This window comes from Salmo salar, chromosome ssa06, assembly GCF_905237065.1.
Source record: "Salmo salar chromosome ssa06, Ssal_v3.1, whole genome shotgun sequence".
Taxonomy (NCBI): Eukaryota; Metazoa; Chordata; class Actinopteri; order Salmoniformes; family Salmonidae; genus Salmo; species Salmo salar.
The window spans coordinates 59,608,784-59,730,679 of NC_059447.1; the positions used below are offsets into that span (position 1 = coordinate 59,608,784).

General features: G+C 43.1%; 3 protein-coding genes across 3 annotated transcripts; 2 read left to right on the forward strand and 1 right to left on the reverse strand.

Annotated features, from left to right (window-relative positions):
- Positions 1-61,326: 61,326 nt before the first annotated feature.
- On the forward strand, positions 61,327-91,577 carry LOC106607733 (laminin subunit alpha-4-like). The gene is made up of 40 exons (XM_014205004.2): positions 61,327-61,696; positions 65,169-65,270; positions 66,221-66,348; positions 66,746-66,826; positions 67,106-67,320; positions 68,027-68,127; positions 68,323-68,503; positions 69,637-69,720; positions 69,857-70,008; positions 70,353-70,463; positions 71,091-71,202; positions 71,477-71,641; positions 71,733-71,926; positions 73,295-73,411; positions 76,100-76,248; positions 76,588-76,729; positions 76,839-76,932; positions 77,029-77,145; positions 77,285-77,470; positions 77,592-77,728; positions 78,102-78,266; positions 79,022-79,167; positions 79,506-79,668; positions 79,888-80,021; positions 80,170-80,341; positions 80,524-80,655; positions 80,779-80,921; positions 81,100-81,229; positions 81,343-81,480; positions 83,053-83,186; positions 83,364-83,519; positions 83,926-84,070; positions 84,436-84,629; positions 86,439-86,628; positions 88,322-88,477; positions 88,984-89,143; positions 89,805-89,935; positions 90,023-90,116; positions 90,251-90,370; positions 90,574-91,577. Exons 1-40 carry the CDS (start codon positions 61,580-61,582, stop codon positions 90,717-90,719), a joined length of 5,634 nt encoding a protein of 1,877 aa, XP_014060479.2. The 5' UTR covers positions 61,327-61,579; the 3' UTR covers positions 90,720-91,577.
- A 4,629-nt stretch (positions 91,578-96,206) lies between these two features.
- Positions 96,207-107,063, forward strand: tube1 (tubulin, epsilon 1). The gene is made up of 12 exons (XM_014205009.2): positions 96,207-96,508; positions 96,788-96,861; positions 97,081-97,133; positions 97,279-97,339; positions 97,437-97,552; positions 97,851-97,972; positions 98,113-98,300; positions 98,422-98,594; positions 98,942-99,082; positions 100,509-100,649; positions 106,272-106,446; positions 106,707-107,063. The coding sequence occupies exons 1-12, from the start codon at positions 96,484-96,486 to the stop codon at positions 106,863-106,865; spliced, it is 1,428 nt and encodes a 475-aa protein (XP_014060484.1). The 5' UTR covers positions 96,207-96,483; the 3' UTR covers positions 106,866-107,063.
- A 51-nt stretch (positions 107,064-107,114) lies between these two features.
- ccn6 (cellular communication network factor 6) lies at positions 107,115-121,402 on the reverse strand. The gene is made up of 5 exons (XM_014205010.2): positions 121,178-121,402; positions 112,600-112,882; positions 111,913-112,167; positions 111,082-111,275; positions 107,115-108,024 (listed from the first exon to the last, which is right to left on the reverse strand). Exons 1-5 carry the CDS (start codon positions 121,223-121,225, stop codon positions 107,743-107,745), a joined length of 1,062 nt encoding a protein of 353 aa, XP_014060485.1. The 5' UTR covers positions 121,226-121,402; the 3' UTR covers positions 107,115-107,742.
- Between the last annotated feature and the right edge of the window lie 494 nt (positions 121,403-121,896).

Genomic DNA, 121,896 nt, shown 5'->3' on the forward strand with positions numbered 1-121,896 from the left:
CATTTCTACCAGAAAACTCTAGACCACCTTTACTCCACACACAGAGATGCATACAAATCTCTCCCTCACCCTCCATTTGGCAAAACTGACCATAATTTGAGCCTCCTGATTCCTGCTTACAAGCAAAAACTAAAGCAGGAAGTACAAGTGACTCCCTCAATATGGAAGTGGTCAAATGACGATGACGCTACTCTACAGGAGTGTTTTGCTAGCACAGACTGGAATATGTTTCCCGGGATTCATCCAATGGCATTGAGGAGTATACCACCTCAGTCACCAGCTTCATGAATAATCTCAATCTCACTCCACACTGCCCTTTCCTACCTGGAAAAAAGGAACACCTATGTGAGAATGCTGTTTATTGATTACAGCTTAGCGTTCAACACTATAGTGCCCACAAAGCTCATCACTAAGCTAAGGACTCTGGAACTAAACATCTCCCTCTGCAACTGGATCCTGGACTTCCTGACGGGCCACCCCCAGGTGGTAAGGGTAAGCAACAACACATCTGCCACGCTGATCCTCAACACTGGGACCCAGAGGGGTGCGTGCTCAGTCCCTCCTGTACTCCCTGTTCACCCACGACTGCGTGGGAAAGTATAACTCCAACACCATCGTTAAGTTTGCTGACGACACAACAGTGGTAGGCCTGTTCACCAACAACGACAAGACAGTCGTCTTGTCATCCTGGTAATCCATCTGGCCCTGCGGCCTTGTGAATGTTGACCGGTTGAAAGGTCTTTCTCACATCGGCTGCGGAGAGCGTGATCACACAGTCGTCCGGAACAGCTGATGCTCTCATGTATGTTTCAGTGTTACTTGTCTTTAGCTTGTCTGGTGGCCTCGTGTCACTGGGCAGCTCTAGTCTGTGCTTATCACCGCCTAGTAACGCAACTGCTCGGCATCTGACCATAAGGCGCTACAGTGGGTAGTGCGTACGTACGGCCCAGTACATCACTGGGGCCAAGCTTCCTGACATCCAGGACCTATATACTAGACGGTAGCAGAGGAAAGCCCAAAAAATTGTCAAAGACTCCAGTCACCAAAGTCATAGACTGTTCTCTCTGCTGCCACACGGCAAGCAGTACCGGAGCGCAAAGCCATAAGACTGCTGAACAATGGCTACCCGGAATATTTACATTGACCCCCTCCCTTTGTTTTTATACTGCTGCTACTCACTGTTTATTATCTAAGCGTAGTCACTTTACAAATTACCTTGACTAACCTGTACCCCCGCACATTGACTCGGTACGGTACCTCCTGTATATAGCCTCGTTATTGTTATGTAATTTTCCTTTCACTTTAGTTTATTTAGTAAATATTTTCTTAACTCTATTTCTTGAACTGCATTGTTGGTTAAAGGCTTGTAAGTAAGCATTTCACGGTAAGGTCTACACCTGTGACAATTTTTGTCGCCGCATGTGACAAATAAAATTTTATTTGATTAAATATATGAAGTAACCTCATGATGGGTGTAGGGAAAATTTGACTATCATGTAGTTACCTAAACCTATCGATGTTGCATTAAGCTGAGTGAATAGAATATGAATTAGTCATCCAATATGCTGTAATAGAAATAAGGCCATGCTCTTAAAAACAATTATTGTTTTCCCTCATCTTAAACAGCACCAACCACCTCTGTATCTCTCTCTGAGTTGTCCAGACCACCCCACTTCCTGTGATAACTTCCTGTGTTCTGCCCATCAAAACAAGCAAACCTCCCCACCTTCCAGGAACATCAACTGCCCAATCAGCCAGCAGAATGCATACAGTCAACCATAAACACTGTTACAAAAAATGTAATTGTGGAGACAGGAAAAGTTTTTCCGTGAAATGACAGCCAGCGCAAATCAGGGGAAACATTTGGTGGCGGGGAAAATGCAGAGCTGTAATTTGACTCGAGAGGATATTTTTGAGACTTCAGTCTTACAAGAAAATACTGTGGAATGCAAGATGCTGGCACTAACATTTAACCAGAAGAACAACAACTCAGCAACTATGATGTTGAAATGTCAACACAGCAAGCGCTCTGTCTATGGGATATTTCCTGTTTGACCAAAGTCTCACAACTACACTAATGTGCCTGTCTGGCCGTACCTGTGAGAAGCCTCCCAATTTTGTACATGACCAGGGCTGACATACACAACTGTTAAAACAAACAGACATGTTTGCCACCCCAGCCCACCGCAGTCCAGGTCAGCCCAAAGCCTAGGAGCCAGTAATAATTTAATCTGTTTCCCTTGAATGAATACCGTCTGCCTAATTGCACTGACCCTATGTCTGCATGCCTTGACTTAGCACAGGCTCGTACCCAGAGGTTACATTTAGGGTGGTGGGTGGTTGAGCCCTAACCACCTACAGTGTTTGCTTTAGAGATCTGTGGGTTGTGTATGGGTGACATACAATAACCGAGGACATTAACATTCACATGGATGCAGAAAACACTGGTGGCTAGGCACTAATCCATGGACTCTTTCTGACTGGTCCATATGCCTTGTCTCCAGTGACCACTTTTCAATGGCTTGCAAATAGCAAGCATCATCATGCTGCTTCATGATTGGAATTTTGTCAAATTAAACTGGCTAGATCATGCTGGACCCTCAAACCAACTTGACCAAGTCCGACATGAAATCTGTCTTTGCTCACAGCATATGAGAGACAAAACACTGTAGATCATTATAGTTATGTATGTACATGCAGTATCAGTGCTGGGCTAAAGCTTGAGCTACTGCTTACAAGGAACGGGACACAAACATGGACACCTACATGAAATCCCACTACGACCTCCAATGAGCCATCAAATATTAAAAAAATACATTAAAGGAGGAAGATGGAATCCTATTACACTGGCTCCGACGCTCATCAGATGTGGCATGGCTTGCAGACAATAACAGATTACAAAGGAAAACCGAGTCGTGAGTTGCCCAAGTCCCAAAACAAGCGAAATGCCTTTTATGCTCGCTTTGAGGGAAACAACACTGAGTCATGCATGAGATCCCATGTTGTTCCGGGCGACTGTGTGATCTCGCTCTCCTTGACAGACATGAGTAAGACTTTTAAACAGGTTAACATTCACAAGACGCCGGGCCAGACTGACTCAGAACATGTGCAGACCAGCTGGCAAGTGTCTTCACGGACATTTTCAATCTCTCCAATTCCCAGCCTGTAAGTGCTTTGAAAGGCTGGTCATGACACACATCAACCCAGACACCCTCGACCCACTCCAATTCACATACCGCACCAACAGATCCACAGATGACGCTATCTCAATAGCACTTCATACTGCTCTCTCCCACCACGACAAGAGGGGAAATAACTATGTGAGAATGCTGTTCATAGACTACAGCTCACCGTTCAACACTATAGTGCCCTCCGAGCTCGTCACCAAGCTCAGGACCCTGGGACTAAACCTTCTGCAACAAAATCTTGGACTTCCTGATGGGCCGGCCCAAATGGTGAAGGTAGGAAACAGTGGAGCAGGTCGAGAGATTCAAGTTCCTTGGTGTCCATATCACTATGGACACCACACACCCGCATGGTCCACACACCCGCATAGTGATGAAGAGGGCTCGACAGCTCCTTTTCCCCCTCAGGAGGCTGAAAAGATTTGGCATGGATCCTCAAGAAGTTGTATAGCTGCACCATTGAGTGCATCTTGACTGGCTGCATCTCTGCTTGGTATAGCAACTGCACCGCCCTCGACTGCAAAGCTCTACAGAGGGTGGTGCGGACAGCCCAGTATCCACCCAGGTCCTCTATATCAGGCAGTGTCAGAGAAAGGCCTGAAAAATTGCCAAAGACTTCAACCACCCAAGTCATAGATTGTTCACTCTGCTAATGTCCGGCAAATGATACCGCATCTCTTGGACCAACAGGCTCTGAGACAGCTTCTACCCCCAAGCCATAAGACTGCTAAATAATGAATCAAATGGTTACCCGAGCTACAGTATCTGCTTTTACCCTATCTTGCACTGGCTCTATGCACACTCACAAAACTCTACCCAATACGCTGACACTCTCACACCCCCCCCCCACCCACACACACACACACATACACTGCATATGCACACACACATAACTCACACACGCATACCGACGCCAAACACACATATACACACACACACACTCTCACACTCATCATATGCTGCAGATAGTCACTTTACCCCTGCCTAAATGTACATATATCTCCATGTGACCAATTTAAATTTGATTTGGTTTATAAGTAATAATAAAATCTGCTCTGAGAAATAAGCCATAAATACAACTGAAATACATTTGTATTTACTGGATAAACTCTTTCTCTGTTGTCTCCCAAGCAATACCCTAACCATCCACTGAGCTGTGGCTAGATTTACTGCTCTTCTCTAACCAGCCAGTTACTAGTGGATCTCGAGACAAAGCTTCAGAGGCTTATAAGGTGAAAGGCCTGTTTTGTTTTGCATCTCAAAGGGGCCTAGTGACCGTCTGTCCCTCCCTATCTCCCTTCTGTCTATGGAGGGACGGGGGATGGAGGGAGGGAGGTCCACAGGGAGTGACTTCTGACACAGGGCATCTGCTGTTTACTCCCTGAGCAAGACGCCCCTCTCTCTGGAGTCAGTGTGCAAGCTAATACTGTATCAATCACCCCCCTACCCCTCCTCACAATTCACCTTTGACCCCTCCAGCATGGTCACCCCCTCTCAAGTTATCGCTGCAAAAACACTGAAATTAGAGCTCTAAATTGAATGCTTTGTTTTACTCGTAAACTTGGCCAAGCTTTATCAAACACTATGTGAAATGACAGTGCATCGAGGGTAGTAATGTTCTGTGTATGTCCCATTTACAGCTTGGTTGGATTGGAGATAATTAAAAATGCACCCTCGAACATTTGTATAATTTCAGCCAGTAGTTTTGAAAGTGGTGCTCACAAGCCAAAAGTGGTCCTCGTTTTTTCTGTACTACATCATCCAATTGTGTACTTTCACATGTGGAATTGCAGATTCACATGCGGGGTTGAAATAATGTTATTCTCCTCCTGGAATTAGGATGACCTCATCTAAAAAAAGCCAACATGTGGTTCAGGTTAATGTGGTTAATGTGTCACTTTCAATTGGCAACATAGTTCTGCTGTATGAAGGTTACTGCCTGTTAAAGGGGCAATCCTTAGTTGCTACGTACATTTTTGAACATATAAATTAATGACAGAACCCCTTGATTCTTGAAGAATATAATGTATAAATGACTCATGAGCTTAGTTCAATTGTCGTACCCCATCAGAACCCAAAATATAAGATTGTTTTACTCCAATGTTTGTAAAGAAAGTAAATGTAAACAACTACTGTATAGCCCCAAAACATGGTTAAAACTATAATTTTGATATCATGGATGGTCAGTAATGCAGTCTATGGATTTGAGAGTGGTTGCACGTCTTCAGCCCTATCCCTCAGCTTTTTACTGAAACTGTGCTGGGGAGGGTACTTTGTTAATGTTTCAATTAAGGATTGTCGCTTTAAGCACCTTTCATAGCGTCATAGTGTAATTATATGGTGCAATCCTCAAGTGAGTTACTTTTGTGCCATTAATATCAAGCAAAACGTCTGAAGTCGAGAACACAATTCTTAGTATTGCAAACTAAAATAATAATAAAATAAGAATTTGTTCTTAACTGACTTGCCTAGTTAAATAAAGGTAAAATAAATATTGAAAGCAAAACATGAACTCCAAACTAGCAAAGATAGAAAAATAATATATTGCAAGGAACTCATTGCTGGTCTGCCTTTGAAGCTAAGCAGGGTCATCCTGGATGGGAGACCAGATGCAGCTAGATGTGGTAAAAAAATTATAATAATGACCAAAATATACATGAAACTTCACACGTGACCCATGTGAAATCAATTTTTCCACGTGATTTGTTCACACGTGTTTTTTTTGTTGATGTTTTTTTTGTAAGGGTATGTCATCCATTTCGTGTGATATGTTACGAAGTTTTGCTATTTGTATCTCATACGAATTTTGCAATTCATATCCAAGTCGTGTAGAATGTTACGAATTTGTTGTGCTTAAAATCCCGGAGTACATCTTTAAATATTCTCTGTTGTCCACCGGGAGCTGAAAACAATGTACTCATGTAGTCAGTAGTCCAGGAGCGTAGACATGGAAAGAAACACAACCTGCTCCCTATTCAGAACTTGCGAATGCAGTGTTCTCAAATTAGAGCCTCTCCCTCACGGCAGGTAGCCTAGCAGTTAAGAACATTGGGCCAGTAACCAAAATGTTGCTGTTTCAAATCCCTGACCTGGCAAGGTGGAGAAATCTGCTGTTCTGCCCTTAACCCACAACAACAACTGCTCCCTGGGTGCCGATAATGTAGACATTGATTAAGGCAGTCCCCCGCACCTCTCTGATTCAGGGTTTGGGTTAAATGAGTAAGACACATTTCGGTTGAATGCATTCAGTTGTGCAACTGACAATAGGTATCCCCCTTTCCCTACCTGCCAGTCACTCTGCATATTACCGTATTAAGAAAGAGCTGTGTTCTTTCTACGGTGAGTCTCATTCAGAGACGTCACAGCAGTGATTAATGGCTCAATGTCAACCCGGCAGTGTGTGACATCTGTTGTCCTCTCAGTTGGATAGAATGCAAGGCCCAAAAAGAACACGAAGGAGAAGCAACTCCAGGGTGACGTTCATTTGGCATCATTTTGGTTCATTTGCCTGCCCATATAAACACAACACAGGCATTCAAATGGCAGTCAGTGGAGACTGGGGTAGCTAGATAGATAAACAACCCCATCCAGCCTGGTGGAGTAATAACTCACTCCCAGGAGCCGTTGGAGCCAGGGGCTTCTCTTCTCCAGGAGCTGCTGACTGCCAGGAAGCCTGTCAAGTGCACCATTAAGTCAGGCACAACGACCAATAAACCTGCCTGGTGAGACAAGTTACAGACGTCTAATTCCACACACAGAAAAAAAGAGACAGGGGGGGGGGGGGGTGAGAATAAACAACACATGCAAAGATTTGAATGGTACGTGTCAGACATGAATTTTACTAAACACAGGGTGAGCAGTGTTTTCCATCTTTTATGTGAGAATGACATTATTGGATCTGGCGTGAAGACCACAAACCCCAGTGAGGGTTTTTTACTTTGTAGGAGGAATGTGTGTGTGTGAATTCCACTTGGTTCTTCGTTCGTAGTGACAAAACATGGTCTGCTTAATTGTATTTATCACATTCACGACCTCTGTATTCGATCTGTAATCGAGAAATTACCACCACCACGCGACAGTCAGGCCCTAGGAGTGTGTTTCTATATTTACAGTCAGGAAGTCAGTCAGTAGCAGTCCTCAGTGTGTATTGATGCTTGTTTTTCTAATCCAAATCACACAATAAGACCAATTGATTTCCATTCAATTGGGAGTATCATAAGGCAATAGCAGCACCCCATTCTATAGTGGAGTGATTGGCTCCGAAGTACCCGTGTTCACTGTGAAATCTGATGACCTCGTTTGACCCTATCCCTGGGAAATGAACGAGTGTATAATGTTTGTGTTTTCATGTCGTGGTGAAATACGGCTGAATGTAGTTCTGTGACAGGAGACGCTGGTTTTTATCACACATTCATTTTCTCTTCCCCTGATAAGTCAAGTGAATAGGGGACAGGATAAATCTTTTCTACCGTCTCCGGCAAAAAGTCGTGGCGGGTCTCACAAAGGTCAATACATCTTTGGGGGAAAATAAAAGGCAATCCGTCAAAAAGGGTGAAATATGAGGGGTTAAACATACATTTTTGTACACCTTGTAACTAACATCCATAAGACCTGTAAATGTACATGAACTAGGACCAAACCGTCTGTAAAAATGTTGCCCATTTTGAGGCTTGAAAATCGTTTTTTTTGTAGTGCCTTTTCACATTGTGAAAGGGGTGGTGTGTCATATTAGTCTGAGGTCATGGCTATCAGCCACTTTTATTATTAGAGGGGTTTTCAGATTCTCTCTGATCAGTTAATCAGGTTAGATTCCTCTTTCCTATCCAGACAATGATGTCATATTTGGGTTGACCAACAGACAGGAAAAAGACACAAACCCCAATCTCCTCATCATTATAATCCAATTAGACATCGGAGTGGTTGTGTAAAAGAAATAGCAAAGATAGCGCCAGGTTTCTGACTGAAATCCAATCAATCTCGTTCAGTGAGTGTAGTAGGTTGCCTGGGCCTGTGAAGTTAATGTGTTTACAGGGCAGGCAGGCCAACCTGGCCCTGGCTGTGTGTCCAGGCTCCTGTCCTGAGCCATCTGCCATCTGCTCCTCTCTTTGGGAAGTTGGACGTCCATCTTTGTTTCTTTACCCTGATTCAGATCTCACTGGGCACAGACGTCAGTTCAACATCTATTTTTGAATTACATTTGGTTGAGTTGTCAACGAATGTAAATTCAACGTGAAATCAACAAAAAATATCACCATGACATTGGATTTCGGTTAAAAGTTGGGTGAAAAAACCACGAAATTCAATACCGTCTATGACTTTTTGCAAATCAAATCAGTTTTCCACGTTGATTCAACATCGTCACATTAAAAAGAAAATGTTGAAATTACATGGAAACAATGTTGATTCAACAAGTTTTTGTAATGGAAATTAGCAAGATAAACACAACAACACAATGAAAGACAAGAAGGAACATATTAACACCTCTGTATTTGCATTTATGAAAAAGTGTAATATCTGTTTTGTTCACACAAGCACACGCCTACCCACACTGTTATTGTCAGGAACAACTAAAAGATAGATCCCAGTATTACATAATGTTTGTCTGAAGCTGGCTCATATTGATGAAAACATGAGCTGACCCCATTCATGCACTTCTACGGATGACGGGTAGATACTTTGAACAAACACAACACCAGAGGGACTGGAGGTACATGAGAGCTTGAGAGAGAGAGAGAGAGAGAGGGCGAGAGAGAGGGCGAGAGAGAGAGAGAGAGAGTAGGAGAAGGTTGGGTCACCGGCTTACTGGAGGGGGAAAATTAAGTGAAATATTCAGCACTTTCTAATAATAAACCCTATCCCAGAAGCTCTTTAAAATTACATGTCTATGTCTTGTATATTACATAATGAATATTTCATAATTAAAGCTTTCTTTTAACTTTCCTTTGCACTCTTTCTCCCTGCATCTCTGTTGCTTTGCATTGGAGGGACCAATTAACCATACAGCTTTAATGAGTGCATTGGTCTCCAGCCTTGGTCCTGGTAAAGCTACACATGTTGAGGAGGCTTTGTTCCAGCCCAGCACTAAAACATCTAATTCAATGAATGATGATGTTGATTCTTGATGATGAAGTGATTTGTGGAATGAGGTGTTTTAGTTTTGGTTCGGAACAAAAGTATGTAGTGCACACACGTACAGTAGCTGTCCAGTAACAGGCTAAGTGACCAATGGCGTACAGAGTTGACCACCCGAATGACTTGATCTTGTGCTTGTAAAAGCCATCCACTCCTATACTGTATTCTGCAGCAATGGTCAATCTGAAATAGAGTGGAAAATAATTTACCCAATGCGTGTCAGGACCTTGGCGGACGTTACGATCACTCCTCCCGTATTAAAACAGTAGAAAAGACTTAGCTTATAAAATATTGACGGAGAGAGAAAGAATATGAAAAATGTATTCGGTATGGAAAGCCACCCTCCAGGTTTCCTCAGTTTGCCTGGGCGTGAGCTCCGATGAGAAAGTCTTTACTGCCAGCCACCTGTAAGGAGACGGAGATGGGGAAGGGGATTTCTTTTTTAGATATTCTCCATTCGTGTATAGGCTCCCTCCCTCTGGGGGAATCATGAACACCATCAATAGGCCTGCCCGCCGTCAATTGGTTTGATTAAGGGCTTTTGGTTGAGACCATCCAATTCAACTCAGGAACAGAAACACTGTACTGGTGGATACCATGTGAAGACATCCTTACATTTTGAATTATATTTATCATTGAGGTTTTACAGTTACAGTCAAGCTACTTTGATTCAATTAACCCTCCGCCTTTTTTTTTTATTTGAACCTTTCTCACTCAATGCTCCTCCTCCATCTTACTCTAAATAAGTGGAGTGAATAAATGAATAAATATGATCCTTCCATCATTTCATTCCCATAACAGTGCAACGTATGACTTTACATTTCCATGACCTGCGTCACTTATGTGAACAGCAACATGTGTAAGGATCTCACTACCCCCATAACTAAACATCATAATCATGTCAGAGTGCTAATTAAAAACAAATTCAGACAAATATCACAGTGGTCTGAACAGGACAGGGTCGAGGCCAATATCATTCCAGTTTACATTAAACCTCTGTTCCTGCACCATGGCTCCCACTAAAAGCAAAGTATGCACCATCCCAATAAAAAGGCCATAGTAACAACAAGACTGGAGACTGGGTTTAAGAGAACAAAAGAGTATCTAATGAGGTAACAGGGTGTACAGGGTTCAGGCATTTCAGGAGGGCCATATTAAGGCAGGTAGGGTCAGGGCTGAAACCATTCAACACAGATCCCATTTTAATTGAAGAGGAATTAAAAACAAAACAGCTATACTGAACATGTCTTTGTTACTGATAATTGTTGCGAACTTCAACACTGATACTGTATGTTCACATGATACTGAAGCATTCTTAATTGTGTGTTGATTCGCCCGCACGTTATGCAACCTTCTGTGACTTTGTTTTCTGTAGGAACCAGGGTTAATGCATACAGTTTAGTGTAGCTTTGTTGGTGGCTAAGTGGGTGGTAACTTGGAGCATGACCAAGGACAAGTTTCAATTAGTATTTATTGGAATAGCACTTAGCACTAAATAGCACTAAAAGCAACATTAAAGTGCAGGCCCAGTGCTATCAAAAATGTGATTTAAAAAATATATAAATCCACAATATGAAACTTGTGAAAAGGATGATAATGCCCTTTAAGTGCAAGAGCTGTTTGAAAAGACTGCCTGTTTTGGTGGGATGGACTTTGGGCCTGCCTGGTGACATCACCGGGCGGTAAATTAGTTAATAGACCAATAAGAAAGAGAGTTCTAAACCTCTCTGCTAAAAACAGCTAGTTTTCAGTTTTCCCCTCCCCACAGACCACTCCCAGACAGTCCTAGCAAAATTCTTGCTTGAGGAATTGCTCTTTGCTAAGAAGCTATTTTTGTTTCTTTTTGACCATTTGTGACCGACCGCCTCGATTCGATCTTATGTTTTTTTCATTGGATAAAAGTAGAGACTCTTATCTAATGGTATGGGTCACTATTGTCTCGACATGAACACAAGTTCATGAAATACAATCGATGGCCATAATCACCCCCAGACACACCTGCTAATTTGATGGGTCATGTAATAATATGTCCGAAGTGGAGTCTTTTGTTTAGACATGTTGCTAGCTAGGTAGCTAGCTAGCTAAACAATGAACCGACATAACCCCAACTCATACTACTACCAATACAAACATTGTCATAGCTGTAGTATGAATCTGCGCATAGCTAAAGCAAACAAACTAGGTTCAATGTTAACTAGTTAACATTAGGCTATAACTAGCAATGCAAATGGATTTCTGATTTGAATAATATTACTACACAGATCATACACGTAACGATAGCTAGCGAGCCAGCAAGCTAATGTTTGCTAGCTAACTAACAGTATGCTTTAACTTGCAATAAAAAATACTTTCTGACAAAATTAGAAACTTATATCTGGAAAATGTAACTAGACTCTTACCCGTATACATGGATGAACGCTTTACGGCAGACTGGAACCATTTAACCGTTTTGTTTTTGTTTGGCCAGCTTTGTGTCAAGTCACTCCAGTTCACACTGACCATGGCGTGTGCAGAAAGTAGCCCATCACTTTTTCCTACTGATCTGTCTATAGCGCTTGCTAAATTCAGGGCATCAATGTAGTTGAGAAAAATAGCAAAACTTTTGTAGTTCTCGATGGCTAAAGCTAGGACTGTCAACACATATTTCTCACATTATAGACAGAAGCGTGCTACAGTACATGGCAGAGCAATCCAAAACTCATCTCCCGGCATGTCCAGCCCATACATTATGTCAGCCAATCATGGCTCATGGGTTCCTGTCTTTTTCCATGGCTAAACCAACTAGACTCATAATTGAACTATTTTACTCGTATTTATGGATGGAATACAAGTTTGTTATTAAGGCACATGAAAATTCACATGTCCCAGAATACATTTTTTACATTCAAATGCTGCTCCTCTGAAATAGCTCAAAGTCTATATTACTAGAGTTGGCATGTTGAGAGTTTTTCTTTAGTCCATTGCTTCCCCTCATTAAATCTCAATGTCCAAGTGGAGAGGGAAGCAATGTTATGGGTGTATTTAGTACAAATACACCAATGCATTTGTTCATTGAATAAACTGTACTGAATTTTAATGCAGAACATTTTGACTGTATACAGGACATCTCCTCTCTGATTTAAAAAGCTCTGTCATGTTCTGTTTCCATACAGTCCCACTGACCTCCTCCCACTGTCTGGCCCCAGACCCCGCGGCCCAGTTGACTTGACTGTCCCAGGTAAGCCCATGCAGCTCCCATGCAGTTATTAACTGGTTCTGGGGTCTCATGGTTGGAAGCCAGGGTCTTGTGGTTGCGCGCCTCATTGCTCAGTAATCCCCCAGCATCCCCCAGAAATGTTTTGAGCCATGACCCTTGGTGGTTTCCAGTGCCATGTGATGAGCGCAGCAAGGACTTCTGGGTACAGGGTAGTAAATCACGGCTCCCAGCTGCACTCTTGGATCAAATAGAGGACAATCAGACTTTTGTAATGCCCCTAACTGATTTTCCAGTGGGCTCTGCACAGTGCACTTCTTTCCTCCTTCTCCTTTTATTTATCCATGTTCGGCTCCAGCTGCAGAGAGTTTGTCCAGGGAAATGTCAGCCAGGCCCAGTAGTACATACCACCTCATACAGAGCCAACCTCCCAGGGCCTACTGGGAAACACTTAGCCTCAGGCTGATTCAACTCATTCACATTGTTGTATTCCTTTCACTAACTCAGTGATATGGAGGGTTAAAACTCTTGAGTGGCTGATGATTTAGATAAAGGTGTCGTCTGGACTCCCTATTGCTCATCATCCGGTTTCTCCATCTCTCTTTCTCTCTCTCTCCCCCCCCTCCTGTGTTTTGTGAACCTATTAGGTGTTATTCAAACCATCTGCCTTTTTTGAAAGACAAAACAAAACCCCCATGGTTATTTCTGACTCAGCCGTACACTGTAAAACAAAGCTTTAATTCTAAATGAACAAAGTTGGGGTAATTGAACCAGAATTTTGACTTCTTGATCAGTGTTCAAAGCATGAACTGTTTGTTTCATGAATCTCTGTGAAGTTGATCTCAGAAGGCTGGGGGTGTTTTGGGCCGGGAATCGAAGGGCTCTATGTCTGTTCAGTGAGAGTTCTGACGGGAGGTGTTTCCAAACCCAGAATAAATTAGTCAGTGCTCCCCAGCAGCTCTGGCTGGCTCCTGAAATGCAGCTTCGTTTCCATAATTAAAACAGGATGCAGAGTGGTGCTCTGTGTTGTTGCAGGAAAATCACTAGGAAGTCAAAGTTGCTCTCCTCTTTTAAGTCAGGCCCACCAAGCAAGTGTTTGACTTAGAAACTTAAATGCACTTTTAAATAGAAGAGATCATTTTATATGCCCATTAGTTAGCTGGAAACGGTGATTCCGGAACACTTTCGGAAGTTCAAGTGAGTGCACACGTAATTCCGAATTAGAATAATTAGGCTTATCAATGGTTTTTGGAATGTTTAAGATGAGTTCATCCTTTCCTCTCTTGAAGACTAATGGAAGTTTAAATCAAGCTTCCCTGCTTCAGATCAGACCCGCCTTTAATATCAATATCCATTACAGTGACAAAAGCCATCACCGTATGAACAGATCAATAACTACTGAAGAGATCCAAATACTTCCACCAAGTGGGAGTCTATTTGATGTTCACATTATTGCCTGTTTCATCAGGATGTGTTCATCTATAGGAGCAAATAACCCTGTTTGCAACGAGGAGGCGGCACTCACTGATGAGAAATGCCGAGTTAGAATAACTGCTTTTATCTGACCACCATCGCCATGACAAACCTTAATGACCTCTGATGTTGTCTGTTGTGAGATTATTATGACTCTGAAATGAGGGAATGAAACTGGCGGTCATTGATTATTTCATCTGATTTGTTTTGCCTCTGACGAGGGTCCAATCAGAAATCTGGTCTAGATCTATACTGGCCATGTATCCTCAGAAGCGAATATGTTTGATTGACAATATGTTCATCATAATAAACTGAGTTAAAGGGGCATGAAACAGGCATTTAACGCCATCAATATGCGTGGCTATCAGTACTAGTACGACTAGTTAGTGAAGTATAGCGACCTTCAGCAAGACAACCCCCTGAACTCTCTACTTTAGGGCCTAAATATTCGTGTTCCTCAAGATGTTTCAACTGCTGAGATAAAAACAAGATATTTCATGGAGCAGACATAAAGTTCGGACATATTTTTTTATCTGGAAAGATGAAGTGTGTCCTTGTAACTAGTTGTTAATTGCGGAGGGGATATGAAGGAGATTTATAGCTTCTTGTCAACAGGCCGTGCATTCTCCGACACGAACTTCAATCGCCTGTAGATTCCTATCACACACCGTGGTGCTATGTATGACACGTCGTCTGAGCAAGACAGGCAGGAATACTCACAGATACTACGGTATTGACACTCACAGCACGCCTATACATCTGAGGCATGATGGGCCTAAGGTATCACGTACAGTACATTCATGTAATTCAAATGCAGTATCAGGTTTATTAGATCATACTTGAATGCATTTTAGGCATATATCCATGATGGTAAGTGGTTGTTAAATCACCCGTAATAGCTTTGGTAACACTTGACATAAGTTGCCCCTATTACTACGTAACTACACAGTAATAACTGTAGTAACATCAATAGCTTAACCTGACAGGGTTTATGCATACCTCAAAACAGCTGTACTTTAGACATGTATAAGGTGACATCAGCTGGCACATTTCTCAATACTGATTGTCACATCATTTTTTTGTGTCACATTCCCCCTTTAAACAGGTTGACTCCACACCCTGTTTATGCCTCATTAGTGACTCAAAGGGACTGAATGAATTTCTTGTATCTTTAATGAAAAACCAAGTGTGTTTTCTGTCATCTCAGCTCCCCATAGCACCGCCAGGTCGCCCCTTCACTCCAAGCCAGCCAGCCAGCCAGCCACTCACTCAGTCAGCCAAGCTGCCCACAGTCAGGTTTGGGTGTGCAGAACCATTTGCCCAACCAATGACATGACACAACCAGGGCTCTCCTTAGAGCCACCCAGGAGGGAGCATATGGCGGATGACACACCAGTCCCCTGGATCGTTTATCCGGACCTGTGTACGAACACGGATGACCCTGGCCTGGTAGTTATCCTAAGCCTCAATAAAAGCCACTTTAATATCACCAGTAATGAAGATCACATACCCACTGAAGGAGAGGCGGGCAGGCGAGCTGGCAGGGAAGAAGCAGAAGAAAGGAGAATGGTTGCCACGGCAACCCGTTACTCAGCGACAAGCGCAGCATAGAAATATTAGATTACATCAATCTCATTACACTATCTCTACCCCCACCCCCCTTCCCCCATCTCTCCTCCTCAACCATCTCACTCCCCACACCCCTCAAATTTCAGAGTGCAAATTTGTTAGAGGACAAAAATAATTAGTGATTAAAGAAGGCGGTTCTGAATATTTGCCTTCGGAAAGTATTCAGACCCATTGACCTTTTCCACATTTTGTTACGTCACAGCCTTATTCGAAAATGTATTAAATCGTTTTTTCCCCTCATCAATCTCCACACAATACCCCATAATGACAAAGCAAAACAGGTTTTTATAAATTTTTGCACAATTTTAAATTTAAAAATTCCCTGTCTTAGGTCAGTTAGGATCACCACTTTATTTTAAGAATGTGAAATGTCAGAATAATAGTAGAGAGAATTATTTATTTCAGCTTTTATTTCTTTCATCACATTCCCAGTGGGTCAGAAGTTTACATACACTCAATTAGTATTTGGTAGCATTGCCTTTAAATTGTTTAACTTGGGTCAAACGTTTCGGGTAGCTTTCCACAAGCTTCCCACAATAAGTTGGGTGAATTTTGGCTCATTCCTCCTGACAGAGGGGTCATTGTCCATTTGGAAGACCCATTTGCGACCAAGCTTTAACTTCCTGAATGATGTCTTGAGATGTTGCTTCAATATATCCACATAGTTTTCCTCCCTCATGATGCTATCTATTTTGTGAAGTGCACCAGTCCCTCCTGCAGCAAAGCACCCGCACAACATGATGCTGCCACCCCCGTGCTTCACAGTTGGGATGGTTCTTTGGCTTGCAAGCCTCCCCCTTTTTCCTCCAAACATAACAATGGTCATTATGGCCAAACAGTTCTATTTTTGTCTCATCAGACCACAGGACATTTCTCCAAAAAGTACGATCTTTGTCCCCATGTGCAGTTGCAAACCGTAGTATGGCTTTATTATGGCGGTTTTGGAGCAGTGGCTTCTTCCTTGCCCGAGTGGCCTTATGTCGATATAGGACTCATTTTACTGTGGATACAGATACTTTGTACCCCTTTCCTCCAGCATCTCCACAAGGGCCTTTGCTGTTGTTCTGGAATTGATTTGCACCAAAGTTTACGTTCATCTCTAGGAGACAGAACACGTCTCCTTCCTGAGCGGTATGACGCCTGCGTGGTCCCATGGTGTTTATACTTGCGTACTATTGTTTGTACAGATGAATGAGGTACCTTCAGGCGTTTGGAAATTGCTCCCAAGGATGAACCGAACTTGTGGAGGTCTACAATTTCTTTTCTGAGTTCTTGGCTGGTTTCTTTTGATTTTCCCATGATGTCAAGAAAAGAGGCAGTGAGTTTGAAGGTTGTCCTTGAAATACATCCACAGGTACACCTCCAATTGACTCAAATGATGTCAATTAGCCTATCAGAAGCTTCTAAAGCCATGACATCATTTTCTGGAATTTTCCAATCTGTTTAAAGGCACAGTCAATTTAGTGTATGTAAACTTCTAACCCACAGGAATTGTGATACAGTGAATTATAAGTGAAATAATCTGTCTGTGAACAATTGTTGGAAAAATTACTTGTGTCATGCACAAAGTAGATGTCCTAACCGACTTGCCAAAACTATAGTTTGTTAACAAGAAATTTGTGGAGTGGTTGAAAAACGAGTTTTAATGATTCCAACCTAAGTGTATGTAAACTTCCGACTTCAACTGTATATATGGTATTTCTGTTTTTTATTTTTAATACATTTTCTACATTTTCTAAAAACCTGTTCTCACTTTGTCATTATGGGGTATTGTGTGTAGATTGCTGAGGATTATTTTTACTTAATCCCTTTTAGGTTAGGTTTATTTATTACATCCACATGCTAATCAAACGCATCTACTCCTGAAAGATGCATCCTTACAGAATAATATGACATGTTTGCTTCTGAGCAAGTTACATTTCAGGAATCTGGTATATTCATATTTCGCTATTTCAACAAACATTACGAATCTAGCTAATCCAAATAATGGAGGGCCCCTCACTCACACACTCAGTTGTGGAAGGAACTGCATTTGTAGCATTCTTTGCATGAAAGCACAGCCACCTGCAAAGGCTGCCTGCCTGCCTCTCACTGAAGAGGACTGAATAGTATCCAGGTTACTATGGTAACACAGGGAGCAGCGAAACTGGGAAATAAAGGGACTGTGCTCACCAGCTCAGTACTTCTACTGGGTGACAGAGAGAGAGAGTGATACTCTTTGTAGAGGGAATGTTAAAGGAAGCCTCATCTGCATTCTGGTGGATGTATCAACCCAAAGATATCCTATGCATGATTGTAGTCTCCCAAGGCTACCTTACAGGGAGACAAATGATCTCTTTCCACAAACCCCTCCGCCCCTCAGCTCCATTTAAACTTCAACACTCAAAATCAAACTCTTCCTGGACAATTAGGGGATAAACCTGAGAACTGGTCTCAGGTGAAAAAAAACCCACCTCAAGATCCTCACACACCATTAAGTCTCATAATGAACTGTCTAACCATCTTCCCAGAGTCATTCATGTTGATGGCTAAATGTGGTTACATGGATTTGCTGAAAAGTGACTGTGCAGCTAATTGTGGTATTATCCTGAGAAATGAGTTTGTCATATGGACACAGACTGGCTGCTGATTTTACACAGGCAGACCAATTCTGATAATTGTCCCCACTAATTAGTGTTTTGACCAATCACATCAGATCTTTTCACATCAGATCTTTTTCAAAGCTGATCTGATTGATCAAAATACCAATTAGTGAAAATAAAATATAAGAATTGGGATGCTTGTGTAAACGAAGCATTTGTAATCCACATTTGAGTCGCATTACACACTCACCAGCCAGATACTAAAACCCCAACATACTACAGTATGGGAGGAATCTGATTGGATGATGAGCTGCATAGTTTAGACGCCTCTGTTGGCACACGCAAACAAAAAAAGGGAAGTGTCAAAACAACTCATACTGACGCTAATTAAGATCAGTTGACTGTTTTATTGACTCTGACAATATCACAGGCTTGCTGATTGTGACAAATGACACATTATGGATATTATCTTAAATTGATATGATATATAGTACAGTGTATTGTAAAATTGGCTTCACTCCAAGAGAGCATATTTACCAAAGAAACTTTAAAACAACAAATATTTTGTTTCTCCCCCATGGGTCGAATAACTTTTGTTATTGTTGATAAGTATTGTAAAACCATTCGTTCAGACTATTTCCTAGGAGCTGTTTATGCTTTCTTATGTATTCATGTTGGGCTTGAGAAATGGGGTAAAGTTAAAACGGCATAAACAGCATCATTACATGAACATGTCTGCAATCAACTGTGCGTGGCCAAGAATCTGTCAGGTTGGACTTCACAACCATTAGCAAATCAAGGAACACGTCTGGTGTGATCTGGGATCCTGCTCTAGAGTCTGAGCTGGGTGGGGGCTGGGACTGGGAGTAACTGTGTATGTATTAGCTATCTTGGCTCTACATGTTATTATTGAGCTTGCTACACTCGCCCACTAAACATCAACAGGCTTAGATTAAGATATGTTCTTGTTGATCATAAACACCACCAGCCCCTCGGCAGATATTATGAAAACACTCTTATTCACGCTCTGCTCCTGTCAGTCAGCGTCTCGCTACGACAGCCAACACATGAAAGAAACCTCATCGGCGATGAATGCTTGTGTGTGTGCAAACTAAAAAAATGGCGAAATCAATGTACCAAGCCAAAACAAACAAGCTATGAGTGTGGCCCTTTAAAGCCGTGCTTTGTCTGTGAGAGGGTCAAACGATTCTCACATGGCCTCTGATGAGTCCCTGTAAACACGGCCTGAGGGAGACGAGCCGGCCGGCGGAGGCGGAGAGGAACCCACCACGAGGAGACGTTAAACAGGAACTCATATACATCCCAGTGATAATAGAAGACAAATGCCTCGAATTCCAAATATTTTCAGTCTGCCGGATTAAATGGCTCCATTGACGTCGGGGGAGCCAGTCATCTCCTTCAGTGGAGAGAGAGTTGTTCTATGGAGCGGCTGTCTTCAAAACTTAAAGACCCTAGCCCCCCTCGCTCTCTTTTCCTCTCTCTCTTTCTTTCACTTTCCCTCTATCTCAGCCTGTAGTTGACCCACGGGGTGAATGGATGACCCCTCCACTTTTTTTGGGACACAATGGCCTTTGATACCAGATGGTGGGAAAGGGAGTGAGGGGCTCATTGCACATTCAGTTGAGTTTGAGCAGCCCGGCCAGACCTCTAACAAATCTAAATGGCTGCTGCCATTGATGGTTAAATCAATTTGGAATGGTGACAGCGTAGCTAGGCCACAGACTGTAACAATTGCAGATTACAACTGCGCTAGTTACACCCCTCCCCCCACCTGCCTGCGCCCGATCACGGCCACCCCCACCTCTCCTCGTTTTGTTTTTTGGAGGGGGGGGACTTTAGATTGTAGAGGGTGGGGAGGGTTTGGTGACAACAATGGAAATAAATCTCCCATGAAAGAGAAGAGGGCTACCAGAGAATAGATACATTCGGCGCAGTTGACTGCACAATGCTGTTTCGCCTTTTTCTGAAAGCCTACGGGAAACATGACAGAGAGCTGCCCTCGCCCTCTCTCCCTCTCCTCACTCTCTCATTCTCTCACTCTCTCTCCTCCCCTCTGCTCATGCACACAAGTCAAAGCATGCATACGTGCACACACACACACAGTACAGTTTCCTGTGTTTCTGAGGGAGATTCGAAGGGTTTAAATCACGGCCAGAGAATTTTGGTGCTGGATGGGTGGTCTTGGGTTCAGAGAAGTGGTTGTGACACAGCAGGTTTGCATGGTTTTGGTGAGGACGTGAGGAATTATCCACACGGCTGCAACAGAAAGGATCAAGTCTGCCCTCTTCAGGTGGTGCGCATGGCACCTGAAAACCAACTGCAAATTGTGCAAAGACAGAGTAGAGCCCTCGGCTACAGTAACATCTTCAACCGTATCTAGTGAAGATGCAGAAATAAAATGGAGGTTTGTGATCTATTAAACAGACCAATTTTCCACAGCACTGGCTTTCATTGAAAACCATGTCGAGTGCAGTTCTTGGTTTGTGGTAAATCTAAGGTCTTCATAATCAAATGAAGGTTTAACTACTACAGTATACCACAAAGCGTACGGTGTATGGAGCACCTTGCCTGCTGTTCTCTGTGGTAAGGTGGAGCGGCATGGTGGCGGTGAGCACGGGCGGGGTGGGCAGAGGGAGGAGTGGGGGAAGGCTGACAGATGCACTGGGAGCCAGAGGTGGTCCGCGGTTGCCATGGCGACTGTGTGGGCTAAAGGAGCTGCGAGCATATTGAGTATGCAGAAAACTGGTCCCCTGAGATCTCTGAATGGATTTAAGATGGCTGACAGAGAGAGTGGAGAAGAAAGAGAGAGAGAGAGAGAGAGCGAGCGAGAGAGAGAGAGAGAGAGAGAGAAAACTGACAGAGCTTTCATTCGCCATGACTGTTCAAAAAGACTGTATGAAGAGTCTAACCCAGAGAAGCATTGCCGGCTGAGGACATTTTGTTTTGTGCTTTCATTTTGTCTACTGAAGCTTGGATTGCACGGCACATTTTCATTCAAGCACTGAAGATAAAGCTGAACTTTGTCCAAGGAAGCATAACATAATTTACTTATATTTTGGGCATTTGTTTCATTTTTAGGTATTCAGCACTCCTCAAAACTACAGTTGAAGTCGGAAGTTTACATACACCTTAGCCAAATACATTTAAACTCAGTTTTTCACAATTCCTGACATTTAATCCTAGTAACAATTCCCTGTCTTAGGTCAGTTAGGATCACCACTTTATTTTAATAATGTGAAATGTCAGAATAACAGTGGTGAAAATGATTTATTTCAGCTTTTATTTATTTTATCACATTCCCAGTGGGTCAGAAGTTTACATACATAAAATGTAGCATTTGGTAGCATTGCCGTTAAATTGTTTAACTTGGGTCAAACGTTTTGGGTAGCCTTCCACAAGCTTCCCATAATAAGTTGGGTGAATTTTGGCCCATTCCTCCTGACAGAGCTGGTGTAACTGAATCAGGTTTGTAGGCCTTCTTGCTCGCATCCGCTTTTTCAGTTTTTCAGGGCTTTGTGATGGCCACTCCAATACCTTGACTTTGTTGTCCTTAAGCCATTTTGCCACAACTTTGGAAGTATCATTGTCCATATTTTTAGTCATTTTAGCAGACGCTCTTATCCAGAGCGACTTACAGTAGTGAATGCATACATTTCATACATTTTTTTTTGCTGGCCCCCCGTGGGAATCGAACCCACAACCCTGGCGTTGCAAACACCATGCTCTACCAACTGAGCTACAGGGAAGGCTCTTATGGAAGACCCATTTGCGACCAAGCTTTAACTTCCTGACTGATATGTTGAGATGTTGCTTCAATATATCCAGATTATGCAGCAAAGCACCCCCACAACATGATGCTTCCACCCCCGTACTTCACTGTTGGGATGGTGTTCTTCAGTTTGCAAACCTCCCCCTTTTTCCTCCAAACATAACGATGGTCATTATGGCCAAACAGTTCTATTTTTGTTTCATCAGACCAGAGGACATTTCTCCAAAAAGTACGATCTTTGTCCCAATGTGCAGTTGCAAACCGTAGTCTGGCTTTTTTATGGCAGTATTGGAGCAGTGGCGTCTTCCTTGCTGAGCGGCCTTTCAGGTTATGTCGATATAGGACTCGTTTTACTGTGAATATAGATACCTGATACCTGTTTGTACCTGTTTCCTCCAGCATCTTCATAAGGTCCTTTGCTGTTGTTCTGGGATGGATTTGCACCAAAGCACCAAAGTTTATACTTGCGTACTATTGTTTGTACAGATGAACGTGGTACCTTCAGGCATTTGGAAATTGCTCCCAAGGATGAACCAGACTTTTGTAGGTCAACAACAACAAAAAATCTGAGGTCTTGGCTGATTTCTTTTGATTTTCACATGATGTCAAGCAAAGAGGCACTGAGTTTGAAGGTAGGCCTTGAAATACATCCACAGGTACACCTCCAATTCACTCAAATGATGTCAATTAGCCTATCAGAAGCTTCTAATGCCATGACATTTTCTGTAATTTTCCAAGCTGTTTAAAGGCACAGTCAACTTAGTGTATGTAAACTTCTGACCCACTGGAATTGTGATACAGTGAATTATAAGTGAAATAATCTGTCTGTGAACAATTGTTGGAAAAATGACTTGTGTCATGCACAAAGTAGATGTCCTAACCGACTTGCCAAAACTATAGTTTGTTAACAAGAAATTTGTGGAGTGGTTGAGAAACAAGTTTTAATGATTCCAACCTAAGTGTATGTAAACTTCCAACTTCAACTGTAGCTGTCTGCCTTGTCTAGTGCGTTGTTTCCATGACCACTGTAACTAAGTGACAAAAGCAAAGGGAGTGGATGATATCTTTTCCAGATGTCATCTTTTTCTTACAGACAGGAAATTAAAAGCAAACATTTCAAACATGGAGATTTTGAATATAAAAACAGGCACTGTAAGGATGAGCCAAAACTATTGGCCTTTAATTTCATTTTCATCTCTTACCAAAACAATAAGTCCTATTTTGACCATTAGCTATCTCAGATTTGGCAAACATAAGACGCTGTTCACATACAATTTGCTTAGATGCTTATATTCATATAAGCATGTTTTACTTGGGAAGCAGACCCAGTCCAGACTTGTTTAATATAAAGGCCAATCAAAATATTTGAACAGTATTTAGAGATATCAACAGTACTGAAAGTGAAATCTCACTCTCTGTTAGCACAGACTACTACTCTAAGGTATGGCCACTCTCCCTGGGCGAGGAGGAGCACAATCTGTCAGAACCTCATTACCTATGTTACAATGATGGCCAGAGACAACTTGACGGAAGCCGAGAAGATGGGTGTGCAGGCGTTACTTACGACAGCTTCAACTAGCCGCTGTCAGGAGCTCTGCTGTCACGGAAACCCAGAGCAGGGTAGCAAATCCTGCCTCTTAAACACAACCTCTGCTCTGCCTTGGCACAGGTCAGAGAGAGAGAGAGAGAGAGAGAGAGAGAGAGAGACTCATCAAACAACCTGCTACCATTAACTCCGTTGGGGTAGAGTACCACTACTGTTATGAATTGATTGACCTATTCGTTCATTGTAATGTGTTCCTACAACTTCAAATGTACTCTAGGAATATTGCCACCAGATCAGATGTGTCTGCTTTGAGAGGGGACCAGGAACAGATGTGCTTGTGGTTTGGATATTGTATGAGCGGTACAGTTGAACACAGGAATATATGCTGGAAACGAAAAGAAAGAAAAAAAAGAAAAAAATCCCTTTGAAAATCTGGAGTGAGTGCTCTTTGTGGAAATGAGGCCCGCTAAGCATCAGAATGTCATAAATGAAGTCCCTCGTGGCAAGAGATAAGTCTGAAAGCACAGCACTTTGAACATGAGACAGCACTGGTATCTAGCTGAGCAGGGCTATGACACTTCTGTGGAATGCATTCTACTACTGTAACTACTGTGACATAGTTATATACTGTATTTTAGGTTTTTATGTGAAGCCATACAGTATAAACAAACATGTTGTTTATATATTTTGAAACAGTAAGCTGCAACTTCTCCACAGAGAATACAGTACTTGTGTTTTATTTTCACTCTGGGTTTTACAGTCTGCTAAACATTTGGCATGTGAGCAGTTTCATTTCCTATTTATATTCCAACTAAATAAATAAAAAATGTAAAGCACCTGTGTGCGTAATAGCAGAGTGACCACTCTCCATAATGTTGAAAGGGAAAGAGCCGGGGACCAACACAAATGTAAATACAACACCGGTCCACACCAAGTTTGTTTTTCCATTGTGTGCCAGCCGTGACCATCTGGAACCGTTTCCCCCTCCCGAGTTCCAGTCTGCTGCATACAAGTGGCCATTTTTAACACATATAACACCATGAAAGAACCCTTTCATCAGGAGGGGCAAGCCTTGAACATGAAAAAGTTGCATTCTCACTTCTGTTGCATTGTTAAAACAGCTGTTGGCTTAAGCTTCACGCGGAACTTCTTTTCATCATCTCAAAGGCTTCTCAGACAAAAAAAAACCTCATTGGTCTATTAGAAGAGGAAATGTGGTAGAATCGAGGTTGCCAAGGTGAATGCACTCCCGTAAACCCCTCCGTTTGAAGTATTTCTGTCCCCCAGATCCTTTGAGAAGTGTAAACTGTCAGCTTTGAAAAATGAAGATTTAAGAAAAGCTTCAAGGGAAATGCCTGAACTCACCACACTGACATACTGTATCTAAACACATGATCAACTCGTTAAAGACTTTTAGAATGAGGTGATGAACGGGAGATAATACTGCCAAGTTCTCAGACCTATTACCTGTCGATCACATGACTGTCATTCGGAGGGACAGCACAATAAGAGGGATTACTCTGGCTGTTGTGGTTTTACCAATATGATACTGAGCCCCTTGCTGTTTTCACTGTACCGGTCTTCTCTTCGTCGCTGGGATCCATTACGTTTACCATCGGTATTACCCTGAGGGCAGAGCTAACATTGCCTAAGCTCTTTGAGGTGTATAGGTTTTCCAAAGCATTGTTCAAGGATCATGTGTCATGTTATGGGCTAGAGTCTGTTTTGCTTTTCTGTGGAGGGTATTGTGTTACATGTCATGCCACAGTCAATATTGTTTGGAAGGAAGATAGCCATCCTAAGAGAAGATCTACCAACTGGGAACACACTGGTCGAGTCAACGTTGTGTAACGTAATTTGTCAACATATTTTGCCATGGAATCAACGTAGAAAATACAATGGATTTGAAGTCATTAACCACTACTGTTTTCATCTTATTCCAACCAGCGTTGTAAACACTGAAATTAGATTAAAACTACAACTTAAATACATTGACTGAACATGGATAACAGGTTGTTACATCAATCTAATTTCAACATGTATACATTGAAATAGAAAAGTTTTAAAACTTTCCACATAGAAAAGTTTTAAATAAATGTCACCCTATATTCAATATACTGTACACTATACTGTATATACAAAAGTATGTGGACACCTCTACAAATGATTGGTTTCGGCAATTTCTGCCACACCTGTTGCTGACATCAAATCGAGTACTCTTCCATGCAATCTCCATAGACAAACATTGGCAATAGAATGGCCTCACTGAAGAGCTCAGTGACTTTCAACATGGCACCGTCATAGGATGAAACCTTTCCAACAAGTCAGTTCGTCAAATATCTGCCCTGCTAGAGCTGCTCCCGTCAACTGTAAGTGCTGTTATTGTGAAGTGGAAACGTCTAGGAGCAACAACAGCTCAGCCGTAAAGTGATAGGTAACGCAAGCTCACAGAACGGGACCGCCGAATGCTGAAGTGCGTAACACATAAAAAAATTGTCTGTTCTCAGTTGCAAGACCCAAGTTCCTAACTGCCTCTGGAAGCAACGTCAGCATAATAACTGTTCGCCGGGACGATTATGTGCTTCCAACTTTGTGGCAACAGTTTTGTGAAGGCCCTTTCCTGTTTCAGCATGACAATGCCGCCGTGCACAAAACGAGGTCCATACAGAAATGGTTTGTCGAGATCAGTGTGGAAGAAATTGACTGGCCTGCGTAGAACCCTGACCTCAACCCCATCGAACACCTTTAGGATGAATTGGAATGCCAACTGTGAGCCTGGCCTAATTGCCCAACATCAGTGCTGATCCTCACTAATGCACTTGTGGCTGAATGGAAGCAAGTCCTCGAATTAGATGTTCGACGAGCAGGTATCCACATACTTTTGGTCATGTAGTGTATATTGAGTGGTTGAAATTATGAATTTCATATTTGATTAGACATATAGTATGTTATTTTACATTTTTTCCAATGTTAATAATAAAATGTTATGTTTGAATCAACTTAATTGTATCAACATCATGCCTTCAAACTGTTCTTGCCCCGGGACCTCCACTCATTTAAATCGGTGACCCAGGGACTCCATCATATGAAAGCAAAAATATATATACACTATATAATAGATTTTTCACGAGGAAGTGTAAACTGTTACATAGTCTATTAACTAGAAAGGTAAGGGTAACATGTTGCCGTTGTAAAACACATTTTCTGCAATTCTACAAATGTTTCAATTGAGCTGAGAGACAATTTTGCAGTTATAAAGCACATTTCCTGCAATTCTATGCATTTTTTCAAAGCTATGTTCCTCTGCTCAAAAATTATATAAAAATCAATAGGCATGTGCCCTGAATCCCTGTTTTTTAAAATTATTATTACAAATATTCAATATTTTTTCTGCACACTTTCTATTTGTTTTTGGGTGTTTAAGTTGACACAGAAACTGTTTTTCTATTTCTCGAAAATTACCACTTAGACCAAGGGTGTCAAACTCATTCCATGGATGTCCTAGTGTCTGCAGGTTTAAGATTTTTTCCATTCAATTAAGTCCTAGACAACCAGATGAGGGGAGTTCTTTAGTAATTAGTGACCTTAATTCATCAATCAAGTACAAGGGAGGAGCAAAAACCCGCAGACACTCGGCCCTCCGTGGAGTTTGACACTTGACTTAAACGATCCACTTAAGAATTTTCTATAAAGAAAAAACCCTGTAATTTGCTCCAATGACTGTAATTTCCTCCATATTTAAAAGGATAGTTCGAGATTTTGGCAATGAAGCAATGTATCTACTTCCCCAGAGTCTGATATTAACTAGCATAGCATACTAACTGTTCCTGTAGACTTCCAGTAATTGCGCTAACGCCAGTTAGCGTTGGCTTGTGAAACTACCTCTAACTTTCTTCATATCGGACACAGAGACATAAAAATGGTATCCACGATGGTATTCTGTTTCAGCTAGCGATATTCATAAAATAATTATTTCTCACATTCAAAACATCCCGACAAATATTTGTAATAAAATAAAAATAAATAAATAATTTGCGGACACCAGTTAGAAAACTCCTGACCTAAATAAAGAGGTATATTTAAATAAAAATTGTGGCCACAGTCCAATGATTCCTGCCTGAACAGTAACTATTACTAGTATAGCCCTATAAATAGGATGCTAAATTGATGATAATAATACACTTTTTATTTTGGATATTGTCATTCATATATGTTATTCATAATATACTATCCAAGCAGAAGATACATCTCCATCAAATGTTGATATTTTGTTGCGTTCAAAATTCAATATCCAGTTTGCCTAAAAATGTATGTTGATATGTTAGATTCACTTCTCCATCTCAACCAAAAATGTAAAGTTAATGAATAGCACTAAATCAAGTCAAACTTTAAATTCACTTCAAATAAAATGTGATTTAATCCTTTTTGTCACTTTACATTTTTGGTTGAGATGGAGACATGAATCCAACATATTAATAACTTGCAGATTAAATTTGAAATCAACCAACCATCCTTCATATAAAAGACAATATCCAAAGGCAAAAGTGTATATAATATCATGAATTTTGCATCCTATTTATAGGTCTAATGTTGACTTCTAAACTTTCAAAGATCCAATCAAGCATGGATGAATGATAGTACACCTAGCTTCACGTTGAAATGATGTCCTTTAGTCAAATCAGATGTCAATGTAGCCTACATAAACCCAACCTCACTCTGAATTTACCGTCACATACAGCTTGTGTAAGACAAGTTAGAGGAGTTACTTTCAACTATACAATGTTATTCAGGTAGTCTACAGAAATAAGTATGGAAGCTGACTAATGTCTAAATGTGTTGACATGATAGCTCAGTTGAATCAAACACAGCTTGTTTCCAAAGCTAAGCAGTGTACATAGAGGTAGGCCTCTGACTGGTAGACTTGTTTTCACTGAAGTGCATTACCCCTCATATACCATTAGGAGTCACTGTTCAGGCAGAAACCATTAGACTGTGGCTTCACATTATATTTTAATATGCCTCTTTATTTAGGTTGATGGCATGACGTTGAAACAATGACTTTGATTCAAACATACCATTTTACTATCAACATTACAACAAGGTCAAAAAAAATATGTATAATCAAATATCAAATTCAATAGTATTTCAGCCATAGGATTTTTCAACTCACTTTCAACATATTCTGTACATAGTTCTGATGATTATGCTGAAATTAGATTGATGTAACAACCCGTTAGTCAGGTTAAGTCAAGTAAATATATTTCAGTTGAAGGTTTACCCTAATTTACAACGCTAGTTGAAATGAGATGAAAACAGTACTGTTTATGACTTTTATCAAAGTATTTTCCAGGTTGATTCCATGTCACAATTTGTTTTCAATTATTTTGAAACAACGTTGATTCAACCAGTGGATAGTTCTGTTTTGGCAATGAGTCTAGTTTGGGAATTTTGAGTTTTCCTTTGTTTGGAGAGAGGGGCACTTAAAAGTCATGCTTTGGGTGTGCAACTGACTTTGTTGGAGGTGTGGGGAGGGAAAGGTTAAATATTGACGAATGTCCACACTTAACTTTCAGTGTGAAAATATAAAAACGCTTCTTACCAACCTCAACAAATCATGTAATCCTTTAGACGTTCATTGAGCTCTTTCATGGAATCAAATCAAACAAGAATGTGTGGAGAAAAGAAATCCCACCAACAGTTTCACAGCGGCTCACATTCTGAGCATTACCGCTGCAAAATTACCCAGAATTGAATAAACCAAATGAACAACACCCCTCTGCAGTTTGGAACCAGTTGATAGCCCATGGCCTCAACTCATTAGAGACAGAAATCTCCATGACATTGGAGGGAAAAAAGTGCTTTCTTAGCCCCCTGGGGCCATTTTCTTTCCCACTCTGTTCTGCTCAGCTCTCACACAATCAGCCAGTCAGTCAGGTCCTCTGTCCTCTGGCCGCCCATTCAGCTGACCTCCAGTCACATCTCCTCAGACGAAGCCGTGAAAAAATATGACAGACATCTGCATGTCATCTCACACTTTAGTTCTGAAACACTGAGAGGCCTGAAGCCATTTGACAGGCCATTTGAAACGTTTACGTTTCTTAAAAAAGTAACTCTTATCCAGAGTGACTTACAGTAGTGAGTGAGTGAATACATTTTCATACTGGTCCCCTATAGGAATCAAACCCACAACCCTAGCGTTGCAAACTATGCTCTACCAACTGAGCCACACGGGACCAGGTGACAGGTGATAGGTGACAGGAGGAGTTAGAGAGAGAGAGCAATAGAGGAGGGCAAGATGGATGGACAGACAGATTGCCAGAAAGATAGACAGAAAGAGGATCCCCAAAGAGGATCTCTACATCACCTACAGTGGTGATGGCCAACAGGCTGTGGTCGGCTCTGCTGGCTCATGAGTCAAGGGTCCTCCCTGCTTCCTGGCCCTGGGTGCCAGAGAACCAGGCAGCCTGGGCGGAAAGAAAGCGTTCACCCACTGTGAAATATCTGTAAGGTATTAGTATGGCCCGGGCACAATGGTAGAGGGCCGCACACAATGCTAGGAAGTTCTGCACAGTAGTGCGGGATGACACATCCGGGCCTAGGCCGAAAGAACACATCATCCCATTGTTCACTGTCATTGTGTGGCCGGGGGTGCTCTAAGGGGAAAGGGAGGCAATGTGTCCCCTTTGTCTTTGTCTCTAACTGTCTTAATCCTTGCTCTTTTCACAGGGAGGCTGTGGTTGAGCCCAAGCCCGTGCATGGAGCACTGAAAAGGACCTGACAGTGAGCGGAGCGGGTGAGACACGGCCGGGCCCCTGACCCCATTCACCATCTGTACTACTGTGCCTCCTACTTTCACGACCATGGCTGTTTGAAAGAAAACCGAACCTGGCAGCAATGCTCCAACGCCGGTTATTGGGCTTTGACTATAAGCCAACTTGATCTACTATTTCATGTTCCCTTTCTCTCGCTCTCCTGAAATATTGTATAGTGTAAGGATTTGGTCCCATATCCGGAGAGAAGCAGCATATTATGTGATTGCTATTTTCCTGGCGTGCTGGGAGACATTTTGGCCCCAGGTTGACTGGAGATCCTGTTTATAACAAGCTCTGACCTGCCAGTCAAAAAGGAAATTGCCTTCTATTCTCCAAATATCACTAAACAGCAATTACTAAATAGTTCGACTATTGATTAGAAAATTACAGCCAAGAAGCCGGTCTTTTCACAGATGCCATTTTCTGTTAGTTGACTATTGTTGGAGGGATGGTGTTGAAAGTACAACAGAGCAGGGGCCCCTGAAATTATGTCAGATGACAACAGTCATTAGATTCATGGGAACGAACCTGCCCTACACAATTTCACAATCCTGCTGAGCTAGTCAGCCTGTATATCAAATGTCAAATCACTTTGTCTGAGTACAAGAGAGTGAAAGTTAAAATTGCTTGTCATATAGTGCTGAGCGATAAGTGCTCTTTGAGGTTGGTTTCGGTTTGATCGTTAAAAAAGAATCTGGGTTTTCAATTTCGGTTTCAAAAATGTTTTTTTTTTTTACATTAAATTCACTATGTAACAACACAGAATAAAATAGTTAATAAAATCCCATGATGGTAGTGACTGCCCATTACTGCTTATCACTTAGTAATCATAATTTATTCACATTACTTTACCTTTGTAAAATATTTCAGTTGTTGTGTATATTACATTGATTTTATTTTATTACATTCTTATTTCATTCCAAGTCATCATCTCATCTCTATAGAACTGCTGCCTATGCTCTCTGACAACATCACTATTCACTAGTAGTTCTTCAAAGTAAACAAGGCATACTTTTATGACTGCTGAATACCGACTGTCAATCACTTAGGTCATGTATTTTGTGAAGCAACTGCTCTCAATCCCTCATCACGCATTCTTCTGTCTCTTTTACGTTGCAAGTGTAAAACACTGACCGGACAAGGTGTGCAATGAATTATGGTCATTGTAGTTAATTACCACATTTTCTGTGCTAAACTATTTAGAATATTGGCTTGTTGGAAACTGCAACTCCCTTCTACATCATACATTTCGGGCTTGAACTGATTTATTTCTAGAGAAAATGTGCACATTAAGGTCACAGGGAAAAAATGAACAAAATGGAATTAAATAACTGAACTGACATACAGTGCCTTCAGAAAATATTCACACTTTTTCCCCAAAAAATGTTGTGTTACAAAGTGGGATTAACATGGATTTAATTGTCATTTTTTGGTCAACGATCTACACAAAATACTCTGAATATGAAGGTGGAAGAACAATTAATTTTTGTATTTTATTTTTTTATTATGGAAAATAAAACACTAATATATCTTGATTAGATAAGTATTCAACCCCCTGAGTTATGTTAGAATCAGCTTTGGTAGCGATTACAGCTGTGAGTCTTCCTGGGTAAGACTCTTGGAGCTTTGCACACCTGGATTGTACCATATTTTCCCATTATTCCTTAACAAATTCTTCAAGCTCTCTCAAGTTGGTTGTTGATCATTGATAGACAGCCATTTTCAAGTCTTGCCATAGACTTTCAAGCCGATTTAAGTCAAAACTGTAACTAGGCCACTTAGGAACATTCAATGTTAACTTAGTAAGCAACTTCAGTGTATATTTGTGTCACGCCTTGATCTGTTTCACCTGTTCCTGTGATTGTCTCCACCCCCTCCAGATGTTGCTTATTTTCCCCAGAGTATTTATCCCTGTGTTTTCTGTCTCTATGTGCCAGTTCGTCTTGTATGTTTAGTCAAGTCAACCAGCAAGTTTCCCATACTCTTATTGCTATTCTCCTTTTTCTAGTCCTCCCGGACCATTCTGCTTGCCTTGACCACGAGCCTGTCGGCCACTCTGTACCACCTGGACTCTGATCTGGTTTTGACCTTTTGCCTGTCCACGACCATTCTCTTGCCTACCTCTTTGGATTATTAAACATTGTAAGACTCCAACCATCTGCCTCCTGTGTCTGCATCTGGGTCTCGCCTTGTGCCTTGATAATTTGGCTATATGTTTTAGGTAACTGTCCTGCTGAAAGGTGAATTTGTCTCTCAGTGTCTGATCTCAAGCACCCGGAACCAAGTTTTCCTCTAGGATTTTGACTGTGCTTTGCTTTATTCCGTTTATTTTTATCCTAACAAACTCCCTAGTCCTTGAAGATGACAAGCATACCCATAACATGATGCATCCACCACCATGCTTTGGATTTTCCACAAACATAACGCTTTCTATTCAGGACATAAAGTTTATTTCTTTGCCACATTTTTCTTCTGTGTTACTTTAGTGCCGATTTGCAAACAGGATGTATGTTTTGTAATATTTTTATTCTGTAGAGGCTTCCTTCTTTTCACTCTGTCATTTATACTGTGGAGTAACTACAATGTTGTTGATCCATCCTCAGTTATCTCCTATCACAGCCATTAAACTCTGTAACTGTTTTAAAATCACCATGGGCCTCATGATGAAATCCCTGAGCGGTTTCCTTCCTTTCCGGCACCTGAGTTAGGAAGGGTGCCTGTATCTTTGTGGTGACTGAGGGTATTGATACACTATAAAAAGTATAATTAATAACTTCACCATGCTCAAAGGATATTCAATGTCTGCTTTTTATTTTTACCCATCTACCAATAGTTGCCCTTCTTTGCGAACCATTAGAAAACCTGCCTGGTATTTGTGGTTGAATTTCACTGCTCGTGTAATGGGTGCGTGCTGGTGGCAGGGAAGTCAGGCGCAGGAGAACGAACTTGGTATAAACGGAGTCGTTTAATAAGTGCTCACAAAACTCCGAAAACCAAAATATACAAAATAACAAAAGTAGGTACAAAACCCGTCGCGCAAGGACATGAGGGGAAACAGAGGGTTAAATACACAACATGTAATTGATGAGATTGGAACCAGGTGTGATGTAAGACGAGACAAAACCAACGGAAAATGAAAAATGGATCAGCGATGGCTAGAAGGTTGGTGACGTCGACCGCCGAACACGGAGAGGGACCGACTTCGGCGGCAGTTGTGACAGCTCGACTGAGGGGCCTTACAGATAATTGTATGCGTGGGGTGCAGAGATGGGGTAGTCATTTAAAAATCACATTTTTACTCCTGAACTTATTTAGAGTTACCATAACAAAAGGGCTGAATAACTTTTGACTCAAGACCTTTCAGATTTTCATTTTTTATTAATTTGTAAACATTTCTAAAAACATAATTCCACTTTGGCATTATGGGACATTGTGTGTAGGCCAGTGACACACATTTTCAATTTACTCCATTTAAAATTCAGGCTGTAACACAACAAAATATGGAAAAATCAAGGGGTGTGAATTCTTTCTGAAGTAAATGTTACAATACTGTGTGCAGTGTGCATGTGAAGGTGCATCATGTGCTTACGTGTGTGTGTGCTTGTCTGCATGGTGTGCGTGCACATTCGCGCATGTGCACTTATTCGTTTTTTCGAAACAAATATTCAATTGGGCTTCAAACTCGATTCGCAATAGCATATGTGAGTGTGCAACGTCCTCATTGGGAATGGGACATACACAGGAAGCAAATGATCAACTTTTCTTTCTAACATGGTACCAGCCGTCTAGAAAAATGCAACTTCCCTAATAAACATTGAAGTTGTTTAACCATCTAGAGAGATGGAGCAGAGTGCTGAGTGTCAGCAGGGGTGTGGAAGACCTTTAGGCAACACCCTGACCATGGGGGAAACACAGAGACACAGAGACACAGAGAAGTAATGGCCTAACATCCCTGTTTAACAATCCTGCCCCTGCATATCTTAGTGCCGATAGATTACAGAGGTTGTTTCTGACTACAGAGATTAATGTGCCCTAGTGATTTGGAAGAAATCAGTGGGGTGAGCAGGAGATATTGACTCTCCGCTTGGAATCAAGCACTGTTGGAGTTGTGTTGGAGTTGTGAATGTAATGCATTACATTCAATAAGTACAATACTGTATGATCAAGCAATAGCCAATCCAAAAACCTGCTTAATGCATTGAATAAAACACAGAGTAGAGTTGATACTGCAACTGCTAGCCAGTCCTCACTGCTCTAGCATAGTGACTGTATCCCGACTAAGGGCAGTCTGCTCAGACACCAGGGCTGCTGTAGGAGACTGTCTGGTCAGTGTGGACAGCAGCACACAATGGGGGGTATGACACCAGTACAGACAGTGGGGGGTATGACACAAGTACAGACAGTGGGGGGTATGACACTACCGGTCAGCAGCCATGACTAACATGGTAACAGCTAGAGGCTAGAGGAAGCTCATATTTTCCCTGTTAAGAATCAGTGGCAAAATGGCGCAACTTGTCCTCTTTCACTTAGGAGTACATTTATCAAGGGTAAGGGTAAAAGACTAAGATGACAAATATGTATGTTGTCGGCATTCATGTAGGTGTACTAACTAGCACACATCCTCAAGACATTCCATAGATCACAGCATTTAGTAATATGCACTATGTATTGGGCAGACAACACTATTCAATCATGATGGTTATCAACAGCAGCATCATCATCAACATCATCATCATCATCCTCACATCATCCCTCAAATCTCCGTTACTACACATCGACGTCGAGTGATAGCGTACAGCACTTTGAGATATCAGCAGATGTAAGAAGGGCTACATAAATACATTTGATTTGATTTGATTTATAGTGCATTATCTGTCAATCCGGTTTTGTTACTGTCTTTCTCAGACAGGATTCGCCTCTATGGTCTTTTGAGTGACATGCTGCCTGCTGCCTCTGGCCAGGCTCCACGAGCGTCTCTAAGCCACAGAAGCAATAATAATAGAATGGATATAGATCTCTCCCAGCCCATGTTTTCCTTTCATTATGAGGATGTTCAAACTCAACAACACAGAAGAGAGAGGAGAGGGTTCAGTGCGGGGGGTAAATGTACAGTACAATCTAAATGTCATAACACTCCAACGGACTATGTCTTGCATTACAGCCTTTCCAAGTACAACCCGTCCCTTAGACAAATGCACGTTGACAACATTCTGGGGAAAACTGAAACTTGTTTACCGGTTGTTTTGACTTCAATTGCTAGATAAAACACTGAATGGTTAAGGAGTGGTTAGATAATTGACCAGGCACATTTTTTCTGAGAGGAGAAAATTGTTGTCTCAGCAGGGTGTTCGATTCACTTTGGATCAAAACAGCCCAGGCACAGCCCAGAAAATAGAGCTTAATTGGTCCCTGGTGTTTATGAGGTTTCTGTTCAGAGGAGCTCAGAGCACTGGGGCCTCCCCATAGAGCAGCATTTCCCAAACTCAGTCCCGGGGACACCAAGGGGTGCACGTTTTGCTTTTCGACCAAGCACTATACAGCGGATTCAAATAATAAAAAGCTTAAATGAAAAGTCCATTATTTGAAACAGCTGTGTAGTGCTAGGGTAAAAACCAAAATGTGCTACCCTTGGGGTCCCCGGGACCGAGTTTGGGAAATGCTTCCCCAGAGAGAGGCTCCCATATAAAGCAGCCCGTACTTGGCGCGCTGGCTGGCGCTTGTATTCTGGGTGATAAGACCACACCTGCATCCCAAATGGCACCCTAGGGTATCATTTAGGAACCACACACAGTCTCCCATATAAACCCTGTACTGGGCTGGCACTGTTATTCTGCCTGATGAAGACCACTTAGCTTCTCCCATCTGACATGGTCCAAAACAAAACATAAAGTCATCCAGCTACTGCATTCAATTCCATCCATCTGCTTTGTTACATATTAGAGATGGACTAACATAACTCTATGGACCTTGGTGTAGAAACGGGAGTGTGCATAGTAGAGTCCACGGGCATGCTGGGAAAACTTGTCACACTTTCAAGGTTTTACAAATTTTCCTGTCTACAGCGAAAAGAGATACAATTGGACAAAGTGAAGTGAATGTGTTGTGCGTTGCATTATTCTGGCTCCAGACTAACATGTAATGTGTGTGTGCAACTCCTGCTGAGTGATAAGGAAGCATTGCATCTAACCTAGGCAAAATCAACCTGTGTCTTTGGAATGTGGCATTTATTTTTATGCATTTTGTAATTAAATATAAGGACTGCAGCTGTCCCAATTCCACAAATACCAAAGTAAAACAGAAGGCATGTTGTATATGGTCAGATGAAACCACATATCCTAGGCCCTGTCTTAATTGGACATCACTTTTTAAAACCAACCCAAATAAAAGTTTAGAATTGTGTAACTGCCAAAATAATGGAAACACTTGAGTAAATGAGGGATATAAAGTATATTAAAAGCAGGTGCTTACACACAGGTGTGGTCCCGAGTTAATTAAGTAATTAACATCCCATCATGCTTAGGGTCATGTATAAAAATGCTGAGCAGGACATTATTTTGGCTACCATGGCTATGCCCCCATAGGATGACAATGCCCCCATCCACAGGGCACGAGTGGTCACTGAACGGTTTAAGGACCATGAACACAATGTGAACCATATGCAAAGGCTGTTTCAGTCACCAGATCTCAAACACTTATAGGAGATTCTAGAGTGGCACCTGAGACAGCGTTTTCCCCCATCATCAACAAAACACCAAATTATGGAATTTTTCGTGGAAGCATATTGGTGTCACAGCCCTCCAATAGAGTTCCAGACAAATGTAGAATCTATGCCAAGGTGCATTAAAGCTGTTCTGGCTCGTGGTGGCCCAATGCCCTATTATGGCACTACCGATATTTTGGCAGTTACCTGTATGTATCCCTCAGCTGGTGGGGCAGTGGTGAATATATCCTTACATAGCGCTGGCCTGCCTGCCTCCCACGGGCTTGGTAAGTTCAGCACAGTCCCAGCCATGCACAGCTGCTGTGGCCAACAGACCTCAGAAACACTACTCCACCATTAGTCAGTTGCTGGGTAATTTTCTAGCGTACACATTTACACAGCAATACCATGAGACAGTAAATTGTTTATCATATTGGTTGCACGGTCAAACTATAAAGGAAATGGTGACATTAAACAAATAAGGGACATCATCTTATATAATCATAACTACATGTTTACTGAGTTGTTGTCTGTGATTATGCATTATACCATCCTAAACTATAAACTATTCAAATGAGACAAAGTTACATTGTGTATATGTCGCGGGGTGGGAAGTGACACGTTCTAGGTATGGGTTGAGCAGGCTTTAGTGAACCAGAGGCAGACAACAAAAGTCAACATGTATTTCCTTCAGGCATGGTTCTCCACAAGTTGAAATCAAAGTTCATGCTCGTTCTCGGTTAAGTTTCATAAATCATTTCCGTGCCTCCGAGGTGGCACAGTGTTCAGGCTATGTTCGAGTCCAGGCTATGTCACAGCCGGCCGCGACCAGGAGACCGATGGGGCGGCGCACAATTGGCCCAGTGTCGTCCGGGTTAGGGGAATCGCGCTCTAGCGACTCCTGTGGGCCGGGCGCAGTGCACGCTGACACGGTAGCCAGGTGTACAGTGTTTCCTCCGACACATTGGTGCGGCTGGCTTCCTGGTTAAGTGGGCATTGTTTTAAGAAGCAGTGCGGCTTGGTTGGGTTGTGTTTCGGAGGACGCACGGCTCTCGGCCTTCGCCTCTCCCGATTCCGTACGGAAATGCAGCGATGAGACAATTGGATACCACAAAATTGAGGAGAAAAAGGCGGTGAAAAAAAGAAAAATATTTCCACACTTTGTATCATTTTCTTATACTTTTAGCTTTACAAACCACGTTATTTAAAATACAACAGAACAAACTAACACAAACAAACAAAATGCGGCACAGTCCAGCAGGCAGGCAACCATTTCCTCATATGTTCCATTTGATCATACTAACTCCATTTTAGCCATATGCTCTGACCCATTGCTGCCATTACATGCTCTTCTCAACCACACCTCCAGACTGCATCACTTCCTGTGGGCGGCCACCAAGAAACACAAAACAGGGGGGTTTAAATACATACAGCTCAAGTCACATGACCAGGTAATTAACCAATAGAAATGATTGTTAGGTAAAAAAATTGCAAATGAGTCACACCTGTGACATATAAGCTATGTGTCGTATTCCTAATGGTAGACAAACACACTAATCGTTGTTAGCGTCAGGGCCCTGAACAGAATGCACCCATGCACAGTCCTCTCACCAGGCTGGTGGATGGATGATGGATGAATGGATAAAGATCAGCTGGAATACACGTCAGAGCATTGACACAGTGAAACCTGCGAAAGATTGAGGAAACTCTGAATGGACATACTGTTCAGTGTTCTGGCCCAAACTTGTGAAGACTCCGTGAGAACAGTAAGTTGATCGTAATATCATCTTGTGTGTGTTTTCTTTTTTTCTCGCTACCTCCAGTATGATATATCATAAAACATTTATTTTCCCTTCCTTCCCTCCCAGCTCTGGAAATATTTTCAGGAATGTGGGGACAGAGCCGGCTGACTTCCTGAGAGTGGAGCCACAGCAGTGTGGTGTGGTACTGGTCCACCTCCACCTCCAGCGCCACCTCCAGCTCCACCTCCAGCTCCACCTTAATCTGCTGGTCAGTGTGTCGACTGAACCACCCAAGCTACAGTCACTACCCCCCTTCTATACCATCCACCCAACCACCACCCACTCTCCTTACATCATTAACCTATCACTCCATCCACTTCCTTCATCCACCCCTACCCAAACACTGTCTATGTTCCTCTCCGGGATGTGATCCCACCGCCCTCCACCATCCAAACCTGAGCCATGGGGAAATATTTGTCTCTAGCGGTGCCCCTGCTTCCTCTCATCCACCCACATTTCAGATCCCACCAGGCAATTCGCCTGTGCACCATGGGTTAAACATATCACACAAGGGAATGACCGGATGCACTTCTCATCCCACCCACCCCACCTGTGTGAGCTATGTTTCTGCTCTGTGGTTTATCTATGTGTTTGGTAAGCATTCCGCCTCAGCTAAGGCCTCTCATCTCATCCTATCTCCCAGAGCGCCGCTCACTGCTTTTGACAGTTTGCTACCTTCTCTCAGTGTTTACTTGACTTATCAGTTGACGTCCTGTTGACTTGCTCTATGCACACCACGGCTGCCTGATACGCAGGGGAAATGAAGTGGGGACCGTCTCTCTGTCAGTCAGTCTGCTCTGCACCGTTCACGTCTTGACAGGGGAGCGGTGAAGCTCCTGGCAGTTTTATTACACCAGGTCGATAGCTGTCTTTTGACTGTCATCCGGTGTCATGTGTCTCATTACCAGAAGTGTCCCTTTCTGTTTCTGTTTGGAAACCTGTTTGAGGTACAGGCCTCTGGTTTTCAGAGGAAGGAGAATGAGATCCAAACAGGTGTGAGCTAGTGGTGTGTTACAACAATAACTTGTTGTGTTGTACGAATAGTTCTGACATGCATGCTGTTGAATAAAACGATGTCATGCAATAACTGTCATACAAGTCCACATTTCAGATATTCCCTCTGAATGCAGGTTGCGTGTTAACCAGGGGTCAGTCCTGCACTCAGACATCATCCTGACTTCATCCCAGGTTTAGTCTGTCACATCCGTCGAGAGAGGTCACCTCCAAGGTCACATAGGCCAGGAAGCAGATGGGCAGAGGCCTGAGATATCGCCACATGCCATTCTCTGCTATGATTGGCTGTGTGCCTGTACTGGCCTATGACTGGCCGGTGGCAGAGCAGAGGGTGTTATCTGTGTGGAACGTCGACTGTAAGAGGCCCCGCTGTTTGCCTTTGACTGTGCAGAGGCCAACCAGGAGCAGCTGGGCCATCGTACAGGGTTCCCATTATTCACATGGGGTCTGGCATCACCCATCACCACTCCTACTACACTGCTCCAGGGGGGGTCGGCACCAACTGCCACTTACTGTATATTGTGTACTACAATACACACTGCTACAAAACACACACTGCTGAAGGACGTGGGAAGGAGGGAGGGGGGCGAAGCCAGAGAATATGATCTCTTTAATTCTATGGGAGAAGCGCTCTACTGCCAAGAGCCCTGAAAGAGGATCATTAAAGGGGATCATCAGGCTGATACTGTATCATGCAAAAGTGATTGTGCTGTAGCATTATAGGAGCAGAAGGGTATCATTGTATAGCCTACTATCCATCCCCTTGTGTCATACTGTGGTCTAGACACTAGATTCATAGCATTAGCATTATCTTACAGGCTTAGAAAAAAAAGGATTCCAAAAGGGTTCCTTCAGCTGTCCACCATAGGATAACCATTTGAATGGCAGTGGAGCTGTACTGTGGAAGTAGTGCCTTTGTAGGACATCATTACTATAATAAGCTTCAGACAGATTTAACTAACGTACTACTTGAACAGAAGCATTTACAACTAACTTTACGTTCGTTTTTGTATTTCGTTGTTTTGACGGTGTTCATTTAATAAAGAGAAAATGTTCGCCTGCCACGCTGCACCTTGGTCTCATCCTTCAGACGAACGTAACAGCTATCTAGAACCTAAAAAGGTTCTTCGGCTGTCCCCATAGGATAAAACTTTCAATAACCTGTTTAGGTTCGAGGTAGAACCCTATTGAGTTCCATGTAGAACCCTTTTCCCAAAAGGTTCTTCATGGTACCCAAAACAATTCTACCTGAAACCAAAAAGGGTTCTACCTCGATCCTAAACGAGTTATTGAAAGGGTTCTCCTATGGGGACAGCCGAAGAACCTTTTTAGATTCTAGATAGCTGTTACGTTCGTCTGAAGGATGAGACCAAGGTGCAGCGTGGCAGGCGAACATTTTCTCTTTATTAAATGAACACCGTCAAAACAACGAAATACAAAAACGAACGTAAAGTTCTGCAGGCTTCAAAGCAGCTATACAAAAACAAGATCCCACAAAAACCCAGTGGGAAAAGGCTGCCTAAATATGATCCCCAATCAGAGACAACAAAAGATAGCTGCCTCTGATTGGGAACCATATCAGACCAACATATAAATAAAAAAAATAGATATACATAATCTAGAATACCCACCCAAATCACACCCTGACCTAACCAAATAGAGAAATAAAGGCTCCCTCCGGTGCGGGACGTAGACCCCGCTCTGCTTGCGGATCCGCCATCCTCGGTGGCGACTCTTTCGGGGGTTGTCGCCGAATGCTCTAGACTGTGGATCGTCGCCGGAAGCTCCGGACCGTGGATCGTTGCCGGAGGAATCGGACCGTGGATCGTTGCCGGAGGGACCGGACCATAGATCGTCGCCGGAGGCTCTGAACTGGGAACCCCCGCTGGAGGCTCTGGACTGCCGACCGCCGCTGGAGGCTCTGGATTGCAGACCGTCGCTGGAGGCTCTTGGCTGCAGACCGTCGCTGGAGGCTCTTGACTGCAGACCGTCGCTGGAGGCTCTGGACTGCAGACCGTCGCTGAAGACTCTGAACTGGGGACCGTCGCTGAAGACTCTGAACTGGGGACCGTCGCTGCAGGCTCCGGACTGGGAACTATCGCTGCAGGCTCCGGACTGGGAACTGTCACTGCCGGCTCCAGACTGGGAATTGTCACTGCAGGCTCCGGACTGGGAACTGTCGCTGCAGGCTCCGGACCGGGGACCCTCGCTGCAGGCTCCGTGCCATGGATCATCACTACAGGCTCCGGGCCATGGATCATCACTGGAGGCTTCGTGCCATGGATTATCACTGGAGGCTCTGGGCCATGGATTATCACTGGAGGCTCCGGGCCATGGATCATCACTGCAGGCTCCGGGCCATGGATCATCACTGGAGGCTTCGTACGTGGAGCCGGAACAGGACGCACTGGAGGCCGGGCGCGTGGAGTAGGCACAGGGCGTACCAGGCTGGAGAGACGCACTGGAGACCGGGAGCGCGGAGCTGGCACAGGATATACTGGGCCGTGGAGGCACACTGGAGGTCTGGACCATAGGGCTGGCACAACCCGTCCTGGCTGGATGCTTACTTTAGTCCGGCAAGTGCGGGGCGCTGGCACAGGATGAACTGGGCTGTGAAGGCGCACTGGCGACACAGTGCGTAGAGCTGGTGCAAGATATACTGGGCCGTGGAGGCGCACTGGAGGTCTGGAGCGTAGTGCTGGCACAACCCGTCCTGGCTGGATGCTCACTTTAGCCCGGAAAGTGCGGGGCGCTGGCACAGGACGAACTGGGCTGTGAAGGCGCACTGGCGACACAGTGCATAGAGCTGGCGCAGGATATCCTGAACCAAGGAGGCGTACTGGAGACCAGGAGCACTGAGCCGGCACAATCCATACTGGCTGAATGCCCACTCTAGCACGGCAAATGCAGGACGCAGGCACAGAGCGCACCGGGCTATGAATGCACACTGGAGATACAGTGCGCATCACCGCATAACACGGTGCCTGACTGGTCACACGCTCCCCACGGTAAGCACGGGGAGTTGGCTCAGGTCTAAACCCTGAATCCGCAAATCTCCCCGTGTGCCCCCCCCAAAAAATATTTTGGAGCTGCCTCTCAGGCTTCCGTCGTTGCCGTGACTCCCGATCTCGTCGCCGTTCCTCCCTCGCTGCTTCCACCTGTTCCCATGGGAGGCAATCCCATCCGGCCTGGATCTCCTCCCACGTCCAGGATTCTTTGCCATCCAGGATGTCCTCCCATGTCCATTCCTCCTGGCCACGCTGCTTGGTCCGTTTTTGGTGGGATCTTCTGTTACGTTCGTCTGAAGGATGAGACCAAGGTGCAGCGTGGCAGGCGAACATTTTCTCTTTATTAAATGAACACCGTCAAAACAATGAAATACAAAAACGAACGTAAAGTTCTGCAGGCTTCAAAGCAGCTATACAAAACAAGATCCCACAAAAACCCAGTGGGAAAAGGCTGCCTAAATATGATCCCCAATCAGAGACAACGAAAGACAGCTGCCTCTGATTGGGAACCATATCAGGCCAACATAGAAATAAAAAAATAGATATACATAATCTAGAATACCCACCCAAATCACACCCTGACCTAACCAAATAGAGAAATAAAAAGGCTCTCTACGGTCAGGGCGTGACAATAGCACCTTTATCAGTTAGTTGTAAATGCTTCTGTTCAAGTAGTATGTTAGTTGAATCTGTCTGAAGCTTATATAGTAATGATGTCCTACAAAGGCACTACTTCCACAGTACAGCTCCACTGCCATTCTTCAGTCCATTTCATAGGGGACTGATTACTGTAGTTACTTCTCTTTCCTCTCGGTAGGGCACCACTGCTTTTTGGACTCATCATCCGCTCCTTCCCTCCCTCCCTCCCTCTCTCCTCTTTTCTCTCTCTTCGCACTTTCTCTCCTTGTGGACTGATTAGAGCTGAGATGTGGACACCAGGGCCCCTAATCTAGCCTAATCACTTCCCATCTTTAATTCTCTCCTCCTCTCCCTTCCTCCATCCCTCGCTCTCTCTCTCTTCTCCTCCACTCGGTAGCTCCTCCAGTGATAATAACCTAGGCCCTCCTGCCAGGAGTGATATGGGAATCCAGTTTATCTGGCTGTGGTAGTAGTTTAATCCCATTAAAAGGCCAGTGAGCCAAGGAATTACTGGAACAGGAGTCCTTCACACCGGCTAATCACAAGTGCAACTTGTTGGAAACTCCGTATCTGACTGCTTCTCTAATGTCATTTTGTAGTTGGGCATGGCTTTATTACATTTAGATTCAGGTAGCACCGCCATCATTTTTGTGGGGTTAATCGTCAGTGACAGCAAAAGAGACTGGGTGCACAATGTCAGGTTGACGTGACTGAAGAGAGAAGAGACAGGGGTGGAATGCCTAGAATGTGAATAAACATAAATCATTTTTGTTTTATACATTGCAGAAATAACTTGGGGTGAATATTTGCTTCATTAATAGAATGCCCATCAAATGCATTTTAACGATAATGTTTGTCTAGAGACAGCGGTGTTATAATAACCAACAGCTGTGTTTGTTTAAGTCCAGCTGGCTGGACCTCCCTGACACAGCTAGCACCATGAGCCTCTGGTATGGTCCATTCTGCACAACATGGCTGTGTCCCAAATGGCACCCTATTCCCTATAGGTAAAAAGAAAAAGCACACTACAGTACATAAAGAATGAGAAGCCATTTGGGATTCAAGCCGAAACCCAGGCCGCTCACTCCAAACACACTTAATTTACTGTCAGTAACATTGGACAGGAGCAGTCGTTTTTTTAAAAGAATGCCTTGCATGGTGAAACTAGATAGTACAGAGACATTTGAACGTGGCATGTGATGTATTGCATGGAGATGTCTTATGACTAACATCTGGGCATTTAAACGTCAGTTCCCATATAACGTATTACATGTGATCATGTCTGGATTCTACTATAACAGATGAGGAAAAGGTGTATGGATTTTCCGTTTGGGAGAAGAAACAGATGGTGAAAATGTGTCCTCTCTCTCTCTACACAATGCAAGGAGGGTAACGGAGGCATAATTCATCAATATCGCTGTGCACTAGAGTTATATAAATCTGTGAAGTGAAAAGCAAACAAAGACTGGCTGGCCAACCCAAAGCGTAGGGTTTAGGGGAGTCTGGCCTCTTTTCAAAACACACGTAATTGAATGATGGTTTCATAAATCTCTAAGCCACATGTTTTGTGGGTATTTTGTAATAATTTCAACATTCTGTTTACTGTATTTTATGACATGTCTCCTTTTGAGATCAGGCTCAGCGCTCCGGGGCAAAAACAAAATGGTGTACTGACACAAAGCAGTAGAATGTGCTGGGGAATAATAAATCAATGGTTAAAGGTCCACCGCAGCTCCCTCCGCTGCACCCAGAGAGCAACGGGTACATTCCTTCTCAGGCAACGCGCTCTCAGTCAGAGGAGCTTCAGAAGGAGCGGTGGTCACTTGACAGAAATCGAAAAAAGTTGACAAACATTTTTGCTGAATCAAAGTGTGTATTTTAAAGTGTGAAATACATAGGTAATGACTCTCATGTGAGATCTGTTTTTGGCACTATGTTCACTCCCCTTTTGAAGTAAGGCAAAGCACACCTTCCACCAAATAACATCTCAGCCATAGACTGTATCAGCAGACAAGTCATCTCGTGGTCGTTTGGGGAGCTGCTGTTCATTGCCTTCAGGCCATGCTCTAAAACCTGCATGATAGGGCAGGAGGGGAACATCTCTTCATCAAGGGGACATGTTTTTCTTTGCTTTGCAGTACATGAGCTGTATCATGGACATTAGCAGTGACGACCGTTAAGCTATGCGGTGGCTACTACAGTACACTTCTCCATGGCTGTGTGTTCTTTTGGAGACCCTGGACACGTCTCATAGAAAACTAAACTTCTACGAAAAGGAATTCTGTCTCACACCTCGAAAAAAGAAGCGTGGAAATGTACAGCCTATTTGAAATAAAAACTGAAAGTGCTCGCAGACTACGGCTTCTTATTTGAGGAACTCTGATTGACCGTTATTACAGGGGGGTTTGGAGGATCATACAGCCCCTGGCAATTATTAGAGCAAATATTGACAAGTTGGCAGGCAGCAGATGTCTGCCTGTCCATTCACTCGCCGTTCTACTGCTCTGCCTCGGACTCCTAGCTCTGAGGCTGACTGCTAAACAGGGCTGAGGGGTTCTCACAGCGTAAGCATACTCCTCAATGGTGTGCTTGTTTTTATACAGAGAAGGACATGCTTACTCTTACTGTCCTCAAGCGAGCAGGTGAGCTGGCGCACATCCAGTTCAGTGCCTTATTTTTCGAGGTGCTTCTATGTACTCTCATTACATGCACATGCTATTATGCTTGTGTGCATACTCAGACATATATGTGAGCATATTGTCATAGGGCATCTACAATCATCATATCGGTGCATATAACCAGTATGGTCACTTTGTAGCCATATTCCCAGAAATCACAGGGGAGGGAGGGGTCACTCCAGGGGAGGGACTCCTCTGATTTAATCTGCTCTTGAATATTTGATGCAGGAAATAGAAGTGTATACAACACTAGATTGTTATGGGTGTGAGTGCCCGGCCATTTCATTTGCAATTTCCCACATTCTGCTAATGTTTTGTTCTTTTTGTTGTTGTTGCACCCTCTAAAGATTGAATATAAAAACAAACAAGACCTATCTGACCGAACATGATTGATGATTCAGAATTAGAAATTCAAATCATTATTTCATCGACATCTCCGTGCCTGGTTGCTTTCACCTCGACCTTGACCTGTCTCCGAGTCTCTCCTGAGACGTTAGAAAAAGGATTAGACATGAGTGACTTTGAAATATGTATTTTTCATTATGTGTCAGAAATGGGAGGCCGGGAGTGGGGTGTGAATCCCACGGTATAGATCTGGGAGCTGGAGGACGTGTTTGATTTACAGCTAAGGGCATGAGGAGACTGACAGCTTTGATGTGCTGTGTGGGTGTGTGCTGTTGGGGTAGAGTGGACATTTCAACCCAATCACACGAGGATAGCACGGCTCTCCCACACCCACACCGCCCGCTTGCATCTGTCTGACATTGATAACTCCCCCCATAATGCCTTGGGGACCGGAGAGAAGTCTGTATTTACATCTCCTTTGTTAACCTTTGACACCTGCCTGTCGTCTTTGACAATAGCATTTAAAGAGACAATCTCGTGCATATTTTATGGTCTTTCCTTCACCTTGGCTTATTTTTCTTTTAAAATATACATTTTCACATCACAATATAAATGCGCTTGGCAGATTTATCAAAAGCAGTGCTTTACGGCCTTCTATATCGTATCTCTCTTTTTGAGTTACATCTATCATGGTTTGATGCAACCAGACAAATTGACGGCCATTGTGAAATGTTGCTGGCTATATTATTTAGGCCTACTGAAGGAAAAAACACTTCCACTTCCACTCTCCAAGACCAGGAATGAAATGGCACATGCCAGGTCTGAATGTTTGTGGCCTGTATTTTGCTCCATAGGGTTTTCACTCATTCTTCTCTGTGTGTGTAATATTTGAGAGGAGGCTGGCAGGGGTCCCATCCTGCAGTAACTAGGAAGAGGAAGACCGCCTGTTTTTTTTCTCCCCCTGTAATAGGAGGCCTAAGGGAGATGTTGCGGTTGGTCCGGGCCTGAACCTGTGAGCGGCGTTGCCCTCTAGAGTGTCTGCCAGGGTACTGCAGCCTGCGGAGAAATGTGGGCCAGACATCCAGTCATCCAGCCGGCCTGACTCTGACTGAGAGATGGGGCTAACAGTGCTACACTGTAGGCTTTGTTTGCTGTTCATGACGAATCAGATTGTTTATCCCAGGGACTGAGTCAGATTTAGTGTGTTGTTTGACCATGCAGATGTTGATATATGCTGGTGTCTGTGTGTGTGTGGTGAAATCTTGCTCATGGGGAAATAGGTCTGGTTGATACACACCATGTGAACATGAGTGGGTGGGTTCAAAGATGGCTGATATGTTTGTAAAATGTCCCATATATTTTTTTTATGTTATTGCTAGCTACTGATGATGACAAATTTGAAATAATTGGGACTCTGGGTTCAAGGGTTTGACATTTACACTCTTAGTTCCTCTACTTCAAAGACCATTACATCACTCACTGCTTTCACAACCATTACAGACTGTCTCACTTACACACTTATAAACAGACACACTTATAAACAATGAGTGTGAATAGCTTGCTTTAGCATGGACACCAGCCATCTCTTCTCATACAATTATAAGGAAATGTTTCACATTTTCATACTTTCTTTTATAATTTCTCAATTCAGATTGAAACAGCTTCACAGGTGATTAGCATATGAATAGGTATCATTCTGCAGAGTCCATTTGGAATCAATATGCGGGCTTGTTGCTATGGTACTCAGGTTTATTTTCCAACACGGTTGTGTTACTGGAACATTATACGTTCTGTTCATCCAAAGCACAAGATGACAGGTGACTGCTCAGTACCATAAGCATATATAAACCTACTGGGCGGAAAATAGCCAGGCAACCATTATAGATAAACTCATGTCTCACTTGTACAAACAGTTTGCAAAGATAAACTAACCTAGAATTTAAATCACATTTTGGGAGTAACTACTGTACAAACAATGTGCATATACAGCTGAAGTCGGAAGTTTACATACACTTAGATTGGAGTCATTAAAACTCATTTTTACATTTACATTTTACATTTTAGTCATTTAGCAGACGCTCTTATCCAGAGCGACTTACAGTAGTGAATGCATAGATTTCATTCATTTGTATTTTTTTCCCCCCGTACTGGCCCCCCGTGGGAATCGAACCCACAACCCTGGCGTTGCAAACACCATGCTCTACCAACTGAGCTACAGGGAAGGCTACTTTGCGCATGACACAAGTAATTTTTCCAACAATTGTTCACAGACAGATTATTTCACTTATAATTCACTGTATCATAATTCCAGTGGGTCAGAGGTTAACATACACTAAGTTGACTGTGCCTTTAAACAGCTTGGAAAATTCCAGAAAAGGATGTCATGGCTTTAGAAGCTTCTGATAGGCTAATTGACATAATTTGAGTCAATTGGAGATGTACCTGTGGATGTATTTCAAGGCCTACCTTCAAACTCACTGCCTCTTTGCTTGACATCATGGGAAAATCAAAAGAAATCAACCAAGACATCAGAAAAAGAATTGTAGACCTCCACAAGTCTGGTTCATCCTTGGGAGCAATTTCCAAACGCCTGAAGGTACCACGTTCATCTGTACAAACAAAAGTACACAAGTATAAACACCATGGGACCACGCAGCCGTCATACCGCTCAGGAAGGAGACATGTTCTGTCTCCTAGAGTTCAATCAATCAAATTTATTTTTATATAGCCCTTCGTACATCAGCTGATATCTCAAAGTGCTGTACAGAAACCCAGCCTAAAACCCCAAACAGCAAGCAAAGCATGTGAAAGAAGCACGGTGGCTAGGAAAAACTCCCTAGGAAAAACTCCCTAGAAAGGCCAAAAACCTAGGAAGAAACCTAGAGAGGAACCAGGCATGAGGGGTGGCCAGTCCTCTTCTGGCTGTGCAGGGTGGATATTATAACAGAACATGGTCAAGATGTTAAAATGTTCATAAATGACCAGCATGGGCAAATAATAATAATCATAGTAGTTGTCGAGGGTGCAACAAGCACGTCCAGTGAACAGGTCAGGGTTCCATAGCCGCAGGCAGAACAGTTGAAACTGGAGCAGCAGCACGGCCAGGTGGACTGGGGACAGCAAGGAGTCATCATACCAGGTAGTCCTGAGGCATGGTCCTAGGGCTCAGGTCCTCCGAGAGAAAGACAGAAAGAGAGAATTAGAGAGAGCATATTTAAATTCACACAGGACACCGGATAAGACAAGAGAAATACTCCAGATGTAACAGACTGACCCTAGCCCCCCGACACATAAACTACTGCAGCATAAATACTGGAGGCTGAGACAGGAGGGATCAGAAGACACTGTGGTCCCATCCGATGATACCCCCGGACAGGGCCAAACAGGCAGGATATAACCCCACCCACTTTGCCAAAGCACAGCCCCCACACCACTAGAGGGATGTCTCCAACCACCAACTTACCGTCCTAAGACAAGGCCGAGTATAGCCCACAACGATCTCCGCCATGGCACAACCCAAGGGGGGGGCGGCAACCCAGAGTTGAACGAACTTTGGTGCGAAAAGTGCAAATCAATCCTAGAACAACAGCAAAGGACGTGAAGATGCTGGAGGAAACAGCTACAAAAGTATCTATATCAACAGTAAAACAAGTCCTATATCGACATAACCTGAAAGGCCGCTCAGCAAGGAAGAAGCCACTGCTCCAAAACCGCCATAAAAAAGCCAGACTACGGTTTGCAACTGCACATGGGGCCAAAGTTCATACTTTTTGGAGAAATGTCCTCTGGTCTGATGAAACAAAAATATAACTGTTCAGCCATAATGACCATCGTTATGTTTGGAGGAAAAAGGGGGAGGCTTGCAACCCAAAGAGCACCATCCCAACCATGAAGCACGGGGGTGGCAGCATCATGTTGTGGGGGTGCTTTGCTGCAGGAGGGACTAGTTCACTTCACAAAATAGATGGCATCACAAGGCAGGAAAATTATGTGGATATATTGAAGCAACATCTCAAGACATCAGTCAGGAAGTTAAAGCTTGGTCGCAAATGGGTCTTCCAAATGGACAATGACCTCAAGCATACTTCCAAAGTTGTGGCAAAATGGCTTAAGGACAACAAAGTCAAGGTCTTGGAGTGGCCATCACAAAGCCCTGACCTCAATCCAATAGAAAATATGTGGGCAGAACTGAAAAAGCATGTGCAAGCAAGGAGGTCTACAAACCTGACTCAGTTACACATGCTCTGTCAGGAGGAATGGGACAAAATTCACCCAACTTATTGTGGGAAGCTTGTGGAAGGCTACCTGACACGTTTGACCCAAATTAAAAAATGTAAAGGCAATGCTACCAAATACGAATTGAGTGTATGTAAACTTCTGACCCACTGGGAATGTGATGAAAGAAATAAAAGCTGAAATAAATCACTCTCTACTATTATTCTGACATTTCACATTCTTAAAATAAAGTGGTGATCCTAACTGACCTGTACATTTCTTGATCGTCTTTCAAGTATCGTTCTCAAACATCACTGAAACTCTCTGCTCATGTAAAGCCAAAAAAGACAGGTGACAGCTCAATAGGCCTAACAATAGCTGTACTGGGTGGAAAAAAAGTTCAAAAAACTACTCAGAGCGGTTTTAATCTAATGAATGAATGAAACATAATGAAGTTATTAAAATGCCAGCGACTCCCCTCCAGGTATTTTCATTAGTCTGACAGACCATCACAGCACAATTATTGTCTACTTGGCCTCTGAAGAAAGAAAAAGTAATTTACTGTCTCCCTGAATGCAGGCTGAGCTGGGATGCCTACGGAAGGCTGGGCACTGACAGTTCCGGGGAGTGGGCTGCTTTGATCAAGCCAGCTCACCAATAAGATGAAGAGCATTTGTCACACACACACACACACAGCGCTCCACTGGTCCTCCCGCAAACAAAATAATCACTTTGAAGTGAGGAGCAATGAACCTCAGCGCAGCGGTAGCTGTGCTCCAAAAGTAAATCAATGTAATTTGTCATCTTTCTGTGCCGTGGTGTTCGCTGGTGGAGGTGGGTGGAGGTGATGGATAGGGTTTATTGTCTCTGTGGGAAAGTGCTCTGTCAGGTACCATAGGATTACACCTCCTCCACAGACCTGCTCTCCGCAGCACCTGCACCTCACTAGAAGAAGGGAAGGGAGCAGATTAATATCCCTTGGAGACTTTGACAGTCCCTCTGAAGATTGCTGCTTTTTTTAAATTTTTCATGGTAATTGGGGCCGACAGAGGAAGAAGGATTTTCAGTATATATTGAAATGACCACGACGTGTGGCAGTGTTAAATGTTTCTGCTTTTTAAAATATTGTGGGGAGTTTATATTACTAGATCTTAGAAGCCCTCAACCATGGATGTATTCATTCTGTATTCAAATCTTTTTTTATCCAGTGTGAAGATCCTCGGTGCTTTTTGTAAAAAAAACATGCTCCTCTCTGAATGAGGATGAGGATGGTGAGTCCAAAGTGGGGACTGCTCAGGACATTCTTCTGGGGGAAATTAACTGTAGTTTAGTGTATCAACACCAGGGGGCACTCATAACTAAAATACAATTCCAGGTTTCCCAAAGGCATCTTAAGGCTAAATTCATCTTAGAACCATAGGATCCTATGGTTCTAAAGATGAACATAGACTTAAGATGGTTCTAAAGATGAACTTAGACTTAAGATGCTTTTGGGAAACCTGGCCCAGCACAGTTGAGTAGCTTAACTTCATGATTCTTAACATTGGGTGATAAATACTTTTGAATACGATCAAACAAGGGTCATTAAAAGATTATCAAGCCTAAAACAAGATACAGTAGAAATTAGGCAGCGTTTTACTCAGACTTTTATCTAATTTACATCATGCAACAATTTTGGGGGGGACTGCTTACTCCCACTAAGGATTTTAGGATGGACTAACAGTATTCAAAGGAACTTGGTTTGGAACCAGGAGTGTGAGACCATGATAGGGTGACAGGAACTGGACAGGATATGACACGTGGCCTTGTCAGTTGCTGCTCCAACCGGCCAGTGTCTCTGATAACAGGAGGACGTGGTGTGTGAACACAGAGCAGGACAGGAAGGAGTCCCGAGTGTCACTGCTAGTATCCAGACTGGTTGCTATCCGGCCTTTCACACTGAGATAGTGGAGGAACGCATATCCAGAAGACTAAAACTTCCTGCGTGTGTGCTACTCTTTTTGAGTATTGGGGAAGTATTGTACCCTGTTTAGGGCCCTGACACTAACAACGATTAGTATGTTTGAATTTAAACCATGAGGAATATGATACCTAGCATACAGACAAGGTCACTAAGTGACATTTTGAATAGTTTATGGCAACATTCTGCTGTCAATTTGGATGGTATAAAGTTACACTGCATAATCACAGACAACAACTCAGTAAACATGCAGTTATGTTCATAAGAGATGATGATCTCCCTTATCTGTTAAATGCCACCATTTCACAGTGGTGTAAAGTACTTAAGTAAAAAATACTTGAAAGTACTACTTAAGTAGTTTTTGTGGTATCTGTACTGTCCTTTACTATTTATATTTTTGACTACTTTTACTTTTACTTGACTACGTTCATAAAGAAAATGATCTACTTTTTACCCCATACATTTTCCCTGACACCCAGAAGTACTTGTTACATTTTGAATGCTAAGCAGGACAGGAAAATCATCCAATTCACGCACTTCCAGACGAGCTTCAATGCAATACAACTCTCCTTCCGTGGCCTCCAACTGCTCTTAAATGTAAGGAAAACTAAATGCATGCTCTTAAACCGATCGCTGCCCGCACCTGCCCGACCGTCCAGCATCACTACTCTGGACAGTTCTGACTTAGAATATGTGGACAATTACAAATACCTAGGTGTCTGGTTAGCCTGTAAACTCTCCTTCCAGACTCACATTAAGCATATCCAATCCAAAATTAAATCTATAATCGGCTTCCTATTTCACAACAAAGCCTCCTTCACTCATGCTGCCAAACATACCCTCGTAAAACTGACCATCCTACTTATCCTTTACATCGGCGATGTCATTTACAAATTAGCCTCCAACACTCTACTCAGCAAATTGGATGCAGTCTATCACAGTGTCATCCGTTTTGTCACCAAAGCCCCATATACTACCCACCACTGTGACCTGTATGCTCTCGTTGGCTGGCCCTCGCTTCATATTCGTCGCCAAACCCACTGGCTCCAGGTCATCTATAAGTCTTTGCTAGGTAAAGCCCCACCTTATCTCAGCTCACTGGTCACCATAGCAGCACCCACCTGTAGCACGCGCTCCAGCAGGTATATTTCACTGGTCATCCCCAAAGCCTAGTCCTCCTTTGGCCACCTTTCCTTCCAGTTCTCTGCTGCCAATGACTGGAACGAATTGCAAAAATCACTGAAGCTGGAGACTTATATCTCCCTCATTAACTTTAAACATCAGCTGTCAGAGCAGCTCACAGATCATTGCAATATGTACATAGCCCATCTGTAAATAGCCCATCCAACTACCTCATCGCCATATTGTTATTTATTTACTTGCTCCTTTGCACCCCAGTATCTCTACTTGCACATTCATCTTCTGCACATCTATCACTCCAGTGTTAATTGCTAAATTGTAATTACTTTGCCACTACGGCCTATTTACTGCCCTACCTTCCTAATCTTACCTAATTTGCACACACTGTATATAGATTTTTTCTATTGTGTTATTGACTGTATGTTTGTTTATTCCATGTGTAACTCTGTGTTGTTGTTTGTGTCGCACTGCTTTGCTTCATCTTGGCCAGGTCGCAGTTGTAAATGAGAACTTGTTCTCAACTGGCCTACCTGGTTAAATAAAGGTGAAATAAAAAATTTAAAAAATCAAAAAAATCAAGGGAACATCCCTGGTCATCCATACTGCCTCTGATCTGGCTGACTCACTAAGCACAAATGCTTCATTTGTAAATTATGTCTGAGTGTTGGAGTGTCCCCCTGGCTATCCATACATAAACAAATAAAAAATTGTGCAGCCTAGTTTGCTTTACGTTTACTTTTGAGACTTAAGTATATTTGAGCAATTACATTTACCTTTAATACGTAAGTATATTTCAAACCAAATACCTTTAGACTTTTACTCCAGTGCCATTTCATGTATAGTATGATCGTGCAACCACTCTTCCTGTAGTACAATTTGATAAACAAATTTACTGCCTCATGGTATTGCTGTGTAAATGTGTACGCTAGAAAATTACCCAGCAACTGACTAATGGTGGAGTAGTGTTTCTGAGGTCTGTTGGCCACAGCAGCTGTGCATGGCTGGGACTGTGCTGAACTTACCAAGCCCGTGGGAGGCAGGCAGGCCAGCGCTATGTAAGGATATATTCACCACTGCCCCACCAGCTGAGGCGGTCATACATAGCTATACACTTTTATTTGGGTTAGCTTTAAAAAGAGATTTCCAATTAAAGACAGGGACTAGGATATGTGGTTTCATCTGACCTGATACAAGTTGCCTTCTGTTTTCCTTTGCAGTTCTTATACACTGAACAAAAATATAAATGCAACATGCAACAATTTCCAAGAGTTACAGTTCATGTAAGGAAATCAGAGGATCGATGCTGTCGTACACGTCGATCCAGAGCATCCCAAACATGCTCAAAGGGCAACATGTCTGGTGAGCATGCAGGCCATGGAAGAACTGGAACATTTTCAGCTTCCTGGAATTGTGTACAGATCCTTGAAACATTGGGCCGTGCATTATCATGCTGAAACATGAGGTGATGGCGGCGGATGAATGGCACGACAATGGGCCTCAGGATTTCGTCACGGTATCTCTATGCATTAAAATTGCCATCGATAAAATGCAATTGTGTTCGTTGTCCGTAGCTTATGCCTGCGCATACCATAATCTTAATGCCACCATGGGGCACTCTGTTTACAGCGTTGACATCAGCAAACCGCTCGCCCACACGACGCCTATAACGCTGTCTGCCATCTGCCCAGTACAGTTGAAACCAGGATTCATCTGTGAAGACCACACTTCTCCAGCGTGCCAGTGGCCATCGAAGATGAGCATTTGCCCACTGAAGTCGGTTACGACGTCGAACTGCAGTCAGGTTAAGACACTGATGAGGACGACAAGCACGCAGATGAGCTTCCCTGAGACGATTTCTGACCATTTGTGCAGAAATTCTTCGGTTGTGCAAATCCACAGCTGTCCGGATGGCTGGTCTCAGACGATCCCACAGGTGAAGAAGCCGGATGTGGAGGTCCTGGGCTGGCGTGGTTACACGTGGTCAGCAATTGTGAGGCCGGTTGGATGTATTGCCAAATTCTCTAAAATGACGTTGGAGGCGGATTATGGTAGAGAAATTAACATTACATTCTCTGCCAACAGATCTGGTAGACGTTCCTGCAGTCAGCATGCCAATTGCACGCTCCCTCAATAATTGAGACATCTGTGGCATTGTGACAAAAAGGCACATTTTTGAGTGGTCTTTTATTGTCCCCAGCACAAGGTACGCCTGTGTAAAGATCATGCTGTTTAATCAGCTTCTTGATATGCCACACCTTTCAAGTGGATGGATTATTTTGGCTAAGGAGAAATGCTCACTCAGAGGGATGTAAACACATATGTGCACCAAATTTTTGAGAAATAAGCTTAATTTGAGAGAAATAAGCGTATGGAATATTTTTGGGATCTTTTATTTCAGCTCATGAAACATGGGACTAACATTTACATTTTTGTTCAGTGTATTTAATTATGAAAGGCATAAAAATACATTCTACATTTCAAAGTCACAGGCTGGATTTAAAAAAATGTTTGCCTATAGCGGTCTTGAATGTGTTACACATTTTCCCATCAAGTCAGACCTCTCTACACAATGAAATCCCTCTCCCACACACCGCTTCTCCTCTCCACCCCCCCCAATCCCTCTCTCACACACCCCCTCTCCTCTCTGCATCTGCTTCTAATCAACGCTCACCGCCAGTGGCCCAGGGATCCAATTCTCTCCTATTCCCCATGGTAGCCTTTTCACAAACTGAGAAACTGCATAACAGACTAGAAACCAGACAATAAATAGCATTCCTTTCCTTGGCTCACATTATACAGACTTTACTGTCATCAAATCAGCTAGAGATATAATACAAATGGTATAATAATAATACATTTTATTTGAGCCTTTCAAAATACCGAAGGACAGAGAAAGAAGCATATTGTTATAGTATTGAGATGACTCTTGAAAACCATACACACATAATACACGTACTGAATTTGTCTAAAGGAATGTTTACATATATACCAGACAAGTTCAAAAACATGTAATTGCACAGGAAAAATATTTATTTCCATGCTGAACATATGTTTAGACCAGGTGGGAATGAATTGCATTCTATCTCAACTCTTGAAACCGGTGATATAAACAAATCTGTTTCCTGTTCTTTGATTGGGTCCTCATCATCATCTGGTGGTGATAATCATCATACCCTGACCAGGAAGTGATGCATACTGTACATCCTTTCCCATGTTGCCTCATTGGTTGCATCCCAAATGTCACCTTATATTCCCTCTATAGTGCACTACCTTTCGGGGGGTAATCTGGAGCGGGGCTAAGCCCCCAATCCGGAAGTTGGAGAATGTTGCATTTTCCAAACACCTGAATCATCTTTTTCCTGCAATCTAGAGCCATAATCATTATTCAGAATTCTATGTAAAAAATATGTTTCATTTTCTGCTTATCTAAGGATACAGAATTGAATACATCATTTAAACATTTACTGTGTAGGTTGGAAAAAGTATGTGAATCCCTAGGCTTATGACTTCTCCAAAAGCTAACTGGAGTCAGGAGTCAGCTAACTTGGAGTCCAATCAATGAGACAAGATTGGAGATGTTGGTTAGAGCTGCCTTGCCCTATAAAAAACACTCACAAAATTTGAGTTTGCTATTCACAAGAAGCATTGCCTGATGTGAACCATGCCTCAAACAAAAGAGATCTCAGAAGACCTAAGATTAAGAATTGCTGACTTGCATAAAGCTGGAAAGGGTTACAAAAGTATCTCTAAAAACCTTGATGTTCATCAGTCCACGGTAAGACAAATTGTCTATAAATGGAGAAAGTTCAGCACTGTTGCTACTCTCCCTAGGAGTGGCCGTTCTGCAAAGATGACTGCAAGAACACAGCGCAGAATGCTCAATGAGGTTAAGAAGAATCCTAGTGTGTCAGCTAAAGACTTACAGAAATCTCTGGAACATGCTAACATCTCTGTTGACGAGTCTACGATACGTAAAACACTAAACAAGAATGGTGTTCATGGAAGGACACCACGGAAGAAGCCACTACTGTCCAAAAAAAACATTGCTGCACGTCTGAAGTTTGTAAAAGTGCACCTGGGTATTCTGTGGACAGATGAAACTACAGTTGAGTTGTTTGGAAGGAACACACAACACTATGTGTAGAGAAAAAAAAGGCACAGCACACCAACATCAAAACCTCATCCCAACTGTAAAGTATGGTGGAGGGAGCATCATGGTTTGGGGCTGCTTTGCTTCCTCAGGGCCTGGACAGCTTGCCATTATCAACGTTTATCAAGACATTTTGCAGGAGAATGTTAGGCTATTTGTCTGCCAATTGAAGCTCAACAGAAATTGGGTGATGCAACAGGACAACGACCCAAAACACAGAAGTAAACCAACAACAGAATGGCTTCAACAGAGGAAATATGCCTTCTGGAGTGGCCAAGTCAGAGTCCTGACCTCAACCCGATTGAGATGCTGTGGCATGACCTCAAGAGAGCAGTTCACACCAAACATCTCAAGAATATTGCTGAACTGAAACAGTTTTGTAAAGAGGAATGGTCCAAAATTCCTCCTCACCGTTGTGCACGTCTGATCCGCAACTACAGAACACGTTTGGTTGAGTTTATTGCTGCCAAAGGAGGGTCAACCAGTTATTAAATCCAAGGGTTCACATACTTTTTCCACCCTACACTGTGAATGTTTACACGGTGTTCAATAAAGACATGAAAATATATACTTTTTTGTGTGTTATTAGTTTAACCAGCCTGTGTCTATTGTTGTGACCTAGATGAAGATCAGATCAAAATGTATGACCAATTTATGCAGAAATCCAGGTATTTCCAAAGGGTTCACATACTTTTTCTTGCCTCTGTACCTCTTGAGCTGTCTGTAGTCTCCAGATTGGTGGATTCCTTTTTTTAAATTTTGTAAAAATAATTTCTGGGTAACAATTAAGTACCTTACTGTGACTGTTTTAAATTAAAATGGTAACAAAACTAAAAAAGAGCTTCTTAGCAAAGAGCAATTTCTCAAGCAAGACATTTGCTAGGACTGTCTGGGAGTGGGGAGAGAAACTAAAACTGATTTCATGAGGATTTCCAAATACATGGATAATTCATTTCCTGCAACTTCCTTGTCTATGGTCAACTAAGCAGGCAGCGTCCTGAAGTTCATTTTGAAAACAGTTCGGGTGCTAGACCTAACCCCAAGTCATTTTGCCTGTGAAATGTATACCTCATTCCACCATGATAGGGTTAGGCTGAGCAGTGTCACATAAAGTAGGGGGGAAGGGGGACGCAGACTGGCTTTATGGTCTCTCCTGGAGTGAGAGGGAGATCAGAGAGTCCAAGAGCGCCCTGAGAGGTCAACCCTCACCCCTGTTTGTCTCGCTCCTTGCCCCCCTCCTTGCCTAGGAGATCCTCTTTCACTCTCTGCCACATGGTAAGCCCAGCCAGCCAGGGAAAAGATCTATCATAACAAACGCTTCTTCACTTTAATCAAACACACACTCATGTGCAGCAGTAAAGACTCCCTCTCCATACAGTACCATGACTTTCTCAGCCCATACTGATGGTTAGATAGGCCAAAATGTTAGATAAATGGGAGATTGGGGTTAGATAGCATCTGTCTCTGTCAAAACACCTAAATAATGTGCTGGCAGTAGCCTCCAATTAATCTCCTTATTATTCAGAGCAGTGAAAGGATCCTGAAAGTAGCAGGGCACACAGAACAACATCACTAAACACCAATGAACAATGCAGAACTGAGTGTCTCAGGTGGCGGCAGCACCATGCATCAGATCTCTTTCAGTCTTTTGATCAGAGGGCAGCAGCGTCATGACTGTTGAAGCATTCAGCGGGCGAGGAGGGGCAGGGAGCCTCATTCCAAACTTTTCATCAGATTGATGGCCTTGCTGTGACTCCTGGGCTCAGTGGGCTGAATGGGGGCAGTGTAGACCACCACAGACTGATTTATCCATGAAGGAGTGAACCTCTGTGAAGCCCACAGATCATTCCAGAAGGCGATGCCCTGTGAGTGATCTCCCCCTGTGTTTAGACCCCCTGCTGAGAATACCAATGTGCAATAGGGCAAACGGGGGAGGGACTCTCGGGGACCAAGAGGAGACTCACAGTCTCCTCAACAGCCTCTTCAACATGCAGCCAGAGAAGTTTGTTTACATGGTGCTCACTAAGTTTAGACAAACCTTGCTGAGAGCTTGCGGGTTTCAGAACGCTGAATTGCTGCTTCTGGTTATAATAACATATTATGAGCTCTCAGCCTCTCACAAACCTTACATAAACCAGTGTGTGTGCTGTGTCTGTGTGTGTGAGAGAGAAACCTTATGCATATTATAAAAGCTGGGGTTTGCTCTCCTTTGATGTGTCTCATTCAAGTGGAAGTGGTTAACTGCCATGTTGTTGTGGGGTTGTTTTGCTCTTGCAGGGAAGGAACATCCCTAACATGCATCAATGGAATTTGACAACCTGGTTATTGGTCATCTGAGACATATAACTTCCACATGGTTCGGTCAGGACCAATGGCACAACTCAGCCGCATTTGGAACGGCTTACAACACGCTTTTTGTAGGCAGAGACATGAAGCGAGAACAAAATCCCTCTGTCACAATCTAATGTCCAGCATGACATGTCTCTTTATAGTCTTGAGTTTCTGCATTGAAAATGCCCATACACATACAAGTAGATACACAGAACAATACTTCCTTTGTGACTGAAAGTAGCAGTCAGTCAGTCAGTTACCGGCCTCTTCCTGGTGTGTGGAAGCATCCTGACCCTTACACATTTTTCATAAATGAATCACCTTCTTTGACGGTCTGACCTGGGTAAACAAACATAGAGGCGGTGAAGGGTGAGGAGGTGGGGTGAGAGGGCAGCTGGTTTTCCTTCAGCCTGTACTACAGACAGAGTGCTGAGGCTTATTCCGGCTGCCCTCTCTTCCTGGACGAGTGGAGCAGAGGGGGAAGGGATAGGGGTCTGAGGGGGTTTGGGGGTTGTGTCTGCTGCTTAGGCCCCCAAGGTGAAAGGGTGCCACACGCGGACCCTGCAAACGGAGGCGACTGCTGCCAGACAACACTCAATGTGACTCTGACAGTCAGCGGTGGATATGCCGTCTGGATGTCTACACTACACTGTCTGTCTGCCTGCCTGCTGGACATACACACTAGTCTAGTGAACTCTCTATTGCTCTCTATCCATCTCTCTCTCTTTCTCCCTCTCTCTCTCCCCCCTCAATTCAACTATCTCCTATCCCACTCTCTCTCCCCCTCCTCTCTCTTTCCCTCCCTCCCTCTCTCTCCCTCCCCTCTCTCCCCCTCCTCTCTCTTTCCCTCCCTCCCTCCCTCCCTCCCTCTCTCTCCCTCCCCTCTCTCTCTCCCCCTCCTCTCTCAATTCAAACCACCCCTCTCCCCCCCCCCATCTCTCCCACTCTCTCCAGACTTCCCATATGTATGTGATTTAAGCTCAGGCTCTGGGGAGAGGCAGGTCCGCTGGGGGAGGCGTAGGGGGGAGTCGAGAGGAGAGAGGGAGGAGGGAGAGGAGGAAGTACACACAGTTTACAGGACTTGGGGCTGGGCTGGCGCAGGCACCGCATCTGGAGGTCGGACCAGTGGAAAAGTGAAACCAACGGGTGCAGTGGAGCGAGGGAGAGAGCTGTCTGTGTCCCAGAGAGACTTCACTACAGACGGGACAGGGAGAGACAGAGAGGGAGCAGTGCTCCACTGGACTAATACACAGACATGTCTGCTACTAGAGCTCTGCCATGCCTCTGCCTTCTTTTCTCCATCATCCTCTCAGGGATCGTCTGCCCAGCGGCTCCCAACGGTTTAGATTTGGAACAGCGTTCGGTGGTAAAAGTAAGACCAGACTTTTCTTTTTTTCCTCTGCTTGGCTGGTACAGGATGCATAGCAGGCTTCCAGTGCCTTATCACAGCTAAATATAGAGGGCCTGTTGTTGTTACAAACTTTTCCACGACTGTGGAAAGAGTCCTATCCTTTGGACTGTGTCATGTCAAAGACTTGTGCTGTATGCCTCTGCAGCTAAACCCTGACGGGTTTAGATTTGAGAGCCACTGTAAGACAGACATGTTTGTGAGTTAGTCAGTGTGCTTCGTAGACATTTGTGAAGTGCTGGGGTGGTTTGGGTGTGAGAGGATCTTGCTGTGTGGATCTATATCTCTATGGCCGTACTCTGGCCACTCAGTGCTGCGTCTCAACCCTCTCTGTGTTCCGCCTGGGGTCGGGCTGTTAGCGGAGGAGCTCCAGCCGAGACCTCGATGAGGGCCGTGCCATTCTCCACTGGCACCCGCTGGCCCCCCGATAGGGCCCTAATGGAAACCAGCTGCCAAGTGTTGAGCAACACACACAGAGGGAACACAGCAGGCAGAAAGAGCATGAGAAACAATACGTGACGTGCTGCTGACATATTTATAGTGGGTAGACTGGGTACGGGCTGGTATTTCCTGTTTGTGGGGCCAGTAGGGACCCCTATAAATGGGCATCGAGCTTAAAGATGCCTTCTTCTATCTCAGGGGGACACAGGCAAAACAATGTGTCCAGAGCTAGACTAATGTAAGAACAATGAATTGAATAGCTAGACTTGTGTGGGGCAGGGGCAGGGAGCAGACCCCCCATAGTGTTTCAATTGAGAATTGACGATCTTCCGCCTCTTGTGAAATGTGAAGATTGTTTACTCGTTCTGTGAGCATTCCAATTCCATTGTCCCATGAGGAGAATGAGGCCTCTCCACTGCAGACATATCGTCTCTGCTCTGTTTTTGGATTATAAGGAAATTCACATGACCTAACCAGGCCCTTTTCCTCCCAGTGTCTTCCGAGGAGTTTACCACTAAGCCAGGGGCCGAAACCTTCACCAGGGCCAAAGTCAATAACCTATCTGCCCCTTATTGTGAGGAGTGGACTCAGGGAGGCATATGGTTTGTTGCTCCCATTGCAAAGAGAGCGAGATTTCACAGCCACACAGTCCCACAGCCTCAGACCTGAAGAGATGTAGATTTTGGACTGAATTCCTGTTTGAAGCCAATTCTTGTTTTCTTTTGGCCTGAGCTAAAAAAAAACACTGTATTTATTCAGCGCTGTCCCAGAGGCAGAGATGAAGGCAGACTCATGGTCAATCTTGTGAATCTAATAACATAGGCCTACTACAGCACTTCTGAACACATGATATAAACAGCTAGTGATAAACGCATACCATTTAACAATGTTCAGTCCTGTTAGAAGTGGAACCCAGTGACATAGTCTTTGGAACATGCTGCTGCATATGAAACACAGAAAGGCTATACCGCATGGTGAATGTCATCTTTGTTCTCTATGGTAGTGGGCACACAGAGAAGTTCCGAAATTGCTCACATTACAGTGGACATTCACAGTGGACCTGAAGGCTACAGATGTCCATTATTTCAATGTTCATGCCACTTAGGAGCGGATTAGAGCATTCACCATGCTGTGAACTCTTATTGAGGGGTTCCTTTTCAGTATCTCAGGATTACTCCCTATACCCAGGGGAAATATCACCCAAAGTTTGGGCTTGGTTTTTGAATGAAAGGGGATTCGAAACTAAATTACATTTTAATGAAAGCATTAATACGAACAGGAAATGATGTAATTAGATATGACGGTGGTGTAAAGGCTACTGGGTTGTATACACACTTGAGTCCTAAATGGCACACTATTCCCTATATAGTGCACTATTTTGACCAGAACCCTAGTGTATTGGCCTTGGGGGTCAAAAGTAGTGCACTATGTAGGGAATCTGTTGCCAGTTGGGACACAGCCTATCCCACACTAAACCATCTGCTGATTCTGCTCCATCTTTCCCAGGAACCTCTAGTCCCATGGGTCTGGTTGTGTATGCATCGTCCAGCTGTTTGACCTGTCACAGGATGTCACACAGCTAATCATTCTAAATCCAGTCATTAGCAATGAAGGGTCATTCTTCAGCACTGTCAGCCACCGCTAAAACCGGTGGACTAACATTCTGTGGTTGGACTTGTCCAATGGCCTCATCTGTGATATGGATCTCTAGACTGCTTATCATCCCTGTACCCAGTCAGATCATTTTACATTATGTCTGGCCTCTAACATCTACTCTTTAGTACGTGTTAATTATTAAACAAAGGGTTAAATAAAAAAACATGTCATCAATTGTAATGCAAACATACTGTATGTGTGCGTGCATAAGGCCAGTGGAATTGATTGAACTATAACCAGGACATCATATAACATTGTAACAATATGATGTATAAGTCTGTTCTTATTTACTTTGTGTACTATAGGTCAGGAAAGCCACAGGAAGGAAAGGGCTACAGGGAAAAATCTGCTCTGGTCATGAAAGCACTGCTGTTCACAGGATGTTCCACATTAGTTCACTGGAGAGGCATTTCTTTGTCTCATGGCCTGCTCACGAATAAATCAATAGAAAATATGCATCACAACTGGGAGCATACAGTATCTCTGGAATGTATGATGTATTTGTCCCAGCCAATCTGGATGGAACAAGGGGGCAAACTTGGCATTCTTACAGTAGGCCAATATGAACAGAGTGGTATTGTATGATCGGTGCGCTCTTTGAATGGGGTGACTGAAGATCAAAGTGATGTGTGTGTGGGGAGGAAGGGGTGTGGAGAGGGGTTACTGAACTCTGACATCATACTGCAGCAGGAAACCACCTCTAAGTGGATTTACATGTACCAAACGTGGGATGACTAAAAGTACTGTCTCATAAATTCCGTGTCGGCCGTGTGAGGGAGAAACTCTGAGGTGTCGGAGCTGGGACTGTCGATCCCACATCCCTGCACTTTAATCCACAGCACTAGCAGTGGCAGAAAAAGTGGCAGAGTGAACTGGGCACAAATGTTGTGTAACTGACATTCTGTAAATATATTGCAGAGCAGTATCCAGTATGTAATACTTTTTTCCTGGTCAAGTACTGTGCTTAACTTTCACATCTTACAGTAGCTGAATAAGAGAGCATCTTCTCCCATGAAGGAATGTGCATGTGTTTGATAAGAGATGTTGTGGAAAACAGTGGAACGTTGTAGCCCATTGATGACAGACCACCTAAGCCAGTCTGGCCAAAACGATTCCAGGTGCTCTACTTTCTGAAATTGCTGTTGAATGATAGAGTGCCTCGTTAGCAACTTGGCATTAATGTCAGGGACCCAGCTGCTCTCTGGTCAATATGTTTCTAATTCTGCAGCCATTAAACTGGTTAATTTTAGACAGATCAGGTTCAGGGGCAAATTTGTATTTGTTGGGAACTGAGATTGTACTCCGTTAACAAAAATCTCCCTCATGTTCCCTCTCTTAGGTGTGTGCAAAAGGATATTTCCTCAGTAACCAGAACAAATGCCTACCATGTAACTGCAAAGGCCACTCAGAAACCTGTGAGGAAATCACCGGCATTTGTTTAGTAAGTATTTTCCCATGTATTACCTCCTCTTGATTAATCATTATTACACTATGGTGTAATAGATTATAATCTTTAGATTACAATCTACTATTATATCAGTAATAGATTTCAACTAGATTACACTCTTTAGGGTAGAGTGTTTTTTTTTAAATATACCTGTATATTCAATATCACTCCGTCAAGGGAAATATAGTATTCTTTCTCACAAAGATATCTACATACATTTTAGGGTGATGTGTATCCCTGGAAATAATCAGAATTCATGTAAACATTACAGTTTTGAAAATGTAGCTTGTCCAAAAAAAAGTGGTCTCTTGGCACAATTTACTCCGGGTATGGGGTTAGTTGAGCAGAGGGATAGGGTAACTTAAAACCGCCTACAACTTCATGTACTGAAATAAATATTACCCCTACCTTTTTAAAACCATGTTTATCTTTATTTCCCAAACACAATTCAACACAATCACAATCATTTTGGTCTTTTAATCATTTTAAGCGTCTTTTTACACCGGCTTAGCAGCAAACAAACACTTTGTACTTTTTTAAAGACTTTTAACATAGGCCAGGCTCTGTTGTTACCTCATATCCCAGAGATAATGCCTTACATTACATCTGGGAAGAAAACACTTCCATTTGCTCAACCATTGGCTCAACTTACCTCATGGCCATTGGCTCAACTTACCCCAAGGCAAACATTTTGACCATATTAGCCCACACAGCCACAAGGATGCACTTTCATGCATTTCTTTGACTTGGTGAAAATAAAAAATGTTGGACTTAACTTACTTACCACTTTTATATGTGTTTTTTTCCTTCACAGGCTCCATGAAAGGATAACCTCTTCCTAAATATTTGGTCAAATTATGAATTTTGTGTATGGTTTCCTAGAAACAAGGGTAGCTCAACTTACCCCTTTGGCTCAACTTACCCCACTCTCCCCTACCATACAGTCATGTCAGGACCACACCACTGGGGATTTCTGTGAGATCTGTGAAGATGGATACATGCCTGACGTCAACACATACGGACGACACTCCTGCCGGCCGTGCGCCTGTCCCCTGTCCATCCCCTCCAACAAGTAAGCCACAGCGCCCGTACCTCCAGACCCTACCGTTGTGTCGGCCCTGCAGGGAGAAGCCTCCCACTGGGCAACTGGTTGAATCAACGTTGTTTCCACGTCATTAAAAAAATAAATACAAATCTGATGACGTTGAATCAGCATGAAAAAAAACTGATTGGATTTGCCAAAAGTCATCAATGTAAAGGAAATGACGTCTTTCTCTCACCCAAGTTGTAATCTAAATCCAATGACATGGTGCCACTTTGTGTTGATTTCATGTTTAATTCACGTTAGTTGACGTCTCAACCAAATGTAAATCGGAGCTAGACGTTAAAATTACGTCTGTGCCCAGTGGGCTGTGTGTTGGCGAGCAGAGCTCACTGACTAACATTCTTTCCCCTGTGTGTCTGGCCAGCTTTGCACAGCACTGTGACAGAAGCAGTAACATCCTACGGTGCAAGTGCCAAGAGGGCTATGCTGGACATTACTGTGAGAGGTCAGTGCTGACAGGGACTTGGCTTGGCCACAACCATGCTTTACTGCAACTCCACCATGGGACCAATTACACTCATAACATTAAATCAGCTCAAGCAGCCACAAATGAAACTCTTGCATTTTCACCTATTTCTACATTTTGAATATGGGCCAATTTTTCTGAACCTGAAAGGAAAATATTTGGAAATGCTTTCAAATAACAATGATGTTTCAGTATAAGTGATTAAGACATCCTAAGTCAAACAATTATTGGCAATCACCTTGCGTCTTCCTCACCCAGATGTGCTCCAGGTTTCTATGGCAACCCCATGGTGATTGGTGACTCCTGTAAGAGGTGCGACTGTAACGGTAACTCGGACCCCAACCACATCTTCAATGAATGCCACAACGTGACCGGCTTCTGTCAGAACTGCTGGGGGGACACGGCTGGAGCCAACTGTGAACGGTGTGCCCCGGGTTTCTACGGTGATGCCATCAGTGCCAAGAACTGCAGAGGTGCGTGCCAACTTGCCAAGAGTACTATTAAACATGACTTACCCTAAGGCCCTTGCTCCACTAATATAAGTCAGCCCTACTGTCAATGAAGACTACCCATGGGAAAACATAGAGAACAAAACAGATATTTATACATCTAAAGATGATGCGGAGGGTGAAGATATGTTCATGAGCAGTTATATGCTTAACTTTGTATTTGAACCCTGCTTTTACCTTGCTCTTTGTCTTAAAGGCTTACTATGGCGTTGTCTTCAGTAGAGCTCGGACAATTCCCCCTTGTGTTGCTCATAATGGGTGTTATAGACATACGCCAATTACAAAGCTCTATGTGAAACAAAGTCCATTTTGTGTGTTTACATAGTTTGGCAGGCTGGTCAGTGAGAATTCCTGCCATGCTCTAATGCCTCCATGCCTCAGAGACAGTGCAGTACAACAAAGATAACCTTGTGGCATGTGCACATCAGTGTAAGAATAGCATCATGGAAAGTCAAGCTCTAGTAACTCAAGGAGACAAAGAGTCGATCTTCTGGTTACTTGTAGAAAACGTCATAGAATACTAATAGACATGGGAAACTCCTTGTCAGTCTGTTGCAGGATTAGCATTTGTATTGTCCTCCGCAAGGACAAAAATAACCTTTCCCATTGTGACCATGCCATGCTTCTGTGACCCGCGCTGTATTACCTATGAGTGTGTCCTGTGCTACAGCGTGCGAGTGCAGCAAGTGCGGGACAGGTTCGTGTGACGACAGGACCGGGACGTGTCACTGTAAGCCTGGTGTCACCGGCCGACTCTGTGACCGATGTGAGGTGAGTCACTTCGAGGGCCTTATCAAGGCGAGCCGTACAACCATGTGGACACATATTCACACTGTTGGACAGTCTTTCCTGATAACTAAGCAAAGCAGGCTAATCATTTAGGCTACTGTGAATATATAGTTAACAACAGCATGAACAACAGCAAGCAAAACTAACTATAAGGCTTGTGTCTATAATGTGCTTTAGGAGGGTCACACAGGTTTCAACAGTTGCCAGGGCTGCCGGAGGTGTGACTGTGGGGCTGCCGGTCTCCGGCCTACTTGTCATCCTCTGACCCACAGCTGCCAGTGCCAACCAGGGGCCGGAGGCCGATACTGCGAGCGCTGCCTCCCAGACCACTGGAACTACGGCCCCTCAGGGTGCCAGAGTAAGTCATGTGTGACCCTACTCCCGTCTCAATCACCAACATGCAGGAAATCCTGGAATCAAAAGCTAGTGTCTGTCATACACGTCAAAAAAATCCCTCTCTCTGTGTTTCACACACTCAAGAACATAAACCACCCAGACCAGTTTGGTCAAACATTCGGTACCGATATTGTTTTCCCCAGAGTTTTTACTGCAGCTAGCTAGCCAGTCCACTGTTCCCACACCCACTCATACATGATGTCAGGCAGGCATCTGCTGCAATCTGCAACCCGGGGACCAGCTGTACACATCTGTGCACGACCACAAGGACAGACTGCAGCTAGCATCCGACTTTCCGCTGACATCACCGCCCAGCCCCAATTGATCTGGCCAGCTGCCAAAATCATCCCACAGCCACAGTATAGAGAACCAGGGAACTAAGTTCAAGTTTTATTTGTCACATGCACAAGTACAGTGAAATGCTTAAAGCTGCTATGTAACTTTTGGGCGACCCAACCAAATTCACATAGAAATGTGAGTTGTAGATATGTCATTCTCATTGAAAGCAAGTCTAAGAAGCGATAGATCTATTGCGCTATTTCTATGCTTCCCATTCTTATCTTTCGTTTTTGTGTCTTTTACTTTCGGTTTTGTACACCAGCTTCAAACAGCTGAAAATACAATATTTTGGGCTATTGAAAAGATATTACACAGTGGTTTAGATGGTACAATGATTCTCTACACTACGCATAGACTATTTTTGTCACATAAACTGAAATAGGCGAACTTGTAGAATTTTAGCATCCAGGCAATGGCGGAGCGATTTCGGCATATTGCACCTTTCACTTGCAAGCCCTACCCAACAGCGCAGTATTCAAAAGTATAAATTCTAAGAAAATACAAAACATGAGAAATAAGAACTAAGAGAGGAAGCTATATACAGTACAAGGTCAGAGCCAATACCAAACCCCTCAGCATGTGCAGCAGCACTCCTTCCCAGCCATAATACTCACCATGGGTTCCATCATATTTTTGGTACCCAGACTGACTCTCACATGTCCAGCTGATAAATCATTCGACTTGATCAAGGGAACTCCACATGGAATCAACTGTAGCTATATGAGGTGCATGTGTGTGTCTGTTTCTTCCATCCAGAATGTGACTGTGCTAGCGGTCACTGTGACATGCACACTGGGGAGTGTTTGCCAGAAGCGGCCATGGTCAACCCCTGCAACATCAGTAAGAGGGCTTGGTTAGAAATAAAAGACATTTCAGTTCATCGTAAACAACTATTTTTTTTGTGTTGGACTGATGTGATGTTGGGGAAATTACATAGAAAATGATTTGTCGTTATTTGGCTCCTCCCTCCTATCAGGTTGTGATGAGTGTATCTGGCACCTGATTGGTGACCTGAGGCTATCCAATAAGACGCTGGACCAGGTGAAGGTCAGCGTGTTGAACATCTCCACTGGGGCTGCAGCCAACGACAGACTCAAGTACTACAACTACACCGCCCACCGTCTGCAGGTAGAGTACAGCCTCTCTTTCTGCTCACGCTGATATAGTCGGGACTCAATCATGTTTATACACACCTATATTATCCGTTCATTCTGATTTAAACAAGCGAAATAAGCAACTCAACTTCAGGAGTTGAACTATTACAAAGCCACTGGATATTGGCAAATCTCATACACTAAACACCCAACCAACCACCCAACCAACTAACTAACCTACCAACTAACTAACCAACCAATACACCAACCATTGTACAGTGCACATCACACAATTCTCTTCTCACGATCCTAACATGCATTGACTGTATTGTAATTGCATTGTTTAAGTGTATCTAATTTCTCCCGTTTTGGTTTCAGACTCAGTTTATGAACTGGAGAAATAAGTCATCTATGATGAGGACACAGACAGGGCAGCTGGAGGAGGCCAGTGCTGCTCTACTCTCAGACATGAACCATCTGGCAGAGACAGTAAGAGGACACCTTCATCGCTCATCTAACTCACTCGCACTCCTCTTCCTCCCTCTTTCACTGTTTACATTACTCTGGAGGTGAAATAAAGTCCACCTGCAGAAAACAATTTCTATTAATCCCGAAACACAACCAAAACAAACTGCAAATGCATCCAACAAGTTTTTAGAGTCACAAGCTTGATGTAGTCATTGCATGCTGGGAATATGGGGCAGATTACTAAACTTTTGACCAATTTTAATACACTAATAAGTGGATTTGGCCAAATATTTATGACATCCTCAAATGAGGGGGACTAGATACACGAAGTGCTTTCATTTCTAAACAGTAAAACAGATATGTATGAAAATACCCTAGGAAAAAAAAGGTGACATTCTGTAGTCGCCTGAGAAAAAATATTTGACCTCAAATACAAAATCCTGGAGTATAGAGCCAGTAAGAAAGTTTTAGCTTCACTGTCCAAATAAATACGTAGGGGAGTGTAGATCAGTTAGCTTATCTCTCAGAGCCATCAAATCTATTTTATTGAGCTGTAGTGGTAGTGTCCGGACTGTGATTGATTTGTGTGTTCTTGTGGTGTTTGTCTTGACTATGTCATTGATGTGTCTGGTGTTTGTGGTGGGCCAGGAGAGTGAAGTGAAGTCCATGGGGGACCGAGTGGATGAAGACACACTACAAAGCGTCACTCTTGCTGACGAGCTGACCACTAACCTCACCACCCTCAACGTACTCATTGAAGGTAATTTTAGGCCTGCTAAAGCTACACTGCTATGCCTCTTTGAGTACTGTCCACCTCCCCGGGATTATTAAGGCTTTTAGGTACGTTCTAAATATTGATATGTGATATTCAATAACTTGGCTTAAGATTGAAATCCAAATCAACTTTGCTGTATTTCCTACTGTCGTCCATTTATCAGCGTTTGAGTTTACGAGAGGTGCTTCTGGTAACATGGCCTCAGTCACATCCCAGCCTTCCTTCACCCTGTGCTCCCTGTTATGTTTGTGTCTCACAGAAATGATCAGTGACTGGGAGCTCTACAGTGTCCATCAGGACCTGGACCCAGAGGTCATCAGAAAGAAGACGGCCATGGCCGAGGGCATGGTGACATTGATGAAGAAACTGGACCTGTCCACACGAGAGCCCACTGCCACCGATGAGTCCACGGAGGCCCACGACCGTGAGGAAAACACGTGCATGCGCACACACACACATTTTTGATGATGTGTTACAAAAGGCTGCGTTTGTGGTCCCATTTGTGTGTTGTTCAGTCCTTAGACACGTGCGTCAGCTGGAGAAGAAGCTGATCAGTACGGAAGGCCGCGTGGCCCCGATACGGGAGGTGCTCTCCCGCTTCACCAAAAAGCTCTCTGAGGCCCAGGATATCCTCCAGAAGGCTGCCAACACTGTCCAGGAGACGGAGGACATTAACAAGGCCAACACCGTCAAATTCCAGAGGAGTGAGGTAACTTCCCACAACCCCGGGGTCCGCTTGGACCAAACCGTGCCGCCGGGAGCCGCTCTCGTCCTGGCTCCCCAAATGTCTCTCGCTGACTCCCTGACTCCCAGCCTCCCTGATCCTCTGACTCTCTGACTGACTTCCTTACTGGCTGCCTGACAGACTGACTGACTGCCTGCTGGCCTGACTCCCTGGCTCTCTGGTTTCCAGCTCTCTGTGTTCGTCCGCTTGGGTTTATTACTACAGCTCCCTGTGAGAACGCCCTGCTAAAAAGATAAGTGCAGCTCAAGCCTGCTCTAGGGGGAGTGTGATGTTGTTGAGTTCTGCCTCAGTGCAGTCTACCTCTAACTTCCCTCTGAATGTTGTAGGAGTTCAGCTTGGCTTTATCACTGGGAAGCAACGCTGTCCTGCTCCTGCCAAGGAATAGACCAGATATTTCTCTCCATCTGTATGGGGATTGTTGTTGTTCCCAAAGTCTGCCAGAGAACTCAATTACCCGTGGTATTTAGTAGTAGAGAACAGTAACACAGAAACAGCTGTTGGATTGGATTGTTCGGAGGCACAAACTGGGGGAGATGCATTACTGCACCACACAATTGTATCCCCATATAAAGAGGCTATGCCCCTTAGAGTTAAACACCTACAGCTGCTTGACATTGAATTGGGTATCATGTGTACAGTCATTTTGTAAAGCTCCTTAAAATTTCTTTAAGTCTGGGGCGTGTCTGTTCTGTTTATAGATCCGAAATACAATACAACAGGCCTGTTGGTCCTATTCATTATGGTGTGAAAACCTGAGGGATTGCGATTCTTTGTAGAACACAGACTGGCCTGTTGTCATGGCCAAGTTGACATTATGGGCCCATTGTGGTTGTGCTCCAGTGGAGCTTGGAGCAGCCAGCTGCTGCAGTGCCGTATGTGTGTGTTATCCCCATGATCAGGGCCTCTGCTGTAAACCAATGACATGAATGGTGCACTGTCCAAACAGGAGGCCTCCCATAATCTGGGGATCTTCCTTCCCTAAGCAGATTGGTCAACACTAGTCGTAGCAACAGAAACAAAGCCAGGGTTACTATGGGGGTAGGAAGATGTTACTGTGCTATACTTATATCTTTGTCAACAAATATCTCTATCTTGCCTCTTTGGGGAAAACACATTTTTCATCATTTTCATTTCACGTTTAATATTATTGTTCCTATGATTTATGTACTTTTATGATAACAGGGTTCAAATGGGAGACATGCATAACCTGTACTCACTACACATAATGTATCATCTGTCCTCGTATAGCTCCTCCCACCAGCCTCCTTTGCTCTGTACTACAAAAACGGAAGTATTCAAGTAGTCACCAGTCCTGTCCACTCTCTCTCCCAGGCCAAGCAGCAGATACTGATGGAGAACTACGAAGCTGTGAATGACACCTTGCAGACAGCTGAAGACCTCATCATAGACACTGAGAATACTGTTGCTGAGATGGTTCTCCTGGTGCAGGTAAGGCCTGCTCTCTTTCTGTACACACCACAGTCACCATTAACCTATGCCTGAAAGCTTTGTATTTTGGACCCATTGCTGCAGTGCGATGTTTTTTCTCTCACCCATCTATCCCATAATGACAACGTGAAGACATGTTTTTAGAAAATGTTTGCAAATGTATTGAAAATGAAATGCAGAAATATCTCATTTTGGGGGCCTCCCGAGTGGCGCAGTGGTCTAAGGCACTGCATTGCAGTGCTTGAGGTGTCACTACAGACCCAGGTTCGATCCCAGGCTGTGTCGCAGCCGGCTGTGACTGGGAGACCCATGAGGCAGCGAACAATTGGCACAGCGTTATCCGGGTTAGGGGAGGGTTTGGCCAGCTGGTATGTCCTTGTCCCATTGTGCTCTAGCGACTCCTTATGGAGGGTCGGGCGCATGCAAGCTGACTTTGGTCTGTACGGTGTTTCCCCCAACACGTTGGTGCGGCAGGCTTCCGGGTTAAGCGAGCAGTGTGTCAAGAAGCAGTGCGGCTCGGCGGGGTCGTGTTTCGGAGGACGTATGGCTCTCGACCTTCGCCTCTCACGTACGGGAGTTGCAGTGATGGGACAAGACTGTAACTACCAATTGGATATCACGAAATTGGGGAGAAAAAGGGGTAAAAAAAATGTATAACAAAAACATTTCTCATTTACATAAGTATTCAAACCTCTGAATCAATACATGTTAGAATCACCTTTGGCAGCAATTAAAGCTGTGAGTCTTTCTGGGTAAGTCTCTAAGAGCTTTGCACACCTGGATTGTACAATATTAGCAAATTATTATTAAAAAAATTATTTAAGCTCTTTCAAGTTAGTTGTTGATCATTGCTAGACAGCCATTTTCAAGTCTTGCCAAAGATTTTCAAGTCAAAACTGGAACTAGGCTACTCAGGAACATTCAATGTCGTCTTGGTAAACAACTCCAGTGTATATTTGGCCTTGTGTTTTAAGTTATTGTCCTGCTGAAAGGTGAAAGGACTCCCAGTATCTGTTGGAAAGCAGACTGAATAAGGTTTTCCTCTAGGATTGCCTGTGCTGTGCTTAGTTCTATTCCATTTATTTTTATCCAAAAGAAAACTCCCTAGTCCTTGCCGATGACAAGCATACCCATAATATGATGCAGCCACCACCATGCTTGAAAATATGAAGAGTGGTACTCAGTGATGTGTCATGTTGGTTTTGCCCCAAACATAACACTTTGTATTCAGGACATAAAGCTAATTTCTTTGGCAAATCTTTTACAGTTTTACTTTAGTGCCTTATTCAGGATGCATATTTTAGAAAATGAGTATTCTGTACAGGCTTCCTTCTTTTCACACTGTCATTTAGGTTAGTATTGTGGAGTAACTACAATGTTGTTGATCCATCTTCAGTTTTCTCCTATCACAGCCAGTAAACTCTGTAACGGTTTTAAAGTCAGCATGGTGAAATCCCTGAGCGGTTTCCTTCCTCTCCGGCAACTGAGTTTGGAAGAACGCCTGTATCTTTGTAGTGACTGGGTGTATCAATACACCATCCAAAGTGTAATTAATCACTGCTGAAAAGGATACCCATCTACCATTAGGTGCCCTTCTTTGCGAGGCATTGGAAAACCTCCCTGGCCTTTGTGGTTGAATCTGTGTTTGAAATTCACTGCTCGGCTGGGGGATCTTACAGATAATTGTATTTGTGGGTTACAGAGATGAAGTATTCAAAAACAATGTTAAACACTATTATTGCACACAGAGTGAGTCCATGCAACTTATTATGTGACTTGTTATGCACATTTTTACTCCTGAACTTATTTAGGCTTGCCATAACAAAGGGGTTGAATACTTATTGGCTAAAGACATTTCAACTTTTCATTTTCTATTAATTTGTAAAAATGTCTCAAAACATAATTCCACTTTGACATAATGGGGTACTGTGTGTAGGCCACTGCCACAAAATCTAAATGGAATCCCTTTTAAATTCAGGCTTTAACACAACGAAATGTGGAAAAAGACAAGGGGTGTGAATACTTTCTAAAGGCACTGTATGGCATGACAGGGAGAGTACCATGTATTCTCAATACACTTAGTATGAATCCATGACAAATCTAACAGACACCCAAAATGATATTAGGGCATTTTTTGGAGTTGCATGAGATCAAAAACGCTGCTGCAAACTCTGACGCCCTCTGATGGCATTTTCTAAACGATTCATAATATTGTGTACTACCCTCATAAAGTACATTTCGGTTTCAAAACTATAAGTACTACAAACACACGCTTAGTACTGTTAGAAAAGGTAAGAACTTCATTCTTATGACCCACCAACATTTGCCAGACCCTGTACAGGACCCAAAACAACCGCTCAGAGTTGAAACAGGTTATACAATTCCCCTTTTGAGGGGATACTTCAGGATTTTGTAGCACTTTGTATTCTTCCCCAGAGTCAGATGAACTTGTGGATACCATTTGTATGTCTCTGCTGGAAGAATTTTGCTAACTACCATTAGTGCAATTGCTATCTAGCTTTAGCATAATGACAGGACATCAATGGTAAGCATAGGGCTTCATTGCCAAAATCCCAAGGTATCCCTTTAAGTCAATTGGCTCTCTATTGGTTTAGTCAGTGGGGAAATAGAATCATTCAGACGTAACTTTGTTAGTTAAGTCCTGGAATGGGGTCTGTATCTGTGTAGAACGTGACTGAGTACCACGCTGCGATCGATGGCGCCAGCAAGCTGCTGCAGGAGAAGACTGAGGCGCTGTCCCTGGCAGACAGAGACCTAGTCCAGAGAGCCCAGGACCACGCAAAGGATCTACAGAGTCAAGCGGACGAGCTGGAGTAGTGAGTAGTAGTGATGTCTTATAGTAGTGATCTCATAATGGCATCACTCTAATGCACATCACATTGTAGAACCAAACAACCAACTGCTAAACATGACTACACTCGATTATCCACTTTATTCCATTATAATGCACACCACATTCAAGAACAAAACCACCACTGAACATTATTCAAAACTGATCAACACTCAATCACACTTTACTTGAAGCACAAATGAGTAGTACAGTAGTAGTATCACAGTTAAAAGCAGGCCAACACTACAGCTATGTTCTTTACCCTTAATGCTTTACAAAGACTCCAACTAGACCTTGATGTTGTTGTACGTTTCTTTCCACCTAGTGATCTGAAACGCAGCGATGCCAACGGATTCGTGCAGAAGGCTCTGGATGCAGCCAATGTGTACAACAACATAGTCCAGTACATCGAAGAGGCCAACATCACTGGACTGACAACACTGGATTTAGCAACAAGAGCTGAGGATGTAGGTTGTCTGAAATGCGCAGCAGTTAGCTACATTAGCTACATACAGTATTTAGGCTAATATAGAGTGGTTTTCAATTGATAAGCTAAAACTGTGCTGTCTATGGCAGGCCACCAATGGGATCAACACACAGCTGGGGTTCCTGAAGACCCAGAGTGACAACATCTTCAGGGAATCTATTTCATTGCGTTCTGAGCAATTTGGTATGACATATTGTTTAGATTAGGCATTGTCTGATTGTTGTTAGACTAGGCTGTACAGGTTCTCCTCAATGATACATGTGTGAATTGTCTCAACAGAGGTTGAAACTGAGGTTCTGGACAAGATTAAATATATTGAGGAGACCAAGGAGACCATGGATGACAACACCAAAAAACTAGCGGAAGTACTGAAAGACATCAAGGGAATTGAGCCAGGTAAAACACATTCTTGTTCTGGACCATAGCCTATCTAGGGTCTCTGACATGCACATCATTGTATTCACTGCCATTCCAAGATTGCTCTCCTCATCTCGGTACTGAATTTGTTGCTCTGAATTCCACTCTGACCTTCCAGGCAGAACCACCAAGCGTCTGGAGCTCACCAGGGAGGTGGCTGAAGGCACCCTGAACCGCTCCGTGGAGGTCCTGCAGACCATCACCCCCATCCACGAGAAGGTAGAGGAGTGGGCCACCAACATGAAGAACCAAGATTACTCTGCTGCAGCCTTTGACCGCGCTGTAGTATCTGCTGGGGAAGCAGGTACAGTACACTCATAAACACTTCTACAGTATTTCAATCCTCGACAGAGAAGACTAAATGACTAAGCATTACACTCAAACTAGTAAGTGGTAATCCTCTCCATCCATGGTGGGGTTTTCAGTTGAGAACCTGTCTGAGCTGGTTCCTGAGCTGCTGGACAAGCTGCGTGTCATTGAGAAGAAGCCAGTGAACAACGTGACCACCAACATCATGAGGATCAGAGAGCTCATCGCCCAGGCCAGGAGTGTGGCCAAGAAGGTCAAAATTAACTTCTGAACAATCACTAACATCACAACCAAAATGTACTTTCAACCAATGAAAAACCCTGTATAGTCTTGTGTTACTATAATCCCAAGTCTTGTTCAAAATCGAGTCCTGTATGACACAGATACAGTGCCTTCGGAAAGTGTTCAGACCCCTTGATTTTTTCCACATTTTGTTAAGTTACAGACTTATTCTAATATTGATCAAATATTTTTTTCCTCATCAATATACACACAATACCCCATAATGACATTTATTTAATCCATTTTAGAATAAAGCTGTAACGTAACAAAATGTGGAAAAAGTCAAGGGGTCTGAATACTTTCCGAAGGCCCTGTATATCATGTTTTGTTACACCATACTGTAGGTCCAAGTTTCCATGAAGTTCAACGGTCAGTCGTCGGTTGAAGTGCAGCCCCACATCAATGTGGCGGACCTTAAGACAGTGACCACCATCAGTCTGTTCATCAGGGTGGACCCAGATAAGGACCCTATTGAGGACCGCTTCATCTTCTATCTGGGAGACAGAAACGTGAGGAGGCTGGGGGGAGAGGGGGAGGTCAGGAAATAGGGAGATGGGCTGGTGCTGGGTTCAGATCTACTTGTCCTGTATAGCTTACTCCTTGTGTTGTCATGCCACAACCCTGGAAGTTGGCCATACAGCATAAACACATCTGGGATCAGGCTAGCATAGACCAGTATATAGCGATAATACTGAGGTGTTTTTCTATTGTGTGGGTGGGTTGGAGAAGGGGGTTGCAGAATGGCCCAGATCTGCTATTGAAAGTTCCCAGACTTGGACCCTGAGGATGGCTTGAGATAAAAGGGTGAGAGCAGCTTGTGTGCAGATGAATGGTTTGCTGTGATCATGTGAGCAGAAGAGGCCTTTGAGAACAGACAGTTGCCTTTTTCAAAAGGTTTCCAGGAGACGCCTGTTGTGTGTGCCACTGCCGCCAAAGTCGGGGCTCATTTACATAAATGCCGTTACCCCCCACCCACAGGAGCTTAATGACGGCAGGGCAGAGCTCTCCTCTCTGGGCCTCTCTGTTCTCTTTAATGATGCTGCTTGCCCTGGTGATTCTGCCACTGCTGTAAATTATGCAGTGGTGTTTGTGTAAGTCTGCTTGATGCTTAGAAATGGCACTCTGTGACCCTTCGTTGGTTTTATAAAGCAAAGATTAGGAGATTTTACCTGAATAAGATCGCAGGCAGGGATTCAATTTTACAATACATGCACTGTGCTATATAAAACCTGTCACCTTGGTTTCTCTCCTACATATCATATAGGGTAAGAAGGACTACATGGGTCTGGCCATCAAGAATGACAACCTGGTGTACATCTACAACCTGGGAGGGGAAGATGTTGAAATCCCGCTGGGTTCAAAGCCTGTCAGCCAATGGCCTCCAGTCTTCAACCTCATCAAAGTGGAGAGGTACAGTAATGCGTTACCTAAGCAACAGATCCAGTCGCACAGATAGACTGGCATAGCCTGGTAGAAGATGAACTAATGCTTATTAGACAAGACATCTGTCGTGTCTGTTGTCATGCCATACATGTTTCATGAATGACAAGCAATGACAAAGAACTTGGCTAAAGCACATACAGTACAGATTTGCAACCTTGCTAAAGACCGTCCGTCCATTCACACAGACAGGACATCTGTCTAGTCTAACCACTCACAGGGATTTATGAGGCTGTTCTGCCCATGCAGGATGTAATGGTGTTGATGGGACTGATTATTCACGCTGCTTTGTGTCTTTGTTTTGACAGGCTGGGCAGACATGGAAAAGTGTTCCTGACTGTACCCAGTCAGACGTCCACTGACGAGCAGAAGTTCATCCAAAAGGGCGAAGCCTTTGGCACCGACTCCCTGTTCAACCTGGACCCTGAAGACACTGTCTTCTTCGTGGGTGGCGTCCCCGCTGATGTCAGGGTACGGTATTACTTTCTAACAGGATATGACATCAACCTCTGATCAGAGTTCTGTGGCATTGGCTAATGCATAGCAGACCATTTACATCATACAGTGTTGATGTAAACTGTACTTCCCTCATGAACCATTGACACAGCAGAATTGAATCAGTTCTGAGATGACTCTCTTTTTACTTTTTCCTTCCAAGATAAGATTCTGAATGTTCTGTTTTTCTTGTAGCTTCCACCTGCACTCAGCCTAGCTCCTTTTGTGGGATGCATCGAGTTGGCCTCTTTAAATAATGACGTCATCAGTCTGTACAATTTCAAACAGACCCACAAGATGGATGTAGTTGCTTCAACACCTTGTCCCAGGTATGATATACTGTATCTTGTCTATACGTTTTCTGTTGGGAACTTTAGATATTACCTCTGCCCTTAAAGAGTCCACATGTCTCCATCTGAGGCTCCTTCAGACAAGTCGCTTCATTTCGACTTAACATTGTTTTCTTTCCCGTATCAGGTATAAGCTGGCATTCTCACAGAGTCGTATCGCCAGCTACCTGTTTGACGGAACTGGATATGCCCTCATCAACAACATGGAGAGGAGGGGTAAATTTGGCATCGTCACCCGGTTTGACATTGCTGTTCGGACTGTAGCAAACAACGGCATCCTGTTACTCATGGTCACCGGGGTAAATATAGTAGTGAAAATGTCCCCTGTATTTTTGAACAAGCAACATAGTCAGTCGGTCAGCGATGCAATGCTATGCCTTGCAATTCTTCAGAGAGCATAGAGAGATTTACCGATACTTGTTCTGCATCATGTTACTGGGAAAAATGACTCTAGAAAAAACTGTTCAATAATTCTTTCCAGGACAACTTCTTCCTGTTAGAGTTGAAGAATGGCTTCCTACGTCTCATGTACGACTTTGGCTTCAGCGGAGGCCCGATCGTCATGGAGAGTAACTTACCTAAACTACAGATCAATGACGCAAGATACCATGAGGTAAATCTAAATCAGCCCATTGTCTTTTTGTCGGCAGGGGTGTGCCTATTGAGATGTGAATGAAATCAATTTCCTTTCAACAGTAGGCCTAATCCAATCTAAGCTGTGCTGTTCTTTTTATAGGTGTCAGTCATCTATCATTACTCCAAGAAGATCATTCTATTGGTGGACAAGAGTCACGTGAAGTCCATGGAGAATGAGAAAAAAACGTTGCCCTTCTCCGATATCTACATAGGAGGGGCCCCCTCGCATATTCTCCTCTCCAGGTGAGTCAGATATCTAATCACACACATGCACTTCCTCACACCAATCCAAGGACCTTAAGAGGTCTAACTTTGTAAGCATAGTTGACAATTGCAACACAATATCAACAGATTATTACATTAGCATTACACTGAGTACAGTTGGACAGCAGGCCCTATGTGACTATGAGCATATTCCCAGGCCTGAGCTGTCCTCCCTGATGGGGCTGAAGGGCTGTGTGAAGGGCTTCCAGTTCCAGAAGAAAGACTTTAACCTCCTGGAGGAACCAGGCACTATTGGCATCAGCAGCGGTTGTCCTGAGGAGTCCTTTGTATGTACTGTAGTCCATAGCAAATGCTATTAGACAAAGCATTGGTGGTGTATACAGAATCAACTGAACTACAATAGTTGACAATGTCCCTGTTGTGTCTTGGATTCTAACAGATGTCCCGTAAAGCCTACTTCACTGGAGAGAGCTACCTGGGGTCTGCAGCAAAGATATCTCCCTTCGACGCCTTCGAGGGTGGCCTTAACTTCAGGACACTGCAGCCTACTGGTCTCCTGTTCTACCACATCGAAGGGGTATATTGATTCTTGCCTGAATTGTATTTATTTGTTTCATAAACTCAACAAAAAAAGAAACGTCCTCTCACTGTCAACTGCGTTTATTTTCAGCAAACTTAACATGTGTAAATATGTGTATGAACATAACAAGATTCAACAACTGAGACATAAACTGAACAAGTTCCACAGACATGTGACCAACAGAAATGGAATAATGTGTCCCTGAACAAAGGGGGGGTCAAAATCAAAAGTAACAGTCAGTATCTGGTGTGGCCACCAGCTGCATTAAGTACTGCAGTGCATCTCCTCCTCATGGGCTGCACCAGATTTGCCGTTTCTTGCTGTAAGATGTTACCCACTTCCACGAAGGCACCTGCAAATTCCTGGACATTTCTGGCAGGAATGGCCCAAGCCCTCACCCTCCGATCCAACAGGGCCCAGACGTGCTCAATGGGATTGAGATCCGGGCTCTTCGCTGGCCATGGCAGAACACTGACATTCCTGTCTTGCAGGAAATCACGCACAGAACGAGCAGTATGGCTGGTGGCATTGTCATGCTGGAGGGTCATGTTAGGATGAGCCTGCAGGAAGGGTACCACATGAGGGAGGAGGATGTCTTCCCTGTAACGCACAGTGTTGAGATTGCCTGCAATGACAACAAGTTCTGTCCGATGATGCTGTGACACCACGCCCCAGACCATGACGGACCCTCCACCTCCAAATCGATCCCGCTCCAGAGTACAAGCCTCGATGTAACGCTCATTCCTCCGACGATAAACGCAAATCCGACCATCACCCCTGGTGAGACAAAACCATGACTCGTCAGTGAAGAGCACTTTTTGCCAGTCCTGTCTGGTCCAGCGACGGTGGGTTTGTGCCCATAGGCAACGTTGTTGCCGGTGATGTCTGGTGAGGACCTGCCTTACAACAGGCCTACAAGCCCTCAGTCCAGCCTCTCTCAGCCTATTGCGGACAGTCTGAGCACTGATGGAGGGATTGTGCGTTCCTGGTGTAACTCATGCAATTGTTGTTGCCATCCTGTACCTGTCCCACAGGTGTGATGTTCGGATGTACCGAGCCTGTGCAGGTGTTGTTACACGTGTTCTGCCACTGCGAGGACGATCAGCTGTCCATCCTGTCTCCATGTAGCGCTGTCTTATGCGTCTCACAGTACGGACATTGCAATTTATTGCCCTGGCCACATCTGCAGTCCTCATGCCTCCTTGCAGCATGCCTAAGGCACGTTCACGCAGATGAGCAGGGACCCTGGGCATCTTCCTTTTGGTGTTTTTCAGAGTCAGTAGAAAGGCCTCTTTAGTGTTTTAAGTTTTCATAACTGTGATCTTAATTGCCTACCGTCTGTAAACTGTTAGTGTCTTAATGACCGTTCCACAGGTGCATGTTCATTAATTGTTTATTGTTCATTGAACAAGCATGGGAAACACTGTTTAAACCCTTTACAATGAAGATTGTAAAGGGATGTCCTGAAAAAGGGATGTTTCTTTTTTTTGCTGAGGAGTTTATGAGTTCCAAAGGAACTGCAAAGGAAATACAACTGTTGTTCAACTCCAAACTCTATTCCTCCTTCAGTCTGATGAGTTTACCATCGCTCTGGAGAACGGAGCAGTGGTATTGAACTCCAGGGGCACCAGAGTCAAATCACAGAAGAAGCAGTACAACGATGGAATGACCCATTTCCTGGTAGCTTCAGCGAATAATGACAAGTAAGAATCCTATGTACCGTAAAAAACATCTCCCTTTATCTGGCAAGTATTTTTTACGGATTGCCTCGCTGTCAAGCCACATACATATCTCTTCATATTTAAAAGTGTGATTTAAAAGCAAAATGTATTATATTTGTTCACTGTAACAATTGACCGATAACTATCTATCTCCATCAGATATGAGCTGGTGGTGGATGACAAAGACAAGCATGAGAAGAAACGTCCGTCCTCCCCCGCCTCAGCCTCCACAGTGAGGAGCTTCTACTTAGGAGGCTCTCCCAGTAGTAGCATCAAGAACTTCACTGGCTGCATCAGCTACGCCTACATCAGCAGGTGACCTGGCCCCTCTCTCACTGCCACAGCACTCGGACCACATTAAAAGCCTTATGCGTTTGACGTCATGGAGTGTAATGGATTGCATCTAATATTAGCAAGTGAACGAGTCCAAGGTTTTACACACCTATCTCCAGAGAACGTTGTTATGATAGCAAGCTCATTGGACATCTGGCTCAGGTCGGGTTGGTGAAAACCTTGCTGCCTAGCTGTATCTATGAGAGGAAGAAAGCCAGGCAGAGCTGCTGTTGAGAGCCGAGTGGGAGGACATGGAGTTTGTTTCCATGGAGACAGAGTTGTGTGTGTGTGTATCTCTATGGTTCTTATGTCTTTGGCACTGAGTTGCTTGTCTCTCTCTCTCTCTCTCTCTCTCTCTCTTTCTCTTTCTCTCTCTCTCTCTCTCTAGACAAGACAGGGACATTGAGCCTGAGGACTTTCAGAAGTACACTGAGAATGTCCAGACCTCCCTGCAGGACTGCCCTGTGGAGCGACCGCCCGCTGCCCTGCTCTCAAAGCACAGCAAAAACTCCAAGCAGGGCCATATTAGGAAGGTAAAGAAATAAAGATAATTTAAATACATGTCATTGAACCCGAGTTTAGCTTCTAAAAGCTTATGCCTGACGGATACAAAAGTCATCAGTATTCATTCAAGTCTTAAAAGAGTCCATAAACACTTAAAGATGGAATCCTTAATTGGTGATACTGCCACATCCGTTAGGGATACTACAATAACAAAGAAGTTACTCCAAACAACAATGCTGCCGGAGGCGCCATTCCCCACAATAACAAAGGCGCTGGGGCAAACAGTAGTGCTGCTTCCCCTAATTTCGATCTTTAAAGATGATACTGTATACTGAACAATAGGCATGCATTGACCCACTACTAACAGTCAAGTAACTTCCCTTCTCTCACTAAGGTGGGCAGAGACAAGACAAACCAGCCACAAGGCCTGTTGGGACTGAACAGTGATGACCAGGAGCCAGGAGCGACAGAAGAGACACCATGCTACCTGTCCGCCAGGCCCCATGCCACCCGCCACGCCCACCACTACGGGGGTATCGCCAACAGCAGGCAGGAGTACACTGACATCCCAGAGTCCCTCGCTGAGAGGTAAGGCCAGGAAAGGGAAGAACACCTGGGATGCATCCCAAATAGCACCCTATTCCCTATATAGTGTACTACTTTTGACCAGGGCCCATAGATGTGGTAAAGAGGTCAATGGAACTCAACCAAAACAATGGAAATGCCATGGAAACGCCTGGGTTAAAGATGCTGTCTGGGAAAGATCCCCAATCTCCTCATTGCCCCCCAGCAAAATGATCCTACATGTAGGCTAGTGTTTATATGTGTATTTCACACTATGTTGAGGTAAAAATCTGAGTATAATGCTTTTATGGATGTCAACCCCAACACGTTCATGTCATCGTCACCAATCAACTGCATTACAGTTATAAGCTGGTAGCATAGAGTAGCTAGCATACATCGGTGGTGGTAGTCAAAGTCATTTTTATGAACGGGAGTTAGCATTTAGCAGACACTTCTCAACCTGAAAAGGGACAACTTCTAAATGTTATGCAAAAACAACCAAAGATATCCATATCAGACTTTATTAACCACATTGTGGGCCTGTTCCAATAAATCAACCATGACGGAATTGACAAATATCCACTTTGTTAGATCAATCCTGCATCCTTCCTCTATCCCCCCATGGTCTGCATTCAAATGACTTCTTCACCGCATCTATAGGGCTCTGTTTAAAGGTAGTACACTGTGAAGGGAATATGGTGACATTTGGGCCACAACCTGGGGGTACAACATAGGTGATAGGTCAAGCAGAAGTCAACCAGAGGTCAACCAGAGGTCAATCATGAGCCCACTCTACACATGAACTCCACTCTGTTTTCTTGGTCTAAGTACTAGTCACATGCACTTTACTCTGGGTCTCTGAGTAATGGTCTGAGTATAGTATAATTAAGCAATAAGGCACGAGGTAGTGTGGTATATGGCCACTATACCACGGCTAAGGGCTGTTCTTAAGCACGACGCAACGCGGAGTGCCTGGATACAGAAGTCAGCCATGGTATATTGGCCATATACCATAAACTCCCAAGGTGCCTTATTGCTACCAACATAATGACAACAGTATAACATTTTTTTGTGTCACACTCGTGGGTATAGGTCTGTTATAAAAAAGGTTGTTAGGATACTGGATGCTGATTGGTTGATATGCGGGAGTTGTGGGACAACCATGACGTGTTAATGTCATAATTCCCTCTGGGAAAAAAGCATCTACAGCTTTATTTTCCCATGCTGCTACTTGGTTTGCAACAGTTGGGGGTTGTATAAACCTACCTGTATGCCTCTACTAGTTGTGCAACAATGTTTCATTTTACAAATGCGGTCTCTCCCGTGCCTGTAGGCTAGCTAGCTAGCCCATAAATTAACGCAAAACTAATAATTCACCATGGAAACCGTAAACACTCAGAATCCCATTAATTCATTAATCAGAGCAGTGCGGCCTATGTAGGCCTATTGGATACTTATTAAATCAATATTTATTGAAGTTATTGTCTCTCATCATCATTGATTATCTGCTAGCTACAAGCCAATGATTTGTTTAGCATAGCAACGTAGAATGATTCGAATTAACGACTGGGTCAAAACATTAGAAAATAACTAACGACCAGCACGCTTGGGTAGCAACTACAGAATGCAAAAACGAATTTACCCGTTAAAATCATGTTTTACTGAGAAAAAGTAATTCATGTTTTTCTAAACCGTATTACGGTAACCGTTTTATAAAAGCAATAAGGCCCTCAAACCCTTATTAGGCCTTATTACTTAAATATACCACAGCTTTCTACCAATCAGCATTCAGGTCTCGAACAACCCGGTTTATAATGCACCTTTTACCCCCAGGTCTCACTTCTCCCTGTCCCTGAAGACCCAGTCCTCGTTCGGCCTCATCTTTTATGCATCAGACGAGGCAGAGGACAACTACATGGCTCTGTTCTTTTCCCATGGGAAGCTGGTGTACACCTTCAACCTGGGTCAACAACAGGTCAAGGTCAAGAGCCCAGAGAAGTACAACGACGGAACATGGCACAATGTAAGTAAATATACACTATCGGTCAAAAGTTTTAGAACACCTACTCATTCAAGGGTTTTTCTTTATTTTTACTATTTTAGTGAATAATAGTGAAGACATCAAAACTATGAAATAACACATATGGAATCATGTAGTAACCAAAAAATTGTTAAACAAATCAAAATATATTTTATATTTAGATTCTTCAAATAGCCACACTTTGCCTTGATGACAGCTTTGCACACTCTTGGCATTCTCTCAACCTGCTTCATGAGGTAGTCACCTGGAATCCATTTCAATTAACAGGTGTGCCTTCTTAAAAGTTCACTTGTGGAATTTCTTTCCTTCTTAATGTGTTTGAGCCAATCAGTTGTGTTGTGAAAAGGTAAAGGGGTATACAGAAGATAGCCCTATTTGGTAAAATACCAAGTCCATATTATGGCAAGAACAGCTCAAATAAGCAAAAGAGAAACGACAGTCCATCATTACTTTAAGACATGAAGGTCAATCAATATGGAACATTTCAAGAACTTTGTGCAGCCTCAAAAACCATCAAGCGCTATGATGAAACTGGCTCTCATGAGGACCGCCACAGGAATGGAAGACTGCAGAGAATAAGTTCATTAGAGTTACCAGCCTCAGAAATTGCAGCCCAAATAAATGATTCACAGAGTTCAAGTAACAGACACATCTCAACACAACTGTTCAGAGGCAACTGTGTGAATCAGGCCTTCATGGTCGAATTGCTGCAAAGAAACCACTACTAAAGGACACCAATAAGAAGAAGACACTTTCTTGGGCCAAGAAACATGAGCAATGGACATTGGACAAATTTCCACCAGTCTTTTGGTTTGGAGTCTAAACTGGTTCCAACCGCCATGTCTTTGTGAGATGCAGTGTGGGTGAACGGAGGATCTCCGCATGTGTATTTTCCACCGTAAAGCATGGAGGAGGAGGTGTCATGGTGTGGGGGTGGTTTGCTGGTGACACTGTCTGTGATTTATTTAGAATTCAAGGCACACTTAACCAGCATGGCAACCACAGCATTCTGCAGCGATACGCCACCCCATCTGGTTTGGGCTTTGTGGTACTATCATTTATTTTTCAACAGGACAATGACCCAACACACCTCCAGGCTGTGTAAAGGATATTTTACCAAGAAGGAGAGTGATGGAGTGCTGCATCAGATGACCTGGCCCCCACAGTCTCCCGACCTCAACCAAATTGAGATGGTTTGGGATGAGTCGGATCGCAGAGTGAAGGAAAAGCAGCCAGCAAGTGCTCAGCATATGTGGGAACTCCTTCAAGACTGTTGGAAAAACATTCCAAGTGAAGCTGGTTGAGAGAATGCCAAGCTGTCATCAAGACAAAGGGTGGCTATTTGAAGAATCTCAAATATAAAATATTTTTTCATTTGTTTAACACTTTTTTGGTTACTACATGATTCCATGTGTTATTTCATAGTTTTGATGTCTTCACTATTTTTCTACAATGTATAAAATAGTAAAAATAAAGAAAAACCCTTGAATGAGTAGGTGTTCTAAAACTTTTGACCGGTAGTGTACTTATTAACCATATCATAAAATACATAACTTTTACCTCTGACATCTGTCACACATAAATAGATTGTTCTATGGGATAAGCCACTTGTTTTCAGCAGTGACATAGTTCTAACCTACAGTGTAACATCCCTGTCTTGTCTCTCCTCCTGCAGGTTATTTTTATTCGTGATGGGAATCTGGGCCGATTAATTATTGATGGGCTGACACTGCTGGAGGATAGAGCTCAGGGCTCCAACGTCTCCTGGCACATCAGCAGTACCCTCTATGTGGGAGGGGTGCCACCAGGGAGGGCCCAGCAGAACATACTGGTATGATACACCCCTTAGTGCCCAGGTCTGCATCCCAAATGGTACCCTATTCCCTATGTAGTGTACTACTTTTCACCCGGGTCAAAAAGTTGTGCACTATATAGGGAATGAGGTGGAATTTGGGACACAGAGCAGGACCTTATAGCCTACTGAAGAAAAATGGAGCAGAATGTTTTTACAGTGGAAACCTGGAAACATATGAAAACCCTGGCCAAGAATGTATAAGAACAAAAAAGTCAAGATCCTGACCTTTCGATAAAGAACATTATAAGAGATGTCTGGAATGATTTACAGTCCTCTAGTCTTTTCTGGCATTATATGTTCACACTGGGAGCCATCCAAGTATTTTCACTTCAGACTGCTGTGCTCAGACAATACGTTTCCCACAGAAAACAATAAACCATCAACGTGACCCCTCTCTGGGGCCTGTTAGTGGAACATATTACGTACAGATATCTGTACTACCACCCATTTACACTTTCCTGTGCTGTATTTGTCTCCAATAGAGAAACTCTGCGTACAGCTTCACTGGCTGTGTGAAGAACTTCCAGCTGAATGGCCAATGGCTGTCCTCCGTGTCCCAGACCTTCGGGGTGACGCCGTGCTTCGAGGGACTCTCTGAGCCGGGGACATACTTCTCTGAAGAGGGAGGATATGTCGTCTTGGGTAAGACACAAACAAAACACACTTTGCCAAGCCTCTCCATTTTGCTAGGAATTAAGAAAGTAATGGCATATGATTATCCTCAAGGCCCTTCTGGCGTTATACTGTGGCTGAACCCTACCAGATTAATTTGAAGTATGATACCAAAGAAAAAGCTTGTGAAACATTGATTTTCCTGCAATCTTCAGGACATACTCCATCCTATCATTGTACACGGTTGACTTTGGCAGGGCCTGGAGCTGTTTGGAAACAATGTGTCAGTTATATCACACGCCACGTTAGATTTTCTCTGGAAAGCAGACAAAACCCCTGGGCCGCTCACCAATCACCACAGAGACGGGGAAGCAGAGAGGCTCTAGTCAGGATATCGGAATTTGATATCCCACGTGCAGCTGTGGTGAAAATTTGGCCTGGTGGGAAAGTTGAGGGCGCGGAGGAGAGCTGCAGGCTCCAAGGTCTTGGAAGCCAAGCTGCAGCTGTTTGAACGAGCGCAGAGCAATTTCACACCCTACTGTGGCTGGCTAAGTTTCACATGTGCACACGCCCCATTGGGCCGAAGTGCAGTAAAACATTCCAGGTTACAGGCGTTAAAGATGAGGTTCCAAACGGACGGAGGGGCTGGTAGAGCAGTCTTTACTTGAATTACTCTGTCCGTCTCCTTCAGATGACACGTTCAACCTGGGGCGGAAGTTTGAGCTGGTGGTAGAGGTGCGCCCTCGTGTGGCGTCAGGGGTACTACTGCATGTCTACACAGCAGCAGAGGAGTACTTAACCATGTATATTCATCAAGGAGCGGTAAGCGACTAATACAAAGCAATCAGTCGTAATTTGATAATTTGCTATTAGTAGATCTTCAATGCGAGTATTGTTCTATGCTCACAGGTGGTGGTGCTGGTGAACAATGGGGTCCGTGAGTTCTTCACTCAGGTCACTCCCAGACTGGGTCTGTGTGATGGGAGCTGGCACAGGATCACAGGTAAGAGATCTCTTTATTGCATTGACTGCCCCTGATTTAAACAGTATGGGACCACGGTTCATTTGCAATGATTGGCCCATGTTATGTGCAGTGGCTGACAATGTGTTCTGTTGTCCTTTCTGCCTCTGGTTCAGTGATCCGAGATGCCAATGTAATCCAGCTGGATGTGGACTCAGATGTCAACCATGTGGTGGGACCTCTCCACCCCAGTACCCAGAGTGCCAGGGCCCCTGTGTTCATTGGTGGAGCTCCAGGTCAGTGGCAAAACCATGCATTTCAAGACGACTGAACTTCACACAAAATAGTTTTTGCTAGACACAATATCTGACATTCCAACTAACAAAACACATCCAAACTGTGAGTACTTAGGTTACAGGGTGAGGCAGCACTATCAACCTTGAGTTTGCAAAATAAAAGGAAATGTGTTTATAATGTTGTTTATTATATATCTTCCTAGAATCTCTTCTCTCAGAGGGCATTGCCACTAGGAGGGCCTACACAGGCTGTATGAGGAACCTGACGGTGAACGAGAGCCAAGTGGCCTTCAGCAAAGCTGCCCTGGTCAGCGGGTCCGTCAGTGTGGGCTCCTGTCCAGCTGCCTAAAGGCCCTGTCATAACGAATACAGCCCAGCTCTCCAGCAACACGACTGACCAAATTCTGCTTCCTAACAAGTTTCCGCACTGTCAATAAAGCATGAAAAGCCATTTTCATTGTGTTTTAAATTGTCTATTCTTGTTTGATGTTAACTAGAACAATGTTTGTTTTAATTTGGAAAAGAAAATGACACGGCAACGTAACCAACCCTCCCATATGAATTAGTTTCACATGAGAAAATATCCCCCCAAAAGAGTTGGACTGCAACATGATGTGATTAAGGACCACTGCTCATATTATAGCCAACTTAAGAAGGCTTGTAAATGTATCACCCTATGAGAAGGTATCTTCATTTTCTTAAAGGCCCAGTACAGTCAAAATGCATTGTTTTATATAATATTGTACAACAGCTGATGAAACTAACACTGTAAAAGTGTAAGAACATTTTTTATCAGTGTTATTTCCTGATAGTAGCTGGTTGAAAATACAATCTACAAAAGACCTTCTAATCAGCAGGTTTGCATGGGCGGGATTTTCGTTTCTAGTTTTCCACTCTTCCACTCCCCTATATATATAAAAGGCTGCATTGGGCCTTTAATCTACATTGACAGAACTCATAAATCCAGACTCCCACTCCAAAGGGATTGGTTTGGTTGATAGAACCCTAAAGCATAGTTTATATTTTTGTCAGAGAGCTGTGATGTACTGTAGGAGTGCAGCCAAGTCTAGTTCCAGACAATGCTTCCACCACCCTATCCCTACATCTCAATAGTGCCACATCTGTACGTAACAAAATTGTCTTCATTGCTTTGTCACAGTGTAGTTTTTCTACTTACTTTCTGATGAATAAAATGTATATTCTAAAATCCTTGCTGTTATTGGTTTATTCCCCTTACACACACAGAAAGAGAGAGGCCGGAAAGGAGAAAAAGATGGCAGGATTAGGTGTAGATCTTGGAACTAATGGCGGTGAAAGCGAGGAAGATTGGACTATGGTCCAAAAGAATGGGAAACGTGGGAGATTGAGAAGGGGCATATTGAGTTGCCAAACATGAGGAATCCATTTGAGATATCTAACCTGGTGGAAAGAGTGATGGGTAAAGTAAATGCTGAGAGGATTATGAGAAGAGGACTGTTTTTATTTAGTGTACTTCTGAGGATGAGAAAGAGTTTGTTATATGGGATTATAAATCATGACAGAACTATGTGAATTTGTATTTTAATTTTTGCAAGCTTGTATCAGGACGTGTGAAAGGTTTAATAACGGTCTGAAAACTTTTAACTCTACATTTGAATACATTCAATAAGATTTGAAAGCATCATTTATTTTCAAAATTATTGCAAGTCCATTTCCGACTATGAATATTTTGAATCTGTGCTCGCTCAGAGTTCTGTCACTGTTGTCACGTTGAAGGAAGTTTTGTCAATTTGTAGGATGAGATTTGCAAGTACAATCATGATAGAAATAGTTCCACACATGCAGAATTGAAGCTTGTAACTTTGGAAGCTCCTTCAATAATACAGACTTGGGTGATTTCTGTCCCAGGGGACTAAACTGTGCAAGTTTTTGTTCAATTTAGACCACAATTAGTTGAATGATGTGTTAGTGAAGTACTGGAACAAAAACCTATACACAATTTTCCTTTGTTAGTCTATGCAGGTTCGTCATATGATTTCTAGGCACGTGGTGGAAATGAATACAACAATACTCCAAGGCAGGCCCCAGTATTCAGTGGTTGTGGCAGCATGCTGCTTTCATGCGATCTTACTCCCTCTCCACCTAAAATGCAATAACAAAAACATGAATAACAATATGCCTATAAGTCGGTAACTTCGCTAACTAAACAGTCACACGGAACCTAAACCGGCTGAGCGCGTGCGCCATTGTACATAAATGTATTTTGTCCCCCCACACCAAACTCGATTACGACAAGCAGGTTAAAATATCAAAACAAACTTTGAACCAATTATATTAATTTGGGGACAGGTCAAAAAGCATTAAACATTTATGGCAATTTAGCTAGTTAGCTTGCACTTGCTAGCTAATTTGTCCTATTTAGCTTGCTTGCTGTTGCTAGCTAATTTGTCCTGAGATAAACATTGAGTTGTTATTTTACCTGAAATGCACAAGGTCCTCTACTCTACCAATTAATCCACACATAAAACGGTCAACTGAATTGTTTCTAGTCATCTCTCTTCCTTCCAGGCTTTTTCTTCTCTTGACTTTATATTGCGATTGGCAAATTTCATAAATTAGGTGCATTACCGCCACTGACCTCGTTCGTCTTTCAGTCACCCATGTGGGTATAACCAATGAGGAGATGGCACGTGGGTACCTGCTTCTATAAACCAATGAGGAGATAGGAGAGGCAGGACTTGCAGCGCGATCTGCGTCAGAAATATAATCTGCGTCAGAAATATGATTTCTATTTTAGCCCTTGGCAACGCAGACGCTCGTTGGCGCACGCGAGCAGTTTGGATGCAATAATTGAATAACATAGATTTCTAAATTTATTTTGCAATGCTCGCGCACGCGATGCCAGCGGTGTGGTCAGCCTGTTATGTAAATGTCCACATCAGCCAAATGATACCCAACCAATACAGCCTATTAGTCTATTTGCAGTGAAATTTGGATGGACATATTTCTTTGCAACTTTTCCAGTCACCAATTAATAAATAAACAGGCAGTGGAATTAAGTACTTTGACAAAAAGGGTTCAAAAGTCAGCAACAAGTCTTTAAAATATAGCTATAGTTTTATTTTCTAGAAACCTAGCTAACATTAGCTACACTGCAGTGATTATGGTGAGAGTCAGCTAGGTACCTTTCCCCCAGCAGTTTCAATTTAGCTAGCTAACTTCATTTTGCATGGATAGCAGGAAAGGAAAATTGTCAAATTCACACGCTTATCAAGAAAACATCCCTGGTTATCCCTATTGCCTCTGATCTTGCAGACTCACAAACACAAATAATTAATTTGTAAATTATTTCTGAGTGTTGGAGTGTGCCCCTGGCTATCCGTAAATTTTGAAAACAAGAAAATAGTGCCGTCTGGTTTGGTTAATATAAGGAATTTGAAATGGTTTATACTTTTGATACTTAAGTATATTGTAGCAATTACATTTGATACTTAAGTACAGTTGAAGTTGAAAGTTTACATAGACCTTAGCCAAATACATTTAAACTCAGTTTTTCACAATTCCTGACATTTAATCCTAGTAAAAAATCCCTGTTAGGTCAGTTAGGATCACCACTTTATTTTAAGAATGTGAAATGTCAGAATAATAGTAGAGAGAATCATTTATTTCCACTTTAATTTCTTTCATCATATTCCTAGTGGGTCAGAAGTTTACGTATACTCAATTAGTATTTGGTAGCATTGCCTTTAAATTGTTTAACTTGGGTCAAACGTTTCTGGTAGCCTTCCAAAAGTTTCTCACAATAAGTTGGGTGAATTTTGGTCCATTCCTCCTGACAGAGCTGGTGTAACTGAGTCAGGATTGTAGGCCTCCTTGCTTACACACGTTTTTTCAGTTCTGCCCACAAATTTTCTATGGGATTGAGGTTAGGACTTAGTGATGGCCACTCCAATACCTTGACTTCGTTGTCCTTAAGCCATTTTGTCACAACTTCAGAAGTATGCTTTAATCATTGTCCATTTGGAAGGCCCATTTGCTACCAAGCTTTAACTTCCTGACTGAAGTCTTGAGATGTTGCTTCAATTTATCCACATAATTTTCCTCCCTCATGCGGCCATCTATTTGGTGAAGTGCACCAGTCCCTCCAGCAGCAAAGCAACCCCACAACATGATGCTGCCACCCCCATGCTTCACGGTTGGGATGGTGTTCTTCGGCTTGCAAGCTTCCCCCTTTTTCCTCCAAACATAACGATGGTCATTATGGCCAGACAGTTCTATTTTTGTTTCATCAGACCAGAGGACATTTCTCCAAAAAGTACGATCTTTGTCCTCATGTGCAGTTGCAAACCGTAGTCTGGCTTTTTTATGGCGGTTTAGGAGCAGTGGCTTCTTCCTTGCTGAGTGACCTTTCAGGTTATGTCGATACAGGACTCGTTTTACTGTGGATATGGATACTTTTGTACCTGTTTCCTCCAGCATCTTCACAAGGTCCTTTGCTGTTGTTCTGGGATTGATTTGCACTTTTCGCACCAAAGTACGTTCATCTCTAGGAGACAGAAGGCGTCTCCTTCCTGAGCGGTATGACGGCTGCGTGGTCCCATGGTGTTTATACTTGCGTACTATTGTTTGTACAGATGAACGTGGTACCTTCAGGCGTTTGGAAATTGCTCCCAAGGATGATCCCGACTTGTGGAGGTCTACAATTTTTTTTTCTGAGCTCTTGGCTGATTTCTTTTGATTTTCCCATGATGTCAAGCAAAGAGGCAGTGAGCTTGAAGGTAGGCCTTGAAATACATCCACAGGTACCTCCAATTGACTCAAATGATGTCAATTAGCCTATCAGAAGCTTCTAAAGCCATGACATAATTTTCTGGAATTTTCCAATCTGTTTAAAGGCACAGTCAACTTATTGTATGTAAACTTCTGACCCACTGGAATTGTGATATGGTGAATTACAAGTGAAATAATCTGTCTGTAAACAATTGTTGGAAAAATTACTTGTGTCATGCACTAAGTAGATGTCCTAACCGACTTGCCAAAATTATAGTTTGTTAACAAGAAATTTGTGGAGTGGTTGAAAAACCAGTTTTAATGACTCCAACCTAAGTGTACGTAAACTTCCGACTTCAACTGTATATTTAAAACCAAATACTTTTACTCAAGTAGTATTTTACTGGCTGACTTTCACTTGAGTCATTTTCTATTAACGTATCTTTACTTTTACTCAAGTAAGACTCAACTGGGTACTTTTTCCACCACTGAATGGTCCTGAAGTGCCCATGGTGGTGGGTAGGCCTTCACTGCAGGCGGAAGGGGTTGCCTCTAATCAGCAGCACCCAGATATTCTACATGTTAAGAAGGTGGGCTTTGTAGTCTTTGTGGCTATAGTGATCAACGGCACTGCCGAAATTGAGAAAAAGTTCAGAAAAACGGACATCATTGTGGAGCAGTTTCTGGGATTGGAGAACTTCCCTACGAATGAGTTACATGAAAGGCTGTCACGAGCCGTACTACCCTCTCAAGCCCAAGAGACGGAGTGGGGAAATATGGAACTTTGAGGACGGAAGAAGTGTGAGTTTGTTTTAGTTTTGTCGATGTACTATTTTAGTTGTGCGAAGTTGGTTTTGACTATCAAGTATGGTTTTATTTTTCAACTTTGAATCCAGAAGGCGGACCTAAAACCCCACTATTGCTGTATGGGAAATATATTGAATGCTATAAATAAGATCTTACCTGTTTTATTATTCTAGGAGGGAGAGGTATGAATTTCAACCACAGTGTACTGCCATCTAGTGTATGATGACAGTGGAAGATGGAAGTTGATGGAACATTTCTCTGTGCTGATTCATCGCGTTCTTCTTCGATTGCGTCAATATTCATCGCGATTGCATCTCGGCCATACAGATGCAAGCCGATGTCAAACTGAAGGGGGAAATATGATGAAAGAAACAAGTTGCATTGGTCCACGGTTTATGTTTCCATGACAAATATACGGCATCAACATGCGACAAACGTGTGCGGCGGTTATACAACTGTGTTGTTACATTCGTGTACATTTGCCCTGAAAGTTGATAGGAAGTTCTGTAAACGATAATGTTGCAATACGTCGTAGACGACTGCTATTATTTCCAGTGATGACACAATCAGTTGTTGTACAAGGTAAGTTTGTTTGATACTGTCTGTCTTCTACGATTTTTGAGCAGTGACAAAGATGATCTATTTTGAGCTCATTGTTTACCGTGGTCTCGTAAATAAAGCAGCGCCATGTTGGCGAAAGTTGGGTGATGAGTGAGGAATAACAATGGGAATATCATTACTTGAATATTATTACATCATACTTGAAACTGGAAGCGCTAGCTCATGTTTACATGGGTCAGCTGGTTTCACAATGTTCTATGACAGACTGTCCCCTTCGCTTTCATGGTCTGTGTTCTGCAGTTGGGCAGTGTGGTAACCAGGTGGGCTGCAGGTTTTGGGATCTTGCTTTGCGGGAACATTCCCATGTCAATAAAGTAAGTAATACTTTTTAAAGAAAATTTATTAAATATTTGATTTTGTGGGAAAAGTCCAGGGTGGTAGCCTAAATATACTTGCCTCATGTCTTATCACTTGTTGTGTGTAATGGTACAGGAAGTTAGTCTACTGGTATGTTTCCATTGGACAATGGCATAGGCTATTCATTACCTAAGCTGCATTATCTCTAACATGGCCTTCCTATTTATTTATTTTAGAAAGGAATCTACGATGAGGCGCTGAGCAGCTTCTTTCGGAATGTTGACTCAAGGTAATTCCATCCTGCCAATCTCTTGCTGTGATCCATTCAACCCTAGCTACCACATGGCTGTGAAATGTGCATGTTCATTCAGACAAACAAATGGAGTGCCTTCTCAAATGACCCCTGTGGTTCCCTGCTATGTGTGTATTTCCAGGAGAAGCGTCGGGGGATCTTGTGACATCACTGGTGGGAGGATCCAATCCCTGAAGGCCAGGGTAAATTCCAGTGACGAGTTATTGTTTCACTTTGACGTGTGTGTTTGTTTGTGTGTCGGCTTCACACCCTCTGACAAGACTAATGTCTTCACTACAGGCGGTGCTGGTGGACATGGAGGAGGGTGTGGTGAATAAGATTCTACAGGGCCCGCTGAGAGAATTGTTTGATAGCACTCAGCTCATCACGGACGTGTCCGGCTCAGGCAACAACTGGTTAGCGACTGTGCCTGCCTGCCTCGCGGGGTGCCATCTCGCATGCCTTCAAAATATTGCTTTATGAAACTCTGAATTTTTTTTCCTGTATAGTCTATACATGGTCATATCCCAGGCTGGTCCCAGATCTGTTGGTGCTCTTGCCAACTCCATTTCTTATGGCATAACGATGAGTGACAAGGACTTGGCATGATAGCACCAGACTGGCACTCAGTAGTAATTTCCATCAGTACGATTGCAGGTACATTTTATGTTTGATAATATGAATTTGTAAAACAACTATTTTATTCCTCTCCAGGGCAGTGGGCCACTGGACGTATGGCTCAGCCTACAGGGAACAGATTGTGGACCAGCTGAGGAGGGCAGCAGAGCATTGTGACTGCCTACAGTGCTTCTTTCTCATTCACTCTATGGGTGGAGGTGAGGACTCGAGTGTACAAATGTATACATGGTCTCATAACTACTGAAACACATTATTACTACATGAACGACGTTCAAGCTTTTTCAGCGTAATGTTTTGGATAACCATGATGTGTCGTGTCCTATGCTGTGACGGACAGGGACTGGATCAGGCCTGGGCACCTGTGTGTTGAAACTTCTGGAGGAGGAGTTCCCCGAGGTATGTCGTATCGTCACCTCAGTCTACCCCTCAGCAGAGGACGATGTCGTCACTTCCCCCTACAACAGTGTCTTGGCCATGCGGGAGCTCACCGAGCATGCCGACTGTGTCCTCCCTGTGGAGAATCAGGTGTGTTTGCGTGCGTGCAAGGTATTTCCGTATTATGCATGACCATGTTTTACAATCTGTTACTGACTGTTGTAAATAACAATTCCCTTCCGTTTATCCGTTCTTATGATTCCTCTTCCAGTCACTGGTAGACATAGTGAACAAGATCAAGCACATGTCCCACAGTGGGAAGCCAGGTTCTGTGATCAAGAAGGACAGTGCCATCATCTCAGGCCAGGGAGGGGTCAGTGGAGCCGAGAAGCCTTTTGATGCCATGAACAACATTGTAGCCAACCTGCTGCTCAATATCACCAGGTAGACTACTGGAGACAAACTGTCTGCTGTCTGTGGCACTAGGCTTTTTATTGACCTTCGGACTCCCTTCATTAAGCCTCCCAGGTGTTTGGAGTCTGGTCTCCTCCAGTGCATTTTACTGCCACTGTAAAAATGAGAGAAAATTCAGAATTATTTAAGTGCTGCATTAGAATTTAAAAAAAACCATCTCACCACCAACAACGTAATTGTGTAGTGCAGTCATTGAAATGTTAAAGGGGTTATTTACGTCAGTAAAGAAGACCACTTGTTTGTTTTAGGCGATAGCCTCTGTCTGCTTGATTCTGAAATGTGATATCAATTAACTGTTTGTTTTTCTTTTGTTGCAGTTCAGCTCGTTTTGAGGGATCTCTCAACATGGACCTGAATGAGATAGCCATGAACCTAGTGCCCTTCCCTCGACTGCACTACCTGGTGCCCAGCCTCACCCCTCTTTACACCCTGGCTGATGTCAACATCCCCACCAGAAGGTCTGCTCTGCTGTCCCTATTGCTAATTTTACTCCTGCTTTGTTTGGACTTGTTTGGAGCTCCTCCACCGCCCTCTGTACAAGTGCCCTTTGTTGACAGTTAGTGAATGGCAAAGCTCTGTGTTATCTGTGCTGTATAAAACGGTACTTGTTCTAAATCCAGGTGTCTCGGTTTAATCTCTGGATTAGAGGTTGACAAGGGGACAGGATTCCCATGCAGTCAAGAAACAAGAACGATGCTGCTTTCGACTTTGCTTCTTCATATCAATCCACATGTTTTGTATTATACTATTAGTTTCTTTATCTCTGCCAACTGCTAGTAAGTTAGTCTTAGCAAGCTCCCCATAATTTTTTTGCATTAGCTGCTAATGCTAATCGCTAGCTAAATGCATTGAGCTAGCACGTAATATGAAGCTAGGGAATATCTGGCTAGCAAATGTTAGCTCTAATACAGGTGCTTGCCAGTGGTAGTGCCAGCATGTTGCTTGAACAACGTCATGTTCTGAATAGTTGAAGCATATTCTAAAATCTTGATAACATTTCTATTCAAAGGGTCGGGTCCCCTGGGAAGCACTGACTTTCCACAACTCCTACTACACTGTCTTTTTCATTCACTTTCATGACAAACACCAACCACAGAATTAGAATAGCCTACTCATTTTTATTTCGATTATTCCAACAGTTCACATAATAAATATCAATGTTATACATAATATATTCCATTTATTTATACAGTACCAGTCAAAAGTTTGGACACACCTACTCATTCAAGGGTTTTTATTTATTTGTACTATTTTCTACATTGTAGAATAATAGTGAAGACATCAAAAATATGAAATAACACATATGGAATCATGTAGTAACCAAGAAAGTGTGAAACAAATCAAAATATATTTGTTGGGAAAATGTTTTGGTACCCAGCTGGGCAGGCAACAAAATAGTAGCTAGCTAACAGCCCCCGCTCTTGTCTCGTGAGCCCAAAAGGAGGCTGTTGCTATGGAAACTCATGCAGCAGAGTGCAGCTAACGGAATAAGCAATTTGTAATTTCTGTGCGTTAAATTGAGCGGGGGTGATTTCTATTGGGACAGGAAAGTTGTGGGGTAATAGAACTGTTGTGCGATTGGGATAGTACGGGCAAAAAATGTACAGGACAAGACTGAACAGGAATTCATTTTCACTCCAGTGTCTCTCTTCAGGATGAACGTGGGAAATATATAAGCAGCACATTGTGCCAATGATCATGTCCAGGCCTGTATAATGTTAAGTGTACTGCAGAAGAGCTAGTGTGGTATTTCTTAGTTGAATGCACTTTTTTTGTTAGTTAGGCACCATGGATAATAGCATCTACTGAATGAGTAAAATGTAAATGGCATGTATCCCTTCTGTATAAATGTTGTTCCTTAGCTGTGTACCCTCTCTACCTCAGGCTTGATCAGATGTTCACTGATGCCTTCAGTAAAGACCACCAGCTGATCCGGGCTGACCCCAAACACAGCCTGTACCTGGCCTGTGCCCTCATGGTCCGTGGCAACGTGCAAGTGTCGGACCTCCGCAGGAACATAGAGAGGTGAGACCCAGAGAGAGCTACTAGGATTGTTCCACCTCAAAAAGCACACGCACCATCTCAGATTTTCCTGAAATTGTTTCTGTATTTAGAAATTGGCCCTTTTAAATTGGCAAATTGGCCCTTTTAAAAAAAATAAAAAAAATATGGTTCACATGATATTCAATAAATACAGTACCAGTCAAAAGTGTGCACACCTTCTCATTCCAGGGTTTTTCTTTATTTTTACTATTTCTATGTTGTAGAATAATGGTGAAAACATCAAAACTATGAAATAACACACGGAATCATGTAGAAACCTAAAAAGTGTTAAAACAAATCCAAATATATATTTGAGATTCTTCAAAGTTGCCACCCTTTGCCTTGATGACAGCTTTGTACACTCTTGGCATTCTCTCAACCAGCTTCATGAGGAATGCTTTTCCAACGGTCTTGAAGGAGTTCCCACATATGCTGAGCACTTGTTGGCTGCTTTTCCTTCATTCTGCCATCCAACTCATCCCAGACCATCTCAATTGGGTTGAGGTCGGGTGATTGTGGAGGCTAGGTCATCTGATACAGCACTCCATCACTCTCCTTAGTCAATAGCCCTTACACAGCCTGTAGGTGTGTTTTGGGTCATTGTCCTGTTGAAAAACAAATCCCACTAAGCGCAAACCAGATGGGATTGCTCGTCGCTGCAGAATGCTGTGGTAGCCATCCTGGTTAAGTGTGCCTTGAATTCTAAATAAATCAGACTGTGTCACCAGCAAAGCACCACCTCCATGCTTCTCGGTGGGAACTACACATGCAGATATCATCCGTTCAGCTTCTCTGCGTCTCACAGCGGTTGGAACGAAAAGTTTCATATTTGGACTCCTCAGACCAAAGGACAGATTTCCACCGGTCAAATGTCTATTGCTTATGTTTCTTGGCCCAAGCAAGTCTCTTCTTATTGGTGTCCTTTTTTGGTTACTGCGTGATTCCATATGTGTTATCTCATAGTTTTGATGTCTTTACTATTATTGTACAGTGTAGAAAATAGTAAAAATAAAGAAAAACCCTTGAATGAGTGGGTGTTCTAAAACTTCTGACTGGTGTGGTGGAAATTCTACCTTTAACTAATGAGGAGAGGCAAAGTCAATATTGCAATAAGGAGGCTGGTCGCACCATTCACAAAGTGAATGAAGTGAGAGCCCCCGCACGAGTACGGCAGCCTTATATAGTCAAGCTATCTCATACAAGCATCTGCAAAGCACGTGACCTTGTATGTACGCTACCGTTCAAAAGTTTGGGGTCACTTAGAAATGTCCTTGTATTTGAAAGAAAAGCACCTTTTTATTTATTTTTAATTTTTTTCCATTTTAAAATGACATCAAATTGATCAGAAATACAGTGTAGACATTGTTAATGTTGTAAATGACTATTGTAGCTGGAAACAGCAGATTTTTAATGGAATATCTACATAGGTGTACAGAGGCCCATTATCAGCAACGATCACTCCTGTGTTCCAATAGCACGTTGTGTTAGCTAATCCAAGTTTATCGTTTTTAAAAGGCTAATTGATCATTAGAAAATGCTTTTGCAATTATGTTAGCACAGCTGAAAACTGTTGTCCTGCTTTAAAGAAGCAATAAAACTGGCCTTTAGACTAGTTGAGTATTTGGAGCATCAGCATTTGTGGGTTTGATTTACAGGCTCAAAATGGCCAGAAACAAAGATATTTATTCTGAAACTCGTCAATCTATTCTTGTTCTGAGAAATGAAGGCTATTCCATGCGAGAAGTTGCCAAGGAACTGAAGATCTCGTACAATGCTGTGTACTACTCTCCACAAAACAGCACAAACGGGCTCTAAACAGAATAGAAAGAGTGGGAGGCCCCGGTGCACAACTGAGCAAGAAGACAAGTACATTAGTGTCTAGTTTGAGAAGCAGACTCCTCACAAGTCCTCAACTGGCAGCTTCATTAAATAGCACACGCAAAACGCCAGTCTCAACGTCAACAGTGAAGATGCGACTCCGGGATACTGGCCTTCTCGGCAGAGTTGCAAAGAAAAAGCCATATCAGACTGGCCAATAAAAATAAAAGATTAAGATGGGCAAAAGAACACAGACACTGGACAGAGGAACTCTGCCTAGAAGGCCAGCATCCCGGAGTCGCCTCTTCACTGTTGGCGTTGACTGGTGTTTTGCGGGTACTATTTAATGAAGCTCCCAGTTGAGGACTTGTGAGGCGTCTGTTTCTCAAACTAGACACTCTAATGTACTTGTCCTCTTGCTCAGTTTTCAGCTGTGCTAACATAATTGAAAAAGGGTTTTCTAATGATCAATTAGCCTTTTAAAATTATAAACTTGGATTAGGTAACACAACGTGCCATTGGAACACAGGAGTGATGGTTGCTGATAATAGGCCGCTGTCCTCCGTTGTAAATATTCCATTAAAAAATCTGCCGTTTCCAGCTACAATAGTCATTTACAACATTAACAATGTCTACACTGTATTTCTGATCAATTTGATGTTATTTTAATGGACAAAAAAATTGCTTTTCTTTAAAAAAACAAGGGGGTGTGTGTGTGTGTGTGTGTGTGTGTGTGTGTGGAGACAACTGGGTTACAGGGTACAGATGATAATGGAGAGGTTGTATCAGTCTGTCGCAACTGAGTGAGGACAATGGGTACCAAAGTGACAGGAAGTCACTCCAGACATACTTCCTCTAACAGTAGCTCAACGGTTCCCCCAAGTTGGGCAAGCAAGCGCCTTTGACTGTCGTCCCAGATGATGTATGGTCCTACTGGTCACACACACAAAGCATGAATCTTTGGCCCAGAAACAGGCTCCAAACAGAACAACAGCTCTGTCACCTTCTGTGCAGGATATAACCTTTTACTCTGTCTCCAGTTAAGCTAAGAGGGAACCAGTTAGTTTTTGTCAGGTCTTGGCTGAGCACCCAGACATCATGGGGTTGTTCTTCACACACAGGCCTCTATTAATGCAAAACTTACTTTTCTATCTTATGAGTTAGTTTCTTTAACAAACTCAAGCCCAATGCCTATGCTTAAAGAAGGATATTTTAGTGCACAAGCATTGGTAAGGTTTAACAGAAAATGCCCTCATACTGGTACTGTGTATATACTGAACAAAAATAGAAACGCAACATGTAACAAAATTGCTGAGTTACAGTTCATATAAGGAAATCAGTCAATTTAAATAAATGTATTAGGCCCTAATCTATGGATTTCACATGATTGGGCAGGGGTGCAGCCATGGGTGGGCCTGGGAGGTCATAGGCCCACCCACTGTGGAGCCAGGCTCAGACAATCAGAATTGGTTTTTTTTTTTTTTTTTTTTTAAAGGCTTTATTACAGACAGAAATACTCCTCAGCACCCAGCCCTCCCCCTCTGGCTTCTTCACCTGCGGGATCGTCAGATGTGGAGTTCCTGGGCTGGCGTGGTTACGTGTGGTTGTGAGGCCTGTTGGACCTACTGCCAAATTCTCTAAAACGACGTTGGAGGCGGCTCATTCAATTCTCTGGATACAGCTCTGATGGACATTCCTGCAGTCTGCATGCCAATTGCGCGCACCCTCAACTTGTAACATCTGTGGCATAGTGTTGCGTGATAAAACTGTACATTTTAAAGTGGCCTTTTATTGTCCCCATGTTCATTACCTGTGTAATGTTCATGTTGTTTAATCAGCTTCTTGATATGCCACACCTGCCAGGTGGATGGACTATCTTGACAAAGGATAAAATGCTCCCTAACAGGGATGTAAACTAATTTGAGAGAAATAAGCTTTTTGTACGTATGGAACATTTCTGGGATCTTTTATTTCAGCTCATGAAACATGGGACCAACACTTTACATGTTGCATTTATATTTAGTTCAGTGTAGTACCCAACATCTGAGTTGGACCAAACTTTAGAACAATCTGAGATAGTGGGTGTTGTGGCTTGTTGAAATGACATGGAACGATCAATTCTTCATTGATCCCCACGGGGGAAATGACTTTGAGCACTATCCTCCCCTCCCCCGCCTCGAATAAAAAGGGCTGCCAGTTCACCCAGCATCATAACTACTCATAAGACCCAGAGATGACCTTCCCAACTGCTCACTCTCAAATAGTGTTCCCATTCACCGCCGTGTGTTTGTGCTCCAATACAGACGCCCCTGATTCATGACTGGCCCATTCAGCTCCCACCTTCTTTCCTCCTCTCCCTGCAGAGACCTTTTTTCACGTGGCATGTTGTCAAGGGCAACAGAAACAGGAGCTTCTATGAGAGCACATACTTGTGTGTGACCACCATCTAAATCAGGAGGGGAAATCTCCTGGAGCACAGAGACCTTGTGGCACGTTTAGTGGCTTTAGATAGCGACAGTATTATTCACCTTGGTTGTTGAATTAGCCTGCGCATGAAGATACCATTTTTAAAATCAACCCTGGATATGTAGGTTGATTCAGTGTCTGCGACCTGTAATCTCCTGTAATATGAATCTGTACGCAAACGATACGGTTATGTACGCCATTTTCACCAACTGTTGACCAAGCTATGTTAGAGCTGCAATCTGATTTTGTTACAGTATATTACAGAAAGCCCTTGTTGACTTAATGCGGGCAAATCTAAATATGTTCTCTAATTCATGCAAAAAATGTCTGATGGACTACATATAGTATTTACTCATCGGATGATTCATCGTGTGTGTGTTCCCGCCAATAAATGTCTGGCCGTTTTTGGATTATTAAAGATCTCATGTTAAAAAAACATGGTTGAGCTAGTTAAAAAGCTAAGATTTAAAGTGGGCTTCTTTTTTTTTCTTTTTTAATATATCTTCTCTCTCTAAACAGCAGGAAGCAGGTTTTAAAAATCAACTTTCCTGACAGTTTTGGACGATGGTGACGCCATTTATCAAATTGCAGCAGACACCACTTTAAAACCATTGGATGCAGTCTAGCATAGAGCACTTCGCTTTATCACAGGTGACTGGTTTAGTACTCATCACTGCATCCCGTATCAGAAGGTTGGCTGGTGCTCACTAAAGTCCCATAGAGCACTTCATTAGTTCCTTTTTGTTTACAAAGCTCTGCTGAAAAAGCTTGCAACCTACTTCACAGGGGAGAGAAAAAAAGTGAGACACCAAACCCATTCATAGGGGTGGTTAACTCGAGATTCCACTAGTCCGACTCTGTACCGCTCTAGGTAGATACGCGTTCCGTTTTAATGGTCCCCATTCTTGGAATCGCCTGCAGAACTCTTTGCATCTTGATTCCCTGGTGCTGCCATGGCAGTTTTTGACTCTAGTATTAGATGTGTTGAATGAGAGTTGTATTTTTTTTTAAGAAGAAGAAATTGTTGTTTGTAATGTTGTAACTTGTAGTTTTGTCTTTGTTAGAGTGATTAATTTTGTTGTATTGCTGTGTTCAGGGCACCTTTTGATAATGAGACCCTGGTCTTAATGGGTTTCTTGTGACTAAGTAAAAAAAAAAAAAAAACACCCTGTGGGCTGATTTTTTTTTTTTATTTTTTTTTTTTTTTTCCCAGAGCCTAAAATGCACTTTTAATGAATATTCTCTATTGAGAAGGAAAAGCAGATCCTATCCGTCTTCATAGAAAAGCAGCATTTACTCTCTTTCCCTTCTTCCTCTCAGACTGAAGCCCATGCTGCCTTTTGTGTCATGGAATCAGGAGGGATGGAAGACAGGCCTGTGTTCTGTGCCCCCTGTGGGTCACTCCCACTCACTACTAGCCCTGGCCAACAACACCTGTGTCAAACCCACCTTCATGGAGCTCCGAGACCGCTTCACCAAGCTCTACAGGAAGAAGGTACATCCTAATCTTCAATCTTCAACTCTGTTGCAGAATAAGTGTTAACGGTCCAGAAGATTGAGGGTTAAAGACAGCAAAAAGACCCATTTCTATTTCACAGTGGACAATACCAGAGTTATACTAAGGAAAGACCAGCAGTTAATGTTCTCTAAGCAGGGTTGTAGGCACCTGTATTTTCCCAATCAGTTTTTTTTTCTCCTCTGCTCGCAATCAGTGTGGAGTATATTCTAATCTGACATGATGGATTGTTTTGGCAGGCTCACATGCATCACTACCTGCATGTGGATGGGATGGAGCAGGGCTGCTTCATGGAGGCTCTCTCTTCCCTCTCCTCTCTGATAGAAGAGTACAGTCAGCTGGATGCCACCAAGGACAGACTTATGCCTGACGCTGCCAGGCTCAACATCGCCACATGAAGGTCCTCTGTGTGTGTTCGCACTAGCAGACTACACATGGTGGAGCGTGTTTGTGTGTGCGTGCAAAGCACTTTTGTGTTTTATTAGCAGAAAATAGTACTGTAATTTAATAACTTGGTTTATTTATTTTTATAAGTTACAAAGGATTTCTTACCTGTGTCTAAATGGTATTCCTTATCCATTAAAAATTACAATTAATGACTGAGTTATTGATTATGTATGCCTTGAAAAAGGTTAACAACACAGGGGAAAATAATAACAATTCATTTTATTGATTTTGATTCTAAATCTCTAGTGAATCAGAGTGGACATGAGATTGTATGAGGTATTGTGGTGCAAACTTGGTTGAGAATTAACTGGTAGGAAGATGTATTGTGATCCAGCTGGTACAACACTGTTTGGAGTTGATAAGGGGTATAATCAATGGATCGCTACAAAGATTCATTAAGATTGACCCAGATCATGTTTGCTCTATCTATCCCTGTTGCCACTAATGGCCTCACTCACAGCCTTGTTTAATGAGGTACTGTTAAAAACCCTAGAATTGAGGTCTAAGCCCACATTGTCATCACTTACATTACATTTCCTTTCATGTTAATTGTCAAGCAATATACCCAGAACAAGTTGTTTCTCCAGTCTTCATGAGTTGAGGTTCCACATTTTAAACGTTCAATACCAGCCCATTGGCACATCGCCAGAGAACACAGGCACTGTTTAGTAGCACTTCATGGCCAGACCGAACCCTGACCAGCTCAGCCCTGTACACACAAATACCATGACTCGGGCAGCACGGGGCCAGAGGCAGTAAGGCCAGGCCTGTGTTAGTCTGTGGGCATGGACATGGCTCTGAGGTTGATTATAGATGCTGGAGAAGGTGCTAGAGAAAGCGTAGCTCTGCGAACATGTCCCCAGGGTCATTACACTTCCTCTGGCACACGCAGGACGTTATCCACTGCATCTTCCAGCGCACGTTGGAGCCGCCCTTGCACTTGAAGTTGACGGTCACCATTTTGGATTTGTTGGGGACGCAACAGCGCTTGTCAGTGCAGATGCCGCAGTAAGTGGGTTTGAAACTCTTGGTGCTGGTGCACCCAGACAGGGTCAGCTTCTCTGCTTTCCGAGCCTGGAACTTGGGCTTACATGTCTTTCCTCTCAGCATCTAGAGGGGAAAAGGGACATAGTTAAATCTTCTCTTGTCATATGATAGGGTTTCTATCAATCTATCATACTTCTGCTCTTCTTTTGTGAGCATACAGTGCCTTTAGAAAGAATTGACACTTCTTGACTTTTTCCACATTTTGTGCTACAAAGTGAAATTAAAATTGATTTGTTAAAGATCTATATCAAAATGGATAAAAACTCATTGTAAAGGCTTTAAACACTGTTTCCCATGCTTGTTCAATGAACCATAAACAATTAATGAACATGCACCTGTGGAACGGTCATTAAGACACTAACAGCTTACAGACGGTAGGCAATTAAGGTCACAGTTATGAAAACTTAGGACACTAAAGAGGCCTTTCTACTGACTCTGAAAAACATCAAAAGAAAGATGCCCAGGGTCCCTGCTCATCTGCGTGAATGTGCCTTAGGCATGCTGCAAGGAGGCATGAGGACTGCAGATGTGGCCAGGGCAATAAGTTGCCATGTCCGTACTGTGAGACACCTAAGACAGCGCTACAGGGAGACAGGATGGACAGCAGATTGCCTTCACAGTGGCAGCCCACGTGTAACAACACCTGCACAGGATCGGTACATCCGAACATCACACCTGCAGGACAGGTACAGGATGGCAACAACTTCCCGAGTTACACCAGGAACGCACAACTCCATCAGTGCTCAGACTGTCCGCAGTAGGCTGAGAGAGGCTGGACTGAGGGCTTGTAGGCCTTTTGTAAGGCAGGTCCTCACCAGACATCACCGGCAACAACGTCGCCTATGGGCACAAACCCACCGTCGCTGGACCAGACAGGACTGGTCAGACTCTTCACTGACGAGTCGCGGTTTTGTCTCACCAGGGGTGATGGTCGGATTTGCGTTTATCTTCGAAGGAATGAGTGTTACACCGAGGCCTGTGCTCTGGAGCGGGATCGATTTGGAGGTGGAGGGTCCGTCGTGGTCTGGGGCGGTGTGTCACAGCATCATCGGACTGAGCTTGTTGTCATTGCAGGCAATCTTAATGCTGTGCGTTACAGGGAAGACATCATCCTCATGTTGTACCCTTCCTGCAGGCTCATCCTGACATGACCCTCCAGCATGATTTCCTGCAAGACAGGAATGTCAGTGTTCTGCCATGGCCAGCGAAGAGCCCGGATCTCAATCCCATTGAGCACGTCTGGGACCTGTTGGATCGGAGGGTGAGGGCTAGGGCCATTCCCCCCAGAAATGTCCGGGAACTTGCAGGTGCCTTGACCCTCCCTTTTGTTCAGGGACACATTTTTCAATTTCTGTTAATCACATGTCTGTGGACCTTGTTCAGTTTGTCTGTTGTTGAATCTTGTTATGTTCATACAAATATTTACACATGTTAAGTTTGCTGAAAATAAACGCAGTTGACAGTGAGAGGACGTTTCTTTTTTTGCTGAGTTTATATACAGTACCAGTCAAATGTTTGGACACAAATGAACTTTTAACAAGGCACACCTGTTAATTGAAATGCATTCCAGGTGATTACCTTATCATGAAGCTGGTTGAGAGAATGCCAAGAGTGTGCAAAGCTGTCATCAAGGCAAAGGGTGGCTACTTAAAATATATTTTGATTTGTTGAACATGATTCCATATGTGTTATTTCATAGTTTTGATGTCTTCACTATTATTCTACAATGTAGAATAGTAAAAATAAAGAAAAACCCTTGAATGAGTAGGTGTGTCTAAACTTTTGACTGGTAATATATATAAATATATTTATCTTGATTAGATAAGTATTCAACCCACTGAGTCAATACATGTTAGAATCACCTTTGGCAGTGATTACAGCTGTGAGTCTCTAAGAGATTTACACACCTTGATTGTACAATATTTGCACATTATCTTTTTTAATTTCTTCAAGCTCTGTCAAGGTGGTTGTTGATCATTGCTAGACAGCCATTTTCAAGTCTTGCCATAGATTTTCAAGACAATTTAAGTCAAACTGTATCTAGCCCCCCCCCCCCACTTTGCCGGTGATAAACAAAACGTACCCATAACAACAGACACCACCATGCTTGAAAATATGAAGAGTGGTACTCGGTGATGTGTTGTGTTGGATTTGCCCCAAACATAATGCTTTGTATTAAGGACAAAGTTAGTTTCAAAAAAAATTCTGTATTACTTTATTACAAACAGGATGAATGTTTTGGAATGTTTTTTATTCTGTACAGGCTTCCATCTTTTCACTCTGTCATTTAGAGAGTAGCTACAATGTTGTTGATCCATCCTCAATTTTCTCCTATCACAGCCATTAAACTATAACTGTTTTAAAGTCACCGTTGGCCTCGTGGTGAAATCCCTGAGCGGTTTTCTTTCCCTCCGTCAACTGAGTTAGGAAGGACGCCGGTATATTCTTAGTGACTGGGCATATTGATACACCATCCAAAGTGTAATTTATAACTTCACCATGCTCAAAGGGATATTCAATGTCTGCTATTTTACCTATCTACCAATATGTGCCCTACTTTGCAAGGCATTGAAAAACCTGGTTGAATCTATGTCTAAAAGCCACTGCTCGACTGAGGGACCCTACAGATGATTGTATGTGTGGGGTACAGAGATGAGGTAGTCATTTAAAAATCAAGTTAAATACTATTATTGCACATAGAGTGAGTCCATGCAACTTATTATGTGACTTATTAAGCACATTTTTCTCCTTAACTTATTTAGGCTTGCCATAACAAAATGGTTGAATACTTATTGACTCAAGACATTGCAGCTTTTCATTTGTAAACATTTCTAAAAGCATAATACCACTTTGATATTGTGGGGTATTGAGTGTAGGCCAGTGACAATCTAATCCATTTTAAATGCAGGCTGTAACACAACAAAATGTGGAAAAAGTCAAGAGGTGTGAATTCTTTCTGAAGGCACTGTATATAGTAGTTACAAGACCATTGTCATATTTTCAGAATTAGAAATATCACTGGGTGTTGTGGGCGTACAAGTCAGTTATTTAACATTTCACCGATTACCATCAGAACACATCATCTCTCAGAGAGAGCCTGGCTGATCAGTGGTCAGTCACCTGGACGGACTTCATGATGCTCTTCTCACACGGCCGCAGCAGGCAGAGGCGGCGGTCCTTCCTCATCTCACACTTGCCGTTGTCATTTTTGACCCGGACTGAGATACCCAGGCCGCAGGTCTTGGAGCAGGGGCTCCACGGAGTGGTCTGGATCAGGCAATTCTTCTTCCAGGCTAAAGGAGGATCCCTGTAAGCTTTCGGTTTTACAGTATTAAAAGGGCATCGATAGATGAAGGAACCCGCCTGTACGCCGCCATGCTGCTACAGAGCACATACCTGTTCAGAGTGAATCAAGAGCCCTCGGTCCTCAGTCATTCTGCCTGCTAAAGATAATTGGATAACCCAGTTGGAAAGAAATGATCTTTAGGCGGGCCATGATGTCAAGATGGTTTCAATTGCATCTTTGTAAGGTTTGAAGTCAGTGATTGCAAACATATTTGATTTGTGTGTTGGCAATATCAAAAACATCAAGACCTAGTGATGGCTAACCTTTCAGATTCACTAGAAAGCAGGACATTCGTGTTTATCAAGCCAAGCAAAGCGAACATTTACTCAAATATATCAAAGAAGCATCCTTAAAAGAGGCATTGGTGCTTTTGATGGAAAGTGAACTAGAGCTCTCTATGGACCTTTGTGCATGACTGGAACCATCCACCCTACTCCCTCTGTGTGGCTAACCACAGTCAGTCAGCCACACTCCATCCACCCTCCGCACTTCCCAGCCAAAGTAATCAAAACGCCTCCCTCTTTCCATCCTGCTTTTACAGCAATTAGCATTCCAGGGCAGACAAGCTGGCGGTTCTGGCCCTGGTTTTCCCTGTAAACACACACCTGGCATGGCGGCCATGTTTGTTGTGTCCTGCTGGTGTTTTCTGGAGGCACCAGGGGCGCTCTGGAGGCCAGCTGGCAGGGGTGCGTTGCTCCTCAGAGGGGTAGGACCCAGGAGACCAGCGGGCTTCTGGATGAAGGCCGGGGTGCAGCCGATGGCTCCCGCGATGCACGTGCATTTATACAGCGGGCTGGGCTGGAAGGCCTCGCCGTTCTCATAGTGGGCCCCATTCAGGTCACAACCAACTGCCATCAAGTCTACAGAGAAGGAGATGGGGAAACTGAACACGACTTGGTTGACTGGCCTGTGCACTGCTTGCAGCATTCTTCTGGTCTAAGTGTGTTTCTATTAGTGTGGTTGGCCTTGGGGTGTTTGCCTGATTGATATATGTGTGTGACCTAATGGGTTCTTTTCATGATCAAAGAGACCATGGGTAAATGAGTCAACCAATCCCATGGAACTACAGGTTTATGCAAATCTCCAATCCTGGGTGAGTAGCATGAGATTAAAGTATTTAGCTGTAGTACAGTTTCTAGCCAGGTCTTTGAAGTAGCTGAGTCCTATTACACAATCCAGCACCTGCCCCCTCTGAATTTTTTTTTATTGACCTTGAGACATTCAGTCATACATTGACTTTTAACTTATGAATAGCCCGAACGGGTAACATATGAAACGAAAAGTTCACTCACAAGCGCAGACTCCGACCTCATATCGCGGCTGGTCATTAGAGAAGTCGCAGTACATGCCCTTGTGGGGGTCGCAGATGTCCCTCTCGTTGCAGGCCTCTCCTATCTGCCGGGCGCAGCTCTTACAGCAGCCACAGCCGTCCAGCACTGAGCTGACCCCCGGGGCACACTGGGGCTTGGCCCTGCACTTACACGGCCACTGGCACAACTGTTTCCTCTCCAACATGGCCTTGCCTCCTCGCGGACCAGATAGCTGCCCACCATGGTTCTGAGCCCTGCATAGAGACTGGAGGGAAGGAAGGAAGGACAGGGTTCTTAAATGTAACCTATATTTAACTAGGCAAGTCAGTTAAGAACAAAGTCTTATTTACAATGACGGCCTACACCGGCCAAACCCGGACGACGCTGGGCCAATTGTGCCCCGCCCTATGGGACTCCCAATCACGGTCGGTTGTGATACAGCCTGGAATTGAACCAGGGTGTCTGTAGTGACGCCTCAAGTCCTGAGATGTAGTGCCTTAGACCGCTGCGCCACTCAGGATCCCCATGTGGTGCAGTGGTAAAAGACCACTGCTTGGGAGGTGGAATTAACAGGCTAACGATTTACTTTGATTACATAGCCATAATGCATTCATTACACGTCTATAAGCATTTCATTAACTTGCTTTAACAGGTCCTAACCACATTGTTAAATGTTAATAATTAATAAACTATATCATTCGCATATTAGTATACATTGTGTGTATAAGGTAGTTGTTGTGAATTTGTTTGATTACTTGTTAGATTTTATTGCATAGTCGAAACTAGAAGCACAAGCATTTCACTACACTCGCATTAACATCTGCTAACCATGTGTATGTGACCAATAAAATTTGATTTGATTTAATCTATAGTGCATTCATGTCATGCTATGCAAGAGCTCATATTTAGGTATCTTAATAGATGCATAATTGCAATGACACCGTAGTGGGCTTCTGCCATACCAGTGTTAGTGAATATGCCTAAAGGCCAAGCTAGGGCTGTGACGGTCATGTAATTTTGTCAGCCGGTTATTGTCATGCAAAAGACTTGCCGGTCTCACACCATACACGTGGCCTGCGGTTGTGAGGCCAGTTGGACGTACTGCCCCCCTTTAGACAGACACACACTTTTTGCTCTCAGAACAGACTCAATTCATTGGGGCATGTGGTTCGAAAGCGTTCCACAGGAATGCTGGCATATGTTGACTCCAATGCTTCCCACAGTTGTGTCAAGGACCATTCTTGATACACACAGGAAACCCAGCAGCATTGCAGTTCTTGACACGAAGTGGGGCGCCTGGCACCTACTACCATACCCCGGTAAAAAGCAGATTTTTTGTCTTGCCCATTCATCCTCTGAATACGCACATACACAGTCCATGTCTCAATTGTCTCAAGGCTTAAAAATCAATTTTTAACTTGTCTCCTCCCCTTCATCTACACTGATTGAAGTGGATTTAAAAACTGACATCAATAAGGGATCATAGCTTTCACCTGGATTCACCTGGTCTCACTCTAGGTCCTATTTTGTATACTCAGTGCCTTCGGAAAGTATTCAGACCCCTTGACTTTTTCCACATTTTGTTAGGTTTCAGACTTATTCTAAAATTGATTAACTACCCTATAATGACAAAGCGATAACAGGGTTTTAGAATTTTTTTGCAAATTTATTTAAAAAATAACAGAACACAAATACCTTATTTACATAAGTATTCAGACCCTTTGCAATCAGACTCAAAATAAATTGAGCTCAGGTGCATCCTGTTTCCATTGATCATCCTTGAGATGTTTCGACAACTTGATTGGAGTCCACCTGTGTTAAATTTATTTGATTGGACATGATATGGAAAGGCACATGCCTGTCTATATAAGGTCCCACAGTTGGCAGTGCATGTCAGAGCAAAAACCAAGCCATGATTTCGAAGGAAATTCCCGTAGAGCTCCGAGACAGGATTGTGTCAAGGCACAGATCTGGGGAAGGGTACCAAAACATTTGTGCAGCATTGAAGGTCCTCAAGAACACAGTGACCTCCATCATTCTTAAGTGGAAGAAGTTTGAAACCAGCAAGACTCTTCCTAGACCTGGCTGGCTGCCCGGCCAAACTGAGCAATCTGGGGAGCAGGGCCCTGGTCAGGGAGGTGACCAAGAACCCGATGGTCACTCTGACAGACCTCCAGAGTTCCTCTGTAGAGATGGGAGAACCTTCCAGAAGGACAACCATCTCTGCAGCACTCCACCAATAAGGCCTTTATGGTAGAGTGGCCAGACGAAAGCCACTCTTCAGTAAAAGGCACATGACAGCCCGCTTGGAGTTTGCCAAATGGCACCAAAAGGACTCAGACCATGAGAAACAAGATTCTCTGGTCTGATGAAACGAAGATGGAACTCTTTGGCCTAAATACCAAGCGTCACATCTGGAGGAAACCTGGCACCATCCCTACGGTGAAGCATGGTGGTGAAAGCATCATGCTGTGGGGATGTTTTTCCTGGGAGACTAGTCAGGATCGAGGCATAAATGAACGGAGGAAAGTACAAAAAGATCCTTGATGAAAACCTGCTCCAGAGCACTCAGCCCTCAGATTGGGGTGACAGTTCACCTTCCAACAGTACAACGACCCTAAGCACACAGCCAAGATAACACAGGAGTGGCTTCGGGACAAGTCTCTGAATGTCTTTGGGTGGCCCAGCCAGAGCCTGGACTTGAACCCAATCGAACATCTCTGGAGAGACCTGAAAATAGCTGTGCAGCGACACTCCCCATCCAACCTGACAGCGCTTGAGAGGATCTGCATAGAATAATGAGGGAAACTCCCCAAATATAGGTGTGCCAAGCTTGTAGTGTCATACCCAAGAAGACTTGAGGCTGTAATAGCTGCCAAAGTTGCTTCAACAAAGTACTGAGTAAAGGGTCTGAATACTTATGTAAATGTGATATTTCAGTTTTAAAAAATGTATACATTTGCAAACATTTCTAAAAACCAGTTTTTGCTCTGTGATTATGGGGTATTGTGTGTAGATCGATGAGGGGAAACAATTGAATCTCTTTTAGAATAAGGCTGTAACAACAAAATGTGGAAAAAGTCACTTTCTGAATGCACAGTAGGCTGTCACCTGGAAGTGATGTCACTGACCTCATCCTCTTCTCTGCAGTCAAAACAAAAGCAACAGCTTGATGATTAACGTGTTTACATTATGCCAGGTGCTTAGCTAGCTACATTAGTAGCCAAGTAAGGGGGGGGGACACCTTGTGTTAATACATTTTACTCACTAATAATTATTGCTATGAGTCTGAAATGGGGAATTGAATTTGAATGTTTGAATATGAATCTATTTAAGAAAAGTCATACTGAAAAATGTCAATATTAAGATTTTTCGGCAATGTCCTCCGCAATTGTTTTCTCTACTACATCTGGAAAATGTAAATAAAATGTTCATATTTCCTTTAACAATCAGTGGTGTCCGTATACTTTTTTTTAAATAAGTGAGGCATGTTTATAAATGCTTTATAAATCGGAAAATAGCAATGACAGTACAATGACTGCATAGAATTCATAGACCTTATAATGTTGGTGTTATAGATCAGAGTGGCAAACTTCACAGGTATGCTGGCTTCACATGCTCGTGAGAAATAGGAAACTGGGAGGTGGTAAGTCAGACATGATTGTGTTCAAGTGCTTTTGAAGTCGGAACATTTTAGCTAGCTTGATAAAGTTGCTAACAATAAAGTTAGATAGCTTGCTTAACAATATGGTCAGACTAGCAACATTATCCATATTGATACGGTTGTATTGTCAAACTTATTTGTTGTTATTTTTTGGTTGAAAATTTGAAAAAGTCCGTGGTAAAATGTCACAACTCAGCAAATCGGGTGACAACATTTTCTCCGTTTCCCACTTTTAATTCCGACTTGGAGGAGCATTCAAGTGAAATTTGAGCTTCGGCTAACTCTGATAGCACGTGAACGCGGCATTAATTACCATGAAGTGCTTAGCTATCAATGCATTATGAATGAGAAAATAGATTTGACTTAACTTTGACTGAATAGAATTCATACATAGACCCTTCATGTGTGCGTTATAAACCAGTTTGGCCAATTTAGGTCTAATTATGATGTGGGGGAGGGCTGTTACAGTTTTTTTCACTTGGGTGCAATTTTCACAAGTGCGTGGTACATTTTCACAACTCTAAGCAAAAATCTAAACATCAAAATGGTTTCAAAACTAAGCAAATTATTTTGCTGAGTACAGCAAACAAATCCACAAAGTCACTTCTTCACTGCAACAAATCACTTTCAATTTGGATACATATTCAATCTAAGTATCTGCTTTTCAAAATCAACTTTACTTTTGATATGATTTTCTTGTAATTTGTTAACAATACAATTGACTATCACTTAATCAAACTACTCAAAACGAATAACTACTGAACCAAATGATGTAGTGCCTAGTTAACGTATATAGTTTATTAAATGCTGAACACTGTACAATTCTCTAAATGTATAAATTGGACATTAAGTTATGTTGGAATGTAAAACCAAATCATATATGGATGTGGCTGTAAATACTACTTCATTATTCTCCATTGCTTCAATAGGACAAAGTGGAAAGAGTCACTCTGTGCTACCCTTTGGAATTATAGTGTAGTGTACAATGCACTGCTGAAATACTTGGGTTGTATATAACAATATATTCTATTCATTATATACATTTTATTGATACACTGTATGCCGACAGGCAATATTGTATCAGTTGACAAGTCGCATAGAAAGGTGATCTTGTACAATGTTGCATGGGGCAGAAATGGCATACAAAACCCATATTTCTGACGATTTGTCCTATGTATGTACTGTAAAAGGACAATGAAACTGTAAGACATACATATTTCTCAACATGCTCACAACCTGCCATTGCATACAAATTATTTTAAAAATGTCAAGTAATCGTGAAATACTGTATGGAAAATGATACCATCTACTATTGTTTAAATTCAGCACTTCAAAAAGAACAGTTTTGAAATGTGTATCTTGTATTTTTTGCTATTGGATTCAATGGTAGTTTATATGACTTAAATGGTGAGCCTTTCATTATTTGATGCATTGGTGACTAAACTAAATGTTCTCGTGGTATTTCACGGAAAACGTAGATTTTGCATGAATGACTCATGGGTGAATGCACAATCGAAGGTTCTGCACGTAAGATTGGGGGCATTACAAGTCTTAACAGTTTTGTACTTAAGAGTTTTTAAAATATACCACTTCCATCTGAAAAAAATGCCAAAGTGATTGAAAATAATTCTAATGAGTTATATTATGACCCTCAACTACACGAATTGATCGTAACATTTTTACAGACGATTCAACCCTGTGGGGATAATAATGCACCATTGACCTCCGTGAGAAGAAGGTAAGTCACGGGGCTATAGGTGGGTAGGTTGTTTAGCAACAAAACCGACTTGTGCGCCACCATTGGGCAAAACAGGCAGGGTTGGCTTATTGTTGACAACATGTAAACTATATTTAGTCTCCAAATATTTCTTGAAAACATAAGTACATTTGCACGATGAGCACTTGTTGTCTCTCAAATACATCGTTACAGTTGTTTGTTCGCTAGCTAGCGAATGTTAGCCATGTTAGCATTGACATGAAATCAGCCAAAACGCCTCAAAACAAGACGTATCACGAACTACATAAAACTAGCTGAAATAAGCCACCTACGATTCTTGTCATTGTTGCTAGCTATCTGACCGTTCAGAATCATAACAACGCACGGCGTCCGGTACCATCGATGCGCACGCATCATTTTCGTGATGTCAGCCCACCCGTGTATATATTTTGGCGTACTGACTAACATTGGTATACAGAAGCACCCTTTTATAGAAAATAAAAACAACTGCCATAATGATGACACTACACTTTCATTGTAATGATGCATCTACTGTATTAAGATATTAAATATTGGTTATTGCATAGCATGACATGAATCTGCTATAGATATGCTATGGATGTACTTTATTAACCTTTAATAATGGGACCTGTTATAAAATGATAATGAAATGCTTATAGACGTGTAATACTGTAAATGTGTTATGGATATGTAGTCAAAGATAATCGTTACCCAATAGGTAACAAAGCCTGCGATTGTGTTGCCTTATGTGACTTCATATAGTTTTGCCTTTGGTAAATTCTTGGTAAAGTTTAAAGTTCACCAAGAAGTCACCTAAGGTAGAACATTCACAACAGTCAAGAGGCTACGAACAAGGATAAAAAGATAACAACACCAAAACAATGCAGGACTAGTAACATGGTGTTCTTACAAAAGTATCAACAAATTCCATTAACGAATTATAAAAATCGATCTTAGGCCAAAAAAATCTATAAATTATATCAGTATTAATAGTGATAGAATTCAGATTGCCATTTTGATACACACAACATATCATACATGCCTGATGTGTAAATTGCTTTACAATCTTTGTCTTTTTCATTCCAGAATCAGCAATGACTTCTTATTAATCTAGAAATAGCCATGTTTATGTCGACATAGAGCCCTCGAAAAAATCTCTTCCGCCCTCAGACGTAAACAAGTAGCTCCTTTGTACATTAGCAGTAAGTCGCAGTATTTAGGTCAGTTTAACTGGGAGCAATTCATTTCTGTTCCAACATATGGAAATTCTATAGCACAGATTTAAAATGTATTATATAAAAATTTACAACTCTATGGAAGAAGGGAGCGAGTCAATGGAATGCCCATTGATTATGATTAGGACTGCAAATGGATGATATATTATTGGAAACTTTCTAAATTTACCAGTAAACTACTGGAATTTTGGTAACTTTCAAGGAATGTATGGAATTGTATCAGATGACATATTGGCCCTTTTTGGTACTTCAGATTATCATTATCAACTGACTTGCTGTTAAGTCTAGGGCTGATTTCAAGGTTTTACTGTTAACCTACAAAGCATTGCATGGACTTGCTCCTACCATCTCTCTGATTTGGTCCTGCCATACATATCTACACATGTGCCATGGTCACAAGACGCAGGCCTCCTTATTGTCCCAGAATTTCTAAGCAAACAGGTGGAGTTGGGGATTTCTCCTATAGAGCTCCATTTTTATGGAATGGTCTGCCGATCCATGTGAGAGACGCAGACTCGGTCTCTCAACCTTTAAGTCCTTACTGAAGACTCAACTCTTCTGTAGGTCCTACGATTGAGTGTAGTCAGTCCCAGGGGTGCGAAAGTGAACGGCAAGGCACTGGAGTGACGAACCACCCTTGCTGTTTTTGCCTAGCCGGCTCTCCCCTCGCCACGTGGATTCTCTGCCTCTGACCCTATTACGGGGGGCTCCCATGCCATCCCTAGGGCGCATCACGACATGCCAGGCTTTATTTGCTATACTCGACTTGAGCCACTGACGTGATCTTTCTGTCTGGTTTTGTACCCCCCTCGGGCTCGTACAGTAAAGGAGATCTTTGTGGGCTTTACTCTGTTTTGTCTCAGGGTAGTAAGTTAGTGGTCTGTTGATTTCCCTTTGGTGGTGTGGGGGCTGTGCTTTGGCAAAGTGAGTGTGGGGGGCAAGGGTCTGTCTGTCCTATCTGGTGCACTGTGTGACCTCAAAACTTTCCTGTCCTTTCTGGTGTCCCATGTGATCTTAGACATGCTCTTTATGACAATAAAAACGGAGATATGGACAAGGGCAAAGTACCCCGTTTTTGCAATCCTGGAAAACCGTTGTAAACCAAAAATATTTCCCCAACCCCTGATTACAATCTCAACTCTTTTCTCTACTCTTTTCTCTACTAAATGGCCGTACTCTTATAATTTTACCCGGCACAGCCAGAAGAGGACTGGACACCCCTCGGAGGCTGGTTCCTCTCTAGGTTTCTTCCTAGGTTCCAGCCTTTCTAAGGAGTTTTTCGTAGCCACTGTGCTTCATCTGCATTGCTTACTCTTTGGGGTTTTAGGCTGGGTATCTGTATAGCAATTTGTGACAACTGTTGTTGTAAAACGGGCTTTATAAAATACATTTGATTGATTGGTTATGCCAAAAATTGGAATCCTTTCTACCAGGTTTACAGAATGCGCTCATTTCAAAAGCACAGCGAACCTCATACCTCTTGCCCTCTTTTGCCAGGAACGTCTTTTAAAAAGTGACGTAAAGGGAACCCTTTTGACTGCGACTTTACTGTGACGTTACCTCACTCAGCAAGCCTCAGTAGTAATTCCCTGCCACTGTAGAATTAGCCACTCATTCAAAACAAAACCTTGAATCAAGTTGTAAATATAAAATAAGGCCAAGAAAACACTTTCACTCAGATAACATTAACCTAGAAAGTAACGTAAGTTCCCCATATTGTAAGGTGTGAATAACATCTGTTCAACTGATGCCTTACTTTGAGATCAACCCTACCACCTTTCTCTATGGTTTGTTGTCAACACCTTTTCCTGGTTCTCCCTAGAAAGCAGGTGTTGAGTATCACATCAAGCCTGGTCCTATCAGAGACCGCAGAGACACAACTCATCACTATTGTTAAGAGAAAAGGAAAGTCGCAGCTCTTACCTGTTGAGCTAGAATGACCAGTAGCAAAGAGCAGAGCGGAGATAGCATCTTTTAAGTACCCAGGTTTGGGTGAACTCTGGGAGCTTGAGAACGAAAGAGTGGGAAGGAGGGATAGCGACCAAGAGAGAAGGAGGGGGAATGGGAAAGAGAGAGATCGAGGGAGCTGACCTGGTGGAGAGGCACAAAGCACCCCTCTGTCTCCTTCAAGCACACCTTTCTTTGGCTTACTGATCCAAAGGAGAAATATTTAACTTCATAACTTCTGGTATGCTCGTAGACCTCCAAGTTCGGCCCACTTGTTTATCCCCCAGTCTGTAGATCTATTGGCTAACACAAGCACATTCATATTGGATTCATCTGTGCTTTATTCTCAAACCTTGTAGCTTTCAGTTAAAACGTATTTGAAACCACACTATACTGACACATTTTAGATGAACATGTTTACACTACACTCATACTCTAAAGATAGACAGTATATGTGAATTAATTTATATAGAAGTGATATTCTCAAGCAGGAGTGGACAGGGTTTTTCGGCTTCGTGTGGTGCTGGGCATGTCCTTGTTTTGGTGGACCTGGATATATTTGAGGTAACATTCCTTAATTATTTACACTGTGTAAAGAGGTCCGTCTCACAGCCAGTAACCTACCTCCTACCCCTAACACAACAATCTACTACTACAGTTACAGATAATAACAGGTTATTGATCGTTTTTTGCTA

Bases quoted from the DNA above. Each gene is read 5' to 3' on its own strand.
- tube1 (XM_014205009.2), top strand. From the start codon at position 96,484: ATGACACAATCAGTTGTTGTACAAG. The intron at 96,509-96,787 runs GTAAGTTTGTTT...TGTGTTCTGCAG, and splicing joins ACAATCAGTTGTTGTACAAG to TTGGGCAGTGTGGTAACCAG. The intron at 99,083-100,508 runs GTCTGCTCTGCT...TCTCTACCTCAG, and splicing joins GTCAACATCCCCACCAGAAG to GCTTGATCAGATGTTCACTG.
- LOC106607733 (XM_014205004.2), top strand. From the start codon at position 61,580: ATGTCTGCTACTAGAGCTCTGCCATGCCTCTGCCTTCTTTTCTCCATC. The intron at 67,321-68,026 runs GTGCGTGCCAAC...CCTGTGCTACAG, and splicing joins CAGTGCCAAGAACTGCAGAG to CGTGCGAGTGCAGCAAGTGC. The intron at 79,168-79,505 runs GTACAGTAATGC...TTGTTTTGACAG, and splicing joins AACCTCATCAAAGTGGAGAG to GCTGGGCAGACATGGAAAAG.
- ccn6 (XM_014205010.2), bottom strand. From the start codon at position 121,225: ATGCTATCTCCGCTCTGCTCTTTGCTACTGGTCATTCTAGCTCAACAG. The intron at 111,276-111,912 runs GTGTGTGTTTAC...TAAAACCGAAAG, and splicing joins AAACATGGCCGCCATGCCAG to CTTACAGGGATCCTCCTTTA. The intron at 108,025-111,081 runs GTGACTGACCAC...TTTCCCCTCTAG, and splicing joins GCATCATGAAGTCCGTCCAG to ATGCTGAGAGGAAAGACATG.